This window comes from Numenius arquata, chromosome 20, assembly GCF_964106895.1.
Source record: "Numenius arquata chromosome 20, bNumArq3.hap1.1, whole genome shotgun sequence".
Classification (NCBI taxonomy): Eukaryota; Metazoa; Chordata; class Aves; order Charadriiformes; family Scolopacidae; genus Numenius; species Numenius arquata.
The window spans coordinates 3,035,311-3,179,489 of record NC_133595.1 but is presented as its reverse complement, the minus strand read 5'-3'; the positions used below and the strand labels follow the sequence as shown (position 1 = coordinate 3,179,489).

Here is a 144,179-nt window from a genome sequence, read left to right as displayed (position 1 = left end):
AGCAATGTTATTCATGAAATACATTTTACGTAGTTAATACTCAATCCCATACCGAATACAGAAGTTCCTCCTTTCTGCAAAACAGCCCCACAAGCACCAGCAGGCTCAGAAGGACAGGACTTCTGCCTTCAGAGATGCTTTTCCAAAATCTCCAGAAACATTCCGCAGCGCCCTGCTTTGCAGCTGGAAAGCACATAGCAATGCACTGAACGGCACATTCCTACCTGTACCTTGCAGGTAGGGAAACAAAGGCACGTACATAGGTTTAAGCCTGAGCTCTTGTTCCTTCCTGATTTTGGGACTTACAAAAGTATGTTCCAGGTGAGGCAAACTCAGCTGCACGGAGCGTGCTGCGCTGACAGTTCAGAGGAAGAGAATTCTCCCTCCATGGCTCTGACAGAGCCAGCTCTGGACCACGGGAATCACTCCTCTGTTGGGTTCACGCTGTGGTTTTGGTGAAAGGGCAGAAGGTAGGGAAACAAGCGCGGTACTGTGGAAAGTGGGATTTGACTGAGTGATTAAGTCTGCCGTCCAGCTGGTGGACACAACAGCTGTTACTATTACAGTCCCAATAGCATTTCATTTATTTTAAAACCCTATCTTAAAGCTTTAATATTCCGTCCATTTTAAATCACTTCATCTGAAGGTGGCAGCAGCGGGGATCATCTAGTAAAGAACACGGAAAAAAAGACAGACAAGTCTTACATGTCACTTTATAAGGCAAAGCTTCTTATACTTTTTCATTTAAGACTGGATGTCCCTAATTTTCTAGTGCTGCGACAGAAGACAGATCAAAATCCTGGAGACTTAACAAAGGTTCATTTTTGCTAACAGTAGGCATGTGGAGAGCAGTTTTATAACCCCCAAATTATTTCTATTACTGAAGTGAGTGCCCTCACTGACACTCTCCCTTTCTGAGCCTTTCTATGATGGTAAATAGAAAAACAAAGAGTTGCCATGAAAGTTTAAGAATAAAGTCTCAGGTGATAGAGGTACAAAAATGGCAAGGAGAGAAGTTCATCAGGAACTGCAAAGGGAGGGTTGGAGGTGTAGAATAAGCATTGATTATGGGTTTCCCCTCTTGCCTGTAGACATGGGCCAGGGTCTTCACCCTTCTGCAAAAGGGGTATGTGATGGGGCTTGCAGGAATAGTGTTATCTTGCTGACAGTGAAATCTCAATTCCTGCATCTAAGAAAAGAACAGATGGACTTCAGGATGGGCAAATGGGCAACTAACTGAATGGCAAGCTTTCCTGAAATAAATACATAGACCATACGTCCTTGGAAGAATCCAAAGGCATTTCGTTTGATAAAAGCCGATCCAGTAGGGGGTCAGTAGGGAGCATTCTCTTCAGTAGCCGTGTGATTCAGATCAGGTTCTCAAACATTCAAAGTGGTAAAAGAATAGGTGAATTTGCTATTATTTTCTGTTAAAACCCAGCTTTGGAACCGATTCCGTGTATGAACACGGATTTCACAGAGAAACTGTGCTAAGTGTGAGTTTCTGTGCATGTGATATAGTGAAAGGGCTCTGTAAAGTACCGCATGCAACACTACACAAAGTGTGTTACCTTACATGTGTACTGCACACAAACTGCACCCAGTGACACTGCAGGGGTGAAAATGAGGTGGCATTAATGACCCCATATCTTAAGATATTTTCCAGACATATCTATTAAATCAAAGATCATCTAACACCAAATCAAAACCAAGCAATCAGTCTAAAATTCCTATCATTTGATATAATATTTGGAGAAGTAATAAGTTAAACCAGGATGGTAAGAGATACTTCTTCAACAGCTTAGTCCAGACAAAGGACTTAGATCATCAGTCCTATGTACAAGAAAATCCCTCCCTTCGTACACCACAGAAGTTAAGCATTCCCATACTTAACGCATCCCTCAAGAGATTAGTGTGTCATCCCTCTACGACTCAGCTGGGAAGCAATAATGCTGCAGTTTGGTGCCTGCGTGCAGTAATACATAGTTCTGAAGTCTGCAGTAAGAGGGATGCAGCAAAATAGGAAACACCTATCTGATTTCTCTGCCCTCTGCATTTTAAGAAGACTCACCGAAAAATGTCTGCCTGCGTCTACATAACTACCATCAAGGAGATTCTACAAACATCCCCTCACAAGCCTGGCTAATGCAATCACTACTCCAGCCCCTTTGCAGCCCCTGCTGAGGACATGCCTATGTCTCTGCGACTTGCTCTGACAAACCTTTATTTTCCTCAGTGCAAAGGTTATTACTGTATTTGAGTGTGGTGCTCTCTGCAACCTGTCCTTCCTACCGGGCATTCACACCGAGCCAGGTTACAATCTTGCTGTATTCTGGTGGGAGGAGATGACTCACTGTTTGTTCTGTTAAGACTACAAGGAGACACCTTGAAGCAAAAAAATGGCTTTGAAGTGCCAGCTTGCTTCACGGAGCAGATGGCTGGGCTAGGCTGAGGTTAAAGACATTCATTATAAATCCATCATCAAAGTAGGACATAGATGTAGAGTGATTATCGGATCGAGGGAATGTGCTTCGAATGACAACTTTGTGTTGCTGTCTGAGCTACACGAGACTGCAGCAAGTTTTGGTAAGTAGGGTCAGATCCTCCTTTGGCGGAGCAGAGAGTAATCCCACCAAATCCAGAAAGAACCTGGAAAATCCTCATGGCCTCTCTTTGCCCAGAATGTCTGCAGTCTCCAAAGAATGCCACCTATAATCCTAAATATGCAAAAATGCCAATGCAGAACCCCCAAACTCAGGTTACTAACGTACACACAGATCACCACTACAAAAGGAAAATAACGTAGAGTTATTTTCTTCCCGTATGAAAACACAGAGAATAAACCCACACACAACTGCTGAGTTGCCGTTATCCAGACAGTATCTTCATTAGGTAAATCAGCATATTGCAGCAGTAAAGTTAACGGAGCCCTACCAATCTTTACCAGATAAGGACAGGATCCCAAATAATTTAGCAGTGAAAACAGAATCGAGGCCAACATACAACTACGATTATTTTATTTTTATCAAAACATACTTCAGAAAAGCAGAAAGCAATGACTTCCCCTGACGCACTCACACAGTCTCACAGACCCCACACTGCCCAGTGCTGGATAATCCCAGTCCTGTACGCAAATATTGAAGAAATCAGCCTGCACGAAATACTTTCCTCTGAAAACAATACAAACTTCTCAGCCTAGTGACTTCTGGGCCCTCAGGGAATAACATAAATTAGGCTATGTTAAATCTGTTGTCATTTTCCTGCCATACAGTATAATGTTCATGAGTTTATGGTTAGAACACTCTCTGCTTTCATTTAAAATCCTACTTTGCAGGGTTTATTTTAATTTAGTGGTTAAAAAAAGCCTTTCCAGACTGAATAATCTCTAAAGTAGCTTTTTCTTCCAAATTTTGTTTTAAAGAAGATTTATTTTTTTTTGAAGGTGTGGACAATATATCTAACTTTGCACTCATAACATTATCCCACTCTTGGAAACAGAATTCACAATTAGGTTTTGAGAATTTCCAACCTCAAGTTACTCTATGATAAAGTATTTCTAGAATATATTTATATATCACTCCCCTGTCCCTTCTTACCAAACTCTTATCTGAGGTCAATAAATACAATGACATTTAGGACTTGCCATGGGAAGAAAGCAGTGAGTCCACTTACAGAACATCTCCTTGTTCTATATGTTGAGGATGCAAACTAGGGGTTTTGGTGGGTTTTTTAGGTTTTGGGGTTTTTGTTTGTTTGTTTTTTAATTAATGTGATCACAAGGCAACTGAATTACTCTGAGCAAAGCAAGGGTCTGCACAGTGAATCAGCACTGAAAGGCAGACGTTTCAGGTTATTAGTTAGGACACTGCAGCTCTAAACCCCTAACTAGTGCTAATTTATAGCCAATATTCCACACTTCCCTGCCAGTACATGGGGTTTAACATCACCATGTTAAAGTTAAGGTTAGTTACTCAACAAAGTAACTCAAAAATAATGGTGACCTATGAAAACACAAGTCAATCTAATTATGCCTCAGTTTCCATTTTAATGATGGTTACAATGCATCTGTCTCATTTCTCTGTTTAGCTTTGTGATTTTAAAACCATCAAATGCCATATTTAAATGGAAACTTTTGGAGTTCAGGGAAGGGTTTTCCCATCCTCAAGTTTACAGTTCATATTGTTAATAAGGGCATCTCTCTGCATTTGCCCAACTGACCAAAATGACCTTAAGGGATTTATTCTGGTCATTTCCTCCTGTGACCCAAATTCACATTTGAAGCCAGATCTTCAAAGGATAAAGAGTAATACTTTAACCCACTGCAGATTGCAAACCTAATCTACTCTTCAGAGAGCATCAGTTCCTCAATTTGAGAAAAAACTGGTGGGCAAAAATAGACTAGAATCATTTGTCAAATATGCTCACAGTCTTTTCATTCCCTGTTAAATACCATGAAGACCAGATATTATTTCTACTGCAAAGTCTTTCAGCACTTGCCCTAATTAAAACAGCAAAACCCCCACACAAGCACAGCGAGCCCTGCCTTGGAATGTCACTTAGCTGGACCTTATCACATTTAGATCTTAAGTGAAGGTCACAAAGCTGGTTTTCCTGCTCAATTCTCAATTCTTTTTTGCTCTTTCTTCCAGCTAAGGGAGTTTCTAAGGTGGGGAACAAAGCCCGTATCCTGTGCTTTGCTCAGCTATTAGTGAGCAGCATGACCGGGAGAAAAAAAAGGAAGTCAGAGCCCAATCCCTTACACTCCAGTGATGTCAGGCTGGAAGAATGACCTCACATACAGAACCAACTGAAGCACATCTCGCTGGCATCCAAACTGTCTGGATGGACATGTTTGACTTTCTCAGTTCTCAGCTGATAAGAGGTTTGTGTACAGCCTACTAAGAGACACATCACATTTCAGAGTCGAATTAAAGCTTTTAAACAGGCAAGCAGTGCTTTGGCTGGGACAAACTTTAGAAATTTAATTGACAAATTTCTCCTTGAAATAGACTCTCCTGCTCCATAACTGGGTGCGAACTGGCTAACATTTAGAACTCACCATTGCTAATAGAAATTGGTGAAACAGCAGCTCTGGGGTCAAAACAATGCTGCTTTGAAGCAAACTTGACTCTACTGTACAACTCTGGCCCAAGCTGTTTCACTCCTTATTTGCTGCTCACCTCCCTGCAAACTTTTCACCTCCCACAAAACCAACAGTAGAAGCCTGCTCTGAAGTGTTTACTCGTATGTTTTTTGACAAGCCCCAAAAAAGCACATTATGTGCTGCTAACCCAATGTTACACAATTTCACATGGCTTCACGGGGCTCTGGGTGGGGTGTGAGAGCTGATGGGAACTGGAGAGACACATCATAATTCAGGCATTCTGCTTTGCAGCAGAAGGTCTCCTGTTGCGCTGTCAGCTTAAAATTCAATAGTTTTTTTTTTGTTCCTGCTAACTCTTTACAATCATAGATGGCTGGCTGGTCAGCATAAACAAACCCGTGTTTTTCCTAGTCTGCTAGTTGGTTATTGCTGTCGGTGATTTGTATTGCTGCACCGTGCAGAGATGGTACCAAACTGGGATTCTGCTGTTCTAGATACAGTCAAGATATGAAAATACAGAAAGCAAACACGATGGAGATGATGGCAAGATGAGAGTAGGAATCCAATTAGAAAACCAAGTATTGTTATTACAAAGGATCAGCTGCCATCAGATGATATATTTGAAGTTCTTCCATAGCTATTTTCTACAATTCTATGACAAGGTTGTATTGCTGTTAACAGATAAATTAAATGTTTCTGGTGGCTCATGCATATTACAGGCCGCTCAGCGCTCGGAGTCCATGGCAGATCTTATTCTCCAAGAAATTTAATTTCCTAATGTATATTTCTGGTTTCTTTCTGGAAAGAGTATGCAAGGATTCAGCATTTCAACATCACCTTCACCACAATGACTTACCTCCACAGTAAAGCATTTCAGTTGCTACTACCACCAATGAGAACATCATTCTGAGAGGAATGGTCAGATTCGGAAGCCATAAACCCCCTGCTCCTTTATTTTGTGGGACATGAATGTAGAAACGTGCCAGCCAACAGCCATGAAAACTAGAGGAATTTACTCACGTAGCAGGTAGGCAGCATGTGCTGAATCAGTACAAGGTCCTGCACAGAGTTGCTCCTGTGGGTTTGAAAGCCAGCACAGAGGAACCTCCGCTGGGGATGAAGGACCGTCTCAGGCTCAGCATCCCCATCAGGCTTCAGCTGTTCCACTGAGGCTGTCTACAGGGGTGATAGTTACAGCAAGCTCTAGTATTGTTATACACACTCTTCCCTGCCGCACAAGTGTGCACACCCTGTCCACATCCACACGTGATTGCACACAGTTCTTCCCACAACCAAAAGACGAGAACATTTTTGGTCACCTCTAAGTTTGCCAGGCCTAGTTTTAGCTGTCAGTGTACAATGGCCCACTCTCTATGATATATCTGAGGTAGGCAAGCAGTACGCTCCTTTTTATGAGCTTCCAGAACCATCCCTTCAAGGTACTTTCCCAATGCATTTTTATGCTGCTCTGAAAAATGATCCATTAATATTCACATCTGAGTAAGAGTCACAGCAGGACTGAAGCTGCCTCAAAACGATGCTGGCTGACTGAGGATGAAATGCTAGGTTTGGACAGTCGCTGCAGGTGATCTTTATTTTCATATTCTGTGGATTAGAGATTTTTTTTTAAAACCAATGCGCACACTTCTAAAAAGTCAGACTCTATCTCAATTACATCATGTAGATTTGCTTTCTTGCACATTTTTTGGATCCTCACACATACCGAGATCCAGCATTTCATCAAGGAGACATATCTGCAGGCAACGTGACAGCTGCTTCCTGGCTCTTTGAGCCTGCAACATTTTATTTGGGTCAGGCATAGCATCTTTCCTTCCCCTTGAAGCAGGTAAAATGTCTGCTCCTTTCTGACAGTGAGAGATACCACCACGACAGTAAAGCGATTTCAGAAGGAAAATTGTAAATGGGGACAAACTTTCTACTGCACATCTATCATCACCTACAGGCGGTGCTTCTTGAGCCAGTGATGTGTTGCACAGGGAACTAAATTCAGCTTTTATACTTGGCACCACTGTAACATCACCGAGCTTAGTGGGGGTTACGGCAGCCTGAGAAGGGAGCGCATCCCACCCACAGCAGCATCCTCCCATGGGAACACCTCCCATGCCCACAGAGCTGGAGATGGGGTTACCTCCACGCTAATACCTTTGTGGAGATAAAACGGCAAGAATAACGCAGCCTTCGGGCCGCTTTCTATTCAAAGTGAAATCAGCTTTCAAAGTTTAGCAGGGGACGCTAGGCTGATCACCAGTTCTGGCAATATTCCGTCAGGGGAATGTTTTACTCTGAAGATTACATAAAATAAGAAAAATCCCAGTAAGAACTAAATTCAAGTTCTGTCTCATTTACTAGCAATTAGAATTATGCAAAATCAATATTAATCGTAGGTAACTGCTGATGCTTACAATGAATAAATATTACTAACTGGATGAGTTCAATACTTATGAAATATACATTACTTAGTAGGGGTAAATATCATTCAAATTTCTTATCCAGAAAAAAAACATACTTTGCAAAATCACTTTGATGTGATGGAGTGTCCAGAATGGCAGCTTCATAAATAAAGCTTTACTAAGCCTTGCTCTTCAGCTTGCACTGGATTATGTGGGTGTCAGCTTGGTCTGTTCCTTGCTGTTCTGAGGGGTGCTAAAGTTCCAAATATAATCACTGCTTTCAGGGCTTTATGTTGGGTTGAACAAAAAGCTACAAACTATAAACAAATCTAGATCTTCATTTTGAGGCACCACGGTAGGATGAACCTGCAAGTAAGAGCAGAACCCAGTCAAAATAGTTGAGTTTGAGATGTGACCTCTGCAAAATCAGTCACCCTTACAGGACAATGAAACAAACCCCTAAAGTCGTTAACCAAAGGAAGGGTACACATTTGTTGAAACATTCACTGATAAGTTTGGTAGGACAAATCCTTTTGCTAACCGGTCGCAATTTCTGAGTCCATAATAAAACTTACAGACAAAAAAAGTGTGACCCGATTCCATGACTGAACAATTTGCACAGCTCTAAATATAAATCTGTTGATAACGTATCCCTCTTTGTTGCAAAGGGAGGGTATTTCATGAACTGCACCGGGCAACAAGTTGCCTATTTCCAACAATACTGCAAAACCCAACTTAGAAATGATAAGAGAATCAGGCACCTTTTTTTTCCCTTTTTTCATACCCACATACAAATAAACGTGAAAGCCCATGTTGAAATTATAAATATATTTGTGTTATTTATAATCATGGCACTACACAGTGAAAATCATGTCATTTCGTTTTTTTGGAAGAATCAGAATAGCATAAGACAGTACTGATACAAGTATCCTCTCACTGTCCTACTTAATTCTGTTTCAACGTGTTTTCAGAAATAATAGTCTTAACAATGGTAGCATTAAGTCGCATTGAATAAGCTGTAGAGCTAATAGAAATAAACACTTCTGTCCTGGTTTTGACCTCAGCGTGGTGCAAACTGTGAGCTAATGGAGTAGCTCCACTGATCTCCGTGAAGTCACACTGGTATGAGATCAGATCGGACTTACTGTGTCACATCGGCTTCAGCCTAACGGATATAATCATCACACTCAGCCCCGCTATAGTGCCCCCCCATTGCGTATCTCAAAGCACTTGAAGAAGATAAATAGTTATGATGATCTTCATTTTCTAGGTAGTGAAACTGAGGCACAGACAGGTAGTGATTTGCTGAAGGTCTTCGTGCTGATCACCGTTAGATGGGGACAACCCCCAGGAGCCCTCATCTTGTACCCTCCGTCTCCTGGCCCCCGTTACCCCTCACACACCCCATGTCACTCACTCCTGTCTGCCTGAACAATTAGCACAACAGACATAAGAGATTTGGAACTAACTGTCCATAAAAGACCATTTGTATTAACTGAGCAAGGCAATATTTTAACCAAAGAGTGTTTTTTAAGAAATAATAGCATTTACAGTAGTTAAATAGATGCTACTTTTTATCAGGTCTAATTCTTTTATATTAGCATACGGTCCTTAGATTGTTTACTACTATGTTAGTCATTACTTAAGCCCGCACAGCTATTCTAGATAATACTTTAAATACACAGAGCTTTAAAAAAATATTTCCATTACAAATATTTTAAAAATATACTTATCCTAAAAAGCTGTCCGGCACTATTCCAAAAATCTCTTGTAATAAATGTCTTTTTTAATTTTAACAAAAATATCTACCGTTATATAGAAGAGCTCAAGTTTTGACAAATCTATGATACAGTCAGAAACATCTCGGGCCAGACTCTGCTCTTGTTTATACAGTTGCCAATTTGGATCGTGGTGTTCACTTCAATTAGTAATCGTATAATCAGGAGCAGAATACAGCCCTTAGTGTTTTAAAATAACTGAACGGACTGGATACTGCCACAGTTACTTGTGCCTAGCGTTACAGGGAAGGGAAATCCTTTACTTCATTGCGTTTAAAAATGCAAAAGAATGTTATATTTAGTATTTGTGCCATGCCCAAAGAGGTGCCAGGCAGCTGCAGTGGATGACTCAGATCAAGAATCCTATTCACTTATAGAAAAAAATTTTTTTTTTGGCTGAATGATGCCTGTAACTGCTGTCATTAAATGGAGAATGAATGTTTATAGAGAACATTTGTAGAGAGAAGATGCCAACCTTCCTATGAGGCTTTCTACAATTCTAGGAATCATTTTAATTGCATTTTGTTACTTGGAAAGTTGTGTGAGCTTAATAGAATCTCCCACTACTTAGATCTAAGGAGGGCACTATTTTAAATTGCTTCCTTATTTTCCAGCTGAAATGCCTCCATCCATCCAGTCCTTTTCGAAGTGCATTTAGAACAAGCTACCAAGCACTTAGAAGAATCTGCATCTCATCAGAAGGACAATCTGGAAGCTGTGAGTTTGTCTTTTAAAACACTGGAACTTTTTGTTTTGGCCTTTCCCCCTTTTTCCTCCAATCTTCAAATTTAAATGCAGTGTTTGATTAAGGATCCTAGAAATTAACCCGGTCTCATTGCATCAGGTTACGTATGTAAGCAACGCTAACAGTCTCGGATGCAAACTGCAATTCCTACCTGTGACCATCATGACATTAGAATGGATCTTTACACATTGTGATTTCATTTAATTCATGTTTAAAGCTTTTACTCTACTTGTTTTCTTCCTAGGCTTTAGCTGATGATCTAGTAACTTATAAACCAAGGAAACGTAAGTATATAGACTAAGTTCAGTCCTCACTGTCGTCTTCATCATCATCGTCATCTTTACTGGGAGCACATCTTTGGAAGCAGTGTACTAGAGTTGCTAAGAAGAAGCTTGATAGAATAGCAGCAATGGAGACTGCGACTCCAGAGAAGATGATGATAAAAAGGTCCGTCAATGACAAACTAAATTTGCATTCACTAAAGCTGACCTCAGATAATTCATTCAGGAAGATTCTTCTATTTTCTACAGGCAGGGAACACTGGATTTCATGGAGACCTGCAAAGAAGAGGAAAGGGAAACAAATCAGCGGAATATTGATGAATCCTTCTGTTGCTCCAGTCAGAGATTGAATGGCTGAAGAAAAGTTCCAGGGTTAGTTCTAGGTTTATGAATTTGAACAAAACTCAGGAAAAAATGGAACAAAACCTGTCACTATCCAAAACTCACATATAACCCCCTTGAGTGGCTCCTGGAAATTAAGTTATTTTACCTTCAGTCTTCCAGGAGGCCAGGTACGATCTGGGACCATGATTTTGAGGATTTGAAAAAGTGAATGTTGAACCCTGGATGCGTCTAAATCTGGAGACCTGGAAGCGCTTCCCAGCTACTTCATCTGAACACAAATCCTGACTCCAAAACAGGGTAACAGGGATACTGAAGTTATTTCCACGCCTTGGGGCCTCTACACTACTTTTTTCCATGTAGTTCCAAAACTACAGTTGTCTTTTCCTGCTGGTCAAAACTACAGCTTATGTTTAATGGATATTTGTTTGTCTATGACCTACTTTCACCTTTTCTCCCCAACTGCCATAAGGACATGCAGCCAGCAGATATTATTCCTCCATGCATTACTGAAGAATGCCTAAAGCTGGGTTCTTCACAGTGAAAGCAAAACCATCCAAATTTAATAACTGGTGAGAATGTAGTTTGATAGTGGAGAGTAACACCATACAGTTCACTGCATATGTGGAACTCCCTCTTCATTCCCAACAGGGGGAAATCAGGAGAGTACATTAACAGGGCTAAAACGCAACAAATAATAATGGGAATTAAGCCTGTATGTCTGTTGGCAAGATAGCTCTTATCTTGCTATTAAGGATATGAATATAAAGGGGAAATACAAGGATTGTGTATTAATGACACAAGAACTGCTGCTGGTTTACCCGATACACTTTTACTCTTTGCTAATGATGACAGAAGGGACTCCCAGTTTTTGGCTCTGCGTTGCTGTGTGCACACAGCGGGCAGGGCCTTTCCGTCACACAGCTCTACCATATAACCGTGATGTCACTTTAAATAAGGAATGTGTGACAATAAGATTTCCTCTGCTTTTGTGAATCCCTTTTTTCTCATGGCTGAATAGCTACGGTATATGACATTTTACTATTAAACCCAGGCTCCTAGGGGTAGTGGTACAAACCTCACTGGTTTTCTGGATCTAGCCCAGCTGTTATGTTGATTTCAGAGTTTTAGCTAAGTCTGCTATGGCTCCAATTATCACCCTGACTTACTTGACCTTGCAATGATGATTGTACTAAATTTTGATCCCTAAAAGCCATCCTGACTCTGTCATATTTGCCTAAAGTTCTGTTGCCTTCCCTCTTTCTCATGCTCCTCTTGCTGACAACGTAACAAAAGCTGCCAGCAGAACAGGACAGCAGTCAGCATGCCCAAGGCTGAATAGTTTCCTCCAGGCAAACTGCCACCTCAATACATGCTTTATTTTTTTCTCTGAGCCTGGAGTGCACTGGCGATGTGCACCAGATGGTGAGGCAACTTGCTCTGCAGCTCTTTGAAACCTCCCGTCTATGGAACTGGCCCGGAAGGTAAAGGAGCCACAGAGTGTCAAACACCCCCTGAGACTTTGGGAAATCTGGAACCTGCAGTATTCACATATATGACGTCTCGCACACAAGCTGATGTTCCAGAGCACCTGAGTGTGCTGTGACTGCATGGATGGCTAGAGGGAGTACGCACCATTGCACTCTATAGACAGAGCCCTCTGTACAAACCTTTCTACTCAAAGGAGTGAGGGTTGCTCAGCAAATCCGTATTTTCTTTTCATCAAGACTTGATGAATACCAACTCTAGGGGTTAACGGGAGTGACAAGCAAAAGGGGACACAAAAGGATATCCTTCTCTATTCAAAACCATGAGAAACATGAGAGGAGTGAAAAGCCATAGGCTGGAATTCCAAGACTTGTGTCTTTTTAAGCAGCTTTTACAAAGCAAACAGTTTTCAATAAAACAACATGATGTTGTCAGTAATCAAAGCAGTTACTGCTGTTGTGCAGAAACTGCAAGAAAATGAATGTAATGTATTTAAGCTTCCATAAGAAAATAGAAACATACTATATTAAATATTAATATTATATGATATATTAATATATTTAATATATAAACATATTAAAGACACAGAGCAAAAAAGACTCCAAAAAGACCCCTATTGTTCTAAGCAGTTCTACAAGCTGCATCCCTGGCCTCTAGAAATAACAGGATTGTAGTATCTGCCCAGGATTCTAGAGGCGGACAAGTAAGAGCCCACTTATTCATTACCAAGAGCAGTTTTGCCATGGCTCAAAACTGAGCCTGTAGACTGTGAGCTCTATTTGTATTTCCCAGATGCTTTCACCCGGCATCACAACACACACAAGATAAATAGAAAAGAATCTGCAACATATCAAGTCACTCAGAGGGTATTTCTTGCTATGAGAATCAGTGTACTGTAATGATTTTGAGTCTGATTACACAATAACGAGAAATAAAAAAGCTTCTCTCCATGTAGCCATGGGTACTGGAATCTAGGTCACGTTCTCAAACCAAATAGATTAGATAGGAATTTTCTACTTGCTTTATTCTGTGACACTACAATGTGGTAGCTTAGCCTCAAGTCTTTACAGAATTTGTAGTCATTGAGAATAATAGATGCCAACAGGCAAAATATGGCATCGTAAGCCAGGGGCCAGCATAGAGGCCTTGCCAGCTCCCAGCTACAGCTTCAGCCACCCTGCGTATGCACCATCTTTTCAGCAGGACAGGACTGAGCCGACCTCTCCTATCTCCACACCAGGCAGTTCTGAGGGAATTGTGCTGGAAGCAGCCTAGAAGGCCTGCAGAGCTCAGTGGAAGCACATGCCAGTGACTGAGGCAGAGAGGAACATTTATTAGTCCATCCTGTTTGGTGAATGTTTTTCTGAGCTGTGTCGTGACACTATTGCAAAACCCAATACGGTTAACAGAAGCTTTTCTTTCCACTCCAAAGAGAACTTGGAACACCCTGTTCATTTGTAACAGGAATAAGACCAGCCGCTACATCTCTAATGGCGCAGGGAATATTTCCTCCCAAAGCAGTGACTATTGCACCAGAGCTTCTAACTGCTTACCTGAAATCATCACAATCTGAAGGTCACACGCGTGTCTACCTACGATGACATATGAACATTTCACCTGCATCCTTCCATAGCAATATGTTACTTTCTTTACATTATTTAAAAGTAGGTTGTCCTTATGACACCAGAATCCAGTGTGTGTGGAGAGCTGCTGTTCTGTACTGCACCTGTCCCATTCCATTCACGCCGAGCAATAGAGCCTGTTTTGTTCTTTGCTTGGGCAGAAAGCAATCCCAGGTCATCATACACCCTCTGTGCGAACAACGAACAAAAGAATGGCTTCTATAAAGTGATCGGTGTTAATTATAAGGTGTGGGTTATTCTGCTGCATACAGACTGGCGCAAGAAGAAGACCTGAAGACCTGTCCCAACACACAAGACTTCCAGAGGACAGGAGAGTGCCATTTAACCTTCGTGCTTAGTGCCCTACTTTCATACTTTATCCACTTGAATGGTATTACATTTTTTTTTAAAGTTTTTAATTATTTTTTTTTAATTCTGTAGAACCTGTTCAATTTATTCTTTTAAAAAAAATCAGTCAGGCTTCTTGTAAAGGGTATCTCAAAGAAGTTTGCTATTTAGTGCTTGGCTGCAGCAAGAAAACCTTTGATGATAGTTATATATATCTCATTGCTCCTACAACATGCTCAAAGAGTTGCTGCTTCATACCAAACAAATCTGTAAATGAAATAACAAGTGTGAGTGTGTTATAAATACATAGCTTAAGTTATTTTGGTCAGGGCCATCACATCATCTGTAAGAACTCCAGCTGTCCCAAGGACAATGTCACACGCTCTGTATCTTTCTGCTATGTCATCTGAAGAAGCAGATGTATGACAGGAGCAAGCTGTAACGTATTATTTGCTTTGGAAAAGGGAATGCTTTGAAGTCCCAATCAAGGGACAGGTGCTAGATTCTACATAGGCTTGTCGCATAACACTGAAAAAATAAAGTAAGATGAAAATATGGGTCTGTACCCTGAGGAATAGATCATCTAAGTAACATGTGAAGTGTGAAAATTCTGGAATCCTAGAACCATAATGTTAAAAGCAGAGACATGTTTTTAAAAGGAAAAAAAAGATACATGTGCTTATAAAGAAGTGATGCAGGAGGGTTCCAGGTAGAGTTTATTTCAATGAAATTCCCTCACAGGTTTTAGAACAATATGACTTTGAGATGCCTTACTGTTAGAGGATTTAACTCCACTGAAGTCTAGCACTTAAACCTTGATAATAAATTATAGGCAATTAAGCTGCAGCTAGATCCTAATAAACACTTTGCATTTGTTTCTGTAAAGGACTGCACAAGCCTGTTTGTCTTGCAGAGTCAGAGGCTGAAATATTTCCCCTATGGAAACGAAGCTCTTAGGAAATGGATGCAGCCTGAAACCAGTCTTTATACAAATAATTAATAACTACCTTGTAAATTAATGAAAACAGACTGACAATGCTGTAATGCCCCAAGTTATAACTGTTCTGATCTTCACAAAACCCCACAAAACCCCAGATACCAAGTTTCATTAGCGTCTGCTGGTGCTTTCTAGACATAATTCAACCATGTTTCTCATAGGTACTGGCTGATCGGGAATTTTCAAACAGTAATGCCTGGACAAGTGCATTGAAATTCCCTGCTCTTGGATCTGACTTGAGTTTTCCCTAGATTTGCTGACTACGTTGACTGATGAGTACTGTAGTGTGGGTTTTGTTTTATTTTCCTCCAGCCAAAGACAAGCAGCAAGAGGTATCACTTACCCCAGGTCTATTTGACTCCATTTTGAAGGACACCTTGTGCACTTCTGTCTTTGCTTGTTTCTAATACCAATGCTAACTATGTCTTTTGCTGGAGAATTTCTGAAATTCAGTATTACTTCAATATTATGGTCTGTCTGTTAACCCTCAGAGCGAGATTTCCCAGCTATCATTTTGGATGCTGAATTTAAAAAATATGAGAGACGCCTCAATTCTGTTGGGTCTTTGTAGAGTTCACAAAAAACAGGTATCCAGAGAATTAGTTTCCTAACATTTAGCAATGTACAATAATAAGAGATAATGAAAATGCCCAGTCATACATACACGGGTATGTATAGGGACTACATCCAGAGAAATATCTGAAGCCATAAACATTGAAGTGAGCTTCATGCACACGTGTTCATTACTACCTATACAATAAATGTCAGAGCACTACAATATGTTATTTCAAATTTTTCTTTTTGAAAGTAAAATTGGCATTTGTGCTTTTGGGTGGAATTTAGCTGTTCTCTCATATTGCTGAATGCAGTTGACACAGACTTGAAATGTCTAAATGTGGCATTTTATTTCTTGTTTGATATTTTGCCTCCAGCTGTAGTTCTCTTTAGCCTACTTAAACACTGTCACTAATGTATTAGATGTATTAATAAGCAGTGAGAGGCACTGCCTCTGAAGAGCTATGAAATTTCATTGGAAATAGCCTCAAGCTATCAGAACAGTAAGGCTTAAAAAAACCTGAAGCCTAGATTTAGGTCCCTAAATAAAACTTTTTATGGCCAAGTGCCCTAGAGTCCCATAGATCAACATTAAAGGGTACTTAACAGTTTGTCTCAATGTCTAAATATAAAGTTTAACATTAGGTGTTCACATCTGCAAATGCTGTCCCCACATCTTCAAATCCGTGAAAGATGGAAGTACTCCAAAAAACCTTAAGATGGAAGAAACAGAGTGAAAAGCCAGTGGCAGTCAGATCATTTTACTGAAAATGACTAGGATATCAAATTATATATTTATACATGTATATATATAGAAACAGATTTGATGTGCTTGTTAGGGAATCTAATTTCTGTTAGGAGTTTCTGCTTGAATAGAGTAAAAGCTGCTGAATATGTGAAATGTCTTAGGGCTTTTAATTCCTTTCCCAAAAAACGGATATTATGTTCTGTACTGGAGATGTGCGAGCATGTGCATGGTACTCGGGGAAGAACCGAACGGCTGCAACGGACAGAACAGCCTGTTCCTTTTAGCAGAACCTTGCTCTGGTTCCATATTAGTACACGAAGCTAAGGCAGCCTTCTCTACCACAGCAATTGAATAAATAGGTCCTGAGAAAGAATGAGAAGTCAAGAGGACTTGCAAAATGCTCAGTTGTTTCACTGGTTTTTAGTTAGGTTAGAAGGTCAAATGAAACCTGCACTCTCTTTTTTTGAAGACAATGTTTAACATTTTCAGTGAGCCCTGGGCTACTACAGAGGCCTGGACTTGTGTAGTAAGACATTATTTTATTTACAGAATCAGTTTAGTAATAGATCTTAGATTGGAATGGGATTATAGAAAGAGCCCAAGAAGCAAGAGACGATCGCCTCATGGCACAGTCGTTCTAAACAGGTTTACAAAAATTATTCCATTCTTCTTGCTACACTGATTCACTTCTGAATCTCCTGCTTTCTTTTAGTACTGAATTCAGCCTGAGTGTCCTGTTCCAGAAGGCTGCTTACAGTCTCATTGTCACCTGCTCTTGCTTTTTTTCTGCCTCCTCTCACTGTTATCCTTCTCTCCTTTTCTTCTGCATAGACAGGCTTTACCTGGAAATATGCCACTTTACCAGAATTTACCTCTCCATCCATATTGAGGAGGTACCAGCTACAAAAGTCTTGTAAGTAGCTAAAGAGCATCTGCGTCAGAACTGGCACTAAAAACCCCTTTGAGTATCTTAAAAATGTGTAGTCTTGGGCACACAGCTTTCCAAAGTGGAGCAACTTGAACAAATGAAGAGGAAAACATGATCCTACTTATGGCCTTTGTGTTGTGACATGGGATTTACTGCCACTAATGAACTTTCTTCCAGCAAAGTTCAGTCATTACCTTAGTTTAGGATACGGTTCTGCAAGTGGAGCCAGTTCTGTGGTCTTCAGGCTTCTTTTACCAGTTCTGCTTCTAGTGGTGTGAATGTAAAGGTTAGCGTTCAGGAGGATGGGGCACTGACACGGTGCCAGCTAAACCTGACTGTATCAGGGAACTCCCAACACCGAGCACCGATCCTCACTTAAACATGTGCTACTTTCATTTCAAACATTCAGAGCATCTATCTCCTCTATTTATCACACAGGCAGCACAAATCTATTTGGAATTCTGTCACTAGCCAACTTGGAATGAATTTTTTGAGTCTTTCTGGAAATATCAGTGTACACAGGCTACTCATAAAACGCTCAGTTTAAACTTTCTCATCAAATTGCTAAAAGCCTTTCCAATGCTGTTTTAATAGAGGGCAGCAAAATGTTTCATTCTTGCAATGGATAGTGGGGAACTTAAATAGAGTATGTATTAAACTCAAAAGGTTGAGAAAACGGCATCGCATCTAGCACAAAAAGCACAGACACCGACTATCTCTTGCAATCCCAGAAACTTTACACAACTTTGCAAATAGATACCGAGAAGAAAAACAAGTAAAAAGCAAAATGAGGACAAGATGACAGAAAGGAGACACTCCAGTCACACTCCAAGGAATACTTGAACTCTAATTAAAAGTAATGTTAAAAATGCATTAGTCATTAGCAAACAAGGTCACAGGCGCAGCTGCCCAAAGCATGTTCACAGAAAGTTAAAATCAGCAACAGAGATCTCTACAGAGCACTTCGGTATGGCCACTGTGGACCACTTGGATTTCTTTTTGTAACATGCATTTTCTCCAAATCCAACGCCTTCATCGAGATGAGGTCCTCAAAGGGTTCAAGAAATGACTTTCGTGGTGCTACACACTAATTTTAAACAGCACCTTTCACCAAAAATTTATTCCATCAAAGCCATTTGTATTTAAACACCGAAAGGAATTGTTCTTAAACCTTGGTTCTGTAGCTCACGTGCACCAGCGACAACATTTTGCTGGATGAGCCCTGAGCTTCAAACAGCATTACTAAAAAAAGTAGGTTAAGAGATGAGGCAAGAAAGGAAAAGTGCATTCTTAGCCAAGAGAAAATGTGATACAGAACAAGCTCTGAAAGCAGAAGAAAGCCCTTCCAAATATGAGAAATTGCTGAGCGTATTTTTGTAGGATTTCCAGTTCCCATTGAAGCAGAAAATGCAAGAAATCTCAAAGGTGACTCTCGATCTCAAAAAAATGAACACCAAATTTCCTTAGACTCCACTGAGTTCAAAATTTTGAAACATTCTAGCCTAAAATTATTTAACTCAACCTATAACCTATTTAACTCATCCCTTATTCAGTACTCCATGCTCCTCCTAATGGGAAGCCTTCAGTATGAATCATTGACCACCATGCTGCCATCTCGGCTTAACAAATACCTATAAAAAAATCAAACATCCTTCTACTGAAAATCTTTGAAGTTTTAGAATGTAACCATTTTGGCCCATAGTGAATGCTCTGTCTTCTCTAGGAAAAAGAACAACTGTTACACATTATCCACTTACCACCATTCCACTGATTGTCACAGTTCCTTTGCCTACTTCACACTATAGTCACTAATTTGTTTTTATTCAATTAATAACCAAATCAGAGGGGAAAAATGTGGTTTGGTTTTGGAGTGTGATGAAAATGTTGTTTTTAATATCTTTTACGAGTATAAAAATATGTTTACTGTTTTAAAGTGCTGAGTTTGATTGAAGGTAAAGTGCCATGTTTAACTGCAAAACTTCTAGTGCAGTTTCTTTAACAACTCTGCCTGCAAATCCGTCATGCGAGAGTATTCACTTACTGCCAATTAAGCTTTTATTTAGAAATGTAGGGGAGAGGAATAAACGCTGGGATCTGTAAAATGATTCAAATCCCAGCTGTTTGTGTGAAGTGACGAGTTAGATGTGCAAAGGCAGCTCAGCTGGGAAGAGGCTTTACAGCCAGCCAGGTCAGCAGAAGTTAGGACTTTACAAGCTATTGCTGGTAGCGCCAGAAAGAAAAAGGACCTGGCTTTTGCAAAACTAATGAGTTGAAGTACAGCTTTTGTTGGGATCACTGAGTTCTCCTGAGGCCTTAATTACAGAGGTAGAGCTTCAGGATCAATTATTGAGATTTCAGTTCACATTGACAAAACTCCAATTTTTAAATCAACTTGGTATTTCTTTTGCAAAAAAACAAACCAACACAAAACAAGGGCAGCTTTGACTAACAGGCCATTTCACTGCAGTGCTAAGATTAAAAGGTGGAGCAGTGGCTGGGCTTAGGAACAGTTTAAGTGATTCCTCTCAGACATGCAGACAGGGCACACTAAGCTATTTTAAGTGCCATTCAAAGTGAGGAATTAAAATGAATGGCCAGAACCTAAATCTGTCAATGGATTTCTCCCAGCCATTTATCTCCTGTTTCTTGCTACCAGTTCTGAATCTCAAGGGACCAGGATGCTACAGTGACACTTGCAAATCGCAGCCTGGATCCTCGTTCATCCAACAACCGGTTGGAGCAGGCTGCTTTTCTACTTTGGCGTATCCTTTCCTGTCTAACCCGCTCTGAAGCATCCCAAGCCAGCACACAACAGTGTACAGAGCCTTTAGTTTCTTTGCGATGCTTTGTAACTTCATGAAAGGACCCAGGATCACCGATGGAAATTCAGTGCCGTTCACCCTTCCGCAGTTTCCTTTCTGAGTAAAGCCAGGTTACAAAGTCTGCCATTTAAAGGCTGGGGAACTTCAGTCTGTCACAGAACCACTCTGTACCGCTAATCATGGCTTATTCTTGAAGAAAACCACCAGCATACTCCTCTTTCCTTCCTGCCCTTTCCTGTTTGTACAGGCCACGCAATGCAAGCGCTTGAGCTGCCGCAGAATTATCAAGGAAAAGCATGTGGCCAAGATAACTCCGCTCTTTTCTTGGGCCCTGAAAACGTATCCCTATCTTTTTCTTTTGCAGTATTTCCAGACATAATGCCTGCTGCCCTACTTATCTTGATGTGTTTGCTGCAAGAATACTTCTGTCTCTGGCCTCACAGCAGTATCATGAGGAAGCCAAGGAGTCTGAAAGCTGAATCTTTCCGTGAGTTGCTCTTCCCACGCCTCCCAGGCAAGGCCAGGCCAACACGGCTTTGGACAACTCTAAGCAGACAAGTAAAGCTAATGTGATTAGTTCCAGTTGCGATATCATTAAAAACCGCAAACTGCCTATAAAATGCAAGCAAATCATAATTGTAAGAATTAGTTTTACACTGACTTTCCAAGAGTTGTTTGATGGCCATATCGTTTTAAAATGTCACTGAGACAGTCATTCCTTTCTGGGTTTAGTTTTGCCCTCACCTCGTGAATAACGTTTTGCTAGTTTATTAAAGGAGACAGCCAGTATTTCTGTGGCAGCAGCTCACAAGCAATGAAAACGCTGACTTCGCAGGCTTTTCTGCATCCTTGAGCTACATCCCACTCATCTGAGTGGCTGCAAAGACATCAGGGGACTCGCTCCTGGGAACAAATGCAAATTGTTTGCTTAGGCCACGTCGGGGGGGACAGCTCTGATAAAACCAACCATTTGAATATTTGCTCCTTCCCTCCTTGTCTTCTCAAATCAAATCCAATTGGAAGCTTGGAAGATCTGGATGAGCTAGTAATTTTTTAGCTATTTGACTGAAACACAGCTGTGGATAAGAGAAAATGCTGTGAGCAAGCAACTCTAAGCTTGCAAGACACTGGGGAACACCAGCACTGCTATGGGAAAGCTCAGTCACTTGAGATTTCCAGGCATAAGTTCAGATCCGCTTTAAAACACTGACAGGGGAGAAGAGAAAAGCGAGATGGGCTGGGTCAGACTCAAACTGAACAGACAGTCTGGATAAAGGGGAATGAGCTACATGTTAATTAGAAGAGGTGGAAAGTAGGGGGAAAGTGAACTGATGTTTAGAAGGAGAGATGGGCAACTACTTGGTTCAAATAGAGCAAACTTTAGCTAAAGCATCAGGGAAGGTGGGAGAACAGGCCCAGGTTTGGTTTAGAAAAAAATCAAGATGAAAGTTTCATTGAGGGAGACAAGAAAAAACCCAGTGCTTTTCCCTCAAATAACTTCCTCCTTAAAACAGCTGTTTTACAGCTAAGAATATTTAGGGTAACCCAGATGAGTATATTAAAAAACACTACCCAAGGTCATGAGCACAGGAAGAGCCTGAATAACTGACTACAGACTCTGATGAGCAAGAAAGGAGAAAGAAGACCTCGGAAATTTGTAGGCTGGTTTTTTTCCCTTTTTGTTTGAATTCAAAGTCACCTGACCTCAACCCGGTCTCCTGAGCTCTTCTGCACCAGCCTTTTAGCTCTCACCATCTTCTGCACAGACACCCCCCCTCAGACACAGCCCAGACCCCACTGATTTCATGTTGGGTAATATTTGGATACCCTCTGTAGCCCCTACGAAGTTTTTATGCTCCAGCAGTTTGCCTCTGTGAGCAGCTGGGTGGCTCAATGGCAGGGGTTTCTGCCCTCGTGTTTGTTGGGAGGCATGAACTGGGAAATGATCTGCTAAAGCTGGATTATGAGAGGCTTTGGGGTCGGGTGGGAAACATGGAGCAAGAGTTTAGATTCCCCATACGTGGCAGTGTTAATACTTCCCCCCCATGCTTTTCTGAAAATTACTGGCCCAAATACCAGAATTATATATCCTGCATTTTAGGGTGCTCCAGAGCCATTTCAATTTATTTCTAATATTGAAAGTAGTGTTATTTTAATGAAAAGAGCCAAAATCAAGCTACTGAAGAGAGTTTCAAACACAGAGTATCACAATAAATACTTCCAGGAAAGGGCTGACAACCACAGTTGCATAAAATGGGGATTTAACTCTTCTGTAGCAGCTTTATAGCCAATCAGTAAAATGAGAGAAAAATCAGTTTTCCTAAGGAGCTGGCACAGAATGTTTAGCTGCTCAAAGGGCTTATTGCAGAAAATATATTTACCAGAGAGAAAAGGAAGTCTGGAAGAGAACCAGCTCTGGGCTGACAGAATTTGAAAAGGCTCTTTCACTGCCTGTGCAAATTTAGTGTATAAATCAAAATTATTAGGGCTTAATTTTAAAATTTTATTTCTAAACTGGGAGGAGGACCTGCTGCTAAAAAAGAAGCCAACATCGTTTTAATGGACTCATTTGCTGAAAGCATGCAATTAGAGTGTGATCAAGACGCAGTTTGGGTCACTGCAGGCAGCACACAGACAATTTGACCAAGAACCCTCCTTCCCTCCGAGACACACAGACAGAGACGTACATACTGCATGGTGAGGCACCGAGCTTTACCTTTCTGGAGCTTGGATGCATTGTCCTGTATCCAGCTGAAAAGATTGGCAAAGTCACAGTCACAGACCCAAGGGTTGCCCTCTAAGCGTATAGTCCGCAGGGAGGGAAGCGCTTCTAGGGCTGCCACGTTTAGGCTTTGTAAGTTATTGTCATTCAATTCTAACACTTGGAGCTGTTCCAGGTTCTCAAAAGCAGCCTCATCCACATCCACCAGGTTATTGTTTCCAAGGCTCAATTTTATCAGTTTTTCTGCTGATTTGAATATCCCAGCATCAAGCTGTGTTAAATTATTGTAGCTTAAATCTAAATACACCAGTTTGGTAGAACTGCTAAAAGTGCCCTCTTCTAAAGAGGTGAGGGAGTTATTCCTGAAGTCCAAATAGACTAGATCTCCATAAAATATAAAGAAATCGGCTGGTATCGCCTGAATGTTGTTATCAGCTATAAGAAGTTTCCGTACATCCAATGGAAATGGATTAGGAACACTTGGGAGTCCTTGATCCCGGCAATCTATGGTGTGGTAGTCCATACAGCTACAGACAGCAGGGCAAAAATGACCCACGGGTAAGAAAAGCAGGCAGACAAAGAGAGAAAAAGGCAGGAGGCAGAAAGGAAAGCATGGCCACATCGTCAAGGATTTGAAAGCTGTGATGAGCACCACCTCTAAGAGAAAGACATTTTGCTCGGCTGAGCAGCAGTGCCTGGTACTTGTGTGTGTGTGTGGTTGTATCCAGGAGATCACATATCATCACAGATCCGATAGCAGCAGGCTTGGGAGGGGGCAGGGAGAGCGGCTGAAGGGAAGAGGGAGGGAGGCAAATGTGAGGATTTACACTGTCAGAATATTATAATGCTGTACAGTGTAAGGGAAAGCGATCATTGGGTAAACGGAGGATCTTTCAAAGGACTCCCTTTTGTGAGCTAAAAAAAGCCGAGAGCCTGTTTGCATATTTGCTGTATCTTCCAGCAAACGGGAAATCACACCTGATCCTGTGACTCTGACAGCAACAGCTCATGCTTAAAAAGCCCTTCAGGTAATAAACCCTGATGAAATCAATTCTTTCGTTTCTTCCCGGTGAGCCTACATCAAGGTGACCAATACCCTCCAGAAATGCAGGCGAGGGTCAGGGAAGTGTCCTGGTTGACTGCTAAGGACTCTTCTCCTTTTCATTTGTAAAACAGGGAGCAGAAGAGCAGCAGGGAGGGAGCCCAAAGACAAGGAATGCTGGCTTCTGGATGGCTTCTCAGCTTTTCGAGCAAGCCTGTTAACAGTATTTAAATATGACTTATTATCTTCTAACCAAGAAGTATAACCTACTGTAGCGACAAGGAATATAGTCTCAAAAGTGAGGGGTTTTTTCCTTCCTGTTTTAATGACCAAAACATATACTTTCTAATGTCTGTTGGGTCACATAAAAGTGCAAACTGTGAATCAAATCTTCAGCTTGTTAAGACTGAAGAGATTTCCTTCATTTTCAGGGGGCTGAAATCTCTGACAATCAATCTGCCTGTCTCCCATGGGACAGCAGAGACGATTTTGCAACAAGGCATCTGTGTTTTTCTGACATCCCCAAATCCACACCCAGAGAAGCAAGTCCTGTGCCAGCTGCGGGCTTAACTTTTAACTCCATCCCTCCCTCTTTACGCTCGTTGTGTAAGCAGACAGAAACGGGACTCTAGTGCTTGGGCCGCATCTATGTGCTACGAGGGAAGGTTTTTCTAAAGAGACAGATTGTATTTGGGTGCCTGTGTCCTGAAGATCAGAGCACAAAATCAAATACCTTTGGAAAGCTCATTCCTAGGTCAGAGAGACCAGTAATCTCGATTTAAGGTCATATTTCGTAACTGAATTCAGAGTATTTTTCATCCAGGACCGGGTACAAAAATTTCCTTCTAAGATAGCCTGTCCCCCCAAGATACCTGCACTTAAGCTCAAATACTGGAGACAGCATTATCATCCTCTCCTTCCATAAGTGTGTAGAGACACTGAACTGATGGGAGAGAGGCAGATTGTTCTCAATAGCGCCCACTGACAGAAGAAGAGACTACGGGCACAGATTAAAAACCATCTGAACATAAGAAAACAGTTCTTTTTTACTGTGAGGGTCGTCAGACACCGGCACAGTTGCCCAGAAAGGTTGTGGAGTCTCCATCTGCGGAGACATTCAGAACCCAACTGGACACAGCACTGGGCAACCTGCTCTGCCTCTGCTGGAGCAGGGCGATCGGAATAGATGATTTCCAGAGGTCCCTTCCAACCTCAGCAATTCTGTGAGCTGCTGTCAGGAATGAACATGCCAGGGAGGGTTACACCTTTGAACACTTCTCTCACATTTTGCAGCATACGTTGTTTCTAATTCATAGGTCTTTTAGCTAAATCACCTTGAGCCAGCCTCTAGATCCCTCCCATAAACACACATCCCGCTCCCAGTGTCTTTCACGTCTTGAATTACTTTTAAAACACCACCCAGAAAGAAATGGGCACAGCGGCCTCTATAAATCACTAGGGCAATTAAATTCCTGAGATGATTGTTTAAAGTATTTACCTTTAAATTACAGAGGAAGTGGAAGTTTGATAGGCTACCCCTGAATAAAAAAAAACATGCAAAATAACTCCTGTGGTCAGGATTCAATGAATCAGCATCAACAAGTAACTGCAACTGGTATTTCTCAGGCAGAATTGATGCTTTTTAAACTTTTAAGGCCGTATCTTGCAAATACTTGCTCCTGCTGTAATTTACTGTTTTTCTGCTCCTAATTCAATTAAGGCTTTAAGTCAGAGATAAAGCTGATCCTAACACCGGAAGGCAGAACTGACTTGATATCTTGTAGTAATGATAACTTCATATAGAGAGGTGCAGGTCTCTATCTAGTGAAGTTATTTATACACAGGACTTGAGGGTCCCTATGGCTCCTCCTGTGCAGACCCACCCTTTTCCTATCAAATGTACAGAATGTGACTCTGACATTTTCTTTTCAAAGACGCCTCAGCGTTATTATGCCTGTTTCACAGATGGGAGACTACAGACAATAAGGCACAATTTGTGAAAGATCCAAGAACACGTTAGTGGCAGGGGTAGGAACAAGGACTCAGCTTCCCTAAAAATGCCACCAGCCCTTGCAAAAACCACCGCTCCTTCCTGTAAGAAACAGACCTTCCTTTCGCTCAGCTGCTCACGTGAATTCTTTACATATTCCCCCCTGCAGGGGAAGCACTATAAGCAACACTATCTTCAGAGCTTATTCTGCACGCTCACATGCAGTTTCTGCACAGAATCCGGGGAGCTTTTCTGTCCGAGATTTTTGTGAAGGGGTTGGCAGGAGATATGGGATCACTCTCAGGTTCTGGATATTTTGAGACAGGTATCGTGTAGGTTTGCTAGACACTGGCCCTGCTCCCCCAGCATCCAGGCAAAGAGAGTTGCACTGCCAACACCTAACAGCCCTGATCCTCAGCTACACCAGCCCAGCTCCAGCGCTTGCCATCACCTGCCATGGTCTGACACCTTCCTCTTGCTGTCTCTGATTTCGGAGAGCTTCTTCCTGACCTATCTCTCTCTGTATAGCTTTTCCTGGGTCATTTTGTCTGTTCAGTTTTATTCATTCCTTAGCTACTGCTTATGTCTGTACCTCACCTCTTTCCCTCACAGCACAGAACTTCTCTTGAATCTTTTTGAAGCTTCATTCCCTTGCCAGACATTTCAGGCAATTTTGGATAGCAGGAAGGGAGATTCTGCAAAGCTTTCTATCTAATAAGATATTAAAGCTTTACTTCTTTAATCTTTTATTTGCATCAGTCAGTTGCAGTAACCTGTACTACTAAGTAAAGCGTTTAGCCTGCTATCTGCTAAGTGCACAGCACCCTCTTGTGCCCTACAGGACAGCGGTCATTCCATAACCGCTCTGCTCTCTTCCAATAAGCTATTTAAGGAGTTTTACACCATACTCCTATAGTTTACCTACACTCTGAGCTTCACTTCTCCCTCTTCCAGTGGCCTAAAGAAACCTCAATCCCTCCACGCAAGAAAATAAAAGCTATAATCCAGGTGGTGGTGTTCTGTGCTATTTTCAGAGGCACACAGTAGGACAGCAGAGGTGTCCCAGAGCAAGACTAACTAATGCACAGACCTGAGCAGGGAAGCAAAGCAAGGAGAAAAGCAAACTTCTAATTCCCTGATTGCACTAAGTCAGAGGAGCCAAGTTACAAACCTATTGTATTCTGCCATTCCTGATATTTGAATTTCATTCTAACTGCCCAGCCTGTCATACCTTTTGGCTATTTGTTACAGTAACAGGGACACTGGATCATAAATTAAGAATCACCTACTGGATCAGGATTTATATTTTTTTTTGAGGAATTTTTAAGGTAAATTGCAATAGATAATGCATATCTGGACTTTGTTTGGCTTCAGCTGACACTACGGTAAAACACAAAATTGCTCCAGTGAGTAGTCTCAGAAATAACGATTTGTTTATAATCTATCCTTCTTCAGTACTCCCAGGCAAAGCCCTCATAGCTTTCTCACCTGTTATCCAAAAGTACTTCCAGGACTAAATTTTAGTTTATATAGTTTTGAAAAAGCAGAAGTTTCCCAATTAGAAATTGATGGCAAACAAAAAACAAATATTGTTCTCTCCACACAGATGGGATCCCACATAGATCAAATCTCAACTAGCAGCTCATTTATCTGTAATCCTGGCTTCCAGGCTGCCCTAAGGCAAGAGGGACAGGATGGGTTTGAAAAACACGCTTGTAAAACAAACAGGGTAACAATTTCATAATCAAAGAACTACAGAGGAGTTTGTGTCAAATCCTTTTGTGGAGAATGAGGAAGCAAAACCAACTTCTCTCCATACCTCCAAGTTGCAGGAGTTGAATAAGCACAACAGCAGGCAGGCTTTGGACTAAAACAACAAAGATCTGGCTTTCCATTCCTTTCATTTTCTATTCAGGATACTAAGAGAAAGCTCTAAAATAAAACAGGGAGTGACGAGCCACACCGGTCCTGGATCTTTAGTGTGCCTGCAGTACTATACCATGGCAAGCAGTAGGAAACTAACAGAAAAACCATTCCCTTCGTGCCTAGTGAAGTAAGAAATAGCTTTGCGGAAAAATGACAGAGGTTTCATCTTTCCCGTAGAAACTTCCAGCCCTCCCCCTAAAAGTGCTCAAAACTTCCCAAAATAATTTGAGTAATGGAAGAAAAAAAAAAGAGCAATCATAGTAGAGACGCACATGAAAGATTCAGATCTGAGCCCATAAATCCTTACTTACAAGAGAGTGAAACTGAGAACTGTCCATCCTCATTCACATTTGTGAACAGCTAATTGAGCATATTTTTCCATGGAGGAAGTTATTATTCCAGGCTCATGCTCCATTGAGTTAAGGTATGTGTCATGTCCGAGGCTGCTGTGCCAGGTGCACATAATGATTGCAAAGGGTTTTCCTCCTCATTATCATACATTTGCAATGTGTCACAGGAACCAATATTCAAACCCGAATGACTAACAGTACGTTAATCAATTAAACACTGAAACCAAGTGCTAAGCGACATCTCTGAACAGAAGTCCCATTTTTATTCAGGTATTTTACCATTTTGGCTTTAATGTTTTTTTCTTTTGAGAAAAATCTTCCCTTGCTATGACCAGGCATGTTTTTATGAGTTAAGGAGCAGCTTTGGATAGTTTTCCCTCCCATCTTACATCTAAGAAGGCCTGAATAAGCAGAAGAGAAAAAGGGTATATTCCTTTGTCTTACAATTTATGAGATGATAGAAACTGTGAAATGAACTGAAGCTTGTATTACACCTGCCCAGTCCTTCACTGCTGCTGTCGCTGCTGCTGACATGCCACTGGGAGGGAAATTACATCAAAATTAATCAACATGGCAGCAGCAATGATTGAATTTGAAAACTTTAGACAGTGCAGTTCAGCAGCCAAATGAGACGATCCAAAACCCATCAAAAGACTTCCATCATCCGCTCCAGACAACGTGGCTTACGCAGACATGTGGTCACGATCTTACTGTAAACCATTTACAATCACTAAAAGCATTCACGGGAAATGGAACGGTGTAAATTAAATGTCCTTTTTCCCTCAGGAAGGAGGTGTATCCAGCCACCACGGTGTAGTCAGCCGTTCACCCCCTCCATAGTTTATATACTGGTCCAGAGTTACCACAGCTTTAAAGCAAATTAAAGGTGACTAAAAGTGAAAGTTCTCCTAAGTTGTTGAGTGAAGATATGCTCATGTGCATTCACTGCTATCTTACACGTAATAAAGTCAAAAGTAAAGCTGGTCTTGGGTTTCTTCTCAAACACTATTTGTCTGGTCAGAGTTGCCAATGGGTCTGTCAAGATCTGAAAAACCTCAGGGAGATCAGAGATGCCTTAGAAGCTCAGAGTTTCTAAATAAAAATATAGATAAGAAATCCAACATAGGATTTGTAGAGGAAAATTTCTGAAAGTCAGTGACTTTAAAGTAGCAGTTGGAGTTGAACATAACTTTCATATCTGAAACTTGTCTCAACCTGCAGGTAAGTTTCCAGCAGTGAAGTGAAACAGAGAAGGAAGTTTGAGCAAATTCTCAGACCCCAAGATACCACAAAATTATTCCAGCTCTGATGTAAAGCTAAATTGAATATTATTTTTAACCCATGACTATCATGATAAACATGGCATATTTCTTCAAAAGACAGGAAACTAATAACTCTCAGGAACTGATTTCCTCCAAATCGTCCACTCCACACACATTCTTTCTGTCCCTTCTATAGAGAACAACTGGTAAAAGCTTTATCCCAGCATTCAGAGGCTGAAGGCGCCACTGGGCAAACTGGCTGAGCAGAGGGTAAAGTATGACAAATGGTGCATGTTCTGGTGAAAAGAAGGCAGGTTTTCCTTTTCTGTAAGGAAGGAAAACCAGAAATTATTCTGAAATATCTGGGAAGCAAATTTGTATTCTCTCAGTAGGAACTATATCGTTTTAATTTGTACTCTGGGCCACCTAGAAAACCCTTTGGCGAGTTCTCTTTGTTCTAATGAACAGTAAATGGATTTACAGCAATTAAAACAGTTGACAGCTAATGTTTATAAAAACACCCCATATATATTCTTTGAGCATAAAGCCCCTCCAGATCATTAGATCTGCATGGTACAGCACGCAGAGAGTAAAAAAAAATAATAAAACAAAACGTCCCAACCACCAAAAAAATTCAAACAAAAAAAAGGACTCGAATTCATTTTGCTATTGACATTGTACCATTAATGGGCTGAATGTCTTTTCCAGATGAAAGATGGTGTACTTGTGAGGATTTTATGCAAATTCATACCAAATATACACCCAGCAAGAAAACAGTTCCATTTACAAAGGCACGGCTAATTTAACTGGAGGTCAAGCTCTTTTAATGACTCCTCAGTTTGCTTTGATAAGGGGGTTTCACAAAGCCATTACAAGCTACCCTCCTTGGCTGTATTAATTTAACATATTTGATGTAGTACAAACTAGTCACAACAGGGGAAAAAACCAGGCTAGATCCTCTAAATCTTTTTTTCTAATGCAGATTAAAAAACCCCAAGACAAAAATTTGTGCTTCCTTCCCTTTTCCCATCTCCCATACGGAGTGTTGCTGCACACACTTCATGGATTTAAATATGCAGAAAGCACGTTTGTGTCAGTGAGAATCCCAAGCATCAGATGAGTGGTAGAAATAATGGAAATAATTATTAAACCCCTCTCTGTTGTCCTTTACTGTAAAAATACGTCATGAAAAGTGTAACTAAGTGCTTAAAAGATCTGACTGTTATTTCAAAATAGGGCTTGAAAACTGCCCTTTGAAGTGCATTGCACGCTCATTAAATTACATGCACCATTCCCGGAAGCGTGCAATTCTGTATTTTACAGGTTAATTCTGAACAACTGGCTTTCTGCAAAATAATTACTCCCCCAAAACGTCTCCATCTCTGCACTGGAACCACACAGCACTAAGAAGTACAACGGGACAACAAACAATAGATTAGGACTTGAGGCAGGAGGAGGAACGCAAGAATCTTGCACTGTGTTCAAACGGAATTAAATGAACCGGCAGAGTGAGGGTGTGCAAATGTACGTTTGTGTGGATGTGCCCATATCTGAACGAATGCAGGTGCAGTTCCTTTTTTTTTAAAAGAAGAAATCAAATACAGAAAATCCAGAAAAGGCAATCTACTGGAAACAATGGAAAGTTTGGCCCTTATGCTTTATCTGTAGAGCTCCTTTCTGTCCTCCTTTTTAATCTTACGTTAAATAAATCAAATTTCCTTTCTAAATTCGAGAAACACCTCGTCCTTTTATACCCACACGAAGAACAAAATCAAACAAAATGTTGACCAAAGATTCTTGAACCAATGGGATGAAAACCCGTGTTGCAAAGAACTTGTTTTTACCTTTAAAGTATAAAGTAAAGGCTGAAAAGGCCCGTACACTTTACTGTAAGCAAAAAATATTTCCAGGATGACAAAAATTCATTATAGTTACCAATCTCTTGGTATAACCGAATTATCTACAGTCCTGTTCATGGTAAACGATCCTGGTCATTCACTTGTCTTCACTCTCAAGCGATCTCTCTATCCTCGTACAAGTTTCTCTGGCTATACACAAGTATAGTGTCCCTTAGGGAACACGGCATATTTTGACTTAATGCCTTCTGACATTTCACTCGCCTTGTTAATAAGATGGGTGAAATGTCAGGTGAAATTATATCAACGAGTGCAGCAATCCCCAAAAGGGAAACATTTGGAGCCCTGCAATACTGCCTCTAGATTTGCTTTTCAAAACCATGTTGATAACCAATGCTAATTATTACAATGACTAGCTTTCATAATTGCTTCAGAAATTACTTACCTCGCTGACAACGAATGGGGGGCACTTCTCTGGTACTCAGGGATATCAGACATAACCTCCAGAATTTTATTATAGTCACACTTTGAATGCTGCATTAGTAATCACCAGCACACCAGCTCTCTTTAACAAAACTTCTCTCAGCCTATGTATTGATACCGCAGCGGTACGTAGCAGTTTTAATTACTAGAACTTCAGCAGGACCTCAGTACTGGGAGGTAGAGGTGCCTCGGGAGGTGGTTGTACAGCACCAGCACCCAGGAGTGGTCCCACACTACTAAATAATGCGATTGTGCAAGGGGAACTCAGCGCCCTTCATCAGGAGGTGCATCTGGTTTGTGTATGTAATTAATGCTTGCATGAACTCCTTCATACATCTTCTTGTCTTCTACAATCTCAGGGGCTGCCTCATTTCACTGATACTAAAGCTGAGAAACATCACCAAAAGAAGGTAAAACATGGAATTTCCTTCTTGAGGAATGTTAGTGAAGTTAATGAGCGTTAGTGCTGGCGCTATTCAGAGTGGAGTTCTCAGTCATCCCAGTCTCTCGCTCTACATCATTTTTTTTTTCTTTAGTAATATAAAAATAAATCAATCTCACAAAAATGGAATAAGTGAAGTCACTTAAATCTCAACTTTGAAGGGAAACCAGAAGAAAAAGTATGTTTGCTTCAGGCTCTTGTAAATTTCTCAGGAAGTTAATAGCACAGAAGATGAATATGGTAAAAATACTGTTCGTTCACGTGGTAACACGTGGAATGTACTATACTCTCCATCTTCTCAGGCTGTGCTATAAGCAAAAAGATATTTTTAGGGATCGTGGAATGGTTGCAGACTTAAAATAGAGAAGCCAAAAATGTCCAAAACCCCACTTTCAACAAAAAGCTAAAACTGAAAAATTAATTTTAACTGCTAATTTCTGTTTTCTTTTTAGAAAGTGTTTCCAGGTTTAAACAGTGGATTTAATTTTGTAATTCTTACATTTTCTCTATGGTATTCCTTAGCAGGATATCATATTTGAAGTTTCCAAAAAGTCATCTCCAATAACTTAAGGTCATAAATGTCTTACCTAAGCATATAATGAAAGGCTTTGATTTATTTCTTGACACAGACACTTCCACAAATTACTTGGTTCCTTCTGCTAAGCCAGGCAAACACTTGCTAAAATTATCCGTGTGGCTTCTTCTGATACAGATTTTACATTATAAACACTTCATTTGCTTTTCCTGCAAATAAATACAAATCTAGCTTCCTGCTTTTCCTATATCAAGGTTTTATTTGTTTTAAGGAAGATGGTTTGAAACTAACTTCTTAGTAGGTGCATAAGCAGCCCCAACACTCAAAGCTACCACCGACAGTACTATATCAGTGTCAGAGACTGATGTGACTCTTGTGGACGCAGGCACGGAATGGCCGTCGGGGCACTGATATGGCATCTCTGCAGTCCTTCTTAAAAGCTACCCACCCAGAAACAAGTTTGGAGTGTTCGGAGTTACTAATAATGAAAGATTTTGATGGTGGTGGGAGGGGAACTTAGTTTAAAATTACTTTTTATTATATTGCTATTTTTGGATCCCTAAAAGCAGGACCTTTCTTTTCACCAAAATGACATAAGTCACATGTTATCCAGAAAAGCATCTCCTCTGGCTATTATTCCAACCAGGTATCACATGCGATGCTGTGGGATGGCCAAAGGAATATAGTTACAAGTTGTACCATTGGGAAATGGTTTAATGACTAGTTTTGGAATAAGACAAATCATTCTAGATGTACTTTCGACGCTAAAAAAAATAATCAACCAGTAAAGGACTAATTAACGCACGTGTTCAAGCAAGCCCTAATGATTTTTAGTTTGCTTTTAGATTTGTCACTTTTCAGAAAATATATTATACTGTTACTGATAGGATGGCTACTGGGTATAGACACCTTATTGTTACTTTAAGAAAAGTACTGTCTGGTACTGCCTGCTGCCTGGTGGCACATCATTATTACCTTAAGTGACAGAGGGCAAAAGCAGAAGGATGCAGGGTCACAACTGCTGAGCCAAGAATAAAGCTCCATAATTCCTGATGAGCTTTCTCAAAGATTTATGTGCACACAGTTTTGTGCAACATAAATACCCTACACGTTTAAACAAAGTGCAGGTCAAGCTCCCTGGATACTTGTTCTGAAGTAAAAATCCATCTAAAAGCAGCATTTTACCTTTACTCACACGTACAGTATAATACCTGAGGGCCTCAGTTTCCCTTTTCTAAACAGGGAAAGGGATAAAACTATTTACAGGCCATACAGAGTATAAGGTATATGGATGTAAATCCCTTCTTTTAGGAGCAATCTTCTTCGCTAGGAAAGATGCTGTATTACCAATAGTGCTTGCAGATGATTAAAATTGTTAATATTCTTTGTATTGTACTTGGTGTACAGCTGCCTACGCCTACAAATACATGAATCATGGTTCTCTAATTCAGTTTCCTGCAGTGAAACCAAGAAGATACTAACATTCCAATAAAGAAAAAAATCCCCTCTTACTCCACTACTTATATTTAATGAAATAATTTATAAAATAGACACAGCGTTGGCACTGGGGGGAGAATCTGCAGTATTTATTTCCACTCCTGATCTACTGTGTAACCTTGGAAAAGTCACTACAGTGCTCAGTGCCTCAGTTTGCCTACTGCTTCATATGGAAATAACCAGAGCAGCAGCAGGCTGGAACTTTAAAGTTAGATGCTATTCACCTCAAAAGCTTTCAGCATTTCCATTTTAAAAGGCACGGGCTTTTAAATATTTATATTTTAACAATACAATAGTGCCTTGATCCAAGATACCTGTAGATGGCTTGGGCTATTAAAGTGGTGAGAAGGCCTCCAAGAGAGCAGCTATCTCATTCTCCTTTGTTCTAGAATTAGTTTATGCAAGACAGGTCTTGCAAATACAGAGCAAAGCATAAAACATTTATTTCCTAATTTAAAGCATGAATTAACTTACCCCTTAAATAGGAAAATCCCGCATTTGAACTGCCTTCCCTTCTCTCCCCTGAGTTATTACTGACAAGCTAATATCACAAAAAGTGATCTCAGGTGATGGTTTGAGTAGTGCAAAGATAAGGTCTATCGTTGTGAATTCTAGTTTAATCCCACTCCTCTAGGTCCACCTTCTACACTCAGACTGGGACTACACCCTCTACATATTCTCAAATCATCATTTCATTTTATCCATACATAAATGATTTATAGTGCGGTTCAGGGAATAATCAAGCCCCATATCTAATATTTGTTTTAACTATGATGAACATTCATTAGATTTTTGGGGGGTTTTGTGTCCTTTCTTGTTCTTTCCCTGGCTATCAAACTTACTCACTTTAGTTTTCAGGAAAACAATCCATTAGTATAAACATTTGGCAAAAATATTTGTAAAGCCATGCTATTAGTCTAGTATTTCTCCTAGACAACGCATCAGCACCTGCAGCTGAGACCCTTTATTAAATTCAGTGGTATAGTATTTCATTTTAAGAGATTACAGTACATTATTCAGCTACGCGTCAGTGGAATAATATGTGAATGGATCCAGATTTTGCAAAATAGCTGAAACATCCATGTTTCATCCACCCCCGATTTCAGAGCTTGGTTTCATTTTCATTTGAGGTATACTTTGCCCCTAACTAAAATTCTTCAAATTTCTTTGAATTTGGTTGCCAGTCAGAAGGTGAGCTGGGGGCAGCACAATGACGGCATTTCAAGAAAACCCATGGCTTCTACCATTAGAAGATCACTATGTCCTATTTCTCCCACCGAACCCTTCACTGAAGCGTGTGTTTTCATACTCATTTGGACATGTAGCCAGGGTGGAAAATCATGCTGCTGCTTGAAGATGTGGCAAAAAAATTGCAGCCCAAACCTTCCCTTGTCTGGAGCACGTTTCTCTGCTCAGTGGCCTCACTGGGACAAGGGAAGTGGTGGAACCCAGCCCTGCAGTGAGTGCATTTTAAACAGAACAGAACCCGTGAACGCATCACTCCCTCTGGTGGCTGCAGAGTACTATGTAGATGGGCTCTTTCTATTTATTAATTTATGTTATTTGCAGGTAAATCCCAGTTACACGAAATGTGTCAACGTCAGGAAAGGCCACTGGGGAAGACCACTCCGCATTCACTCCTTTCCCACATTCTTCAGTATCCATCCCCACAATCACCCTGCCTTTCTGCCCCTGCCTACTCTCCCCCCATTTGGAACACAACTATTTTTTCCACCAGCTTTTGTTCATCTTTGCACTTCCTTCTCGAAGCTGCGTATTCTTGGGAACATGCTTTGTATACAGAAAGGAAAAGAAACCACATTCTTTAGGGAGTAATACCCATACATGTTATTCCTCCCTAAAACCAGAGTTGAAATGAGACTTTGGTCATGGAACTTAACAGCGGTAGTACTTCTCATTTATTCATCCAAGTGCATTTCTTTTATTTCCTAAAAAACACACGAGCTTATTCAAAGAGACAATTAGTCAGTTACAGAAGAACTGCCTGTGCCCATATGCTGTGTGTGCCTCAGTCTGTCCATCTCCTTGTCAACCCAGGCAAGTCCTGCCCCACGCTGAAGACACCCAGAGAGCCGATGGCCTGGCTGCAAGGACACAGTGGGGTTTCAGACAGGACAGGGACAGTGCCAGGTTCTGCTCAAATTGTGCAGGTGTGATCTCAGCCACGTTGTCAGGATTACAACACTTCTGAGTGTATTTTCAGCACGCTAACACAATGCATATTTAAGAGAAGTGAGGACATGTAAATTCCTAATGACAGACTCGCTCTATCTGCACAAACTCACTATAAAAGCAGTGAAAGTCTTTGAAAGTATTAAAAAAGCCTCATAGAATCATTCTGTAATAAATTAGAGCCTGAGTACACAGTATATGCGTGTTTTTCCCCCCTTTTGGCTCCGCTGCTGTGTTGCTTTCCTTATATAACTGTTCTAGTTAAAAGAACACTCCTGACCTAAGAAAACCTACGTCAACCTTATAATTTTTTGTTAAATACATGGTGGTCATCCACAGGTTTAAAAGTAGTAAAGAGTGGGCATTCCATATTTAACTCTGAGTCACTCCATTGTATGTCACGTAGAGACAACTGCTGGCAGACTCTGGAAAGACTTTTTCAGGATAAAGGACTTACTGACAGAAACCCCAACTCCGGTGTGTCCTTGGGAGCATCCCCACTCCCTACAACCAGCTCGTACACCATATGGAACCTGGTGCGTTCTGTGAAATTTATGCTTTCAGGACTCTGCCCCCAGAGAACGTCACTCTCACAGGAGAAAGCTTTACTGAGAAAGCAGCTGAGAAGCTCCGCTCCAGGGGTCTTTATAAATAACCAACATACCCATCCTCTTGAGAAAGGCAGTGTAGACTGTCCACCAGATGTGTCCTACTCCCTTCACACCAGTGTATTTTGCTTCAGGTAGGCAATGGTGCTACTCTTAATTAAAAAATATTGTAATTCATGCTTTTGTGTTGAACAGCTCAAATCCATCTGCTTCTAAGGAAGAGCCTACAGTATGAACAATAAAGTTTCCGTTTTGAAATGATAAAAGGAGGAAATAAAGTCATCTCAACATCAAACCACAGACTTTGAAACATCATAGAAAAATCTTGACGTTTTCCATAGATCAAGTCACTCTTACATAAAAATACTCTGTAGCCCTCTCTGCCCTTTCCCTCTCCCAGCCCATCGTAATCAAGTCTTTTCAGGACTGACTGAAATGGCATCACGGAGAAAAGCAACTTCTACCAAGAGCAATTGCCCATAAATCTCAAATGAAACTATTGCAAGTGTAGATGTTTACTTCTTTTCCCTTAAATAGTAGTTTATTTTGAGAGTCAATTCGACACATCTGGATTTCCTGGCTGGGATGGGACCTGGCTGCTTCAGAACTGCTCTCCCTCCATCAGGCTGCTGGTATAGCCCAGAGGCACTGGCTCAGCGTGTGCCCATTTATCAGATCATCAAATATTTCAGATTGCTTCTGTGCCCCAGAGATTGGAGCACTGTTTTGTGAACACTGGTATATATTGATTTTCATGAAACTCTGAGTTAGATCAGCTGGAAATCTAGCCCCATCTCTAAAACTGACTGATAAATGTCATTACTATTCTAGCTTAAGATCTCCAACTTCAAGCATTGTTGCTATTTTCTGATTCAATAATCTCTCTTCTCTACATCTGACAGCTCGGGTGGCTCACACATCTGTGCACATAGTATTTTACAGTCAGGAGCACAGATGGTCAGGGAACAAGATTTGATTTATAGCTGCTTATCTTAAAAATAGCTACATAATATGAATATTTGAGCTAGTCAATACTAATACCAATCCCCTCCTATAGAACACATTTAACTTTTCAAACAGTGAATTCTTCTGTCTTACATCCGCTGCAAGTCTGACTTCACATTAGAAGTGGTGTCTCTATCAGGAAAGGCTGCCCAAAACACAAATGGGGTGAGATTTCTTCTGGTTCTCCCATTCCCTGATACTTGCCTGATGAAGAACTCCTGGATTGCCATTTAAAAAGCCAGAGGCCAACATGTATTCTCATATCTTCATTGCAAATGCACTTCTAGAAATTAGAAATGAAAAGCGCTGTGACTCAAAACCAAAAGCTCCCACAAAGCCATGGCTATTTAAGGCCTACACAAAACAATGAAGAGATATGATGGACTTCAACTTTAACGATTTGTGAATAAGGGAAGGTAAAAGCCACTTCTGAGGGCAAGGGTCTGTATTTCTGCAAAAGCCATCTAAGAATCTTTGACTTCCATGTAAATAACCCCATATAATGGGAACATAATCATCCATACTCTCAGTTTAAAGTCCACTATGTAGACCTGAGTACGTATGTATTTGGATGACTTCTCTCTACATACACACATATAAAAAGGCCACACAAAGGTCACATCTCTTGAAAGAGGAATATCCAAATTACCCCTCTACCGTCCCACAGAGTCCCACAAGTTGTCAGAGACTGTAGCCTGATGAGAGATTTGAATGTCCTGGCTTCTGTCTGACTTATTGCAGAATTTTCCATGAATGTGCAGCTCCGTGTGCTGCTACAATTTCGCTTTCCACAGAACTGTCTCCAGTACAAGTGGAATCTCAGCTTAAAACATCTCCAGTACATAACCAGTAAACCCGTATTTTCCCTTCCTACTCTTTCACTAAAAATACACTCAAAAAGTGTAAATTAAGCCTTCTATCTCATGATATCCTTCGCAAATCCGTTCTGTAACTAAAAAGATACTGTCTCTTTCTGTTGCTGAATTTCCTGTTTCTGTACCCTGGGGGCTGCTGTGGGCCCTGTAATGTTTGGCCAGAAACAGAAAAACTGTTTTCTGCAAGCTTTATTAATTTTCAAGCCATTTCCTGTTTTCCTTTTGCAGCCAAACCCACCCCTTTTGGCAGGTACTGAGACAGAAACACCCGATCCAGTCTGAGGAAATGTTCTATTACTTGAAAGAGGAGGAGACCCCGAACGATAGCTTCAATTTTTCAAGAAGGCAACTCTTTGCTGTGAGAGAATCTTTGAGAAAATCACACTGCATAGAATTGCCCATCTCAATTTTTGAATCCTTTACATAATAGATTTAATCTTAGAAAACCTTGCATAAGTCACAAGCAGACAGCATCCACAAAACAAATTCGGAAGTGGAAATAGAAAGCAAATTCTATTCATAGGTTGTATTTTTCATAACTGATGTTTAGGCAGCTTCTTTTGATATGTAACCCAAACCAGTAGAAACCTTCTGTCCAGTTTGCGACAGAAGCCTCGGTTTGCAGAAGGGACAAGCAAGGACAGGCTCAGACAATTTACAGGAGCTCTGAGTGCCTGGCACCCATGAATGTCAGTCCCAGAAGACACTGGTGTCCTCAAAGGGTTTCTAAAAAACATCAAACATGAAAAAAAATAATCAAGTATCAATTCTGGTAATACGGCCCTCAAAGGTTTAGACCTTGTTATATATAATTCCTCATGGTTTAGAGATAGCTGTACTGAAAAGAGGAATCATTCCTCAGATATTTCAGGAAAATGGTAATAATTTTGTTGCCATCTGAGATTAAGTACAGTTAATAGATTCATGCTACATCTGGAGCCCTGTAACAACAGTCCCTTCTCTCCAGCCCATTGACCCCAGCAGCTGAATCAGCACTGTCCCCAGAGTTCATTGTCACTTTGCCCTATGCAGTATTCTTTACTTTCTGGATCATAGTAATGTTCACTTGCAGGGGAAGGAAATCTGGAGCTGCTTTTGCAGTGTAAATGAATTAAATGTACACGTACACATTATTTCATTCAGCAGAGAAATGCAATTAATTCCAGGACAAACTGCCAAACAAATTGCCAATTATAAGGCCAAACCAGTACCAGAAAAGAGATGATCATAGAGCACTACACCTTCAGAGGAGTGTACTTGGGCAGACTGATCAGCCCTAATACTGCAACCAACCATACATACTCATGCAGTCACAGAAATCAAACTGCCTACATTTACTCCCCTCATGGCATCCCCCTTAGCAGCAGAGTTATATGGAATCAGCGGCAGGGCTGCCCTTGCTGGTACTGGAGCTGCTGTTTAAAGGCCTGGTTCAAAGCCCATTTATGAAAACGGAGAATCTTCCACCAACTTCAGTGCTCCTGGGTCCATATTGCAACACTTACTGACTCAGGGGAAAGCATATCATCCCACACGACTTTGGCCACTGAGGCATAACACTTTGCAGGGTATAGTCACTATTCTTCTACTCCCCCAGCTCTGCTTCATTCTTTGCTTTTCCTGAACTAGAGACAGGCTAAGCCTCTCACAAGGCTGTGCAAATGACTGATATGGTCAGACGGAAAGGACAGATTATGAAATGAAAACACACGGGTTGCTTGTGCTCCAGACCCTTTCCACCTCCTCCCTTAAACCACTGTGATTAAAACCACACAGAGCTGCTGGGCAAAAAAAGAAAAAAAACAAAGAAAAGGAGGATGACCCATGCACTCATATCCTGGCAATTTGTGGGAATTGTCATAACACGCCCAGAACAAAAAAGACCAAATGACAACATCTCTGCATAGACGTAAACCTCATTTCATTACAGCATTTGAGCACATGCACAAGTTCACTACCAGTCATCAAAGACACACACTTCCACATAGGTATGTGCTTACCTTCTATTATGAAAGAAATAGATCACACAATTAAGTGCTGCTTAAACATACACGGATTGTTAAATCAGAACCTTAGAATATCTCCTTTATTTTCACAAAACCTACTGGCTTAGAAGAATTATAACACATTGAACTATAGCTTCATTAAAAACCCCTTAATTTGGTACAGTTCAGAGGAAAATTGCTCCCTCGTCTCTGCCTCCATACCCTCTCCCAAGGGTATATTGGCTCTTTTGAAAGAATTTTGTTGATGCTTTAAATCAGAGGGCTCAGCAATGGCTCCCAGTCTTAATCTCCTTACTCAGCAACACGCTGTCCTCACTAGAAGGCAAGCTCCTGTCATGGTTGTCCCTAAGGAAAAATTTCAGTCCAAGATGACAATTAGTAAGACATTTTTAGCTTTTTCACTAACTTGTTTTGCATCTGTAGGCAAATTTCTTTCCCTTTGTTGCACTTTGATACCACGATAGAAGCTGATTTTATTAAATTCTTCATAGTTCAATAAATTTATCCAAAGAGCTTTTCTTTGAGGAACAGGCTGGAGCGGAAGAAATAGGCTGGTACAGGAGAAACTACTCCTTATTGGGAAGAGCAATAAAAAGGTTAAAAAGTCTTGAAGTAGCCACTGGAACTTGGACACCTCCAATTCCTGAACACTCAAAAGCTCCAGTTCTATACCTGGACTACAGTACAGTTCAAAGGAAGAAATTAGCTAATTCAGCCAATATCTTATCCTTCTTTAGAAAGGCTTATGCCTAAACCTGAGACAAATTTGTTTATATGACTAATCATAAAAATGAAAGGTCTTCAGACTGCCTTTGAAGAAAATTGAATGAAATCCTAAAAATACCTTTTTTGTTCCTGATAAGAATTTGTTAACATTGAAAAGTCACTGTTTGTTCTAGTTTGTCTTTCATAGTGTGTTCTAGTTTGTCTTTCATAGTGTACTACGTTAATTTTTTATTCTGCAAATACATACAGAATTTCAACTGTTCCATTCTGATAAGGTAAAGAATTATTTGTTTTGATTTTTTTCAAAGTAAGTTTCATTAAAACTGACATGCTCCCCTAGGAAATTTCAGTTTCATGAGGGGCATTTCCCAATAAGCAAACATTCTTTTAAATAAATTTGAAGCTGTATTATTGAGGAATAATTAATCCCAGCTTTTAAGATTCAAGACATTCTGAATGTTAGTACATGGGAATACTTATTTTACTGTTTTTCTAAAGACAATAAGCCAATATTGCCTGCCGTTTCTTTGCATTAGCATTGACCGTTTTCATCCTGCTCTCCTAGTGATCTTCAATACAAGGAACACAGTTATAGCACCATAATTTATAGCTAACAAATTCCTTTGGCACCTATCAATTTCAAAAGTAAGAAAAGCCCTATGGAAGGCGTTGCATTTCCCATCCACAGCCCTCTTCACATCACTGCTTACGTGTAGACTTGCCTTGCTCCTTTATAGCACAAACTGTTGTGGGGTCTTAATTGACAGCTCTGACTCACACTCGCTGAGGAAAACAACCGAGCCGTGTTTTAGGTATTTTTTTTTGGTGGTTTGTTGGTTATTTTGTGTTGTGTTTTTTGTTTTTAAAAGATAAAACCTCCCCCACAAGTCTGTCCTGCTCTTCAGCGGAGGTTACCTCCTCCACAACCGCCAGCAGAAAGGAAACAAATCTACGTTTCTGCTGCTCTGCTTCGGAGTCTGATCTCCTGGCGCTGCAGGACTTCCACACACAGAGATGGAGCAAACATACTTCCTTCACTCAGCTACCTGGCACACTGGTATGGTTAGTTCACATGTGAGCACTGATTAAAACTCATCACGTTTGTAAATAGATGTGAATCAGTATATTATTACTTTCCCAAGACAAGGGAAGATTAAGCAAAGCATTAATATAAATCCTTGCTCTCCAAGTCCTGCTTCAGCCCCAGTTCCTGCCTAAGAACCACCATTTGTGAGAAAAGGGATGTGTTACAGATGTTGGTAGAGGGTTAATCTAGTCTTGCATACATGCCATGCAATGCTGATGCACAGAAACATATACAAGAAAAAAGTAACTAGGCTTGTACAGACCATTGTACAGCTGTGCTAGATGCAAAAAGGAACAATCCGCTGTCTCTGCAGGGTGATATTAGCACAGTGAGGCCAGCAAGCCTGTGGCCAGAGACGAATGTTAGAGTACAGCCAGGATGTCACTTAAGGACACAAGCTCAGGGTGACTTAGACATGCAGAAAAATTCAGACAGTATTTACTGCAGAATTAAATAACCTGTCCTGAAACTATTTCAGTATCCCTAAGTGCTCATTCACTACAACACTTGCTCAGATAAACATGGGGGCTCACTTTGAAATGAAAAAAAACATCAGTTCACTGATGGAAATAACAGGGAAAACGTCTTGGTGTTGTTCCTCAAATATTTTTTAAGGACAGTTTGCAGAAGGGAGGGAACTCCCTGAACACCTCACTCTGCCTAAATACCCTTTCCCCCTTTGCTAAATAAAAGTCTTCTGAAAGCCACAACAGCTCCTGTAACTTTAAACCTGGGCTGAGATCATAATTTCAGTACTGACCAAACAGAGTGCAGAGGGCGGGCCTGGCTGGTCTTTGAGGACCACCTTAGGCATGCTCCCACCCCTTGGCTAAAGAAAATAATGCCGACTCCACGCAGTTTTCTTTAGCTGTACAGTTATCATCTGGGAAAACCTTCCCCCATTAGACTACAGCAGCTAAAGGAATATTTGGAATACCAAAGGGTTTTTTTTGCAGTGATTTCTTTTTGTGATCTCAATTCTCTCCTGCCTCTAAAGAAAATTAATCAGAACTTGAATCCATCTGGTCTCAGCGTTGCAAAGCTATTCTCTAAGCAGAGCAAAGATGTTTATTAAAGTTCAATTCTTCATCTTCGTTCTAGGGAGCATGTCTTTCATAGCACTTGCTGAAGAAGGTAAGAAGAAACTTTGGTTAAAATTATTTCCAGTCATTTCCTGTAATTTAACAGTTTCTGTGCTAACTCATAGGCAATATATATAGTTGCTCTGTCTTGTTTATAAAACTTTCTTTTGAATTCTTAACCTACGGCTAGGCATTTACTATGGCTGTAATCAGGAAAGAAACATATCAAAAGTTTTCAGAAAAGAATTTTCTGTGTGTGTCCCTGTAAGGGAAGGAGAACGGTACAAGCAGTCAGGGAAGGCGTTACATCTACAGCCCTTGGAAATGTCTTCAGTTTCGCTGTACTATACGCAAAGGAGACTGCAAGCAATAATTTAGTTGTAACTGACATTTAGGTGGTGAAACTCTCTATGAAAGTAACTTATAAATCTTTCCATTCAAGAGTTCAGCTTCTGAGCTTAGAGGCATTAAAATGGCTTAGAATTGGAGCCTTATGCAGGGTTTTGGTAATACTAACTTAGCCACAAGCAATATATGCAAGTGAGGGAAACTAAACCAGGAAGAATTATTACCCGAGACAGATTTGAAAAGTGTTATGTATCTACTTAGAAAAAGTTTATTTGACAAACTATTTCTTTCGAATTCTATAAGAAAAAGACAACATACACTTTAGCGTAAAATGGATGTTTAAATCTTTTTACAGCTAAAGGAGAAGAGTATGATTTGTAAATAATAAATCTGAATTACCCTGATCAGTACTTGATTCCAGGAACATAACACTCAAATTCAGTCTTTCTATGTAGTATTTGACTCTTTATGAATGAATTGGCCACCAGGCAACGTGCCTGCTGTATGACGGATGTGCAAACAGAAAGTAGGTCTCTGTAGTTGTGAATTACAGCTATCACTGCTATAGAACATGTTCCAAGTATTAGTGCTCTGAAAAAAATAACCTGAAACTTAACACTCTGATCTTCCAAAAGATAAATCTGCTTGTCTGACCTGGATCTGAGGACCCTAACCGAAACGTAGGACCTGATTTTGGCCTGGTGACAGTCACTACCTTGCTGCTGGAAATAGTGGAGCTGTGTCAATACACAGTACGCGTGAATGTTGGCTTTAAATTTCTAATAGAAACTCCTAGAGTTGTGTATGTCACAATATGAAGCTGAAAGTTTGGAGTTATGCTTCAAAATTTCACAGAAAACCTAAAATCAACAGATATTAGGCAAGTCCCAAAGATTGCTTTCTAGGCTTTCTCTGGGATAAGCACCTACAGCTCACCCAGGGAGCTTATCCTTAAAAACCATCAGTATTAAAAATACCAAAGTTTGAAGCCATTAGAAATGAGGCAAAATCCACCACAAATTTATAGAATTACCCCAAGCAGCTCTAGAATACTAGAATTACAGGAAAGAAGGTCTTTTATCTTGAGGCTGTTGGGGAATTTTGAAGCATATTTTCTCTCAATTCTGAGAAGGAGTCCAGCAACAATCAAGTTGAGACACTATTAGCCAGAAAAATGTTAAATAATAAAGTTCTGCCTGTTTTATTACCAGTGTAGTCTGCATTGAACTCCATAGTTGCATCTAGAACACGGTTTACAATGTTTAAGGTTTTCTGTGTCTGTTTAGAATTTACGACCTTTTCTTCACATGGGATTAGTCTTTTAGGATAACTTCCAAAAGATACAGCAGGAAAATAGACTCCAGATATAAAATAAACAAGTCCCAAATATTTAGCATGTGTCATTGCTGTTTACTGATACTTATCAGCAATTACAAGTTAGAACAGACTTAAACGGACAATGTCACCCCTGGCAATCTGTTACTGCACTGACAGTGAAGATGGAGAATTTTTTGGCTTGTTTAGTTCTAGGTGGGGTGGGTATATTCAGGTACCTGAACCTCTGGGGGAGACAATTTGGCCTGCGGGTTTTGGAGAAAGAAGTTTCCTCATCAGATTCTGATACCCTTTAACCCTGGATCAGGCCATAAATAAATCTGCAGCTGCTCCCTTATTATATTTGGGCACTCCATTTTCTGGATTGAAACTGAATCAAGAAAAGCAGGTTTGTTTCAATCAGGAAGCATGTTTCCAAAATGATTATTATTGGTTCCAAACTCCTCCTTGAATTGAATTCAGCTGTTGATCCTGTTGTAACCATGGCTGATGGTTGGACTCCATGATCTGAAAGGTCCCTTCCAACCTAGGCAATTCTATGAGACTATTCTATGATTCATAGCATTTCCCCCTTCCAGGTTGTGATCCACAATTTGAGTAGTTTCATTAGTATCTGCCATCTTTAAGTTGCTGCAACTTTACAAAAAAGCCAGAGGTATGGAAACCATTTCAGGACAACTGTGAACCAGAAACATGGCTGAAAAATAGCAGTTACCACCGGTACAAAAACAGGACTATCAGCCAACATATGAACAACATTTCAGTGAAAGCTATGTATCCTAAAGTAAAAAATGCTTAAATGTTGTTTGCTCACAGTGAACGTGCAAATTACATCTAACATTAGTAAGTTAAAAATGAATGAAGATTTCTGTTAACAATTTCCTGGCTTTGTGCTACTCTTAACAGGAATATTTGGTCCCAAAGTCAGCAATATGGTTTCCAAAAGAAAAGTTCCTTTAACTGGGTCACATAAAGCAAGACACAGCTGTAAAAGCATAAAATACTATACTGATGTGAAGGATTTATTCACTTCACTCTTCATACGTTGAGCTTCCAAATACAATTAATGGCAGAAATTAGTAAAAATACAAGAAGAAAACTTAATAACAAATCTTACATCACTGTCTACTTGAAACACACTGTTTGTGTTATCCATTCATGGTTTAAATCCTGACTTAAACAGCTGAGTATTTTGTCTTTCTTACAACCAAGGACAGCCCTGAGCACTACACAAGCTGGTGAATTTTTAGGCTAAAGAAATTCCTATTAAAGGATTAGCAGGTACATTTTTGTCCATTGATCCTGTTCACCATATAAAAACTCAAGCAAATCTTCGCACCCAGGATCAGACCAAATGAGTTGAAATGGAAGCTGGCCTAAATTTTTTCTGGGCACAGCATTAATCAAACAATTAAAAGCACAAGCATTCAAATGAGTGTTTTACTGAGGCAACACGCTTCCTAATTTGAAACCTTTCCCATGGTGCAAGTATCATTGCAGAGGAGGAGATTACTCTATTGGCTGTCACATAACATGAACAAAAATTAACATGATTGTTAAACAAGTTACCGCGTGTCACTTGAGCTGTACCAACTGTCCATGTGCCTAATCTTACCTAGAGGCAAATACTAGATTATAACTCCTTATGCAAGTCTCAAAATTAAACAGGTTTAGACTAGGTCATGTTACTTTACATTTGTTTTGGCCTAAAAGTAAGCACATTGACAGGGTAATTTAGATGAAAAGTGTTTATATAAGAAAAGAAATTGAAGTTTACAGTCAACTGTGAAAGCCTAAAAAGTTTTTATATGTTTTTCAAAATCATCAAAAACAGAATTGACAAAATTATAAGGGATTTTTTTTAAAAGTATCTTGACTTACTCAAACTCTGTTGCCAGTTCAGTGGCAAAACTAAACAATGAAGTCAGGCAACTCTAAACTCTTCTGAAAATCAAATCCTGTAATTGCTGGTAATAAATAAATGAATAACCAAAATGAACAAGTCACATGTGACTCCAAAAGGGAGCCAGTTTTCTGCTAAATAAACATGACAAAACCTTTCACCGCGCATCTGGCTGTATCATGAATGAGGGCACTTGCACGTGTCCCCATATATGCCTTTTGTAAACCGCGTTAGCTTAATAAGAATCTAGCTCTACATGTCCAATATCTGAAACTCAATTATCACAAAAAGGTGAAAAACATCTTACTGGATCCCAGTTTGTGGGTCTGCAAATTAGCGAGTCTGTATTCTGCATAAGACACTGGATTCTGTATTCTGCAGTGTCTTAGTAAAAGACCAGCAGAGAACAAATAAAATTTGCTTTCAATTCATGGGAAAAAGAGAGGCTTGCCCATATGTATCTCAAGTTTTTGAATCTGTGCAACTTTGTAAGGAGAGGAAATAGTCATATTTAAAAGCTCACAAGTGGACCTTTCATTAACTCAGGCTGCACAGTGAAAACTGGAAAGAGAGGCCAGATTCTCAGCTCTTGTAACTCAAGTTTCCACTGAACCCATACGTTTACCCAGATCTAGTACTTATAAGTCATCTGCAAAAATAAGCAGCCGAAAACCTAGATTAAAAAAGTGCATTTTAATAGATAATAAAAAGACAGTGAAGTAAGGATAGCCCACAGCATGCAGGCTGTTGGGCTCTGACAGAAGCATGCAGTGTGTCCTCCTTGTGTCATTTGAGGCAAGCCGTACATACATGCGTACCACAGAAATGACTACTGTTTGCCCAGCTCTAACATATGGTCTGTCTCAGTTGCACGTTTGTTTTGTTGGTTTGTTTGCTTTTTGTCTGGATGCGGTCAGGGACTACAGGATGGAACCCAAATGCTGCCAGGTCCTACTACTCTCTGCAGCCCAGATCCGTGCTGCAGCCAGGCAGCCTCTAAAATCCCATTTGTGTGAGCACACAACATACCCTCAGTTTGAAATAACGCTGCAAAGCTCACAGAGCTGTGCGCTGCACAACTTGCTACGCAGGCTTTCAGAAAAATACATAGGTTTGGGAATATAGGTATGTTGGGATGTTCTAAAGAGAAACAAATGAGAAAATTAAGACATAAATTTACTATTGCTTTCCAACTGCCTCAGAAGCCTGGCCAAAAGCTCTCAAAGGAAAAAGAAACTGTGATGCTCTGCATATTCTCGTGTTGCTTTATGACTTCCTTGTGTTTTTCCATCTTTGTATTTGTTGATTACAAACACTACAACATCCAGCATAAATTGCATCAGAGTAACCCTTTGCGAGGGAACAGTTCCACTGTGTACACCATTTCAGGCAAACATACTCTCTCGGGCTTGAGCAGTGTGTGAGCTGCTGCTAAATCTGTAAAGGGGACACACTTAGTTCCAAATGCATATTAAAATGTTTTTATGACTATGAAACCCATCCAAATATTAGCTAGTATGTTATTAGTATGAAAGTCAGACTAAACATATCTGAATGGATCTTGCTGGCTGTGTGGCAACAGAAAGCAGCTAGCCAAAAATCCTTGTGTGAAAATTAAAGCCTAACCACTTTCCAGTTATAGTGTTTTGCATGCATATTTCAAACAAATGAGTTAAGAAATGATCATGCAAACAGTTCCGCTGGCAAATACAAGGGATTTGTAACATTAATCAAGGCAGTTGTGAAAGGGCGTATGGCTACAGACTCAGAGTTTTGGGAAGGAAGTGATTCAGGGAAAAGATTAGTTTATTACTGTATTAGAGGTCATTTCTTAATTCCTTTCGTCTGCATTTACATATCCCAATATTTGTACACAGATTGTCTGCTTTCTGCTGCACACCCCGTAAAGTTCGTGGACCCATTACGTTAAATTTTGTATTCTTCTCCTTGTCTTGGCTCCAGCGCTCACGCTTTGTCAGCCATGGGAGTGACACAGTACAGTAACGCTGCACTTTTAGGTGCCGCTTACAGAACAATGTAAAAGAGACTTCGACCTTGATCACAACTCCAGTCTTGTTGCCCCAGACAAACCCTTACTGCTCAGAGAAAACAAAGAAATTGCTAGTAAGACTTCAAGGAGTTGCCACAAAGTCACGGGGCAGCAAATGTAAATAAGAAAGTGGTTTTATCCCACATTCATGGGATAGCAACTCTGAGGTCAGCGTACTTAGCAGCAAGAAATCAGATTGATACAGCAACGTTGCTAAAAGCATAAACTTTAGAAGACTCATCTCTAGTTCTGCAAGGGGTATTTTAAAGGAATATCCCATAATGGAGTTAAATAGTCTCTTCCTTCTTAATGCCCACAGCTCTGTGGCCGATTTTATCATGCATAAGGAAGAGCTTAGTAAGTTACCAACTTTTTCTCTTGTGGCTTTGTTTCATAACTTTGGTTGTGGGTCATATACATCTAGCAAGCACTTGAAGAGCAGTTATTTTTCTCTATATCTGCCCAATTAAAATATATTTTGTTTTGCTTTTCTGTGGGTATCCTATATATGGGCAATGTAGACTATTGTGACACTCAGAAGACATGTGATTTGTTTCAGAAGCAGCCGAGTGGTTGTCACTTGGCACTGTAGATTTAAACTCTGGCTTTGTTCCCTTGGCTAAGCCAGCCAGCAATAGAAACCAGCTGGAGCAGGGTGTGGTGGCCAGAGGAAATGTTTCTGACAATTCAGCAAAACTTTGTCATCATGAGCTACATGGAATACCTGAACAAAGTCAGTCATACTCCAAATAAGGCTGAGTTAAATCCTTCCTTGTGCATCATGACCGTTTTTCAACTGGCAGTACTCTCCAAAGTTCATGGTATTTTGTCATCCAGCTTCCTCCATTACATAAAGCAAAGCCGTCAGCCTTTGTGTAAGGAAACTGCATTAAGCTCTTCAGGATTTAGACAGACAGTACATACTTCCTCCTAAACAACAAAGTCTAGACACTGAAACATATGCCAGGGCATTTCTTTATCATGGCATGATATATTACTCCAACTTCCAGAAGGAATTAACAGAAAAAGAGAAAATGCCAATGCTGTGGCCCCAAACAGGCTAAGGGTACTGCAGATCCCATGAATTTTGCAGGAGCCACAGGTACAAATGCAAATTTTAGTTCTCATCGAGAAACTTCCTTGCCTTCCTAAAGTCTGAAAATTTTAACTGCCCAAAGGCTCAAAATCCAGAATCCACTATATTATATTCCTCAAAACCTTAAATCTTCATAGCCGAATTTTGTAGCCTGGATTTGGCAGAGTTGAACCATTACACAAAAAAAAGAAAAAAAGAGACACCTATATGCTTTTTTAAAATCTGAAAATGCTTAAGCAATTATAGCAAAATACTGGAAAACTACTTTCAGAGAAAAATAAGCTGATGAGGTAGGGTTTGGACCTGACTGTGGAATATGTTTAAATTGAAGATGAAGCCAAATAACAGACAAAACTGTATTTGAAAACTACAGAGCTGCTGCTGAGACCTTATTTATTTAAAAGGGAAATACCTTATCAAATCATACATTTTTGTTAAACTTCCACCACCATGAATAAAAGTTTCCACTGAACTACAGCTGAGCAAGATTCCAATAGTGAGACTGACTTTAAGACTCTCTTTGCTCACAAACAAATTAAGGGCTGTGAGTGAAGAATGCTTCCTCCGAAAGGGAATTCCTGTATCAGGACATAAATGCCGAGTAAAATACGGCCAAAACAGGATGGTCAATACACACATACATACTGAGTCCTTCAAACAACACCCCTTGGGCTGTAACAGTTCAGGAAGCAGATACTGAAAAATAGCAGCCAACTCCAGAGAGTTTGCTCAGTAACATCTCAAACAAAGAGTGCTGTCTCCCAAGTGACCCGGCCCACTAAATCCTTTCCCTTGCTTTTCTAGAGAAGCGTTCCACAAAGCACCTATCTAGCACAGCTGGATAGGATTAAATACAATATCAATAAGATACAGATAAAAATAAACTTGAATTTTAAGATCAAAGCTTTTGCTTGATGGTTAACCTGCTAATTATTTTTTTTTTAGCTGTTACCAAAAAAAAAGCAGCTTCAGTTATTTAAGCAGCAGAGGGGCAACGAGCAATAAAGATTATTTCAGTTCTTGCTAGAGGGAATCCCTTAGGGTTAGCCATTTTTACCTACTGGTCTCCTATCGCAGAGATAGAAACTCATTCTGTTTTGAGGGCTTCTTATTTCAAGGACTAAGCTAAAATACAGGCTTACAACTGCCTTTGCCCACCAGTGTCTGGGTTTATTCAGACTGCTGGGCAAGAAACAACATCCTACAACATTTTTCATCTTCAAAAGTATCTTTGTTGGTTTTGGAGACACCTGAAAGAAATGGTAATGAACAACAGTTTTACAACTCCCTCGCCTTTCCAACACAACCACTGTGCTTTGAAAGCCACCCTAAGAGGTTTTTCTAGTAAACTGTCACTCCCTGCATAACAATGAGTAGTGAGCTCATCCTCCCCTAAGTAGGTCATGGGACACTTAGCCATAGGATGTTTTCAAAGCAGTATTAAACTTTTAAAGACATCAAATTTTCTCCTGGTGTGAGAAGTTGCAGCCTGATAGCAGCTGGGGACTTTGAACTGAAACGCACCCAGCTGGAACTCTGGCAGAAAGAGATGCAATGATTAATTCACATCCGCAGCAACGTATAGCTGCAAACAGAAGAGGCCATAGAGCCAGTGGGAGACAAGCAGAGCACTGTAAGGCACTGTTTTTATTTACAGCCTCCTCTAAGATAATATTAAGAACATATGCAGAAACACTACTAACCCTATGGCTCTTGCTACATTTGGCCCACATCAGATGAAACCAACAAATGACTAAAGCACATCCACCCTTACATCCCATTTACATCTCTTTGAAGTCAGCGGTATATGTGCCTTGTACTGGGTACAGGGAAAGAAAATTCAAGTCCAATAGTTTCTCTCAGTTTCATGTAAATATTTTTTACTTTATTATGACTTTCTCTGACAAAGAGCTGTCTAGTATCAAATATTCCTTCCTACAAATGCAATACACTGATAACAAATTACCCCTAGTCTTTCTTTAGGTAATAGTTCGGAAGTATCCATTTAACCACCACCCAGACACCCCCCTGGTGTCTGTCCAGAAAAAGAAACCTGGAAATGTAGTCCAGGGACTAATCTCCAGCAAATACAGCACCTCAGCTTGAACGCAGTATTATGCAGATTGGATAATCTTGAAGGTCTTGTCCCAAAGACAAGACCTTCACATTGATAGGAATCAGTTCCATCTGTGAGCTTTAGGAAGTCATAGGGGAGCCATATTATTCTAGTTTATTACAGTTAGGGAAAAACAGCACTACCAAAGATGACCCAAATCCCAGATGAGCTGAACTACCTTCTGGAAATATTTATCTTTCCCTACAGAGGGCAGGCAGACACCTTATTTAGGCACCTTTATTAAGAACCTAAAATTAGGCAAGATTAATCTGGGTCACCTCCTTTTGTCAATCACTGTACAGTGAGGGCAAATGCACTGAAATAGATTTTCTCCATGTCATTTGTTGCCAAGAATCTGCAATAACTTTATCACACAAAGAGTAATTATTTCATGTTTCTTTGTGACATTCACTAATTCTCTGCACCTTTGTTCTGTGACACTGTTTCCTTTCCTGCCTTCGCTATCAGTTAATTCTTCAGGGCTGAAAGCTACCAGCATGCCAAGAGTATAAGCAGCTTCTCCGAATAAGCTGCTTGTTGTAAATATACGAAACTTATTTCACTTTCTACTTGGGGTTTTTCCTCTAGTAATTGGTTTTCTCCATCTGTGCTTATTTTGCAACTGGTGAATAAAGGATGTTTTTTTCAGATCCGACTGGGATTACAAGGTAAACTGATCTATACACAATTAACGTTGTTGATCTCTGTTGCTATTTCGTTCTTTACACTTAGCCTTTACATAGAATAATCCAATATTGTACTTTAAAGACATTACTTTACAAGTAAAAGCTAAGCATTATAAACTAGTGCCATATCTTAAAATTCCCTGATATTTAGAAGGTGGCTAAATCAACACACCTAGAAGTCAAGCCCCCTTTATGCCACCTCAAGAGACAATTTTCAAGGCTGCTCACCTGAGATATTTCACTCAAAAATGACCAAAGCATTATTTTTACCATCTAACTTAGAAATATGATTTACCCTGGCCTGTTCTAGTCTTTCCATGGATTATAAGGTGATTTTTGGGAGACTGGCTGGCTTAATTAGTGACTATATTAGGCCTCATGTTGGCATAACATAAATATTCTTTCTTCATCTGTTAGTGCCTAAAGTACTACTTGCAAACCCTTTTGGCTCTTAAATAGAAAGTCTATCTGTATTCAGGCTTATAAAGGTATAAAAATATAAAATTCTATTTACTTGAGTAAACCTGGAATTAGAAATCTAAATTTAGATCAGTGTTTAGCCTCTTGGCGATGGGACAAAGCTTCCAGTCTTACATTGCTAGAGGTGGACGAAAAATTTTTATTTTGGTTCAAAAATGAATTTTGGAAGCAAGGAAAAATATTTTCAAATTTCCATTAGAATTCAGGTGAGAGTTTAAAGCAAAAACTGAGATTATTTTTTCCCACTGTCAAATAATTTACCTGTCATATACAACAAATGTAGGGTGGTATTTAGGAGTATTAAAGTCTTTCATTAGAAATAGTGTTAGTATTTGGAACTAGACTAACAATTCAGAAATAATCTAACTTTAAATAGAGAGGAGATGAGAATGTTTTTAGGTCACTAAATAAAAACAGGTGAAATTACTAGAAATAGTGTTAAGATTTAATAAAACAAACCGGTCATGAATATTTCTCTTACATAAAATATTTAAATGGTTCAGTAAATCTCTGTTTGTAAGTAATTCATGTGAATAGCTGTCCTCCTCCCTGAAGAGATCACTACACAGCACTACCAATCTACCACTTACTATTTATCAAATTAGAGGTATCAAACTATCTTGCAAAGGAAAAAAAGGATTAGGTATTCTTTGTTCATAACTAACCTATTAGCAGCTGACAATTGTTACCTTACATCATAGGCAAATGGTTTGTGAGCAGCCAGGTTTTTTTTCAACTCCCTTAAAAATTCTCTGCTTTTTGAAGAGAATGACCATGGCTCCCATTCACATACCCTTCAGCTGTCACTGCAATATTTCCGAGCAGTACCTCAGTATTACACTGAAAAAGTATAAACTGGAAAAAGTTTGGACAACCACCTTCTCTGATTGCTAAAATAAATAGAAGTTAGATGCAGAATTTAAATCCCCAAAAGAATTTTTCAGAAGCTTTAGGTTTTTTTTCCTGAAGTTTTTGCTCTGGACAATGTCTATTATTAGCTCTTTGCTTAAATTTAAACACTGGTATCTGGAATTAGCAGAATTCTTATGCTCCAGGCAAGAGCATAACATCAGCCTCACCTAGCTTTATAATCACAGTGAATTAGAAACCCCCAAGAGATACCACACTGCATTAATGTCATACTGGGTATGGTCACAGCTGTATGAATCAGCAAGAAACTTAATCAAATAATCCTTATGTTTTCAACATTTTCTTGATACTGCCAGTTATCTTCACATATCCATATCTTTCACGTTCTACTTGTTCCATCCCATTTTTCCTATTGATACATTTCCTGGCTGTATTTGTAAAGAAAGAACACTATGTAAGCCAAAATTTAAATATCCATTATACCAAAGAGCACAGATGACATATAGGTCTAGAATAAAAAGGGAGACTGTACACGGTTACCTAAAAAATTCAAATTATGGTAAGTAAGGTTTGCAACTTCAGAAAAATCTCTGAATAGATTTGTGTAGGAATATTTTCTAAACTATAGCTACACCTATAAACATTAATGATAGTTCTAAAAATAAAAGGTTGCAGCTGGAACTGAGCTGAAAGATGGGAGAAAGCTCTTACTATTCTAGAAAATGGAAGATGCTTGAAGTAATTTATCAAAAGACATAAGCTAATGCTTAACTTGAAATCTGGAGTAGTCGCATATACCCAGGAGAGAAGGGGGCAATTTTTTCTTAAAAAAACAAAGGGAATCTTTTCTTGGACAAAGTTCTTACTAACCAATGTTTCAAGGTTGTGCCACGGTCAAATGGTGTGTACTTAAGCTCTTTGTCCTACAGCTTTGTACAAGAGTGTAGCAGAATTCAAAGCTAAGCCAAATAATTTTGCACAGGGGCAGGGAGGTGGAACACTACACAGATCCCATGTTTAGCAAAGTGTACATGTCAAAGTAGCCAAAACATGTGAGTACCAAGTAAAATCCTAACTCATTCTCTAAAATTTTATTCAGCAAGCTCAGTTCTAGAAGGAGAAGAAAGTGCAACAATTGATTTCAGAGACAGAAATGACACAGAATTTGAAGAATTACCAACCCTGGTGAGTATCATTCTAAACAGAGGTTCACATTCCTGGTATTGGCTGATGGTCTAGATTTTGAATAATCATTCTAAATTATAAAGAATAACCTTGAGTTCTAACATAAAAAAAAAAAATCTAATGCCAATGCTTTTGCTTTGCAAGTAGTCAGGCTGAAGGTGAAAAAATTGAAAACAATTTTGGCAGGTCTGTGCTGCGAAAAGCATTTTGAGGTTATCTGATCTAGAAAGCCTCTAGCTGAGAAGACAAATCAGCTTTTTTTTTTTTTTATTTGGTCACCGCACACAAATCAACATGAGAGGTGATAGCTAAGAAAGCATCCACAGGGTACCTGACAAATTTAAATGCTTATTTCATACAGGTAGACTGCATGTACTAAGGCTTTCTTTTCCCTCTTTTTTCCCCCCAATTCTTGTAGTTGCCCACAAGACTACACAGTGTAACAAATCTCTTGCAGTTTGGACAACTGATGACCACAGAAAGTGCATTTGCTCCAACTGAAGACAGTGAAAATTCTACTGGTTACGAAGCTAACACAGAAAATATTGATGGTAAAAAATCTTTGATTTCTATTTCATTACCATAGAATGGTTCGGGTTGGAAGGGACCTGAAAGACCATCCAGTCCCACCCCCTGCCCTGGGCAGGGACACCTCCCCCCAGACCACGTTGCTCAAAGCCCCCTCCAACCTGGCCTTGAACCCCTCCAGGGATGGGGCAGCCACAGCTTCTCTGGGAAACCTGTTCCTACTGCCATCTACTAAACAATATGATAAAGTGGATTCTGACCCATTTACCTTATGCCTGCTTAGCTGTCCTCCAAAGAGCTTGCTGAGTACCTATGCTTTTGTCTGATTGCATACAGAAGAATGTAGGGGCACAAACAAATGGGTATATGCTCTATAAGGCTTTTGGAGTAGGATTGTTCTTAGTGGTTCACCCTTATGCATATCAGTAATGAGTAAGAGCTCTCAAATCATGATAGAGTTGATAGAAGTTTTCCTTGGATATAGCATTATAAATTGGGATGTAAAATCCTGTACAAAGCAGAGCAAATAATTAAGTAATTATTCTCTTTCTGGTTTTACAGGTGGACTGAGTGGGGAACCAGAGAAAACTGAAAAAGGTATTAAACAAAAGAATTGCTTATAAAGACAAGGGAGAACTTAACTGCCAGGCAATACCCTTCTAGAAACCCCTAGCTATGCCTATGCTATTCTTAAATAAAAGTTTCAGGAGTAGCTATGACCTGCTCCCTGATTTGTTTCTTCTAGTTCATCTGATGACCATCTCCACAGCCACATCTACATAGAGCCCTCCAGCCCAAAGACACATTTTCAGGCCAGAAATAAGCCTGATGAATTTACCAAACCTGCTCCAGAGTTCAAAAAATAAAGGAATTTTCCCCAAGGAGTGGGATGCAGCAGAACAGCATCAGTTCTATCAGTAGTTTCTTATCAATGGTCTCTGTGAGAAACATGCTGACATTCCCAATTTCCTCTTTCAGGTGGTCTGGAAACAATTGCACTGGTTGGAATAATTATTGGAATCATAGTTGCAGTTGGAATCCTTGCAGGAATAATCATTGCTGTTGTAAGGAAGATGTCAGGCAGGTACTCGTAAGTAAATTGCTAATCAGGCTTTTCAAACAAGCATCATCCTCTAAGCAAGGTCACAGGAATTGCTTTGGAAGTTTCTATTGCTTCTATTTTGACAAAATAATATATTTGCATGTTATTCAGTGCCTATTGCTTCAGCAAGAACTACCAATGTGACATGGGTGATCTAAATCCCTTCACGTGCTTCAGAAAAATTTTCCAGATACTGCATGCATGCTGTTATAATATCAATCAGGTTCATGAGGTTTGGATTACTCTGCTGCACAGAAGTAAAATTCAATACAAAGTATTACAGGACCAGCTTCTGCAAGTGCTGGATAACATGTGAATACTGACAAGAGACCTTTATCTTATTACTCTGGACATTTGTGGAAGCTGTTTTGGTTCATTGGTTCCATGCAAATCTAAAGTGCTCTACAAACTCCAAAGTAGTTAGAAAACCGCACGACATTTAACAAATACTATTCGCCCAGCATTAGGAGAAAGCAAAATATGAACTGGGAAGAGAAATAAAGCGGCGACAGAAAAGACAAGGAAAGGGAGGGAAAAAAGATCATGTAACTAATATTTGGGTAACTCTGAACAACAATAAAATGTCTCTCTTTTCTGTTTTACAGGCCCTGAAAACAGGTGAAACAAGCAACCATGCCATTCTACGCCAGAAAATACAAGTGCTTCTTTTTTTATAAGAACTAAAGACTACTCCTGTATTGGTGTGAGAAGATGATCCATGGAAAATGTGGTTGAAGAATTTCAGATCTATGGGGATCCCACACAACTCTAAGGACTCTTCCCCCCCTCGCCCCTCCCTGCCCCAGACATCAGAGTATGGAACATTTCATAGGATTTTTACTAACCAGGACCTTACTGGAAGAAAGAAAAAAAGATTATGCAGTAAGAAAAAAAAAAAAAAGCAGCAATGAGATTTACATCTGAAACCTGATTTGCAGGTAAAATATGCTAGCTTGATTTTTAAACATTACCAAAGATTACTTCACATTACATTTTATGCATTTCTTTAAAAAACATATCCAGAATCTTCTAAGTCTTTTTGGCTGGTTAATGCTTGTGGCACGTTTATCTACCAAGTGATGTATCAAAAAGGAAGTATTTGCTACAGAGAGAACCAATTATTTACAAATTTAGAAAATACTAGCTATTGGAAGCTAAAATCTTTCCACTATTGATAGAGATTTTCTGCTCTTGATACTTATGTTATTATGTGGCAAAATATGGTAGGCTCAGCTGGAACTGCCCTACCAACTGAAAGCTTGCTCATCTGACTGCTGCACCAGGAATTTCCTGTCTTCCCTTGTTGCAGAGACATGCACAGATTGAAATACACATCCTGAATTAAAGGGTGCTTGGAAAATACCCAGTTTTGATGGGTCACTTTAGCCAGTTACTCAGCACGCTTCAGAGCTGACATATAGAAGCTTTTGAATTAGTGTAGACGATTTTTTTTTCTTTATAATTGTCTCATTTTCTTGTTTAATAACATGTGCAACACTAGATCAGAATATGTCAATGAGATATAATGTATTTTTGGACTCTACAACTTTTCTATGGCATATTTAGGGCAGCAGTACCTGAATTCAGAGAGTTCAGAGCAAAGGCTTTGTCCAAGTGGCTGCAATGCATCATGTCTGGTGTAAAAATCATGATAATCCATATGGTCAATAATTGTTAATCACGTCAACTTATCTAGATTTGCTTTTCTGTTTCTTTCATGTGCCATGAACTATCCTATCAATCCAAGCTTTGGAAATAAAAATTATAATGTAAATGGTCTTATTTCACAATAATTGTTCTTTATTTTTTTGTTCAAATATGAGAAGAAACTTCTTTCTGGTGAGGGTGCCAGAGCCCTGGAACAGGCTGCCTAGGGAGGGTGTGGAGTCCCCTTCTTTGGAGATTTTCAAGACCCGCCTGGATGCAGTCCTGAGTAACATGCTCTGACATGCTTTGGCAGGGGAGTTGGACTAGATGATCTTTATGGTCCCTTCCAACTCTAAAAAAATTCAGTGAAATTCAGTGAAATTTTCTTTAAAAAAAACTTATAAAATGTTGTAAACTTCCCTCAATTTTCCTAAATTATTTTGCTACTTGTCTTGTCACTGCAGTGTCTGCAACCGACTCATTTGACACAGATAAATGAAACTATCATTCAAAACTAAACGTGAGAAAAAGATTTAGAAGTCTTTTTATAGTGCAGTTCTTAAGCTCAGGTAGTGGGGCACTTGGTCTGTGGTGACCGATGAGAGTAAGCTTTATCTTTGTTCTGGTCTATGCTGGGAACTGCAGACCAGGTCCACAGGCTGTGATTTCCAGTTACGAGTGCTTTTTTTTGGTCTCATCTATAAAGAGAAACTAGTTTTCTGAAGTCTGAATTTAGACTTCCTGTCAATCTCAGAATTAAAGCATATTTGGATACAAGTTATTTGTTTGCAGCTTGCTGTCAGTAAATATAGTTGTCTCCAAATTGCTAAGCTAATACTCCTAGTAACACTTTACCTGGAACAGTCATTCTCTTCCTTACCAAGGGAAGATTCTAAATTAAAGTTTTCCTACAGGAATGACTTTCCCCTTGAATAACTATTCCCATCACATTACAAGCAGCATCTGCAGGTAGGCAATTTGTAATGAAGTTGAAATATACCTTAACTCGTATACTTTGTTTTGAGAGTCTGCTCTGATAAAACACAATCAAGGTTGTTACACGTAGAGGGAAATTACTGAGTGTGCATTCACCCACACAAGGATGCAACTAACAGTAAGGAATTTGCTATGTGTTTGGATTTAAGTACTAATCCCATGCAGTGCAACTTCAGATACCAGAGCATACGAATCCCAGAATTTGGCCACAGTAGTCCAATACCATGGAATAATATGTTCATGTGTTACCTCCAGCATAATCTCATTTAGTTTATTTCTGCTTACACTCAAAAGCTGCACAAAACTCAAGTAAGGGAAAAATGATACTAGTGTGCAACATCATGTATGCACTATATGAAAATCCATAACAAGTTTAAGTCTAGTGTATATATTAAATCAGTTCTTTACTAATGCTAAGTTGGGATTGGGTATTTTTGAAGTACAAAATCCAAGGCCCAAAAGTGGGCTTGAAGTAGGCTGCAAAGTTTTTACTACCTCTATTGAAGCCACAGGACCTCAGTTTAACTTATTTTTTTCAAAGGTATTTTTATTTAACTTACATGTCAGTTAATTTTTCACCTATGACTCATTAAATTCTGCAGCATTACTCATGTAACAAAGTCATGCAGTTTACCCAATCAACTCTGAAATTTCTGGTATATTTAATCAGTTATCTTTCAGGAAAGCAAGCCTGCAGTCTCTTACGGATAAGCACGTGAGGTCCTATCCCTGAAATACAATTCACACACACCTTAATAGACTTCCAAATCCTGGCACTCAGTTCAGGTGAAGACATTTATCTTGGCTAGAAAGAGTTTCCCTTTTCACACTAGATTCCTTTGCCCCTGTACTTCTAGGTTACAGTACTTAAAGGGGGGCAAATTCAGGTATTTTGTTTCCAACTGTCCATAAATCCTACTGGTTTTTGAAAGAGAATTATGATCAAGTTTCATTCTTCTTTGTTCTATTTGCTTGTGTGACTTGTAAGAATTAGCTAAAACCGCATGTAAACTCCTGTGAAAGCAGGAAGATTACAGTTTTTTCTAATTGTGGCAACATAAAAGAATAGTAATTTCTGTTACTCTAGATACAACAATTTCTTGTCTGTACTGGAAACTACCCTGTAAGATGCACTTGACGTCTGACCAAATGCATACCATATGGAATTATGAATTATTCAGCCATTGTAGGGAAGAGCACAGATGTCACCAGTTTCTTCTGCACCAGCTCAGTTGCTGCTAACTTGCAAATACCATAAAATGAGAAAAACATTCTTGTGTCTGTTCTGAATACCGGTTAAGCCAGAAGTAACAAGACCCCATTTGAAAAATGCATAGCATTAGAGTAGACAACCTTTTTGGGAAAGTTCTGAGTTTTCCTGGATCACGTACAGAACACAGTTGCACAGCCTGCATTCTGCTCAAGTAAACTGCGCTTTGCTTCCACTACAGAATCTCTCACTGAGAGTCATTTTAACTTCATATACCAACTAAGTGTTCTGGTCTTAACTGTGCCCTTATATTCTGCCCTCTAGTTTAAGGAAAGTTTTATTAATCTTAGGTGAAATCAACTCCTAACCAAATGGCCCATGCTCCACTTACACATTATTTGCAGGACTTCCAGCACAGGAGACTCAGTATTAAATATTATGCTGTACTAAATCTGAACCTGAAAAAATGTGAAGACATGAATTTCCTTCTGATTATCAGCTGGAGTACAGGATACAGCTAAAGAAAGCAAGGGCTCTAAAAAATCAGACCTCCATTATTCTGACAGTATGAAAAAACAGCAACTGCTGCTACATCGATACATTGAATATTCTGATGATTCATATCACCAGGCTGTCTAGAAATCTCAAGTGTACAACATTCCATTCAGCTTCAAGCAAACCTCAAGAAAAAATGGCTTCTTCATGAAAAGCTTTGTCATATTTGTTATGTATTTCTGTTCTACCAAAGAATTCTGAATTTAATTCCCGTTTGTAACTTCACAATACAAACATTCTAGAAGTATAGACTAAAAATCTGTCCAGGTCTATGTTCCATTTGCAAACGGCTGCAGTGTTCATAGAGAGCTTTCATTGACTTGTATTACCTAACTTCCCGTTACTAGTTCAAGACTTCAAAGGTAGTTTGAATACAAGCTACATGTTTTTTGGTAGAATTTATGTGGAAGATGGGATCTTTGCTGCTTCACAAGAAGTCAAACAGCACATTGTCCTAGGGCAAATAGTTCTGTAAGCTGAAATGAATGATCAGTTTACACGCGTGCAGAATCAAGGCCCAAGGTCAGGAGACTTCCTATGAATGAAAACACATCAGGAAACAACAGCTTCGTACTTTCACCAGCTGGCCAGGTTTGGGTTTTATTCACAGGCAACAACATTCAATATATCAACACTTGCTTTTAAGTTAAGGTCCTTACTCCTGATCACATTCATTCCTTTATAGTTAGTAACAGTAATGTTCCCTTTTGCAGCTTGGCTTTGAGTCATGAATGTGGCTCTCCCTGACAGACAAGCAGGCACCAGGTTTCCTGTGAGAATGCCAGATGTCACTAAAAAATATCATAAACATAGTTGTCCCCTTGTATTTGTGTCTGAGAGGAAGATATACAGCAGTAGCATACTATGAAAGCAATGACTTGGTGCATCAATATTTATAATACTTCTAGGCATCGGTACAGAAATTCTTACAAGAATTCATCCAGGGCATGTTTTTACTATGAGAACAGAAAATTTCAGAAGAATGAATTCAATAAAACTAGCAATAATTAAGCATGAACCAGAAGAATTATGAAGATCTCAAGTTACTCCTATAAATTGGAAAAGTGTTTATTTAAAGTCAAATAAAATTAAAACATGCAGCAATTGCTTTTAAATGTAATTATTCACTATCTTAAGAGCACCTGCAGTATGCTATTGCAAGTATCTTAACCACATATTATTTCATTAAAAATTAAGTACAACCTGCACATTAACACTTTTTGTAAAGTTCTTAAACTCAAAAGTGCTGATATATCATCCACATGAGGATGGCAAGTACTACCTCCAGTTCAGGAGAGTACGATACACAGATGAAGTGACTTGCCAAGGGTTAGAACCGCAGGTAAGGGAAAAGCCACAATCTCTAAACCAGTAATCTTTAAACACTGGTCCTGTCACAGCTTCAGATGAGTTCAAATGAAGTGATGTTCCATTACGTTTTGTGATAATATGATTCTTAATATTCTTTAATACAAGGTGGCAACAAAGGATATAGGGGAAAAAAAGCAGCTAACTGAACCCACCGAGAACTCTCAGGTCAGAAGCGTGCTCTGATTGTTTTTGATGAAAAACCATTCCATCTAAAAAGAATTTCTCCTCCACCCTCTGAAGTTATGCAGTGTAGATGCTATTGAACCGCTGCAATTTAAAGCTTAGGTCATAACTGGCCTACATCATGCTGGAAGACATTGTTATACCTATTTATACTCAGCTACTCAACTAGATGAAATATCAGATTAGCCATACCCATCCTTTTCCAGACAGCTTTTTTAAGCTAAAGTATTTATCAGACTGAAGTTCTTGGCATCTAGGCTTTGTTAGACAACTAATGGATACTAGAAGGTAACAGTGGATATGGAACTTGACACTAGGTGCCATAACGAGAAGTCTGAATTAGTGCTTTGTACATTTTTCACAGCTGCAGCACAGAGGCATTTATGTATAAATAAACCCAGCACTGCACTAGCCATGTGTCTTTGTCCAGGCCTTGTGGATTTAGGCATTATCCCAAACCCACAGCTCCCCCTGCTCTGCAACAAACAGTTGCACTGCAACAAAGATCCCCATTCAATTACATAGCTTGTTAGGCTCTTCCAGGCTGGAGAAGTCAGATTTTCAGACCCTGGTAAATGCTAAATTGGCAAGTGTCTTAGCAGGCAAGGAGTGCTGCACATTCCATGCATTTTCAAGGTTGTGGTCTGTTTCCAGAAAACAGTTGGCAAGGATGATTGATTTTGAGAGTTGAAAACCAAAACCAAACTGTGCCATCCACAGAAAAAAAATCACTAGAAAATGGAAAGAGTAAGGAGAGAACTGCAAAACATTGTCTTTACTAAAATTTGATTTCATTAACGTTTCCAGATTGAGCTAAAATGAAACAATGGACTTGCCCATCGATGGGGGCCATTTCAGATGTTAAGACCCATCAGTATTCAGATAAACATGCATTAAGGGAAAACATTCTTAAAAATGTTTTGTTCTGACACATCAGAAGTTTGTCTCAAAAAAATCATTTGTCCAGGGTCAGGAATAGAGGGGCTCCAGGGCATCAGTCTGATCTTTTTCTTGTCTGTATTTCAGATTATCATAGAATCAAATCATAGTTTTAAAAGTGTTCTCTGAGGTCTCACAGCACAAATACAAGGCTAAGGAACCACTCAATTCACCCTGGGCTGTTTTGGCTGTATTAGTGTTCTGCTGCATAGAAATACATAGTCTTTATTTTTATGTGCAATCAGGACCCCATGAATTACCAAACATTAAGCCTTGAAGTTCACTTAAATGCACTTGGATATAGATGAGCTTTTCTTTCCACAATTCCCTTAAAACTTCCTGAAATAGTTTCTTCAAATGATAAAGGCGGCACTCCCTTACATTAAACCATTGCAAGTTTTATCCAAGTTGAAATAAAGAAACAAGTTTTACTGATAAAGGAATGCTCACTGGGACAGAAGGGTAGGGAAGAGTTGTTCTTCAAAGCACTCAAAGTCAGACCCTCTCTCTACAGCAAGTCTGTTGACTCAGTAAGTGTACACATACAGATTCTCCCAAAAAGAGTAATTTGATTTCAAGCTTACTTTTTCCTTAACGGTCTAGAAAAATCAAAGGACATACCTCGAATCAAACTAATTTAGTTTAATGATAACATGCTTTTTCACTAATTTTTCCTGCAATAAGACTGCTATCTGGTAACAACTTACAGGCAATACTGACCAGCAACTGAGTTAAATCATTGACTAGAAGTGGATGAACCTAAAGCCTTATTAAAACATCTCTTCCTCCCCTCTCGAATGACTAAACATTTTCTAACAAGGCAATTTTAAATGTTCTGATGTTTGTCTTAGGAAATTAGTACTGTATGTCTCATTTGAGGTGGGAAGCAAATCCATTTCCTGCTTTTATCAACCATGTTATCCTCAAACAACATATTCCTTTAGACTCCTGTGGATACTTTGCCTCATGACATTTTTGATTCATCCTGTACAGGAAACAGGGAAGGAATTAGCAGGTTCAGCAGGTGTACTCAAGGGAAAAGAGATGGTAATGTCAGTTCTTCCTCATTTCCTATCTACCGTGTTGCAAAAAAACACTGGAGTTGAATTAGCAGTAATAACTGAGCATAACATCACACATGCTCCTTCCCTCTCGAAGGAATGTCCTCTCCTGTGCACTTAGCACTGATGCAATTTGCTGAGAAATAAGGGACAACCTTTTGCAGAACTGTCTGTGTTTTCCTGCCTATACCCATACAAACTCTTTATACAAGGAGAATTAAGAAAATAACAACTTCTCACAACCTAGACATAGCTTTAGAAATTGGTGTTACAAGAGATTTTGACCCAAACCACAGCCCTTAAGGGTAAGTTGTATAACATAATACAGCTCACATTTTTAATGGACAGCCTTTGCTTTATTAGTAAAGTAGTGAAAGAATTTGCATACTTTAAGTTGCTGCATAAAGTTACCTCTGTGATTCAGAGCTGGACTTAGCCTGAGGAAAATACTCCTGGCACTAAGATCTATGTCTTTTAGGAGACAAAATATTAATGAGACTACAAAAACATATATTGCTATTAACCACAACTCACAGGGAGGCAAACCTTGCCATCTGTTCATTTAAACCTAGAAATGCTGAACTTAAGAAATGTTTAACTCAATTACGAAGTTACCCCTTAACTTAAAAACAGTTTTCCTGATGGATTTTTCTAGCTCATTTTGTCATGATTAATTAGCTTACTTCCACAATAAGCACGCTTGATTGACTGACTGGAAAGTAATAGAAGTATCTGAGAAGGTAAAGCATACTTGCATTTCATGCAGAACGCTGAGCAAGAACCACAAAAATGACTTAAGATTTGATACACATGACAAGAAGCAATATATAAAGAAATACACAAGCAGAACACTAAAAAGAAAGACTCCTCACTGCAGGCTAATAACGCAGATGTACCATGACTGAGTGCACACTCAGTAAACTGTACCCTAGCACCAGCTAGTGGTAAGAATTACTGAAAGCATTTTTACAACAAAAATGAACATGTTCATAATATAAAAGCTTCTGATTATTATATATTGCCTTCTAGCCACCAAGCCTATTTTTAAAATGCTTCCAAAAAAACCCAAAGTTACATATCAGTTTCACAGAGCGTGCCTACACCATTTATGCAGCCCCTCAAGTGTTTTTGATTGATCCAGTTGCTAGAAGCAGCAGAAGCGCAGAGAACCAGATGCTCTCTCCATACTCAGTGCTATTTCATCCTCAGAGGCAGCTTGTCACTTCGCAAGTAGCAGGTAGCCAAAACAGGAGTTAAACACTATTCTTACAACGCTTTCCCTTCCAACATCTTTTCTCAACATAAATATTTCTTGTGTTTCAGTAAGTTTGAGTGATTAATTCAGCTAAGAAACTTGTGGTCATGCATTTTCTGGACCCAATCTTGTAGTGTTTGAATCAGTTTACAGAGGCAGTCCTAAAACATCTGCTCTACTTTGCAATGGTTACCATCCAATGTCAGTTGATAAATTTATCTAAATTTAAATGCACCTTATCTTTATCCCTGTGTCACTATTGGCGTAATTAACTCAGATGAATTTTAGCTAGCTCATAGGCTCATTACTCAGGTAATGGCTACTAAGTCCTACATAACTTACCTGACGGACTGAAGACCTCAGCAGCTGTCAAGTTCTGGAGAGGGCAATGTTCAAGTGAAGGATGTCTATTCAGTCTTGGACAGAAGTCATCTGTTCTGTAAAATGGAGAAAATAAAGTCTTAGATTCCACAGCCTGTGATCAAGAGGTAGTGAACTGACTTCCCTGACTTGACGCTGTTACCCTGCCCCATCAGATATCCTGGTTACATTTTGATCAAGTCAGTTATATGGGAATTGTGGGAAGGACTCTTGGAGCATACACATGGAAGCCAAATATCTAAGACTAACTAGGTATGACCATATCATCAGTTCCATGAAGTGGCCTTGAAAAGAAACCTCTCCATAGCTATAGGAAAAGAAGAACTTGTTGGCCAGCAGATGAGGAACTTTTGTACAGTATAACAGGCAAGCAACGAACAGACAAGAATGACAAGCAAACCGTGAAACATGTGCGAGTAGTGCAAAACTCCACTGATAGGTTTGGATACTGCTTCAAGTTGTGAAAAATTAGATTTTTAGAATAAAACCTGCTACCGGTGCATACCGGTGATGACCTGGGCTGTACAAAGCAGAAATAAAAATAAGGACTGTGAAGGACCTTGAGGCTAAGTTAGAAAGGATCACCTAAACCAGAAGGAAGTGAAAGAAGCAGGAATAGTTAAGTGCTTGAGTTTTAAGTCTCATTCCCCGGACATTTCAAGCCCAAGTTGTCGAAATATCTTTGTTTTATCTGTCAAAAATGCTCTTTTAGGAAAAAGGTAATATTACTTAAATTCAGAGCTACTAAGTAACCAGTAACCCTGGCAGTTCAACTGTATCAGTCTTTCCCAGAGAATTTATTAGTTTAAGCCATAACATGCAGCACAATGACTCCCACATTTAGAACAACAAACTAGAATCACACAGAAAGTTTTGATAATAGAGACCTTGTTCCAATTAACAGGAGAAGAACTGGCCATATTGATATCACTTGGATCTAGCTAGTTTAAAGGCTACTTTAGACTCTCTGATGAGAAAAACCTTTTCTAGAAATATTTTTTCCTGCCATGGCTCACTAAGGCTTCTACACACAAGAAGTTCCATCTCTAACCACATAAGAGTCACTTTTTCAGTCACCCTGAACATATTCAGTCAGACATCCAGATTTACAAAAAAGTTTTTGCTGATATTTGTCTCTACTGTGTGCTGATATTATGTGCCTCTGTGCTTACACACATCCAGGTAACCTGAAAGTCTAATTCATAATTTTAGAGAGCACAATAGCAGCAGTATTGATATTTTCAGCATACAAAAAATTTAAGTGTTCAGAACTTTAATCAACTAAAGATTTGTAGGTTTCTCTGACCACCAGAAATAGTGTAAATTGAAACGTAAATCCACTGGAAAGCCACCAGGTGGTATATATTCTCAATGTAAATGCAGGGAAAATAAAGACAACTTGTACACACATAGCCAGATCTACCTAAATTTCAAGCACAAATAAGTGACTACACGACATTATCAACCAAAGCAAAAACTTCCAGGCAAGGAAAATTGAGAAATCTATCTGGCAACAAACAGGAGCAAGAGAGGAACAAAAACCAGCACAGATTATGCCAAAACTAGACAGCTTGTTCCTGTTCAGTGTGACTGAATGATGGGATCTGGAAAAAATGTATTAACAGTCACAGATGTGCCCTGATACAAGTGAAGAATACTAAAGGGAAGTGACTGAGGTATAGAACAGGAGTGTTTGAGACAAGGTTGATGTTGAAAACTGTATTTTTATTGTAACAATGGATATTTCTTTTATGTTCCCCTCACAATTACCCAGAATCTGTCACCTGCCTTTTTAATACTGCCGGTCTGTTAGCCTCACTGGTTTTGGATACCTCTGAAAACAAGGAGCAATTGGCCTGCTATAGCATTTCTGACTCTGAGATGGCAGCATGTTGCAGAAGGCTTCATAGGGACATTTATAATTTAAATGAGCAGCTTGAGAGCCCTAGGATTAATACATGGAGGACTTCTACATCAACAGTGACATGCTAAAATATTTATAAATAATGTGAGTTTCTGCCATTTAATGACTCTAAACTATAAATATTAATCCCAGGCCAGAAATAAACCAGTATTTTGTTCCTCCACATCCTTTTTCATCTTTTGCAAATAACCGTACAATGACACTCCTAAACTACAAATCCCTTTATCCACATAAGAAACTCTCTTTGTGTCAGGACTTTGGTTATCGCAGTTGAGATAAATGCTAGTTATTTCCAGAAAGAAATGTAGTTTTGAACTTTGACAAAGATTCTGTCCTGTTGGAGCCTACCATAGCTTTAAAAACATATTGTCCATACTACACAGATCGTCAGATCATTCCTCCATCGAAGGAAACTCCTCGAGGTTAAGAGCCCTCCTTTGTTAGGTGAGTGATTGCACATTTTTGGTCATTGGCCATAAACCTGAAGAATTCTTAAGTCGGTTGTGTAGTATTGACTCTTGAAAAACATTCTGAACCTGTGGATTGTTAATGTTTGTCAGAGTCTCAAAGTGGCTTTGGTTAGAGTAAGACCTAGTTTGATTTTGTTACCATCTCTAAAAGAAAGGGCATTAAATACCAGTGTCTTTCAGGTCCACGTTTCACTTTTGAAAGCTATGTATAAAGTGAATCACAGCAGCACCGAAAAGCATAAATGATTTGGAACTTAGATAATGAACAAGGAAACAGGGAAAAACATATTTGATTGCAGGATTATGGGTCTCACTATGTAAGTAGCATATGGAAAAAGATTGTACTGAAGGTACAGAGGTATTTTGCTCACACTCAGGGCATGCAGACTAAATATATAGAACCTGGTTAAGTGACTAGGTGGAAAACAATAGTGTCTATTAACACTTGAGCAAAGCATGTCTGCTTAGATCAAGAGTGATGGGATAAAGCAAACATATACAGGCTGGGAAACTATCAGTGAGGCCCCCTTCTCCAAATCTTGAAGTCTGCTTTCACAGATAAAGCGAAATTTTGTGGTTTGTGGATACCACATTACTGCCTATTCCCCTGTCTCAAAAGACATTACTGTGATGCAGGGGATGGGTTGTGGGCAGACAGACTCAGTGCAGTATTTTGGAAGCTTTTGATAAGATTTCTAGCAGATAGAAGCACCCTACCTCATTCCTCTCACTTTTCTTTCATGCTTTATCTTTCTTCATATTACCTCTGTCACTCTGAATTTTGGAAAGAAAAAGAATCTGCTGTAAGACATAAATAGAAACACTATACTATGCTGTACTAAAGGAGAACCTTTTACTACATATATACCAATGATGCTTACAATTTAAAAGGAAGTTTCTTGGTCAGAAGCGATTCTTTTAATGCACTGAGTATCCTTTTATTCTTCAAAAGGTCTTGGGGGATGTTTCAAACAAAAAATTGCAACTATTAAGACTAGAAGAGACTGTGTACCCATTTGTATAAGAATGGACACAAACAGGGTACAGGTACAACAGCACGTTTACTACCAAACAGCTGAACCAGATGAGCAAAAAGCTTAGCAATACCTATGAGAGGGCCAGGACAACATGAGAGAAATTTTTTCCACTATTTGCAGTCATACACATAATATGCTTATGACAGCTACATTTCATACAGATATTAAAAGAATATTTCTGTTTTCTAACCTGAAAATTTTGACTGAAAAAAATGAACTAATGCTTCTTTAAAACACCTCCAAGTGTGAGTTCCTTAGTTTGTAACAAACATAAATCAACCTAAAAACCTATCCTGACTTAGAGCAATTAGAAAACTCTTCAACATTTAAATTCTTTGTTTTTACTTACTTTCTTATAACATAGTTAAAGGCTTAAGAACCAAGAAACTTAAAAATAAAAGTTGGAGTAATATAATTAACCTTAGCATTCAAAATTCTTGTAGCATCTATAACACGAACCCTCCAAGAAACTGTGAATTTTAAAAAGAACTTTTTCTAAAGTATTAGCTTTTATTATCATAAAATTATAACCTTGCATTACCAACAGCCTAAATTACCTCAGCCTAAAATTACTATGGCCTGCCATCATGACTTTTAAAGGGACATCCTCCAATCAGTAGCAGGGTGAGTCTTCAGATTGAGCCTCTGAAGAGCCAGTATAGCCTTAAGCAGGAAGGAACAGAGAAGTAGCATCAGTACTTGATCAAAAGCCTTTACGTCTTTCAGCCTTAAATGAGTGAGTAAGCATTAATCCCGTAGTAATTAAGTTATAAAACCAAAATAAAATTAATAAACTCAAAGAAAGTGTAAGAAGTATTGATGTGTTGTAGTTAGTGCTATAAGTTTTTTGGTTAGCTTGTTGATACCTACCCTGCCTTGTTTACAGTCTCAGTATCTCTAGAATACGGAGGAAAAAAGTTAAAGAAGGTGGTAATAGGCTAATTTATCTTTTAAAAAGGGTGTGTGTTGAGCTCTTTTGGAAACTTTTTCTAGAGCTATAAATGTTAAGTAGAGTGAAGTTATAATTTGTATTATTTGTGATAATTTTGGGAAACCTTATACTTAATCTTGAAGTCAGGTTTGTACTCTAGCTGGTATGGAATGTATTTTGTTCTGTTTTCGTTGTTTCTAGGTGTAAGGCTTTAACATATCAAATTGGAGTCTTGGTTTTCCTTAAAATAACCCCCAAACTCACACAGCTATAATTAGTCTACTTACTTATAAAATTAAATGCTAGTGTAGTAGAAGCAAATATTAAATATATTAAGTAGAATTAAATTAATCTAGCCTAATAAGCAAAAGTAGTTTAAACATATTTATATGAAGATTCCTTACTACTAAAATTAGAGGTTTCAAAACTGGTTTTGGTATACTTAAGCAACATTTTAAGATACAAAAACATCCCGCATATCCCAGGTGGGAAGATCACTGTGTCCTGTTACTTTTCAGTCTGCTGTTGCTTGGTGAAGTTAAGCATTACCACAGACATTCAAATTCTCTGGTTTCAGAATGTGCGTTTTCCTTGTGCTTGAAAGGTTATCTTTGTCTGTTGGGAATATGGTGGATCATTTGGAATTCAGTTTGGCAAGAGCAGAGATTTGCTTGGCTCCACGGAACGGGATTCCTCCGTCCTGGTACTGTATTGTGTGTCCAGGCTTATGACAGTTTTAATGTTACTCCTTGATGTACATGCACAATGAATGTGAAAACAAAATAATCCAAGAAATGTGAAACATTCCTATACTTTAGATGCCTAATCTAGAACTGTATTAATGCCTCCCATCTTCCATGGCATGGTTTAAATCAGGAGGTTTTCCTCTGGAAAAATGGCAATTTTTAGCATTTCCATGTAAAAAAATAGTCCTAGCCCAGGTGGATTACATCTCTTTGACAGTATTATATGAATACAAAATTCCAGCGAGAGAGAAAATTATTTTGCTCTTCAAATTAAAGGAAGGGAGACACTGCTGTGCCCTGCAATACCAACGCAAACACCTCCCAGGAGGTGACTACGGGGTCTTTCCTCTCAGGTACTTGCTCAGAATTGGAAAGTTGAGGAAAAAATTTATTTATGCGGGGTAACACAATGCATGTGCAGCAAAAATGGGTCTCAGCCTGTCAGAGGCTGAGGTCCTCAGGGGTGAGGATCTTCCCACACATCACCTGTAGCGAGTCAAATAATTTCCCCTCAGCCACTGTTTTGTTTTCTCCATTTTCAGTCAGAGGCGCGAAAACCACCTCCCTGCGGAGCTGCATTACTACGAAAAGAAGAAAACCAGACCAAAACAAATAAACCACCCAGAAATAGGGAAAGAGAACCTGCTCTTCTCCACAGCCCATTGTCTTGGATGAGGGGTGGTGGCTGGAGGCCGCGGTGCGGGGGCCGGCTCCGGCAGGTGGGATGAGCTGAGGAGGTCCCGGGGACGCACCGGGGGGTAACACGGCTGAGGGGAGGCTGGGGGCTGCGGGCGGGGGCGGCCCCCGCTCTGGAGGGGGGGGTCCCGCGGCGGCGGGACCTCCCCGCTGGCCTCCCCCCAACGTCACTTCCGAGGCCGCAGACAAAATGGCGCCCGGATGGTGCCGGAGCTGAGGCCGCTCCGCGCCGCTCCGAGCCGGGCCGCAGGCGGCGGCAGCGGCGCAGGTGAGAGGGAGGCGGCGGGGCCCGCCGAGCTGCCCGGAGGGCGGGACGGGGCGTGTGGGGGCGGTGGGCAGAGCCGGGGGCGCGGCTGGGAGGGGACCGCGGCGGCGGCGGCCCGGCCCGGGGAGGTGGAGCCGGGCCCGGAGGAAGGTGGCAACCGTGGCCGCAGGGTGGGCGAGCGGGCAGCGGCTGCAGGTGCGAGGTGGGAGTCCTGGCCCTGAGGAGAGAGCCTTATGGAGAGAGGGGGCGCGGGGAGTGGAGGCAGGGGCGAGGGAGGAGGGTGGCGGCAGAGGTCCTTTGGAAGAGGAGGCTTCATCCCCTGGGCTGCTTTTTGAGGTTTTTTCCTAGAAAATGCTGGGTCGGAGGTGTCAGCTGGCGAAGCAGAGCTCTATAGCCACTGCTGGCCTGACGTTGTGAGACAACTGTTGCCTTCTAAACAGTTTGTAATACCCTGTCTTCAAAAGTTTTGGCAATTTGCACGCCTTAAAGCTTGCCGCAGATCAAGTGTCTGCCAGGCTTGGAGAAATTAGTGTCAGAATTGGTTTTCTCACTGGAAATGCCGTTCCTAGGACATGGCACATAAATCAGAGATTTCTTCATGATGGTGCAGTGGTACCGTGGGAGAGAATGTTGGGGTGAGAGAGGAAATTTGTACGTGGAATGTTTAGGGCAGATCAAGAGTAGTATTGATGTACTTCAGGAGGAACACCAGTATCTTGGAAGTACATTTTATATTTGAAGCCAGAGCAGCAAGTGGAGCGTTGCTGATAACCATCTCAGGAGCAGGTAGCTGAAGTCTTCAGTCAAGTTACTAGTGGTTTCAAATTCACATGAGGCTGCAAAATTTCCATTTTGAGCTGGTAAAGAAAACTTCAAATTGTTTCCAACTGTTGAAGAAGGAAGGGAAGGTGGAGTGGTTGCACCTGCGATCTGATCGTTCAGTGGCAAGAGAAATATTTTTCTTATTTTACGTTTGAGTAAGCAACAGTGGACAGCTCTTGAAAACAAAAGGACTGCTTACATTTCTGATGCCACTCCAGTTTGCTGTTCCCACCTGTGCTCTTGACTTTGGGCATGTTACTTGGTTGAAAAGTCAGTTTTTCCGCACATATTAAACAGGTTAGGAGAACTGGAGATGTACAGCAGTGTGGTGTGTAGCTATTATGTTGTTGTCTTTGACGCTTGCCACATTTTAATAAAGATGATGTGCATATTAAGAATTCAGGTATGCTTTCCTTGGTGTAGGCAGCTCTTCGAGCTGTTGAAATGTGTGATGGTGAATCAGTCGTAGCATTGGCACTCTTCAGATAGAGAATGCATCATTGATAGATGGCAGGAGTGACTTTTAAGACATAAAAGAGCTATTGGACTTGTAGAGACAGTAACAGGAACCATCTAGTAGTACCTGTTGGTTTTCAGGAGTATCAATGGTTGGACTTGATGATCTTAAAGGTCCCTTCCAACCTAGATGATACTATAGCTCCCAGGATTTACTAGGGCAGAAGCATCTTAACAACCTGTCTGCATAGGCCATAAAAATGAGGCCAACTTTCACTTATAGTGAAACACTGGTTACATTAAATGGAAAGCAAATCATCACTTTGGATAATATATCTTGGATAGAAATGCCATGATGGTATGGTGTTTGGAGATTCCTGAAGTGATGCCTGTTTAGTGTGGGTATGACAATCTGGAGAACAGCCTTCTTCCAGAGTAGTGTGGGAGATGGGGGAAGGATGTTGAAGTACTTGCATACATTTTTGTAACCCATTCTTATTTTTTTACATGAATATTTGCTTGACAATGTAAGGGAAGTAAAGGAGAAAGTCAAAGTGAACTACTATTTTTCTGTAAAAACTAAAATGGCTCTTGAAGTCTCGTCCTCCAGCACAGTGATGCCCCCGTTTCACTGTTGTATATAAAAGCCTCGATCCTTAAGGGTAAACAAGTAATAGTATATGAAAAGGAGATCTGAATATTGTTGCTTGCTAGGTGGCTGGCTGTTGAAAACAGAAGTTCAGAGAGATTTAGAAATGACCAGTGTGGTAATGTATTTCTGTATCATTGGAATCCTGTTTATTTGCTGTGTTCCTGCAAGACCTTTGAATGAGGATCTCAACCAGAAAAAAAAAAAAATTAATCTATGGTTTGTAGCACTAGCACAGAACCTTGGTCATCATGAGGCGTTTGCTTACTGGTGGAGATTGGAGACTGCTACTTGCGTATTTTTTATCAGGGGCTTTTAAACAGCTGGAGTTCATAAGCTCGTGTGTTGCCTATCTGCACTGGTGTACCTTTTTGAAGTTCTGCAATGTATGTGCTGTTGAATTTGTTAGCCTATGAAAGGGCAGGTATGATCCCGATACTTAATGCATTCCCCACAGTGAAATAATTTCTTTTACCAATGTGTTTTTTCTCTGATTATATTCTTAGCTGAAAAATATTTCTTCTCTGCCTCCGTATAAAACATGCCTGTAGACGAAAGCTGGAGGCCGAGTCCTGCTTTGTAAAAATAAATGACTGAAACGGACTTCTTCATATAGTAGTTAAATCAGCAATGTACTTGTCTGAGAAAATTTTCATTTGAATTTTCTGTCTTTGCAAGTACTATTAGAAGTGTGCTTATGTCTGAAGATTGGAGTTGTATTTCTGTATATTTGCAGTCGTTAGAGACTTGTTATTTTCTGTTGACGTCTCTTCACTAGTTGCAGTTTAATTAGTAAACTTGTTTCATTTTTGTGTTGGTGACTTCTTGAGTTATCTTCTTGGTTATCTGAATAAACCTTTCTAAGGTGTAACAGCTTATTTGGTTACATGGCAGTAAGCAAAGCCTTTTTACTTAATGAACAATAGGTAATAGAGTTTAGTCTTCAGAAGATCATTCTTTGGCTGGTTTTTCTCTGTCCTTATTGTGTCAGTCTTGAGTCAATGAAAATGTCTTTGCGATTAGGTGCCCATAGATGGTGCTTCTTGTTTCTATCAAATGCATATTTTAATCTTTCAGAGTTAAAATGAACTTATTTTTTTTTGGCAAGCTTTGTTTCATCTAATACATTGAGAATTTGTGGATTAGAGTATTTCAGTATTAAATTGAAAAAAAATTTAAATGTCCTTATGTTAAAAAAGAACAAAAACAAAACCACAAAAAATCATGTGCTGCAACTAAAAACTAAACAAAGAAAAAGATGTCTGCAGTATCCCAATCTGAACTGCTGGTCACTAGGAGAGGAGAGTGTTGAGACTTTCAGGTTTTGTTCCTGATTCTATAATGAACATGTTTTTACTGGAACAGTGACGTAATGCATGTCCCATTTTCAGCTTCCAAAACAGGATTGATACTCTTATGCCTGGTTTTTCCTTTCTCTGAATTGGAAGCAACATCCTCTCTTTCAAACTGCTTTTTGATTCTGGGCTATTTAAAAAAAAAAAAAAAAAAACCAAAAACAAAAACGAACCCACACATAGAAATGATAAATATGGCTTATACAATCAGAAGGTAGACTATTTAGTAACTGGAAGTAACATCTGATTTAGCTTGAAAAACGATCTGTAATGTTGGTTTTATATAAAATAACTTGCTCTTGTTTGCAAACTATTCCCAGCAAGTTATGTTTTTTGTAAGGCAATATTTGAAATTCTTAAGTGTAGAATTCAGAAATAAGGTTAAAATATTTTTTGTTTTAAGTATTTTGCTTTAGAATGACCGCAGTGTTTCCTTAAGTACAAATGTCTTATATATTCTTATCTAAATAAATACAATTTGTTGTCTAACAATGAGCCTTTCCAAATACACTTTTCTGATGCTCTAAGATGATATGATGCAGGAGATCTTTCGCTTGTGTTTGTTTCCCAGATGGTTTAATGTCTTGAGCAAGTGCATAGTATTTTGTACTCATGAGAAACAGTAGTAGGTAGTGGTTTGTAAATAAATACGGCTTGGCGATGTTTTCTGGAAATTAGTTTTAAAAATTCGGGTTACTGTACTGGTGAGAACGCTTCATTTTTGGCATAGAACCTCATTTAGCTTTTCTTAGGGACTTCTGTGAATCTTTAAGGTTTACTGTGGTAGTTGTTACTAACAATATTCAGGTCTTTGATAGATGCAGGTACATGTTGCTGTTGAGTTTGGAAGGAAGGTTGAGCAGAAATAGTTGTTACCTCTGTTTGATGGAGCTGCTAATGTGACTTTTTCAAAGCACTAACACGATTGTAGACTATTGCTAACTTTAAAACTGATTATAGTGGTCATCATCACTTCTTTAAATTTAATATATCACAATTCCCCCGATGACAAATCAGAGCAGTATCGTTTACCATTTTAGAGTCATAGAATCACAGAATGGTTAGAGTTGGAGGGGACCTTCAAGATCATCGAGTTCCAACCCCCCTGCCATGGGCAGGGACACCTCCCACCACACCAGGTCGCTCCAAGCCCCCTCCAACCTGGCCTTGAACCCCTCCAGGGATGGGGCAGCCACAGCTTCTCTGGGCAACCTGTTCCAGGCTCTCACCACCCTCACAGGAAAGAATTTATTTCTGGTATCTAATCTAATCTCCCTTCTTTCAATTTAAAACCATTACCCCTTGTCCTATTGCTACACTCTCTGTTCAAGAGTCCCTCTCCAGCTCTCCTGTAGACCCCCTTGAGGCACCCAAATTTTCTTTAGGGCTTTCCTGGAAGATGGTATGTTGGACTTGACTCTATGTGTAGCTAAAAAGCCCTTAGTGTATGAAGTGAAAGCTTGTCTCTGCTTGCAGTGGCAAGAGTAGGTACGTTGTTGATAGTCATTGATCATATGGGAACTAATATTTGTGCAGCAGTTGTAGAATGTTTCATATTTTCTTGGTTTTGTTTAACTTTGTGTACTAGAAGTTAACCCCGAAATTTACTGCTAAAGGTACTTTGTCTTCTGTTCTTATGTCATGTTTCATTTAGGTAGAAAGAAAGCTAGTGATTATACGTAAGTCTGTATATAGTCTTAATTTTTTTTTTTTTCCCAGTATGATTAATCTTACTTTCCACATCAAGTTGATTGTTAACAAAATAGGTAAAATGAAGGAAGGAGAAATTCCATCTTTCTTTTTCAATTAGAGAGCTCATAGATTTAACTTGTCAGAACTGCAGGTATAAAATTTCTAGATGAAGTGTGTGTTTTAAATTAATACCTTTATAAATACTTGCTGAAGCTTTTGGTTTACTTTACCTTATTTTCTCATCTAATTGTATTTTATGGTCAACTGGTTCCTCTGGTAACTTGTAGCTACAAAAGTACAGAGTAGCACAGTCTGGTAGGAATCTACCTAAACTGTGATGTGTAGGTTTAAATACATCAGTATGTTAAGATTTGTCATCTCCTTAGAAATACTGTTGAGAGGTTTGGATATAACCAGTCCTATAAAAGCTGAATAAAGCTTTTATAACATCTGTAAAAATACCAGGCTTATTTTTTTGTTTTGAAAGTTCTTTGAAAACACTACTAATTCTAAGCAAAATAATTTTGAGTTAGCATATGAAATTAAAAAAAAAAAGCGGATTTTTACTGCTCAAATAAAAGCAAAGTTAAAAAAAAAAAGTTTCTGACTGCTTTTTAAGTTTTTTACTATTTTATTTAACAACTTGGTTGAAGCTCAGCTTAGAGGAAATTTTCAGCTTGACAGGACTTTCCTTTAGCATTGACCCCTTCAACCCAGCACTTAATTGATATTTACTTGTTGTCTCTCAGATTCTTTGCGTCCAGTGGCTGAGTAGTGATGGTGTTGCATGTTTGCTTCTGTAAGACAGTGCTTTAAATCCTTATTGTCTTTACATATCTAGAGTTCTAGGTTAAATGCCTGCCTTGTTTATTCCGTGTTGAAAATCACGTCTGTACTTCATGTGACTGTATTTACCGCAGTGTAACACGTGCAACTTCTACAGTGGGTTTTCTAAATCGCTTTCCAGAACTGTGGTAGAAAATGGTTATATGAACAGTTCAGCCCTTGTCATGGAGGGACCGTTAATCTTCAGTGAGGGGGAGGAGAAAAGGTAGAAATAGGCGGCTGGAGTCAATAACTACTTAAACTCGTTTGCTACAACCAAAATAGCTCATCAGGCTCTGCTCTAAAATCATGGCAATAAAAGGTTCTTGCTTTTGTTGTCTTCATGAGCAATGTTTTTTTTGTTGTTGTCTTGTAGCCAAGTATAGAAAAGCAAGACATTTGTTACTAAAAATAGTTTTTCACCCTAGGAAATGTTTTAGTGCCTCTCTTGCTATCCAAAATATTTCATTTATAAATTGACGTTGTGTGGGCATTGTCCCAATGAACAATGAATAAGAGCGCTGGATTTTTCTCTGTTACTCAGGAATCATCTCAAGTGCAGAAGTTTAGACTGACTCCCAGGTTTTGCTTTTTCTTTAATGAGCATTTCCATGTGCTAAGGCGACTTTCAGCAGATGCCGAGCAGGCTGTGGATCACATTTCAGAAACCATTTGCCTAAAGCATTTGCGCAAAAATGTCTGAAGTAGAAATCAGATTTGTCAGGAGGGAAAGTAAGTTAAAGATATCAAGGCTGAGGGAGGTAAAAGGGTATGTGGAAGATGTGTGAGAAACAACTGCGTGCTAATGCTTGAGAAACTTAGAGCCAAAGGGACGTTATTGCCATGGCAAGATTTAGCAATCTCAGGATTGTAACTGGTAACGAAACCTGGGGAGATTATTCCCTACTTTTCGGTAGTTTTTTGTGTGTTGCCTATGTTCTCTGTCAGTGCTAGAGAAAATTTTAGAAAATCAAATGCTTGGGATGTATCATTCCTAGGAATTGATTTGTATTTGACAGATGTACTGAAATAAGTTGCAATAGTACGTTTCAAAAGGAATGCTTTTCTTCAGATGTTTAAAAGCTGAGCAGATGGAGCTCCTTATCCCGTAACTGGGCTTTGCCGGCAAATGGTAAATCCCATGGAACCGGTTGCAAAACTGGAACTGAAATACAAATGTTTCAGCTGTTTGTCTAAATGCTAATATAGTACGGAAACATCAGGACAAAAGGAGTTAATCCTGGAAGAGCTGCATACAATGGAAGTATCCTTTTCAAGAAAGTTTTTCCTCATTAATTTCTTAAGCAATGCAACATTTGTACGACGCTTGGCAGTATTTTCACTGTTAGGCAGCATTAAGAATTCTTACAGTGCAAAGATGTGCAGGATTATATCAAATTTATTTGGAGTATATTTTGCTTGATGTATTTTAAATTAAATTTTAGGTTTTTTACCAAGTGCTTAGTAAAAATCAGTTAATCATTGTTAGAAGAAGAAAACTAAAGGGAGGGAAGAAATAGCAGTACTTGAATGAAGCGCTTTAATTGATTAAAGTTAACCTCCAAAAGCGTATTGTTCATTTATTGAAAATTCTGTATGAGGAAGGATAGTGTTTCTAGCAATAATGCTTTTTTGTATGTTTAAAAAAAAAAAAAAAGGAAGTGAGTTGATGTACTAGGCTCTTAGATATGGCGTCGTTCTGATTTGTTTTGTCTTAAGCCAAGAGTTTCCAAATTTGGTGCCAAATTTGGACTATGAAACCTTTTGAAATCTCAGCCTTCGGTTAATGTGTTGGTGTAATAAAATACGTTAATAAAAGGCTCAATTTTAAGGAAGAATTTCCTGTTTCTAATATGGGGGAGTGGAGACTCAAATGCATGCGTTTTGTTAATTTGAAGACAACTTAAGGTCTTTCACAATGCTTTCATCTTAAATTTTAAAGAGCTCTGACTCCTAAAGTTCTTAGTACTCTAAGAAAACAAGCTAACTTGTTTTTTTAAAAAAATGAAGCAATCCTACTTGAGCACATTTCTGGTGCATCCTCAGTTAAAACCAGGAGAAAGATTGATGATAGACACCCGTCTTGAGATTATTCATATGCATTTGAGCTTTAATAAAGTATAGCTTGGAGCAGATTTTTTTTTTTTTTTTTTAATAAAGCAATATGCTGTTTTGTGACAAATTCTTTGGGAAGAGAAACGACAATTTTGTGTGTTCTTTCAGTTCAGTATAAATTTGTAGGTAAGTACATGTTACAATTGTCTGTTTTTCTTTTTAGGGCTCATGTAATCAAAGGAGTTTCTTTGTTGTGTGTATCTTTTCAGAACACAACAGGAATTCAAAATGAATCAGGTGAGTATAAATGTAAGACTTTATCAAAATACTTAGATGTTAGAACAGTTAATTATTAATAACAAAAGTAAATCATCCACTAAAAAAGAAATGCTCTTTAAAATCTTCAGTGTCATTAAATTTCATAATCCTCCTTTCCGCAATGTGTATGCTTGTGAGATATATTTTATTTCATGGATTTAAGGTTTTTTGTGTGTGAATTCCCTTTAGCAGCATGTAAGTTATTACTGCTGGCACCTCTTATAAGAACACCTCTCCGGAAAATCTGTTTCCTCCTGAGGCTTTTGGCAATAATTTGCTCCTTATAGAAATGGCTTGAAAATTGAAGGCTTCCATTTTTTTCTTTAACCTTTTTTAACCACTTTACCATTTCAAATGCACAGTGAACAATCTGTCACAGAAATTCATTGATTGGGAAGTTTCACACTTTTCTGGAACCTTAAGCATTTCCCCTAGAATGACTGGGAAAGCCCATTTCTTTCGTGATGCAGTACTCCACTGTATGGATGGAAGAACATCTTGACTGGAGGGTGTTGTTTTAATTAGTGCTAAGTGTACACAATTTTATTTTGCATTTGTCCCAGTAGGAATTATACATCTGTTTGTCTATCACACACAATTGTGTTACTTAAAGGTACTTACAGGAAAAGTATGTGTTGTCTTAAATTTTTCTCATAAGTACTTCTCCCTTTGGATGATCTTACAAAGGCCCTTTGGCGTGGGAATGTGAAAATAGGATATTACGCTGAAGAAATGCCATTTTTAATTTGCTAAAAATTGGCTATGAACAGAAGCTTTCTTAGCCAGAAACAACTACAGCACACAGTCAAGTAAAATGCTTTGTATACTCTTTTATTGATGCCTGTATCTAATAAGTGCTTTTATTGCCCTTTATGCCCTTATTTGATCGTCAGCAGCATTGAATACAATGAGTACTTTGCTAAAGTATGTTCTCACTGAAGTTATAAAAGTATATACATAATATAAGTAATTACAGTGTGAAATGGGCTGGTGGGGTGTTTCATGTTGCTTTTTTCCTCTGACTTAAGGTAAAAGAATTTTCAATACGTGTATGTGTATTTAAAAAGTAAAAAGCAAAATATAATTTCTATCAGAGCCCTGAAATATGTATTGTAAAAATACATATTTGTATTATATCTATACACAAATATAAATGCTTATATATATATATAAAATAAAAATAACATTTGCGTTAGCACACTTTGAAGCATTAGTAGTCTAGTTTGGGGTAGTTAACTGTTGCTTCACAATTTATTTCTATTGAGACTTGAAATATTTCCACCTGTAAGGTTTGTTTTGAATACGCTCAGTGGCACGAAGTGAACAGCCTGTTGCTCTGTCTGCTTGAGTAATAATCCTACTTCTTTAGTCATTCTGATAAGCTTCGGATTCTGCTAAAATTCTGGAATATATCGATTGTAATCTTTAATTGTTGTATTTGGCTATTTTTCTTCCCGTTTATATGTTCGTGTCCCCCTCTTGTCCTGTCTGTTATGTTCCCCCACCCCGGTCTGTTTCTAGAATTAAGTAAGATTCCTGTGCTGTATCAAAAGAAAGTCTTCATCTTTCTTATTGGGACTGCTAATAATGTTTATCCAGTGCTGTGACATATGACATATTACAATTAAATAATGAGGTGACCCTGTCTCTGGGGTCAGTTACAGCAGCTTAGAGTCTGTCTTGGTGGTTCTGGCTTTCACGTTTAGTGTCTGAAGTGTGCAGAGCTCATATGGCTTTTTATTGTTCAATTACCATTCATATTAAGTGTGTTTTTAGCATCAACCCTGTGGTGTTTTTTTCTTGCAGTGCCCTTGTCATTTCATTCACTGTTGACAAGTTGTAGTGCCAGGTCTGTATAAGAAATGTTTTTGCCTGATGCCAAACATCTCTCAAGCGTTCTGCTCTCACATTTCTGTCATTCTGCTTCTCTCTGCTTTTGGTGTGACTTCAGTGACCCTGAAACTAATTGGGCTATTGTTAATTTGGTTTTTTGGCTGCTGGTTTTGGTGTTTAACCCGTAGAAATCTTGAAGTAGTGAAGGAAAAACCTTTTCATAAACACTTTGATATGGCCTTCTGGTAGTAAGGAGAAGAAGGATTGAAAAAAAAAAAGCAGCTGTTGTTGGAATTAATATTTTTGGGTTTCTTAGAAGGTTGCTGTCTCAGGATAGAGAGTATGCATTCTCTATCTAAATCTTCTTTTAATATGTAACTACATCAGAACACGCTGAATGATTATGCTGAACCCAAGCAGACGGGGGTTTTGATTGGTGGCATTTACTGCATCTCAATCTGCAGTAAGACGGAGTAGGACGAAGGTTGGTGCTACCTGGAAAACTGCACGGGCAGTTATTCAAAAAATGGTGAGGCGTGTGTTAACAAATTGCACCTGCGCTTGTACTAAAATTCCCACCCCTCATTCCCTTAAATTTTTCAATGATTATTTGAAATAATTTCTGATACATCTTTAATTTTCAAGCACAGATAAGGTTCTTGGACACGCAGAGACCTTTCTGCTTCCAACTTACCTTGTGCTACTTGGCTGTTAGTGTCAGCAGCCTTCCTTAATCGCTTCATATCCTTTTCACAACTACCTCTTCTAACTTCTCTGCCCTGGCCCTCTCTCTTCAGTAGCATCCTTTCCTTTATCTTTTCATTTATCCTAATCCTGTTTCCACCAAATCCTGACATTAACTGAATGTTTGTCATTCATTGCATTGTTCAGGATGATGTCCTTCCTTTTTGCTCTAATCTGATCATCTGTAAACATCTTGTTGCAGGTACTGTTTCTACTCTGCTTAAATACTGCTTGTAACATTGTAGTCTAATTTTTGGTCGGTCCATAGGTTCAATTACATTGAAAGTGGAGTGAAAAATTGCTTAATAAGTATGTTGAAAGGTACTGTCAAAGTGATTGGACTCCGAATTTGATGGAAACAGGAAAAGATAATTTCAGTTAAGGCACCCCTTCAGCCCTCTAATGATTTCTTGGTATTGTTCTTAAGTTACTTCACCTTGGCTAATTTGAATGCTGGGAGTGTAATATTTCTGATGAACTTCAGAGTAAGAAGATTAAAAGTGAAATAAGCTTCAAGTGCTTTTGTATTCAAAATTGCAGTCTTGGAGTGAGTGAAAAGTACTGTATTAGGACTTCAGTTAAATGCAAAAGTGGGCCGTAGGACATGCACCAGTACACTATCCTTATCAAGAGGTGATTTTTTTTAAGCAGAAAAATAAATTTAAGTGCAGTTGTTAAGTGTTGGCGGAAAAATGATTGAAATAAAACATTTCATTTGGTAGACAGACATTCCTTGGGGACAAGTTGTGATCTGAAAAATGTTTTCAGTAGCTACATTTAAATTGCAGATAAAATGAGATTGCACTGATTTGACTGAACTAAATTGTTGTTTATTTTACTGTTTAGTATTTGGTTACTTATTACCATTCGTTTGAGGTGTGAAATATATCGTTATGTACTAGGCCATATGCAATTTTCTGGTATTTGTGAAATGCTTTAATATGGCAGGTGTTGAATGAGTCTGAGTGCTGTGTTCTCTGACTCTAGCTGCTAGCCTTTGATTTATGTAGGTAGATGCAAAATAAAAGTTCTGATTGTGTATTACTCCAAACAAATAAACTTCTTAAATGATAGACCAGTTTTGGGACATTTATGGCTAATAGGAGGTGTGACTATAAAGGAATATGCCAGGCACATCAGATGCGACACAGTGCTGTACAATTCTGTCTAAATCAGTTGAGTCTGTTAAAATTTCAGTGAGTTAAAATGTATTTGCAAGCTTGAGATTTTTAACTGCCCATCTAGCTATGGCTCTAAAAAGAACCCAAAACAACAACCCCAATACCGATAACCCCTAAACAAACCAAACCCCAAACTGAAACCCAACCAAAAAAACCACCCCACTTTTGTTAGCTTGAAACTTGAAGTGCATTATTCTGATAGCTGCCGTGTTGATTCTTTGTAGTCCCCCTCATCTGTGCCTGTATATAATTTAGTGATTAGAAACCACTGGGAAAAATAGGCTTGGTTCTCCCCTAATGAAGCCGTGGGGTAACGTACTGGAAAGATACTTAGGTTTCTTTGTTTGATGTGCTGAGAAGTGTGGTTTTTTTTTTCTTTTTTTGTCTGAGACATGGCTTCTTGTTTATCAGTTCAAGGCTAACAGATGTCTGAAAATCAAACTTCTTTCATCACTATTTTTCCTTTTGGATTATTGGAAGAGCAAAATAAAAGTGTGCTCTACTTTGAATAGACTTCAGCTATTATAACTAAAGAATAAGATTTTTTTTTTTTTTCCCCCCCGCTCCCTGGTCTCTTCACTCTCTTGGATGGGAAGGGATTTCTGGCATTCTATTCCTTCCATGGTTTCCAATTTGGGGGTCTTTCTTCCCTACAAATAGCTCTCTAGGATGTGTCTGTGCAGCTGTTAGGGCTTACCAAGGCAGCAATAGAATAACCTTGCTATGACTCCAGTTTTATCATTTTTCTCGTTGTTGCTGTTAAAGCTGGCAGAAGAAATGTTCTTGTCACTTAACTCAGCAGAGTCACATTCATAAATGTAGAGAATAATTGTCACACGCAGCACCCTCACAAAGAGCGGGTGCGAAGTAGAAAAGGTTGAGAAGCTTTACCTGGTTTGCTTTAGAGATAAAAGCCTTAAATGTGATAGCAGATAGAGATGTATTTTAAAACCTATTTCCAGTAAACTTTCAGCATAACGTGTTCTCCAAGTGCTCTGAGTATTACTCAGTGTATGAAAACTACTGTCATATCTCTGCTTTATGCTTATATGTAAAAGCAAGAATCATTTCCAGAAAGCCGGGGTTTACTTGGACAACTGTAGTGTTGCCCAAGTTGTTATTTCTCAGTTTAACACTTCCTAAAGCTTGTTCAGAGCTTATGTATAACATCTTTCGTATTAGATTAATTACTGCCATCACCACTGGTATTTGTTTCTGCCCAGAATGATCAAAGTTCAATGTCAGAGGGCAGGTACATTTTTAGGGCTGTTGCAAGTGGTTCAACATATGCCTAGTTCTCACCAAGCACAGTTCTTTCAAAATGTGGACAGATTTTATGGGAGACTGTGCATGCTTGTATCTTTGAAATTCTGGTCATTTTTATCAGGAATAATGTTTTATTGATTATCATAAAGAGCTAGTTGTTTAATGGCAAGTGTGAGCAGCGTTTACTGTTTTGTTATAGAAATAATAGTATGAATAATAATATAAGCAGCCTATTGAACCTTGTAAGCTCCTTAAAATTGAGGTAATCAATTACTAGACATTCATAAATCATTTATTAGCATTCTATTTCCTTTCAAACTTTTATATAAAATGACCTTAAAACCTTTTGTATTCTAACCTGCTGGCTAAGGATTCTGACCTGTTGATTTATTTAGGAATTATGATTAACATTTAGGATACTGAAATAATAACTTTTATGACATTATTTAACTTTTTATGGACAGATATTTATGTTAAGTCAAACAGAAAATGAAACGAATGGTTGATTAAAACATGAATGTTTTTCGAGTCACCCTTTCCGCTAGTGCTGTCAATTTTAATAAAGATAAGCCACATGCCACACATCTCCAGCTGATCCAATCAAGTCTATATGAGTTTATAAATATTTACCGAAATTTACTTGCTGAGGGCCATAATGCAGACACTGCTTTGCTGGCTTAAGCATGGGTTTATTTGATCCACGTTTGTTCTACCTTTTGAAACAGATTTGCAGAAGATGGATGTCTAGGTGTTAAGAAAAGGTAATGGAACACAGTTGCTGATGCTTTGGTGCAGAATCAATTTGCATTATGCCTCTGTTTTTGGGCCTTTTACCGTGTCATTCTTCATAGGTAACCTAGGATTTAAAAAAATCCAATAGGATGCTTATGAAGTAAAATGAAAAAAACTCTTATTCTTCCTGTGTTCTGGCTGATACTGTTTTAATCAGTTTATTTTAGCGTGGCAGTTCACTTGCCTCTCGTTACTGTAATTGCCAATAACATGTTTCAACAGTATAATTTGGACAAATGATGTGTATGTCCTGAAACACTTCTAACTCTTCTAACTCTTCTTTCATTTTCTGACTGTTTGATACTCAAAAAGTACACAGCTAACAAAGATTTCTACTAAAGATCTAAATGATTTCCACTAAAAGCATCATGTGTTTCTCTTCAGTATACTAGTCTTTCAGAAGCGGTCAGAAACATTTTCTAGCAGAAGAGATCGTGTTTAAGATAGTGTGCAGCTGAAACATAAAATAATGAAAACTTATGGCTTATTTTCAGAAAAGATTTGGTCTGAATGTTAGATGAGGTCTCATGTAGCTGTCTAATTTAAAAGGAAAATTAATCTACCTCCTTTTAAATTGAGCTAGACTTTCAAGGCAGATTACTTAAGAGCTAGTATGATTTCATGCTACACATTTATTTATTTTTTTTTTAAATTTGAGTCGTCTAGTTTCAAAATAGTTAAACATATTATTTATACTTGCTTGGAGAAAGTCTCAGCATAATAGACTAGGCAGGTAGATCAACTTTACCATGTTTTTTTTTTTAATCTGAAATTTGAGAGAACTTTAATCAGAAACAGCACAGAGGAATGTTGTCTCAACAGAGTGTTGCCCGTAACAGCGCTGTTACTGACCTAATTACTTGTTAAATGTAGTTTCTCATGGCGTAACTGATCAGTAAAAATAACGCGACTGAAAACTGTTCCATGGATGAGTTTTTAGATTACGATATTAATGAGCAGTTTCAAAGACTTAACTTCAAGCCTGGACTCATATGATACATTTTGAAAAATATAGATATTTCCCATGGTATAAAACCACAGCACTTTTCTGTTCATACATCTTTAAGTATAATATAGTAGTGTTGTCAGGTAAGTCATATTCAGACAGGAAAAAGAAAATACATTTAGCTCTATTCTCTCAAGTAACTGAAGGGAGAATTTTGAATTTGTTTTTAAGGAGAGGCCAGGGAAAATGAATGAAATGGCAAATGACTTAAGAGATACATGAAAACCTTGTCAGTTAGATTTACTCACTGTATACTGCTCGTAATCAAAACACATCCATTAACTAAAGCAAAAGAGTAATTACAGCAACTTTAGTTATGAGTGTTTCATGTATATCTCTAATGTGGTCTCAGAACTCTGCATTCAAGCAGCAAGTGTAATGAAATAATATTGAAAACTTGAATGTTCTGGTAAAGCGTTACTTCTCTGCTAGCATGTTGATGGAGAGGCCCCTAGCTGAAATGGCAGTTCAGAAATTTTACTTTAATTTCAAGTCAGGAGTTTTTGTAGCTCATAAGGGTTGATCATCTGTTGTGCTGTTGTTTTCACCTGTTGACGGTCATGGCCCTTGTGGCTTTTTGACTTGTAGAACACAACTGAATCTGCTGTCACTGTGGAGACATTAGATGATGTACCTGAGCATGTGCTTAGGGGGCTTCCTGAGGACGTGAGGCTCTTCCCGTCTGCTGTTGACAAGACACGGCTTGGTGAGTGCTACAACTGTGAAAAGAGAATGAAGATTTTTACACCAGCTTACACCAATTACAGTTGCTGTGGAAATTTGGTGCTCTCCTGCTATGCTGGGTGGAGATGGTGTCCTGTGCATTTACCTGAAGTAATTTCTGTTGGAAAGAGTAGACAACTTTTAAGTTTCTCCAGCATCCCAAGATGATGTTCCTAGAACATCAGAACTGGGGACAAAGGTGGACCAAGATGCAAATGAATTTGGTTATGAAAATACTGATATGTCACTTCGCTGGTTTGTTTTCACTTGCAGCGTTTTAACAGTTTGGTGTTTTGCAACTATCTTACTTGTTGCCTCTTTAGAGTGCTGCATCTCACTGTCCAGTCAATATAAGAAGTTTAATTTAGAAGAACCGATCCAGTGCAGATGTGAAAGCTGCTATATGGAGCGAAGCGTTGTTTCTGTAACATATGCAAAATACTTGGCTTCTTATTTAACTGAGTTTAACGTGAGAGAACTTTGCTGGAAGTCAGAACTGCAGACTGGATGCTTGATGGTGGAAGCTGGTAGTTTGAGGAATAAGCCTGCCAATAGAACCATGCTGTTAGTAACAGGTTATAAGCTCCTTGGATCAAGGTTAATCTTTTCTAGTATGAACCTGATCTAGCATGGTCTGAATGAGAGTGTTATGTTTAATTACCAATTATTTGTCAATCTGTTCTTAGTTTTCATGCTATAAAATGTGAAATGCAGCTGTCAGTTTTCAGTTTGGTTAAACCTTGTCAATAAATTTGTGGGCAGATGCACATATTTTAACCGATCTGAAATGTTTTTTCCTTTGAAACATACTATTAATTAGTTTCACAACTTTTGTGAGGGCTTCGTTTGCCTGGCATTGTTTCACAGGAAGCAAATAGCATTTTTGTTTTAATAACGTGTTTACTCAGCAAAACAGCTGAAATCTGGGACTTTACAATATAAAACCTGTAATGCTCTTACGGTATTTTGAATATCACCTGAAGGACAAGAAAAATCGAGGTTGTATTTTGTCTTCAGAGCTACAGTAGCCCATGAGCAAAGAATGAAACCAGGTAAATGCTTAAACCTTTCATGATTGAAGTGAGTTTTGGGGAGAGGATTGTTTGAATTCATTTTAGTAAACTTCAGTTTCCTTATTGTGATCTTAATGTTGTAGAATGCTCCCCAGTCTGAGACAGACGTGTAATGATCTTAAGAATTATGAGTAGAATATTTGCTTGAGATAAGTTAGATTAGTTTTAACTAGTGATATGTTTCTCTTCAGGTGTCTGGGCAACAAAATCAATTTTAAAAGGCAAGAAGTTTGGACCATTTGTTGGTGACAAGAAAAAAAGATCTCAAGTTAAGAGCAATGTATACATGTGGGAGGTAAGAAACAGCTTGTAAATGGAAAAATGTATCTGTCACTAGGCCAATACTTTGTACTTAGCCTTTATCTAAAATCTCTTTTCCAGAGATTTTAGAAATAGACATGATGTGAAATAATTGCCATGTATCTATGTCTACCATTACAAACAGTTATTTAGACACTTGGATTGAGCAACTGTTCTGAATTACAAAGCTTTAAACTATTGGTGTTATTTGAAATTGCTGTATTAATTTTCTTCTATACTGTCTCTGGGTCACACCTCCCCTTCAGAGTCTACTCCCGATAATACGTTGCTTTGTTGGCTTGACCCCGGAGTGCTATCCCTTCTGCAACTGAGTACTGCCAACTGCTTATGAAATTAGGGAAATTAGGAGGATGGGGAGTCTCTTAAGGAAGCCACAGCACTCCTCCTCATTTAGTTCTTTGAAAACAAGCTTTGTTATGGGAATTGATTTGGCTTTTGGAGCTTTATATAAAAGTTCTCAACTGTTGCAGTATTTCTTGTGCTGCTTGTGTTTGGGCTTGCCTTAAAGCAAGTACTGTCTGGGCAGCTGAATAGCTCTTTAAGGGCCAATGAGAGTCATAAGACTTTGGATATTATGTAGATTTCAAAATGTAGGTGTCTTAATCTGGAGTTGAATCCTATCTACAGTGTCTTTAAGGCAGTTCATAGCTACTTCCAAAGACTGCTTCAGCCTTTCTGAAGCAAATAGCTTTAAAAAATACAGCAAATAGCTTTAGCAAAGGGAATGGTGAGGAGGGGAGGGGTGGAGGGACTGTGGCACAGCATGTTCTGGAACAGAATTTGCTAGTTTACAGATTTTTAGGCTAAAGAGATCGATAGTCATCCTTCTGGCCCCAGCCTGCAAAAATTGAACTACCTGAAACACTGGATACACATGAAAAACTTAATGTTAACTCCTATCAGAGGAACTGATCTCGAACAATTTCCCATGAATGCAAATTCACATTCAGGAAAGTAATAAAGTGTTCAAGTATAATGTTTGTTGCATTGAGCTAGTGTTATCACAAACTCCACTGCATAAGGTATCTCCAGTTCTGATCTGGGACAAGAACATTTAGTGAGATGGAATCAGTCAAGTAAATTATTGACCTTGCAATTGTTTTTCTCAGTGCTGGCTGTTGAATGTTCTCAGTGGATATGTCTTAATATTTTTAAAATTTGTGTTGAGAAATGATAATTGCAAACAAGCTGTTACAAAGTTTCGTAGTTTGCAAGGCAAGCGATAATGGGAACCCTTGCTAGATTTCAGAGTAATCGTGTGTTGCTTTAATACTGATTTTGGAATTAGAAAAAAGCAGCTAAAATAAGACCGCAACAGTTGGCCCCCTGTGCTGATATCTGAAACCGTTGCAGAATCTTAACTGTTAGAAAATATTGTTTATAAAAGGATGATGGTGTGTGGGAGTAGTTGGGTATATGGACCTTCAACGAGGAGAGCAACCTTTTCCTCAAAAATTCCATTTGTTTTTTTAGTGAAGTTAATCTAAAGAAAAAGTAAGGCTTCTAAAAGCTGGCATCTCCAGTCAAATTTAACAATTTTGAACTGTCATGCTTAGAGTATCACCCTGAAAAAGATGTTTTGTATGTCAACATGTGCCATGTCTGAGGAGAGAAACAGAAACTTGAACATATTTTCATTTTCTGTCAGAGAAAAGCCACAGAAAGGAAAATGATGGCAAGTGACTGAAAACTGAGGGAAAAGCTGTCTGCTGATTCAGAATGACTGGCAGAACTGTGCTGGATGATCTTGAGCATGGTTTACAGGAATCATTTAAAGTCACAATGCTATATAGAGGAATTGGAGCTATTTCCTTTCTCAAAGTGCACAAGTCCTTTAAAAAAATTTCAGTAATTTAGAAGCTTTAACTGGAAAGTAACATTTTGTGCAAAACCTGTAATAAAATAATATAAAACCATAATAAAAGAATATATTAAAAAAAATATATTATGTTTTGTGTTATATTCCATATCTGCTAACTCTTCCACAGCGTTGTTCAGCTCTTTTCATCCATTTTAACCAAAATATTGCTTTTACAGTCTTGTTCTGTGAAGCTGTTTGCGCTTTCTTATTGCAAGGGCTGGGTGCGCTGATGAACATTCTTTCAAAAGTCAGCTGATGAAATCCATTCTGGAGTAGTTTAAGTAAGGGAGATGTTTTCTCTTTGCTTGGAAAGAAACTAAGATGATTTTGGTATTTTTATTGAAACTTTACCTTTGTTGATAAAATTCTATTTTATTAAACTAACAGTATATCAACACAAAAGAAATAAAACTATTTAATAAATTTGAAAGTTAAATAATAGTGTTAGAGTTTTAAGCTGTTGTAGAAGTGTACTTGAAATTGAAAATGTAAAACAGATTGAAAAGACTTAGAATTACTGGTAAAGTAAGTATCAGAGAGAATAAAAAGCTATAACGTGGAACAGAATGGGAAAGTTACATTGAAATCAGAGTTTTAGTTGGTGCTAAGTGAATGTTGCAGGAGCTGGGGAGGCTGTGTTTCAAAAAGAGCTTTTCCAAGCAAAGGCTGATATTTATAGACTTGACCAAAAGGGGAAAAAAAAAAAAAAGATACAACCAAATTGCACATATTTTTCCTTTTCTGTTTTTCTGCTAAAAATCTGTGAGCTGCCCAGTGGTTCTGAGGCATTGTGTTAGGGAGCCTGTCTTGTGAGACAAAAGAATGGAAGAACAATAGCTCCAGTTGCCAAACAGTAGTATGTTCTTTTGTTTGGGGAAAAAAATGTATAGCCTACACTGATAGGCTCTTCTTATAGGCATCTAACTTGGATTATAGTAAGAAGAGTGGGAGATGCATAACATCTCGAAAGAGAAGCAGAGTTGCCTGTCGTCAGCAAATACTGAAGATGTCAGTAACCTCGCTTTATTGCAAGCTCCCTTGAAATGCAAAACAGGAGTAGGTGTTAAAAATTTGTCTCCAAGAATGGAAGCTAAAGAATTTACACAGCATCTGAAGTTTATTGACATGGTCAGTTTTTTAAGGTGACCACAAGATTTCTGAAAGGTTAAGATTTCCTTTAATACCCTCAAAAAATACTAAATTATGCTTTCCCTTATCTTTCCAAAGAAAGTAAATGCTTCTAACTCCTATAGAGTTATTTTTCCCAGTCCATCAGATAGTAAAATTAAAGCTTTCTTCCCTTTATGTCTTAAAATCAGCCATTTTACTAAATGCAAAATCTAGAGAATCATTTCAGGCTTGCCAAACTGAAACAAAACAAAATGTTTTAATTGTTTTGTCTTTCGAGCCCAAAACCTTCAGAGAAGGCCTTGCAAGCCAAAAGGTATTTTTTTTCCAATTGTACCAGTTCCACTAAAAAGATTGCAGAAGACCAGCAACACTATCCCCCAGTACAACCCCTACCTCTGCTCGTACCCTCGGTGTTGTCTCTGTCCTTAGGTTATAGCTACTACTTTGTATAGCTTCAAAATGTGCAGGATTTAGTGCACGTACACGTCAGTGTTAGCAGTTGTGCATGTGCTTAACGCCACTTTTCTCTCCTAGGTGTATTACCCAAACCTGGGATGGATGTGTGTTGATGCAACGGATCCAAAGAAAGGGAACTGGCTGCGGTATATAAACTGGGCACGTTCAGGAAAGGAGCAAAATCTGTTTCCTCTGGAGATCAACAGGACCATATACTACAAAAGTTTAAAGGTATCAAAGTCTGAAGAATCAGTTACTGCTCTGTTACCTTTTATTACTAATACTTTTTACTCCCCTTTATTCAAATCCTATTTTTTTACTATTTGTATTAAACAGATTTTTGAAACGTTTTGTGAAATATAATTAAAATATTGCAAATGCTACATTTCATTGGTCTAAATTCTTCTGTGCCAATACAGGTGACATTAAGATCTACTGTTAAAATAGAGGATATGTACCAACACTGAGTCTGTCTTGTTGGTTAATGATTTGCTCTAGCACCAAATTTGATACAAACTAGAATGAAAAACTATAGCAGATTAGATAAAATAAATGATTTCCTATTTCTGTAGATATTGAGACACTTTCTGCTGAGGATTTTTTTCAGAAATCAGTTATTTTTATGGTCTTTGCAGTGTGTGACCAAGATTGGTTGTCAAGACACTTTTATGGGTAGCTTCACGAAACAAACTTTTCTGGTTTTATACCATTCCAGTTTCTTTCAGGGGGTGGGGGACAGGAAAAAGGGTGTCATTCCTGTGGCATTGTATTTCTCAAACCAAGAAATAAAACCAGTTTAACTCAAAGTAATGGTAGAGTAAGTTAGTGTTAGAATATTGTGGCTATAAAGTATTATTTGAATCTCTGATCAAGGACCTACCAGCAGTGGGTATATATAGCTCGACTTTGTTTTTATTTAAAATGCTTTGTGGTTTTTGGGTACATGCAGCCTTGCTGTGACACGCTATTGCCGTTTCTTGTATTTCCTTGTAAGGCCGACAACATCTATAAGTAACCCATCTTCACTTAATGAAAGAATGAGTTGATACCATGCAGTTTTGAAATTTACAGGGCAGTATAGCAATATGTAAAGATTTTTTATTTCAGGTCACTCAAACTAGATTGGGAAAGAACCCCACAACCTTCTAAATATTTTCTGAACTTTCTAACTGCTTAGAGGTAGCATTCAAGTAGGGGTTTGCTGCTGCCAGACAGACTATTGACTTCTCTTCGGTGTTTATTCCCTGAGGGCGGGCTCCCAACCTGAATCTGTAGCCAGCTTAGTTTTCTCTGGGCATTTTATCTTGGGTTGCCGCTGCCTTTGCCCATAGCCCACACTAGTTCATTAACATAAGTGTGCTTTTGGAGTCACTCTGACATTTTAAATGTCTCTCTCATTGAATCTTCTTTGCAAAGGTTTTAGTCCTGATAAATACAAGCATTCACCTATTTCAAATTTGTTTTCTGATGGGTCATATTGCACTTTGGAATAAAAGAGGCTGAGCGCTGCTGATGGAATAACAAATTCTTTGCCTCAACACCTGAAATATCCTTTTGTTCCTCTGACTGTCTTCTCTTGCCACCTGATGAGTTTTACCCGAGTAGGTCTTGCCAACAAGATCCTGCTGCCAAGCAGCCCTTTCAGAAGTCTGTTAGAGCAGCCTTTAAGGATCTGTTCTATTGGTTTCAAAATCTGTCTGGGATTTGTTGCAGTGTGAGGTTTTGAGTTTGGGATGTGAAGGGGCTCTTCAAAGAGCCACCTTCAGCTGGCTTTATTTGCCTCTGCAGCAACCGCTTTGATATTTGTGCGCTGCGGGGTTGTTTATTGGCTTTATTCAGCGTTGGCAATACCAGTCCCAGGCAAACTGCTGGAAACTCACGTTGGTTCTGTGCTGCGTGTTACTCGGAGGGGGCGTTACATGCGAAATGGCATTACCCCTGCACAAAGGCTTGTGCTGAACCTCTCAGAGACCAGACTAGAAGCAGCAGCTCTGAGTAATTTTGGGCTTGGGTCTCACGTGAAGCGGGGTGCCGGGACGTGAGCTGGTGTAGAACCAGTGAGCTGTTTGTGCCCTGTAGAGTTAGTTGCAGGAGCACGGTGCGGACACGCTGGAACTAGTTCTGCATGAGCCAGGTTGGGCTGGTTTGGATTAGTAATCCCGGCTCCGTGCTGCTTGGAAGTAACCAAACAGTTTCCAGGACCAAGGTAGTCCAAGGAGCGTTGCAGCCGTGGTTCAGCAGTGTGCTCCTACCCTTCCTCGATTGTCACTACATCTGTGACATGGGTAACCTGGCACATAATTTCAGAGGTGGCAGGAGAAATATCTGAGTGGCTGCACTATGCAAAAGTAGGTTATAATGTAAAGTTTAACTTTGCCCCGTGTGGGGGGAAAAAACCCACACAAATCTGTAATAATGAATGTTTGTTAAAAGTGCATACTGATACTCCAATTATTTTTTTAACCATCTATTTCAATATATTTTATTCTCTTCTCCCATCTTTTAGAGAAGTGATATGTAAGGAAAATTCTGATCTTGTTAATCTGTGATGATTTATGAAGTGAACGCTTGACATGAAGTTGGACAGTTTTCACTACATAAAACCTTCAGCGGTCAGTCAGCATACTGATAAATCAGGTCAAGATTTAGAAAGTCCCATTTTGTGATTTCAATTGCACAAGTGCGCTATTCTTGTAGTTTAATAAGAATATTTAAAATCCAATATTCTGTTTAATTTCTTTTCCATTCCAAGAATATGAGAACCAAAGAAAGGCATTAAGAAAGCATGTTTCTTTACTTATTTTTCATTATTTCAAATGACAAATTTATAATAACCAGGCTTTTAAAATAAAGTTAGTATGAAGAAACTGGAAGTTAAGCTGCAAATGAGTGACAGTGTGGTAGAAGTATAACATAGAGGAGGAGATTTTGAATGTGTGGTCTCAAGGGCAAGGTACTACATTAAAGTATTTAAATACTGTTTTATCAGTTTTTACTATCCTATGCCTTACAAACTGCAGGGAAAATTCATACCTTGGAAAACAATTGTGCTGTTTTCTGCTTTCTTTACAAAATACAGTTGCTTATATGTCTGCCTTTTATTTAAAGGTTTGGTTTTGTCTCACTTTCTGTATCACAGATGGTTGATGTTCTTATAGGGTCCATATCATCCTTAGATTCACATCACACCTTACAGACAACTTGAGTCAAAAGAAAACATATAATAAGTAACATCTTAAATGTCCTTCTCTTCATATAATGTGTTATGGTGTATATACTGCCATTTCAAAACTGTTGTAAATTTACCAGCCCAGGTATGTACACATAGTTCCTTCCTGATCTTTATCATGATATATAAATTTAGGGGAATTCCATTTGGTGATAAATAAACAGCAGAGTCTTTATTTACCCCCAAAAGAGAATGAGCGAGTGGCTTGTATGTCATTTTATTCTGCTTTACCTTGAAGCATTTAAAATGTTGTCATAGCTATTTATTTTTTTTCCCAAGGTTTTCTTCAGCTTTTTTTGGGTTTCTGATTTGTAAGTTAAACAGGCTGATTTCCAGGCTTCGCTGCTAAGATAAGCAAAGCCCAAATTTGCTTGGTGTGAACGAACCTCAGAACTGCACAGAGCTTTAACTTCCCTGTTCTCGGCTGTAAATGAATAGTAAGAGGATAGAATTTTTAAGCGAGCACAAGCAAATATTTTTCTCTTCCATCTTCTCTTCATTGAAGGACTGAGGATATTTGCAGGCTGCTTTGCATATGCTTTCCCCGGGATGTATATATGAGAGTTGGGGTATTTTGTTGAAACAGCTTAAACTCATTATGGGGTTTCAGAAGTTCTTCCTGCCTCTCCTAATGAACCGAGCGAGTTGAATAGTGTTAATTCTACACATGGTACAGGACTTTGTGATTCTTGAAGAAGCTAAATTGCAGTGAAAACTCAGTTTCAAAAAGTCTTCTGAATAAGCTTGGCTGTGAAACTGTCCTTGATTAAGGTGAAATTAATTTGTTTATGGAAGAATGTTCTGCCAAACAGGTTTATAATAACTCAAGAAGCTCCCTCTTACATAGGAATGCGGAGTGACGTAGGGCATGCGGTGTGAAAAGCGCACACGAGTACCGATGCCACAAACTGCCCGCTGTGGTTACGCGGGGGGAGATGAGGCCACATCCAGGTGCAAAAGCACAATATCGCAGCAAAATGCGGTGTCTGTGGTGAAAAATAAATATTCTAATAAGGTCAGACATGCAAAAGCTTATCTCAGTCTGTACAACACACATTCCCGTGCTTGGATGTGTACAGTGAATTGAATTTTAGACAATCTGTGCTAGAACTTGTTAGGATATTATTCTTGAAAATAACAAATTTTGAAATTAATTTGAACCTTTTGAACGGAAAATGCTCAGGATGTGAAGGATTGTGGAATGTGAAGGAATGCAAAGTGTTTCGGTTAAAACATAAAGCATCAAAAAGCAGGCGGGAGTTATTAACCTGACGAGCCTTTCCAAAATTCATACCTTTTTTTTAACTGAGCTGTGCCAACCTGATGCTGCGACACACACAACAGTCTGTGGGTGATGGTTTGGAAGAGGTTGGTTTTAGAGCTGTTATTAGAGGATAATAACAGTCGTCAGTGAGAGATTGCTGTGTGTTCTCTAGTGTGGAAGCGGTCAGTGATGTCCTTTTCTCGCTCGTATTGCTAATGAGGGAGCCGGGCTAATTGTCTGCGTTTGATGCCGCATCGCACCTTAGAACTACAAGGTTAGAGGGCTTCATTTACATTCTGGAGCAGTCCCACCAAAACTTAAGTTCAGCAAGTTGAAAGTTAATTCCCAGCCATTCAGCTCACAAACTGCACGCTCGTTATCGTCCTGTGTTTGCATCGCCTATGGTTTTTGCTGGCTCTTTTCTCCGAGCGTGTATATTTTTTAGATGAAAAACTATTTGCATCAGGCAACTCTTCGTCGTTCTTCGCTACTAAACAGCAGGAAAATGGGACCATGCAAACAGGTTTACCCCTATTTATCCTATCAGGCCTCCAGGACTGTTAAAGGGAGCCAAACCGTAGGCTTTGCTTATATTATAATTTAAACACTTAACATAGTTGCTGAGATCTTGCATCTCTTGTCATTCCGGTGTCTGGGGGTATAAAGATAACCATCGCCTTCCTCAAGTGCTGGGAGACCTACTAAAAAAAGTGCTTTACAGGAAACAAATATTACTATTTTTCTTGATAGAAGAATTCCCTTTGACTTCAGACTTGAAATGGTAGAGTAAGGACACCCTTTGCTGCAATGTAATGACTAAAACCAGTATCTTACCTCCACAAGCCCAATGGTCGTTAAGCCCTGGAAAAAGGGGGGTTGTATTTAAGATAAGAGAAGGGAATTAAGTTGATTTTTCTTGGTTTTGGATAGAACGCGTCAGGAAATGGAGGGAGAATGGTGAAGATTTAAAAAAAAAAAAAAAAAAAAGATATAAATACATTTTTAGTCTGCAAACACGGGGACTTACCAGCTTGAGTCTGGTAATGTTTTAAGGAGCGTGTGAAATAACCAGAGAAACCAGTATTGATCCGGTTAGTGGCAGAACGGGAGCAGTAATTGCAGTGATGCCAACTTGGCTAATTTGCTCTTTCCTGGGCATTTTTTTAATTGGATAAAAAAAAATAGAAATAATAAATTTGGAATCATAACAAATCTTTCATTATTGTGATGAAGCGGATCCCTTAACGTGTGGTAATCACCTGTTTTCCCCTGCATTCCCTTCAACTCGATGCCGCGGTCTTTGCCCGAATCTTTAGATTTTGTTCCCAATTCCAGCGTTAGAGGATGACTGACGGGTCTGACTCCTTATTTAATGCCGTGTGGAAGGGGGTGCCGGGCTCCGGGAATGCTGAGGGGAAAGGATTAGAAGAATTCAAGTGTAAATAGGGATGGTAAGGAACGCGGGGGGGATTTGATTGCCGCGAGCTCGGCCTGCGTGGATTTAACTCGATGTCACGACTTGAGACCAATCTAACCTTGGGCTGTACCTGCTTGGAAGTTTCCAGTTGATTTAATAACTCTGAATTATCGCGTAATTAATTAGGGGTAGTGGCGGGAAAGGCCGGTTTCCCGGTGGCTCCGGTCCTGGGGTGGGCGGGGGGAGCCCGGGGCTGCGCGCCCTCCGGCCGGCGGGGGGCGCTGCCGGCGGCGCCCTGAGCGCGCGGGCCGCCGCGGGCGGCACGAGCCACCGCCGCCTTCGGCGCCGCCGCGGCCGCTCCCCCCCCCCCCCCCCCCCCCCCCCCCCCCCCCCCCGCCTTCTTCTCTACCCACCCCCCCCGCGCCGCCCCGCGGCCCGCCGCCAACAAGCCGCCGCCTGATTGGCGCCGCGCCTCTCTCTTCTCTCCCGGCAGCCAATCGCGCCCGGCGAGGAGCTGTTGGTGTGGTACAATGGGGAGGACGACCCGGAGATAGCCGCCGCTATTGAGGAAGAGCGAGCCAGCGCCCGGAGCCGGCGGCACTCCCCGAAAGCCAAGAAAGGTAAGGCCCCCCCCTTCCCTCCCCCCGCGGCCCCCCGGGCCTCCCCGTCGGGCACGGCGGAGGGGGAGAGCGGGGCGACCCGCCAACTTCTGCCGGGTGGGCGGCGGCGGCCGCCGTGACCTTCTCCGGAGGGAGGGGAGGAGGGAGGGCCGGGGGGCGGCGAGGCGAGACATGGAAGTTGTGGCGTCTGCCGGGCCCGGCTGGAAAAGTTGGCCGGGGCGGCGTGAGAGGCGCCGGGCTGGTTCTCCACGGCGGCGGGGAGGGGAAAATGTCTCCGCGGGTGCGGGAAGGGCCTCGGCGAGGGGCCGTGTCGGCCTCCCGCGAACCAGAAAGTTTGTGTGGGTGGGGTGGCGGCTGGAGTTATTTTTCAGGCGGCGCTAACAAGTGAAGTGTCGCCGGGGAACGGGCTTCTCTTGGGCGCAAGGGTGGTTTGGTGGTTTTTTGCTTTTATTTTTTTTAATTTTTTTTTTTTATTTTGACTTTAGCCGAGCGCTGGTGCAAATGGAAAATTAAGGCTTTTGTTATTTTCTGCGGTTTTTAATTTCTCGTTATTTTTAGGGTGCTGGCGATCTTGTTGCTTACGAAATTTTTGCAGGCAGCGCGAGTGACTACTTTTGGCTGACTTTGGCGGAGGAGGAAGGATGGGAGAAGAATTTCGGGGCGGGGGGGGTATAGACAGACGTTAGTCTTTACGTAAATATGTATGTCAAACCAGACATCCATTATTTTTTCCATGATTAATTCAGTAGCAGTATTTTTTAGGGTGCATGTGTCTCCACAGATGGCCTTATATAACTGACATTTTGACTACCGTTTTAGGCCAAAATCGCAATAGAAGCTATCACTTACAGGGAGTAAATATAAAAAGGAAGTATTTACAGTTGTAGCACAAGATTATAAATTATTTTTGTCGGTGAATATGTAGATTTTAGAATTTTCTGAAGGTGAGAAACGAAGTAAACAAGGAAAGGAGATATTTTAAATGGCATCATTATGAAATTTTTTAACTTAAAATTTAGGGCCTGATCTTAACTGTAGTGCGGTTGAGTGTGGAACTCACAAGCTCAAATATTTGGGAGAACAGTTATATAAGTTTGTTTTTTTTTTTTTTCTTAATTTTACAAGGGGCTGGGAAAAAGAAGTGGTGCAGCACAATTGGTTATGCTTTTGAACAGTAATTTGTAGGTTAAGCTAATACAATCTGAAATCCAAGCACTGATTTGTATTTTGCTGCCTGTAATGAAAAGCATATTTAGCACATATACAAGCAACGCTTGGGAAATTAGAGGCTGTATTAGGCTTTTTCCTAAATGTGCATTATCTTAGAAAATAAAATTTGTGTGCCTGTGATTTACCTGAAAGGCTAGAAAAACAACTTGAAAGAATTTGATTATATTATAAATCAGAAAAGCCAGACAGAATAATTTCTAAGGTAAATTTTCGTGGCATAGACGTTTTATTTGCATTCATAAAGTTATAGATAAAAATATCAGTAAAATATCAGTAAACTAATTTGGTGGTTAATGGGTTTGGTTTTGTGCTGTTTTATAGGTTTAAAGTTTTAACTGTTATGGGTTTTAGAGATTTCAAACTGTCATAATTAGGAACAATAGGTCTTTTATAAACATAAACTTCTTATCAAGGCTCACAAATATTAAAAAGAAGAAAAAACAAGAACCCCAAATACAATATAGATGAAGTATTTGACAATAACCAAGAATAATTTATCTATGGAATTAAACTCTTGTTTTATGAAGCAGAAGGACCAAATTCTAAGTATTTAGTTGCTTCGAATTGTTATGATTTAAAGTTTCAGCATCTGTGCTGTAAAAGACAAGGCAATTCATAGTATGTGCTTTATTCTTTTCTAATGCATGCATATTTTGAAATTGTATAGTTCTATTTTTAGTGGGTTCCATTGGAATTATTTTTACTCCTCTGCATTTACTCTCAGTTATTTTTGTATTTGTAGTAACATCTGCTAATATTTGCAATTAACAGCAATTTTCATATAAGAAACATAATATTTTTCTGTTGATCTGATAGCAATAGCTGCAATTAGGATTCCAAAATGATTTCTTCTCATATCCCTTCTTTTGCAGATTCAGCTATATCTCTTGGATTTGAAAGTTTCTTAGCCCCGGGGTTGAGGTTTTATGGGAAAATAAAGGAAATTGTGATGAGCAGGGTTAAAAAGTAATTAAAAAAATCATAAAATTCTATCTATATGGTAAAAGGAGGTTGGGAGGAGAAGGATGTTGTGAGTTAACATTATGCATGTGAAAAATGGGGAGTCAGTACAAGATAATCTTTCAGATTAAGTGCCAGTTTAAGAAACTTGCTAGAGAGTAGATCCTCCGGAGGTTGTGAAATTTGAATTTATTAGCTACCTAAACAGATCAATTAATTCTTTTTTTTTTTTTTATAAACTTTATTTTGGCCTGTGTTGCAGGTTGTCGTCTTACACATTGAGGAGAAAATAGAACTAAGTATGAACTGCCAAGGTTTAAACAACTGTGAATGAGTGTGTCCTTTAGAAACACAGTTTCCAGAAAAAGAAACCGATGGTTTAATACCTTAGAAATGACTAGACAAGACCTTATTTCAGAAGTGTATTATAATTTAGTTATTCAAAACATGAAGTTGTTAAATAGCTCATAATTATTCTGTATTCAGTAAAACAAATATCCTTTTGAATGTTTAATGCATCTTAGGCCTTGTCCTTGGACAGTTAAGATATGTATCATTTGACAAACACTCCTGTTTCTGCAATTTATTTAATGAACTCTGATTATATCAGACAAGGTGACCGTTTCACAAGTATTAAAAATGTGATGTGTTTTGCCCAATCAGTCAAGGCTTTCGTTATTGTAAAACTTCTCATATTGCAGTAGGAATATTCTTTATTTCTCAATAAATCCTCACAGGCTGTCGATTCAGACTGTGTTACCATAAGAGGTAAAGATACTAAATTTGTAAAGTTGAGATGGCATTTAAGAATCAGCAGCTGACCAAACCTAGGGCAGACACAAAATACAGATTGAACTGTTTTCCTTGACCTTGATCTGACCTCTCTTTGCAAGCGATTACTGATACAAGGTTCGTAATCTCCTTTAGAGCATATTTAGGATGGCACCTGGCATTCTCTGCCATGTACCCGTCTTCTCCGATGTGTTTGCAGAAGGTGGGATCTTGGCTATGCCTCAGTCATGTTTCATAAAACTCGCCCGTTCTTTACTTGCACAACTCCTTCAGCAGTTCCATGTCTTGCATGTTTTTGTTCTTGCAGTCTGCCTTCAAAATGCTTTACATCTCCCAGGTGTTAATGTTCAGTGGTTACTGCCTGGCTTGGTTTAGGTTTTCAGAGCTGGAATAAATCCTTTACATCTTTCTTCACCCGTGCACAAGCAGCTTAGGAGTCCTTGAGGAAAAAGAGGCAGTTCTTACTAATTTATTTTTATGCATTGAAACATTGCATGTTGTTGCTAAGGTGATGAGCGCATTTGAGATTTAGGAAGAAATTTAGTAGAATAAAAGGTTATGGGGAGGCGGGGAATACAACTCCCCAAAAAAGAAAACAACTTGGTGAACTTGGGTAGCATCAAAGATTTATCAGAGCCAAGCCCTCTTATCTTTGACATGATTTTAATGTGGTTAAGAGCTAGCAGCTGCTGGTGTGTGGTCAACAGCTAGCAGAAAAATGATCTAATAGGTTCTTTGTTACTTTTGCATTTTCTGAAATTTCATTTATTTGCCAAGTGTTTATCATCTGCTTCTCCCAAGTTGTAGTTAAGGTGCTTCCCTTCTGCCTGCCAGGCTTGTAGGAAAATTTGTTCAAATCAAATGCATTAACACAAGATTTCTCATTAATTCCCTTTCTAAGGAAAAAGAGAACAGCTTGGCTTTTGCTTTACAGTTAAATTCATGTGTCCATTAGAAGGGTGGTGTGGACATCTTTTTCTCTCATCGGGGCATTTCTTCCTTTATATTTGGCAGCAGTAATATGTAGCAGTAGTAAGCAGCAATATCGAAGATGAGTGTTTCCTTCAAGAAGAACACTTTTGGTGTCTCTGGCCTCAGACTTGGTCTTCCTTTCAAAAGTAATTTTAAAAAAAAAGTATTTAAGAAAAAAAAAGAAAGGTGGTCACACATAAAAATGTGCAGTGGTTTTGTCAGGCTATAATCTGCTTTAAGGTGCTAAGTAGGCACCAAAGTGTAATCAGAGAATGCTAAAATCATCCAGGCAGTTTCTGTCATCGATTATGTGGCAGATCAAAAGTTTGTTCTCGGAGGAAGAAAGATACTGATGTTACACAGTTTATTCTGCTCTATGTGCTTGTGAATAATACCTTTCAAAAAAAACCCTTTTTTTGGAGGGGGAGAGAAGGGCAACGTTTTACTTCTCCTGTGCTTACTTGTATCTCTATGGTAGTGGTTCCATGCTGTGCTGTTCAGCTGTATTTGTGTCTTAGCTATGTTCCACTTAGCACTTTATCTAGGCAACAAACCCCAGTGGCATAATTCGTACTATTGTCTGGAATGAATGCTGCGTGTGCCTCTTTCATATCCTCTCTCTGTACAAAGTCAGGCTGTCAAGAGGGGGGAAAGAGAGTCTGTAATTTCATTTTACCAAAAGCACATGCTGCGTAAGGCAACTTGAGTTGTCTGTCATGAAACCAAAAACCTCTTAAAAAACCCACTTGTGTCACCTCTTAAAATAGAGTCCTCTATTGTAGTGGAGGCAAAACACCTGAATCGAGTTCATCTATGTCTTGGACAGCCCCTGGTGGTTTTTTTTTTTTTTTTTTATTGTAGTACAGTTTTAAAGTCTGAAATCATTGCTAATAAATCTTTTAAAACTTTACTACCTTAAATGGTTCTGCTATCGTGATGTTGCTATTTCCCATAGTTCTTATCAGATTTCAGGGAGAGCTTAAACTATGGGGTAACTCTTAGTAAATAATACTGTCCCAGAGATAGTGTGAGATTAAGGTGGGTGAATTATGACTCAATTACCATCTGTTACAAATAATTATTATGCCTTGTTTTATATTAGCCTGAATGCAAAGTGCAACTTCAGGCTTTTGCTGCACGGATTCTAGCTAAATGCTGTCATCACAAAAGTTACTCTGGATTTTCTTTTCTCTTTAAGCATGACTATTCCTGAAACAGCGTCAAATTGCTGCTGCAGAAGCGGGAAATGTTAAGATGAAATAAGCAGGTTAAATTGTGTGGTAGTAGAAATCCTCGTAGTTTTTTGTTTATACTTTCATAGACATTCTTGCTTAGTTCCAAATAATTAGCTGTACTTGAGAGTCACATAAATATCCATCCTGTTTACAAAAGGTGGGCCTTGGATTGCCATCTGGATGTCATCACAAATGGAAATCATGGCCAAATGGTGCCCTGGTTTTTTGTTTTTCAAATTACATCAATTTCTTAGTTAGACTTGTACTGCGATTTAAATTTAAAAGCTTATTTCCAAACAGAAAAGAGCTTGTGAGAAAAAAGATTGTGTATTAATTGCAGTGTAGTTTATATAGGCGGATATTAAAATTGTACTTTTGTATCAAGGATGACATGAAATGATATTCTTATCTAAGATGTATTTCTAGTAGGTTTGATGAAAAACTTAGGAACTCAAGGCTTCAAAATTTCCTAGCTAGTGACTGGGAAAAGATAAGGAAGGAAGGAGAAGGTCAACACGATCATCTGGAACAAAACCTTAAAACGAAATTTGATTTCCCGAAATCACACTGATTTACTGGAAGGATTACGTTATTCCAGTTAAAAAGGTGCACTTGGGATATCAAGGGAGCTGTACCTCTCATGGCAGCTTCTGTCTGGTGAATATCTAATATATTTAAAGTCTTCTAACCAGTGGAAATTTTCTTTTATCCCTCATAAACGGGGCCCTTTGAATAGGAGACTTGTATTACTTTAAATTCCCATCTTCACTTCTACAGCAACGCCCCCAGTTCCTGTGATAGCTGCTGCTCTGAGCTTTCCTGAACAGCACAGTGAAATTGGTATGATTCATTCCAGCCTTGCTCCTGCCTACGGGTTTAAGAGTAGGAGAAGATAAGCCTTCATTTCAGAGGTAAAAAAATAAATTATCTGTACTGAAAACCAGTAATAAATATTTCAGCACTAAATTGCGTGTATTGACTCCTTAAACTCCGTATTTCTAAGTATAAACCTTTGGAAATAGGAGGCTTTAGCACATTCAGATATTTCCTAAGTTCTTAAAAAATATCGGTGTTTCTGCTTTAGTCGGGTTGTATCGAACACTGGGAAACTTGTTTACTTCTGTGCTGTAATTACAAGGTTAGGGAAGGCTGTAAGGTTTGTTTCTTCTTCAGAAGGCTCAGATGTACTATTGTGTATACACTCCTTTTAAAAGTTTCCGCGTGTGCAGCTGGGAACGGCAGTCCGCAGGCGGTAGCAGTGCGGGACTGGCTGTTACTGGGGTATCAGGGTGTGGACTGGTACGAGCAATGGGACCAGACGTTCTCCTGTGTGTAGTGTGGCGGTCCCAAGGTTGGCTGGGCCGGCATCTGACTGGTGATGGCACTAAGAAATCAATACTTTCTATAAGAAGACTTTAGCGAAGGGCCTGAAGGTGATGAGGAGTGCAGTGTAAGGACTCGGTGCTGATTGTCACATCTTTGTTACAACAAGCACTACAAGCACCTTGCATACTCTCTGTTACTTTTATCTTTGTTTTTCTGTCCTTAACTTAAAATAACGATATGGCCTTCATGATGGTAACAAGTTGGCGTGTTTCTATTAACTTACTTCTGGTTTACAGCAAATGTATGTATTTATCTAACACAATAAAAATATTGTTCTTGGGTTATTTGATTATTCAAATTCTGAAGCTTTCCTTATTTTTCTTTATGCTTTTCCAGCCACACTTCTATACTATTTTTTCCAAGTCAAAAAAAATCTAGACCACAGTTGCAGCATTTCCAAACAAATTTGCTAATCCTGTCTGCACTTACATAACCCACAGTGGGAAGTGAAATAAGGCACCAAACAGTTTTCCAGTTTTAATATTTTTTTTTTTTTCTATTGATCATGGCTAGCTTTAAAACAATGAGTGACCCGAACGAAAAGAAGCTTGGTATCCTGCTCTTAATGTTTTTTAATTAAGATAATCGGTTTTGAAATTATTCTCCTCCTTTCTTAGGAAAATACTTTTTTATTTTTTCTGAAAAGAAATTAAAAAGTTACTAAGTTTCTATTGAAATACTACTTTCCTTGCAGAAATATTTTACTGTATTGGGATTTTCTTAGAATGTTCTCTTCTGAATCACAGAACTGTTTAAATGCTTCTGCTTCGAAGATGCAGAGGAAATTTGATGATTGCAGTTTTAGGGAAGAGCTTTGAGATAAATAGATTTGGAGGTTATGTTCAAAAATAGGAAGCGGATGATATTCCTAGGGAATAAGAGAATAGATGCTCTTTTCCGGAGTGAAACAAGTGCTTTTCTTTTTTTATTCCCTTAAGTGACCTGCTTTGTGATTTAGAACCATCCTGTTGCTTATAGCATACAAGCAGCAACTCAGTGAGTTACCGTCTGCCTTAACTGTATTAAAGTGTGTGTGTTTGCTGCCTTACCTAAATCTGGGTGACTTTTATTCACGTGAATAATCCTTTCTTAAATTCTTTTGCATTGTCTCAGGTTAAGTCCAGGGTTTACCACACACTGTTGCTCTTCCTATGGTTTCTTTACCTTCCTGTGCAATCTCCTTTCTAGCCTGAATCGTGTCTTAATTTAGTGAAGACTCTTTAAGTTGTTCTTGTAATGAGAATCTTCCGTATCGTGATCACTTTAACTGCCTTTCTCTAGATGTTTTCTGTTTGTCCTTCATCCTTTCAAACCCATTTGAAACAATGTTATTCATATTGATTCTGTATCATTAATGGTACTAAACTTTATTAGTGCCTGTTTTTATTACAATTTACCATAGTTTTGCATCGACCGCTTATTTTACTTGCATTGTTTACGGGGAATGTCTTACACTGAGGGCCTGTCCACAGATGCCCTGTGTAATTTATTATGCAGTGATAAACAAGCACGTTTAACTTAATTTCAAGTATGTGCATACAAAGTTTTGATAGCTGCTTTTTGATGGGAAGAGATGCAGAGTCCCTCTTTGTGGCTGTGAGCTGTTTTCTTTAATTGTGAGATCTCCTAATTTTGTAAGACAGTTTGTGTTTGTGAAGTCTCCGTGAAGATTCGCGTGTCACAGGATGATGAAACTGCAAAATATCAAAGTAATTTTATATTCCACTTATTAACTATCTTGTACATTTTCCAAATGAACAAAAAAGAAAACCCATTGTCAGACCAGAGGGTATTTAATTTTCTTAATCTGTCAAACCTTCAAATTTGTTTTGTTGTTCCTGCCAAGAGCCTTACACAGATTGACAGGAATGACTTTGTTCTGAAGAATTCTCACTGGCCTACGCTTGCTGTGTCAGGTTCCTCACGGAAATGTTATAGCAGTGTAAGTTTTTCCTTGGGTTTAACAGTTATTGAAATAAGACTCACTGCTATTTCAACATTTGTAGCTAAGAAATTAGATAACGTCTGACCATCAGATATTCACTAGCAAATATTTACTTAGCTTTTATAAACTTTTTCCCCTGGACTAAGCAAGCACAATATTTATTTGGATCACCAGTACGTGGAAGTTATTTAGGATGAAATGTTCATGAACACTTACGAGCTTACCAGGGTTGCTCTTAAGAGTTAATTTTGTTGTCACTCTTCCTGAATTCTGCAAGAGCATTTGATAGACTATGATTAATGCTTTAGAACTTCAAAGAGGCAGTGTTACTAATACGATGATTGACATGAAGTTACTCTAGTGAGAGTATTATAATAGCTGAATATCTATCATCTTGATTGTTGTTGTTTTGCAGCAGCAAATGCCGTGGAAATGGGTAGTCGGCTATACAGATATTCCAACTTGCATTGAGAGCCGGATGCCTCGCTTGAGCCTAGTCAAATATATGAATATTGTTTTATTTGGCAATCTATAAGATACAGTTTAATTGCTGAATGGGAAGGACCTTGTGTTTCTGAAAGTGACTTGATTCATAAAAATTTTGGTAAATTTCCTCCTGCATCACCACTGTTCAGAGCCAAGTCCCCAGCAAACTTCCTTACCTCGCTGCCAGTAAAGTTGGAAACTGTCTAGGTAGACACTCTCTGGTGTGAAGCAGCTCAGCTGCAAGGGTGGCTGGTCTCTCTTTAGCACTAAGTTTGCATCGGAACATTAAAATACACACCTTTACCACAGGGTCATACTCTTGAAAGGAAAGGTGTGTGATTCTGCTGCCGAGTATTGGAGTTGTCTTGGGCTTTTACCAAGGAGTAGGTCATACTAAGTTTCAGTGAGTTGAGTGAAAAATTGACTTCCTGCAGTGCTCCATTTCAAGGTGCAGGTGAAGAGCAAAGAGGCCAGTGTTGCAGATCTTGCGGACCCTTGGCAGGGATTGCAAAAGCCAAGTGGACTTTGGGCAGAAACTTTGCTCACGGCTACCAAATCCTTAACTGTTAAGTGTCAGCCTCCAGTCTCTCTGCTCTCCTATACCAGAGCTGTTTTTTCTGGTTGCTTGCCTGCAAACAGAAACGTCCAAGTTACTTTTCAGTGACGTTTTATTTTTGTATTCTGTTTTAGTTGACATTTTATGCCATGAAAAGATGCGTGCGAAGAAGTTGTGCGACTTTAAAGTCAAATTTGATCTAAACAGGTTAATCTCGAATGCGGCAGTTAACTGAGCAGAAGACAAATACGTTTGTGCTCTGACTGGGATTTTTTATCACTTTATTTGAAAAATGGAGGAAGTTGCCATTCCCTATAGCGACTTTATGAGCCTTTTGACCACAAAGGTCAACATAGGATTTCATAAATTAGGCAGATACCTAAATTAGGCCATTGTCTAGTTTGAGATAGACTATAGATTTAGTAACTTTGGTTGTCGGCTCTGTTAACATGAGCACCAACTGTTGCTGTTGTCCTGTTGTACTCCCCTCTACAGCTTGAGAAATGCACTGGCTGGGCAACTGGAGCATTACAGTTAAGAGTTCCTTTGGAAATATCGTTCAGTGTATCTTCTCTTATCAGAGAAGACTGAAAAGCATTTCTCTGAGAAAATATCGATGGACTGCAGCTGAAATGAATGAAGCTCTTGGTTTCAGAGAGAAAGCTAAGCAAATCTTTCACAATTTCTCAGCAGATAAAAATGATTTGGGGACTATATTGTACATTAAAATAATGAGTTGATGTAATGTTTACTTTCCTCCTTTATCTACTTTTATATATAAGAAAGGCCCTGCAGTGATATTCTGCCATAAGACCTTGGATTGTCACTCTGAAGTTCGAAGGAGATGAGTCTTTCCAAATTTAACAGATGCAGAGAAGCAAGGTTTTCATGCCTGCGAATGTGTTGTGACAGTAGCTGCTTATTAACAATTAAAGGTGTTCCTTGTTAGGTTGTAGACTCAGTTCATAAAATGCTACAACATTTTTAATGAGGACTAAGGGAAACACTATGTATTTACTATACTAGGTAATTGGTAGTTCCATTTTTGTCATCTCTTGTTTATTAATAGTGTTATTTTCCTTACCTTGTACAAATATGAGTGCATGTCATTTGACATACAGTGTTTTCATTTCTGTTCTTAGTGTCTGAGCAAAAAGCTCAGGGAAATTTATTTACTGCAAGCATAGCATTATTACAGCCTTTTAAACTCTACAGGAAAAAAAAGAAATACTGTTTAAGGCAAGCTTGCATTGCGTGCCAAAACTGATACCTTGGCAGTTTTGAGTGTGCTGGTGAAAGGAGGGCAATAAGGGAGTGTGTGCTCTGGGAAATAAAACTGCATATGTTTTCCAAAGTAATTTTCCCTTTTTTGAAACGCAAGATATGAATCTATTACTAATCTATTGGATCATTGCTTGTAACATTAAAAAAAGGTGTTCTTCAGTAAAATTGTCTGCCATATGTGGTTTTTCCCTCTTGAATCCCCTGAAGTAAAGGTTACCCCTGCAAGTTGTAGTGAAGAAAAATAAGAGAATAAGATGGTTAAAGGAAAGAAAACTGGAAATGTGTACCAGGGAGGGGAATGAAATACATTGTAAAACAGAAGGGGGTGATTTTACTGAGAATATTTTACTGGTTTGTTGGAGAAAAACTTCTCATAAATGACATGTTGTAGGTATGGTAAACAAAAGGATTTATTTGGGTGGAAATGAACAGCAGAGGACAAATTTACGTGATGAATGTAAATAAAAAGTACTGAGCTTGACCTTGTAGCAAGGGTTTAATTTTATACATGGGAGATTGAATCTGGTGGTAGCAGCACTGTCCGGATCCTGCATCTGCGAGAGGCTTTGCTCCTGTCCCCTCAGCCTTGGAGACTGCTGTTAACAGTGATCCCAGTGCCCGGTGAGACACAAAGGCAGCCCTGTGTCCTGGGCATCGTAGCCCTTCTGCAGCTGCATTTGCCAAGTGAAGCCATAGCCCGTGTCTGGAGAAATGTTTGGATAAACTGCATTTTTGGTCTTTGATGCAACTGCAGCTTTTCACTAACCTTTTGAGAGTCCTGTTTGGCTGGTGGAGCAAAAGCGCTCTGGAGACCAGAACTTACCAGCAGTGTATGAAGGGCATTAGCTTTTGGGTCTGTATGTGGACTTGGAAGTCCTTTTTTTTTGTTGTTGTTGTTCTTTTTTTTTTTTTTTAAGTGTCACTTACTAGTATGACCACTAATGAACTTGAACGTATCCACTTTGACAAACAGCAGAAGAAAATGGAAGATAAAGTCCTATGTAGTTACTTTTAAAGATAACTTAGCTAAAAAAAAAAAAAACCCAGATATTTTTGATCTAACCCTCTCAAATGTTTAGTGATCCAAATTGGGCAATGATAGATATTTGGGTTAGTTATTACAGATAAAGGCTGATCTAATAGTGATCATCTTAAACTTTGCAGTAGAAGTAGTCATCTGAGGCCTTTCGTTTGCATTATCTTGCAAATGATGCTGTCAAAATGCATGTTATTTCTTAATTATTTGAGTATAGCTTCATTTTGGGGAGGGCTATGGTTAATGTAGAAGCAGTATTTTCTGGATTCAAGTAAAAGCTTGTATTTGTTAAAGTGGAGATTTAAGTTTTGACTAATTCTCTGTATTTAAATACAAAATTTGGATGTTCTATTTTTAACTGAATTGCACATAAAAACTGGGTAAATGTAGAGAACACCAGTTATTTCTGGAAAAATCTGTGTGCCAGCTGGTATTTCTTTTGCTGCTTCTTTTGTTTTAATACTTTGCAAAATAAAAGCTAATGGAATATAACTATAGAGAAGAATGTTTATTGTATGTTCTGTAATGGCGTGGCTGTGTCAATGGTGGCTGTGGTTGGTATCAAGTAACGCGCTAGGAATTTGCAGTGAATGGTGGGAGGGTAGAAGGTAGAAATAAAAAATATGTTGAGTGATTGAGAAATTCTAGAGCAAGTCTGATCACATATTTTTGTACTCTGTATCTGCTACTTCAGTTTTAGAAATACTGGCATAGAGGCAGAAGTAACATTTTTAAGTGTTGCTAAGATAGAAGCTCTATGTTTAATTATTTACACTTAATTGTTTCATCACAGCTCTTGTGTGGGTTAAAATTGCATAGAATTAAACCCTGTGGATGTTTGTTTGCCGTACATTGTAATTGTTAGATGACATTCTGTACTACTTAAGTCATTATGGATGAGTAAGTCTTAACAGTCTATAAACTTAAGACTTCCTGTGATTTACACTCAGGTTAGTCAGAAGACGTAACATATTAAGGATTTGAATGAGGTGCTGCAAATGTGGATGACATACTATTGCTACCAGATACACTGTTTTTTGCCCCCCTTTCTGTTACAGAGGGTGATGGTACAACATTTAATTTACAAAACCTGAAGGAGGCAACTCGTATTTCAGTTTTTATGGACTGGTGTAATACCACACGTTTAAGATGCTGGAGGGAAGGGATGCCATCCAGAAGCACCTGGACAGGCTTGAGAGGTGGGCCCGTACAAACCTCATGAAGTTTGACCAAGCCAAGTGCAGGGTCCTGCACCTGGGGCATGCCAGTCCCAGGCACAAACACAGGTTGGGTGGAGAATGGCTGGAGAGCAGCCCTGAGGAGAAGGACTTGGGAGTGCTCGTGGATGAGAAGCTCGACACGAGCCGGCAACGTGCACTGGCAGCCCAGAAAGCCAACCGCATCCTGGGCCGCATCAAAAGAAGCGTGGCCAGCAGCTTGAGGGAGGTGATTCTACCCCTCTGCTCTCTTTAGAGCCCACCTGGAGCACTGTGTCCAGCTTTGGAGTCCTCCATACAGGAAGGACATGGACCTGTTGGAACGGGTCCAGCGGAGGGCCACGAAAATGATGAGAGGGCTGGAGCACCTCTGCTATGAGGACAGGCTGAGAGAGCTGGGGTTGTTCAGCCTGGAGAAGAGAGGGCTCCGGGGAGACCTTATAATGGCCTTCTAGTACCTGAAGGGGGACTACAGGAGAGATGGGGAGGGACTCTTGATCAGGGAGTGTAGCTGATAGGACGAGGGGTAAAGGTTTTAAACTGGAAGAGGGGAGATTTAGATTAGATAACAGAAAGAAATTCTTTGCTGTGAGGGTGGTGAGAGCCTGGCCCGGGTTGCCCAGGGAAGCTGTGGCTGCTGGAGGGGTTCAAGGCCAGGTTGGATGGGGCTTGGAGCAACCTGGTCTGGTGGGAGGTGTCCCTGCCCAGGGCAGGGGGTTGAAACTTGATGATCTTTAAGGTCCCTTCCTACCCAAATCATTCTATGATTCTAAGATAGGCTTCCTGCTCATAAGACTTTTCAGCCTAAATATCTTATTTATTTCTGTGAATTCTGTGAATAGCTTTAGCTAAGTTTTTCTGGGCTCATGAAGAACTCCATATAATGGTAATATATTCTCTTTTACTTGGCGTGGCATATCTTATGATGCCATGCTAACATTTCTTGTACTGATTATTATATAATTTAAGAAGTTTGTGGTGCGATATAGTAACATGATCTTCAGTACTGTCATTAAAGTGGAGGCTTTGCCAAACATTTGCAGAAATTGATGTTTTAAATAGCCCAGCTCAGAATTTTCTTACACTTTCCATGGCAACAAGTTCATCTGTTATGCAAATGTCATCTTAACAGTCTCTGTAAATGCATTGCTCTGTTTCTTTTCTATAAAATGGATATTTAGTGCTTGGTAGAAACATATTTTAATACAGATATACAGCTAGGTATATGTGCATCTGTATTCAGGTGTATTGAAATAGCTTCCCAAGGTGAGGCTTTATTACAAAAATGATAATCTGGTTGGAAAATGCAGTGATTAAAACACTACTGTTTGTGTGTGAAATGATGGTTAATGTGTAGGAATACATTTATACAACAGGCAGTTTGATATGAATAGAATTACTGTGAAGTTTGTCTTCTGTGCTTATTCTGTTCCTCTTCTGCTTCTACTGTGTAAGCTTGAAAGTGCCTTTTTAAGGCAGAGGAGATGCAAGTTCTTCTGGAAAAAAGCATGGAAGGACCTTTGCTCGCTGTGTTTGCTTTTATTCTTGATGTCAAGCAGCTGTTTATCGCTGCTGCTTGCAGTCTTCAAACAATAGCAGTAGTACTGGCCATTGAGTTTTGGATTATAGCGAGGGAAAATGTAAGTGTATAGCTGTAAGTATTATGCCTCTCCATCTTCAATATTATTTGATGTATTAGGTTTGGGCAGGTTTGACAAAATCAAGATCTTCTGTAGCTCTGAATTATTCTCATGGTTCTCAGGAGTCAGAAGTTAAAATTACATTGTGATAGTTTTTGTACACTGTGAAAAAGCTCACGTCAATTTTAGTGTTTCATCTGCTTAACTGTACTTAAAATTATGCCAGAATAAACTGGTTGTATCTGATAACTTTTATTGCAAGAAAAATGCCCCACCAATTATTTATAATAATGACAGATTGAGGAAAACATGGTAATAAAGGCATTTAAATATTTTTCTCTGCAGATTTTCATACATACTTGACAGCGTTATTGAAATAGGCCTCTTAATGATACTGTATATGTAGCCATTCAGAATTAATTGACATCCCCTTTAATTAGGTGTTTGTTTCAAAAATTGAGCTGTGCCTTCTATTCTGTGTCTTGAATTTCACCCATAGAATTGCTGGAATATGGATAAAAATGTGCTGCTTTTGCATCCTTTTTACATCTCTTTTTAAAAAGTGTTCAGTTTTAGAAAGATTTGGACTCGAAAATGGAAAAGTTGGTTAATACTTAGTCTGTATTTTTGAGCCTATTTAGGGGAAGAATTTTGTCAGAGGGTGTTAGAAAGGGTTTTGTGTGTGCGCACACCAACAAGTGGGATGCATCTCTGGAGCCAAACTTGAAAATGCTCCTAGTATAGCGTATCTTAAACTAACAATAAAATAAAAAGAAGAGCTTTTTCTGGCTTGACTCATACTAATTCAGTCTGTGAAAAAAAAGGCTACCACCGAAGCTGTTCTATGGCAGCGCTTGAATATCTGAGCCCTGGGGTCTGAGGAGACGTCCTCGGGGTTCTGCAGGCATTTTTCTTGCCAGGACAAGAGCATTTTCCCCCAAAGCGTTTGGTGGGCAGCGGTCTCATGTTTTGCTTTGTTTTAAGTTGGAAGCTTTTGAGTTCAAAAGATGTTTCCTCCCCAGGTAATAATGTACGTGTGTGTTCAGAAGTGCGCTTCAGAGTTTTGCAGCTGGGCTTGCTCTAATCACATTTCAAAGCAATATTTAAATGCAAGTAGTTGAAAGGAATTTTGGTTTATTGTTGTGTTAACAGTAATATTATGTAAGAAATATTGGAAGTTGATGTCATAATATTTAAGTAACGTTGTTTTAATACGACAGAATTGTTCAGGTGTTTTCTTTCAAGGTTGTCATCTTTTCCATTCCTAGCCTAATATTTACTAGCTTTGTGACTTGTCCCTACTATTTTTACTTTCTCTTCCTCTTTCCTCAGTAATTTGCAGTGTGACATTTTGAACAATGTAGTGGGATAGCCTCAGCTGGATCACTTAAAACTTCAGACAGCAATTTAAAAATGGTTTAATTACCGTAGGCTGTGAGATGGTGTGAGTCAAATATCCTTTGACACAGTGATATGATGAAGGTGTAAGCCTGCAGTGCTTCACTTGCAGTCCCTACTCAAAAATGAATGAATAACTACACAGTGAACCTGCAGTGTATACTTTGAAATGTGGCTGTTGGCTTAGATCTTTAAATAAAATATTTGCAGAACCTTGTGGGTCTGAGGTCACGTTTTCAGCAAATTTTTGTAATCCCCTTGATTATATAAATAATCCTCATATACATATATTTATGTATATGAGACATGTCATACCTACCAGCTTTCCTTAAATGTTAAGAGTTCTTAGTGGCTGACAGTGATTGTGAGCAGCTCTTAACACACAGGTATGGTGCCGTTTATTTACCCAAGTGGTTTATGATTTGGCTTTGCTGTCTGAGCAGGTGCTGGTAGATAATAATAAAAGGTTTTGTAAACAAGATTTCACTATGTAATGAACTGTGGCTAATGGTAGAAAAAAAAGAAAAATAAATCAAAAACCAAAGACTTAAATGCTGAGGAAAATATGTTAAAAAATCATTCTTAGTATTCACATTATCACGGACATTTTGAATTCAATACCTTTTTTTTTGTGTGCCTAGTTATTTACTGTTTAATCCCCTTATTAAATATGTAAGGTCTTTAACATTTATATGCTGCTACATTCACAGTTGGACAAGATTCTGAGAAGTCACTGCAACATGTTTCTGCATTTTTTCATGCTCTTCCAGCTAACACCACTTGGATTTAATTTTTTGGAGCAATTTATGCTGTTATTTTGGATATGGCTTTTTTGCCTGTAAAAGGCATTAATTTTTTTCTAGCCTGTCTTCCAGAACAAATAACTAGTTAGATTTTTACAGATGCTTGAAGGTTTAAGGAATTTACTTTGAAAAGCATGACATCTGCCAGTATTCTGCATAGAGGAACAGAGGAATTCTGGTGCACAGCAAACTGATTCTCAAATTGAAAATCAAGTTGCATCAGTATTTTAAAATTCATTAATCAGAGTAACGTGGAAATGGTCATGAAAGTTGTCTTCTGCTGAATTTTCCGTAAAGATTTTTTTAGCCTGTAGATACACTTAATCTTTATTTCATTCTCTCCAAAGCCAAAATACTGATTTTTTTTTTTTTTTTTTTTTTTTTTTCCCTTTAGCCATACCTTTTCAAGGTGGCTACGCTTGCCTGTACCCTAGAAGTACTTTGCAGGTGTCTCTGAGGCACCTTCCCCACTGTTTTTTTTCCATGACACTTGAGATTTGGACAGGTATCTGTGGTACTTCTAAGTAACAGCATGGATATGGGTACAGGGGCTGCAGGCAGTTGTTGACTACGAATTTCAAAGGAATACCGGAAATTCATACCAGTAATTCTTTTCCCTTATTAACCCAAGGTTTTTGGGGAGGCAAATGTCTCTCTTGTATTTCTTCTAAGTGACCAAAACAGTGTTTGAGATCAGATGTGAGTGTCCTTCTTACTTTATGGTTTTAACTGTGAACATGTTTGGTGCTGCGCTTAAAGGTTATTAAAGATAATAGCATCTTGTACAATTTAGCAATATTTAATTATAGACTTCAGCTCCAGGTGTATGGAAAGACTGTGTTTAATTTCTTCCCTCCTGGCATCTGAGTATGCTCATCCCATCCCACCAGAAATAACTCAGTGGTTTTACAGTTCCATTAGTATTGGTTAACAGCAAAAATATGAGCACAGGTAACTGTAGAGTGCTTTGAGATGTCTTGGTTTGATCAATAAAATAAAGTATGGGCAAGTAAAGCTTATTTATCTCCTCTAAATTCTCACCCTGTTGTCATCTGAACTCCTCTGAACTAAGTGAGACTGCAGCATAAGTATCGGCCAATTATCTGGACAGTGGCAGTAGCATGAGATGTCCTGTGCTTACTGCAATGTTTGTGCTACGTGTTATACGGGTTTTTTAAAGGTGTAAAGGCAGATAATGCTGGTGATGACCTATCTACAATATAAGCGAAGGACAGGAGAAAAAGGAGCTATATTTAAAAATGTAGTTGCAAGACAAATTGATACATTCCTCTTTTGGTCTTTGACACTATAGACAAGTACCTACTTTCCATCTATTTCTTTCATTCATTTTCCTTTGCATCTTTCTTTTGCAATCCTTTTAATGCACATACACATATATTAAGTTCTGCCCTTCATTTATTCTTTTGTCATTGTTTCCATTTCACTTTCCCTGTGTTTCATTCCTGTATCTTTCTTGTTTAGACCAAGTGGAGGATCCAGCTGGCAGTAGCAGCCATGTAGGACCCTTCAGGAACCTGATGGTAAGTGCACGTGTGTACTTATACTCAGGCTTCCACCAGGTTCTGTATTCTGAGGCATTTTCCCCCTCCTACAGGCTTCTGTTAGTTCTTGACATCTTAAACTGTAAGAAAATTAAGGGTCAGACCTTGGGCTGCACATTGATATCCTTTATATCAGAGCAGTAAGTTGCGTTTTTCATTGACAATCTGCAGGAAGAAGGTGATGCAAATCTTTCAGGTTTACATGGATTTATAAAGCACTTTTATGCAATTCTTTCAGGTTTACATGGATTTATAAAGCACTTTTGAGAAATCATGGAGGAAAGTCAAAAAGCTATTAAATATCTTGAAAAGTTCCTGAAGTCTAGATACATGAAAGCTGGGAGAGGATACCAATGAAGCTTTACTGTTACTCTGTTCTTAAATTCTCTTCCTGGGCATCTATTGAACATTCGGGGCCATGAAGTGGGTGCATCTGGGACAGTTGTTGCTGTGCTTGAATATAGGGGATTCTTTTAATCTTTACAAAGAAAGCTGCAACTTAGAAAATGAACAAACTAAAGCTGGTAAAGGAAAACATCAAAAATCGGTTGGTGTCTCTAGTTGATATGTGTCAGAAATTGATCTGGCGCATCTAAAATTATGTATGTATGCAAGCGATTTTGCTCGCTATTCTGAGTAAGGGCAAGTAGGTGCTAGATGAATCTTCTCTTCAGATGCGTTTATGCTTAAAGGCCAAGGACTTGAACCATTTCCAGCTATATCAGCGAGCAGGTTGCATCGAGAGCAGGTTGCATTTTTTTTTTTAGGAGTGTGGCAGGAGAACTTGCAAGTGATGATCTTTCCATCGATAGCATAAGAAAGTATGTGACTTAAATTTGGGTAAAAATTCTGCTATTCTAGTGATTTCTCAGATTGTAATTGTATTAAATTTTATATTCTATAAATGGATGACACTTCGGAAAACCTTTGTACGCTTTAGCACTTAGGAGTGATTTTTGTTGTTCCTTTACATACTTTACCTCTCACTTTAAATAGCACAATGTATTTCTAGTCTTGTTATAAGAAAGAACTAGTTTGGTCTTGGTTTGAAGGTTTTTACAGTAACCCCGTCACCGTGCTGTGAAGTTCAGTGCTGCTGTAGAATTAGATGTAGAATTGCCCCATGACTTCTCTGCAATACTGTCATATGCTGCACCGTCTGGTAAATATCTTCTCTAAGCATGGCGAAGTTTGAGGTAGATGAGAGGGACCTGGGGACCAATCTTCTCCTTGTTTCCAGTGTAGATGTGAGAGTTGAGTCTAGAATTTTGTCATTTAGGTCAAGGTACTGATGTTGGTCTTCAGATGATGAGCAGTCTGCAAAGAAGTTGATCTCTCTTGAAGGGTCCTAGCATTTAAATACGTTTTGTTACGTCGCTCTGAAGGTGGATTGTGATGCCTGTTTGAATCTCTAGGAATGTTGTTCCTTTCCTCGAAATGGAACAGTTTGTTGCTTGTGTTACTGTACGTTTCCAGAGGGATTTCAGGTGGCTTAGCAGGTATTTCTGGAAACTTATTTGAAATCCTTCATACTCAGATCTTGGTGCTCCTGGTTGTAATTACCAACATTAGAGGTGTTGATATTATAAAATTATGTTCAAGTTGGACGTTTGCTTGTCAGGTAAAGATGCGCTTAAACTCCTTATGCCTGTGTGAACACTAAAATACACACTAAATCTTCTGATAACTTGCAGGTGTTTGGTGTAAAATACAATTGAATATTGTATTATCGAATAAATCAGTGTTGGTTCATTATGGCAGATTTAGACATAGGGGTTGTTAGAATATTTGAGGATACCGTGAGGTAATTGTTAGTTCACTTCAGGAAAGGTGCATGTTTATTTTCCAAAGGTGGCAAAAAAGTCATTCTGAGTGACTATTGCCAATTTCTGAGACTAAAAACTGTTAAAACTTGGAATAAGAAAATAAAAGGATAATTACATACATGAAACTGAAACACCAGAATTTGGGGAGAGCCTGTGAAGTCTGAGTTCCTTGAGAGGAAATACAGATAATTATTTAGAGCAGAATAGAATGTTCAAATCATAACAAGCATTTCCTCTTAAAGCTGACCTGTCTCTGATGTGTTCTGTTGGAGGGGGTGCGTATTTGAAAATTCTCAGTTTGACTAGAGGAACATTTTTAAGAGGCATTTCAGTTTCTTGGCTCAAGATGTGAAAAATATTTTTGAGGAAATAAAGGAGGAACTTGTTGACAGGGTTGTGAGTTAGAAGAATGTGCCTCTAACTAAGAAATGGATTTAGGGCTATGATGCACGCTTCTGATTAGAGGGAAGGGTCAGTGGGTTAAAATGTAGCATTTTGTGTCTTAGTGGAAGCAAAGGAGGAATTTGGATTGCTGCTTCTGGACAATTCTCGTTCCTAAGGGGTGGTGTGTAGAAGTGTGACGTTTCAGAGGTGACTGGTGTCTCAACCACACTGTTGTATGTAAAATAACCATTCTGAATGGAGAACATGGTCTTTGCAGTAAATTGAATTGGAAGACCTTAGAGTTTCATTTGTTATTACACAGTCCTTATCTTAATTTCTGTGTATTATGGGACTGAATCTTTAAGGTTAATGGAAAAAAAAAAAAGCAGTATAACCTTGCAGCGTGTTGGTAAATGAAGTTTTCAATGCTTGCCACCTTGCGCCACTGATTAGGTCTTTGCATAATGCCATTTTGCCTTAATCTTCATTGTGTTCATCATCCTGTGCAAGTAATACATGCTGCTTAATTTTGCCAACAGAAAGCGTTAGCAAACTTGTTTGTGCCAGTGGACACGATGTTTTACTTTATGTTTTACTGTTACCCAGTTCCACCTAATTTGGTTTTACTGTCTTTGCTTTGTTGGTCAAGATCATGCTGCTTTTAGTCTTCTTACAATGTTACTACTTCATTGCTTTTATTATAACTATTCAAGTCGTTATTCAGAGTGTTTGTACAAGTAGAGAAGCCTCTATGGGTTTCTACTTCGTAAGGTCTTCCAGTTAACATTAAGGATTAATAGTATATGAAGAAATTTGATATTCTTCATATATTTGTATAAGATACAGTAATTTAAACGCCATGTGACGTTATTGGATAACTATGATGTGAGCTGGTTAAGTCTGGACAACATGTTTCTGTTAGTCTATTCTTGATTTGAAAGTGAGCAAAATGTTTAGGAGTCTTAGATTTTTAGATACTCGTTATCCTTTTAATTTCTTATGGACTCTAGAGCCTTATTGCGTTGTCTGAATGCTGTCCTCACTGGTCTGTCATTTGTATTCCTTGGGAAAATCAGTGTGTTACACTCTAAAGATGGGTGTATTAATTCTGCTACTCAAATATGAAAAATAAAAACTGTTGAACAGGAATAATAAACATTGGTTTTTTCTCCCCAGGAAAGAAAAAAACTCAGGAAGGTAAAAACAAGGGAAAGAAGGCAGCAGATACAAAGCAGAAAAAGGCTGATTTGGATTCTACTTCTGCAGATATGAGGGATTCTAAAGAGGGTGAGTTCTCAGGTATCGTATTTTTTTCCTTCTCACTACCTTTTTGAATCAAAAGACACTTTTGGTGATGCTTAGTATGTTCACTTGTTACGTTAGTGTAGCAAAGTGAACGTGTTTATATTGTTAGCCCAAACTTTTTTATTAGTCAGGAACTTGGATATCAGAAGTACGTTATTAAACATGCAGTTCTGACAACAGGAAAAACTAAGATTTTTAATCTAATCTGTAAGATTTAGACATATATCCAAACTCCTTAGAACAGAAGAGCAGATTAAAGCCCTTATTCTAAAATAATGTCTTTGGAGCTTAGTTATACAGTCATTATTTCTTGCTATTTAACAGAAGTCAGTGTCAAGGGGAAAAATCCCCACTGTATTAATGCACTGCCTTGCGAACCATGCTCTTTGTCCTAAAGATGGAGAGGAACTTCTTGCTCTATATCTGTAACTACTTCTGCAACATTGTGTGAATTGACAGCAAAGTTATTTTCTTCAGCAGTGGATGTATCTGACAGCAGATAGGTAAAACTAGTATGTAGAGGTGTGAATTAAGAATCCATTCACACTAGTAAATGAGATGCACGCAGGCTCTGACTCAGAAGTGTAGGAAGTAGCCATTCAGGCAATGGTTAATAAAAAAATCTGATACAAAGAATGGAAAGTACTATGCCAGGTTCAAGGTACACTGCTATGTGTTACTGTGCAAATCCAAATTGTTTTATTGTTAACAATTTGGGGAAAATGGTCAAAGTCCAAAATTTGCTTGACAGGCTTAATATATACTTCATCTATACATATTGCAGTACTTTCCTGACACTTATTTGCTGTAAGAAAAGTCAGTGGAAGCTTTTTGGAGATTTCTTGAAACGTTCTGAAGTCTACCTTGAAACGTTCTGGTACTCTCGGACTGTTTCAGGCTTCTCGGCCACAATGTTCAATCCAAAGATTCTCTGTTAAGTTGCCTACATTTTGCTGAAGTTCCAGAAAGGAAATTTCTGAATACAGTTTTACTCTCGGTGCTGAATCACAAGAGTGAGAAGTAATGGTATTGTGTTGGGCCATAAATATTGGATATGTTGTGTTAGAGGAAAAAGTAGAAGAAAGGTGTAGTGTAATTTTAAGTGTTCGGTAAAAATGATTCATGCTTTTCTTTTCATACTTTGTGTGTCAGGTCATAAAGAGGAAGATGAAACACCTTCTGTTTCTGCTGTGCTGTCCCTGGAACAAACAGCTGTGATTCAGGAAATGGTAAACCAAGATGTACTTCCAAAGCTGATGATCCCCAGTCCTACCAGTGAACTACAAATAGTGACTGAAGACAAACAAGGAGAAGCAATAAACTGTGCATCAGATGATTTAGATGATGATGAAGAGGAGGACGATGACGAAGAGGAAGATGAAGATGAGATAGAAGATACCAGTATGCCTAAAGAAAATGCTGAAATGCCTTTGATATGTGAAGAAAAGTTAGACTCTATGGAAGAGCAAAAGAGTACGTCGGAAGAATCTCCAGAAAGCTCTCCAAAGAAAAAACTGGTTGTGAAAATTCCAAAAGCGAGAGGTGAATCAAATGGTGATGTTCAGGAAACTTTCATGTTTCCCTGCCAGCATTGTGAGAGGAAGTTTACAACAAAGCAAGGACTTGAACGCCACATGCACATCCATATCTCTACTATTAACCATGCTTTCAAGTGTCGATACTGTGGGAAAGCCTTTGGTACTCAAATTAACAGGCGAAGACATGAGCGACGCCATGAGGCAGGGCCAAAAAGGAAACCGTTCTTAACACTAACATCATCACAACACTTGGATAACGTTGCTGATAACCAAGTAATTGTGGATGATGGTCTTAAAGATGACCTGAACGTTTCCAGTCTTGTGCAAGACTCTGTTGTCTTGGATTCTGAGAAAGTTTCCCAAGAAATGTCAAACTCTGCTTTTGCTGAAGAAAATAAGGAACCCAAAGAATTGCACCCATGCAAATACTGCAAAAAGGTTTTTGGAACTCACACCAACATGCGGAGGCATCAGCGTAGGGTTCATGAGCGTCATCTTATTCCCAAAGGTGTCAGAAGAAAAGGATACTTTACTGAAGAGCCACCGCTTCAAACAGAGCAGGCCCCACCAGTGCAGAGTGTATATATCGCAAGTACAGAAATAGAAGAGGAAGGTGAAGTAGATGATGTCTATATTATGGATATTTCCAGCAATATCTCTGAAAATTTAAATTATTATATTGATGGCAAAATTCAGTCCAACAGCAGCACTAGCAATTGTGATGTGATTCAGATGGAGTCCAACTCTGCAGACTTGTATGGACTAAATTGTATTATCAGTCCAGTCACGGTGGAGATCTCCTCAAATTTAAAGGTTACACAAACGCACATGAATGAACCGCCCAAGGAACCCTCGAGCAGTGGGAGCAATGAATCCAAAAAGAGAAGAACTGCCAGCCCTCCTCTTGTACCAAAAATAAAAACTGAAATAGACCCAGAACCCGTAACTCCTACTAGTTCTTTAAATGTCCCTCTTAGCATTTCAACAGAAAGCTTACCTTTTCATAAAGAAAAAGGTGTCTATTTGTCATCAAAATTGAAACAGCTTCTTCAGACGCAGGACAGCACGAAGATAACTCCGCCAAGTGAAATCCCTAAACTAGGACCTTCTGTTACATCATCGCCTATTTTGCCTCCAGTATCCAGTAGATTTAAAAGAAGGACCAGTTCTCCTCCCAGTTCTCCACAGCACAGCCCAGTACTTCGAGACTTTGTCAAATCAGGTGAGGGAAAAACTGTGTGGAATGATAATATTCGGAGTTCAAAAATGCCAAAGTTGGAAAGCCACAGCAACTCACCTGCTTGGAGCCTGACTGGAAGGGAGGAAAAAGAGACTTTGAGCCCTCTTTGCTTCGAAGACTATAAAATATCAAAAGACTGGACAGCAGCTCCGACTTTCGGCAATGTGTGCAACCAGCAGCCTCTGGATTTATCTAGTGGTGTGAAACAAAGGTCTGATGTCAAAAATAAGAATCAGGTTCCCTGGGAATCTGTTTTAGATTTAAGTGTGCATAAGAAGCCTTGCAGCGATGCTGAAATTAGGGAATATAAAGAAAATTCCATACAGCCAACCTGCAGCGGTGTTAAAAAGAAGAAACCAACCACTTGCATGTTACAGAAGGTTCTGCTAAACGAGTACAATGGCACGGATGCAGCCACAGACAGCACGCTCGCTGTAAACAAGAGTGCGAGCCCAAGCAAATCCCTGGAGCCTCAGGCGGAACCTGACGTGGATCCCAGTCTGTCTGCATCGGCTTCTGCTGACACTCAGCCCCTTAGTTCCTCTGTTTCCCCGGTGCCACAGGCATCTGCTGCACCCTCCATGTGCCAGCTGCCTCCTTTGTTAACACCAACCCATCCTCCGTCCCCACCGCCCTGCCCGCCTGTCTTAACAGTCGCTACATCGCCTCCTCCCCTTCTTCCAACGATGCCGTTATCAATTCCAGATGTCTCTGCCAGTGCCACTAACACCTCTTCTTGCCCATCACCGCTTTCTAACACTACTACCCAGTCCCCACTACCGGTTCTTTCACCGACTGTGTCTCCTTCTCCATCTCCTGTTCCTTCTGTTGAACCTCTTATTTCTGCTGCATCGCCTGGTCCTCCCACGCTCTCTTCCTCATCTTCCTCCTCCTCTTCCTCCTCTTTCTCCTCCTCTTCATCTTCATCATCTCCGTCTCCACCTCCTCTTTCTGTAGTTTCTTCTGTTGTTTCCTCTGCTGATAATCTTGAAAATACTCTCCCAATAATAAAACAGGAAGAAGCTGAACACGAACAACAGAAAGCGAGAGAAGATCCTCATACTTCAAGCGAATCAGGAGTAGTGCAGGAAACATTCAATAAAAGCTTTGTGTGCAATGTCTGTGAATCACCTTTCCTTTCTATTAAAGACCTAACGAAGCATTTATCTGTTCATGCTGAAGAATGGCCCTTCAAATGTGAATTCTGTGTACAGCTTTTTAGGGATAAAACAGACTTGTCGGAACATCGCTTTCTGCTTCATGGCGTAGGAAATATCTTTGTTTGCTCGGTCTGTAAAAAGGAATTTGCTTTTTTGTGCAATTTGCAACAGCATCAGCGGGATCTCCATCCAGACAAAGAGTGCACACATCATGAGTTTGAAAGTGGGACTTTGAGACCCCAGAATTTTACTGACCCCAGTAAGGCCAATGTGGAGCACATGCAGAGCCTGCCAGAAGATTCTTTGGAACCTTCTAAAGAGGAGGAGGATGAAGATTTAAATGATTCCTCCGAAGAGCTTTATACTACTATAAAGATAATGGCTTCTGGAGTAAAATCTAAAGATCCGGATGTTCGTATGGGCCTCAATCAACACTACCCGAGCTTTAAACCACCTCCATTTCAGTATCACCATCGTAATCCTATGGGTATTGGAGTTACTGCGACGAACTTCACTACCCACAATATTCCACAGACTTTTACTACTGCCATTCGATGCACAAAATGTGGGAAAAGTGTTGATAACATGCCCGAGTTACACAAACACATCTTGGCCTGTGCATCTGCCAGCGATAAAAAGAGATACACACCTAAAAAAAACCCAGTACCACTGAAACAGACAGTGCAGCCTAAGAACGGCATGGTTGTCATAGCCGGCCCTGGAAAGAATGCCTTCAGACGAATGGGTCAGCCTAAAAGACTTAATTTCAATGTTGAGATTAGCAAAATGTCCTCAAATAAACTAAAAATAAGTGCATTGAAAAAGAAAAACCAGCTTGTTCAGAAAGCTATCTTGCAAAAAAAGAAATCTGCCCAGCAGAAGGCAGAATTGAAAAGTAATTCATCCGAGTCAGACCCTCACATCTGCCCCTACTGTAACAGAGAGTTTACTTATATTGGAAGTTTGAATAAGCACGCGTCATACAGCTGTCCCAAAAAACCCATCTCTCCCTCCTCTAAAAAGAATTCTTCAAAAAAAAGTGCAAGTTCTTCTTCACCTGCGAGCAGTGAAAAAGGCAACAACCAGCGCAGGCGAACGGCAGATGCGGAAATCAAAATGCAGAGCATGCAGCCGCACTTGGGCAAGACGAGAGCGCGAACCTCAGGACCCGCACAAATCCAGCTTCCCTCTGCATCCTTCAAATCAAAACAAAACGTTAAATTTGTACCTCCCATGCGGTCTAAAAAGCCAAATTCGTCTTCGTCATTGAGGAACTCTAGTCCTGTAAGAGTGTCCAAAATGTCCCATGTTGATGGGAAAAAAACTAAGGTCGCTAAGAACGGTTCCTCTGGAATCTCAAGCAAAGCGTCCCGGAAATTGCACGTCAGAATACAAAGGAACAATAAAGCTGGATTGCCAAGCAAGGCTGCTGTGGCAAGTAAGAAAAAGGCAGACAGATTCACTGTAAAATCTCGAGAGAGGATTGGAGGACCTATTACCCGAAGCCTACAGCAGGCGGCAAATGCAGAGGCAGCAGAAAACAAAAGAGATGAAAGCAGTACAAAGCAAGAACTAAAAGATTTCAGGTAAGCATTTCATTTGAAGTTGAAACAACACAGGAACACGTTGCTTGCTGTTTTGCCAATTTTCTTGGTCTTTTTTGAGTTTCTCATACTTAAATAAAACAAAAAAGGTTGCATTTCCGAAACCATGGTTAAGTAGCTCAGTTGTGCTGAGGTATGATGTACATACTTGATGCATTTTGTCATGCTGTCATGAAATAATACATAGTTTGTATAGAGAATGTCTTTAATTATAAACTGAATTTAAAAGTCTGGAAAAAAAAATGTCAATACCTGAGTGCAAATAAACTGAACGTCATTAAACTTCATGTTATTGGAGACAATGACCTTGTATTTGGTATCTTAACGTATATGGTGGCCCCAAGTCATTCTAGATTGAGTTTGTGGCGGTTCACTGAGCTAAAAATCATGACTGCATTTTTTACTCACTAAAATAACTTGCGTTGTTGGTTTTTAATAAAAAACATTTTATGCATATCGTATAAAAAAAACCCCATGACCAAATACTTCAAAAATGTATGTGCATACTAATTGAATCAGATCATTAAATATTTTAATATAAGGGAAATAGACATGTAAGAAAAGTTACATGAACATGTAAATTTGTTAGAAGTATCATGCTTTTATGTTTCAGTATAAACAAATTTTATAATTAAAGTTCTATTTCTTTTTTGAGAAGAAGCATTTTAATCACAAGAAAGGGTAATACTTCAATAAATAAATAAAATCTTACTCTACGTGCCTGAGTCCCGATTTACGTCTTCATGTAGTCTCTCAAATCAGTAGGGTATTTTGCAAACGGTTTATGACTTTCATTAGCACGTTCCTGCCCTGTTATTCTTGGAAATAGGTGTCTGATTTACTGAGTTACTTTCACAAAGCTCACTGGTAATTAAGAGATGTTTTGGTTTTGCTAATTGCAGTGCGTGGCTATGATTAACACCAGATTTATGGCTGAAGGTAGTATTTTTTTATCAAAGAAATTGATAGGGGAGGAGGGGGAGGCACTGGCAGCCTCCATTAGAACAAGTGTCCCCCAGTAGAATTTGTCACCAAGTGTCCAAATCCAGACTGTTCGCAGCTTGTGTGTCCTACGGTGAGGACCTCCAAGGTGAAAATGTTGAGGAAATACTTTGTAAAGTAAAGGTTCAATATAACTGAATTATTTCCAGTGCTAGAGAGGAATTTGACTTTAAAATAGTCAATACCCAAATTAGGATGTGTTGAAGGAGGAAGATGCTACTGGAATTTGGAGACTAATGGTGTAAAAAAATGCCTTTAAGGAACAAGAAATGTCTACCAGGCCCATTCTCTTGGGACATACACATCTTCACATTACTTAATTCTCATCAACTGCTCTCTTAATGTTACATGTGAAACTGGATTTTACATGATGCCAGAACAGATCAGTAGAATTTGAAGCCAGAATGACACATTTTTCCATCTAAATTAATCATTTGACCTTAAGCAAAGTAACCGAGTAGTTGGAAATCTGTGCATATGGAAATTGTTTAATAGCATTTGGGGTAAATAACAGTTTACCTGGGGGCAAGATTTCCTTGACTGTCTCAAATACTGTTAGTTTGCTTTGGCAGCTTGCAGTCCTTCCTGGTTTAATGAGTAGTTACGTTAGAAGAATTCTTGCTTTTCGTTTCTGAAATCATGTTCATAAATCTAGATTCCTCAACTTTTTTTTTTATATCAAGAATATATCATGAAGAGTATTTTGCCTTCATACATTAATGTCAGCACAGGCTAATTGCACTTCTGCTCTGTAGGCACTGTGGGGTTGTGGGGTTCTTTTTCCCCCAGGAAATCTTAATCCTTAATATTTTTTTCAAGACTCGCTTTATGTAATATTTGTCTCCAGATTTGTTTCTCACCTTTCAGTTTTTCTGTGTAAACATACTCCGTTCACAAATAGTTTGTTTTGTCATTTATCTTCAGTTTTTGTTTCTTATTTTCTAGGAATCTCCTGTAAAAACAAAACAAACAAACAAAAAAAAATCCCTTAATGACATGGTAGAGCTGGTGCATGCTCAACTTAGGATAAGCACTACGCCAATGGATGTGAAATCCACCAAGCTTGCGAAACCAGCTGAAGCTGACTCACAGTCATAAAATTGCCTGCAGGCTTCTTGCTAATATTCAGTGTCAGGCGTAGATTTTATTTTATTTTATTTTTTTTCTTATTTCATGCCTGACGCACATGCTGGGCTACAGGATGATTCAGATAAGAGAAGGGTACTATTAAAAACAGAACAAAACCCACGTGAAACCATCAAAAGAAATGGTGGGATTAATGAAACCAAATCTTTTGCTCTCGTGTTTGCTTCAATCCTGGTTTTGTCCGTACCTTCGTGAATGGCATACAGACAGTTCAGTTGTGTACTTGGCAAAGCAGGTTCCTTAATCTTGTCAATAATTCAGTGTAGATTCAGGGACAACAAATGTTGCTGCACTCAAAAGTATTTTTGTCATGTATTAAGTCTCTTAAAGCTTTTGTCTAAATGAATCTGTAGAGGCCAACTTAACGTGGCAGTTTCCTTTTCTTCCCACCTTCTCCTCACCTTCCGAGTCTCTTAGATGTTCAGCATACAGTGGGAAACAGCCTGATTTGGATGTTTTATGGATTTTTCCAAATTCCTATTTATACATGCAAATGAAACTTTATATAGCAATGAAATACCGGTATCAGTTTCTAAATACCATAGATATAATGAATTCAGTGTATCTTTTTATTGAAGAGAAGGCTAGACCAGGACTACGTACCTGTATATTTTGAAAGTTAAATATATAATTACTCTAAAAGGTCGTACACCTCTATCTAATAACTTAAGACAACAAATTGGTCTGTTGTTCATAACAGCTTTTTATGGAAATGCCGTTTGTCACGTGTTCATAGAGCTTTCAAGGTTAATGACAGAATTGATGGAAAGTGACTAGTTTCTTTATACAGCCACCCCTTTTATTTTTTGTTCTTGACTTAAAAAGTAATCTACCTCTTAAAATTTGTAGTTTAATACTTGTTTGGTGAATTTGTGCCACTTTAACTTTCACTTTCACTATCATTCCCATTTTGTTACATTTCTGTTATGGGGACTTTATGTTGAAATATTGTATAAAGCATTTGTAGCAAGTTTAAAAAAATAAAATATTTAAAATTATTTAAATTGTTTTGGACACTTCAATTGTACTATATGTGATTTACATTTTACATTAATTTCATTTTGTTTTCATTTTGGGTTGTTAATCTTGGAGCATGTTCCTGTATTAAAAGTTTGCTGTTAGTTATATTGTTTCTTCTATTGGAGAGTGATATAAAGACTATTCTAATGCAAACATTAAAAATTACAATTTGACATAAAAGTGGGGTTGTCATTGCTTTTGAACACTGTAGCCTTGCTGAAGATACTGTACATGCAGGTAAGCAACTGAAGAGGGATTTTTTTCCTCCATCATGGAAGTTGCAGATGTATTAAAGAGTCACTGTGGTGTTGCAAGCACTTAATGACCAACTAGATGGAACTATCCTGACACATTTTATATAACTGTAACCAATAAAGTAAACTTTTTAAAAACTTGTTGGAAACTTGCGTTTTGTATGGAAACCAGATGTACCCCGAAAAATGAAACAATTTCACTGAATTTTTTTAGAGTTGGAAGGGACAATGTACATCTAGAAGGAATTAAGTGTGCTTGCAGCCTTTAGTTGCCTACACCCAGCTCACTGGAACAATTTTAGACCAATTTGACACTTCTGAGTTAGTCTTAGATTTTATTTTTTTTAATTGTGGGCATTGGCACAGTTAATAAATTTAAACTATTTTACTTAAAATTGCGCACACCGTTTCAACTTTTCCTGGTATTGTGGTAGTCTAATTTTATATGCTTTAAACTTGTGAAATAGTTTAATTTTAAAAAAATCATGGAAATACGTTTGGCTCTGAGAATTTTGGAATCACACAGAATCACAGAAGGGTAGGGGTTGGAAGGCACCAATAGAGAGAGATCATCTAATCCAGCCCCAAATGTCGTGTTCCACCACCAAGACACACATTCTGCCTCCTGCAGTGGGGCTGGAAGCATCTGTGTCCGTATTAGTGTGGCAGTTGGATGCAGTAATTACAGTATTACAGTAGCCCATTTCTTAGCGTATTCATTACTCATCTAGTAGTAAGTTAATATTTTATGTAGCTGTCTGTTCAAATTAATCCTTCTGTTTGAGTAACATTCTTTGGCAAGAACTCCCTGTTTGTTTTCTCATGTGATATGTCATTCCTTGAACATGTTATCCTCTCCGTAACTAAGTTTTTTTCTGAATTTTTAACTGATAGAGAAAACCTGGCACGGTGATGCAGAAGTTCTAACATTGAGTGTTTGTGCAGGCACATCTGCTTTGTGATAATAAACACTGCGGTTTGATGGTTGCACCACGATTAAAGAGGTGAATTCTTAGTCTGTCTTACAGCAGCAATTATATCAATTAGATGGCAGGACAGCCACAGTGAAGTTTTTAGTATTTATAAGGTTTTTACTATATTTACCTAAGTCAAACCATTTTGTTTTGGATACCCATAGTTGTATTTGGATACTTAATAACAATTAGGAAACATGAAAAAAAGGTGAAAACTCTCCTGTGGTTTTGAAGTTCCTGAGGGTGGGACGTGAACTTACCCTTCGCTAGTCATTTCACATCTTCCTTCTGGTACTGAGAGCTGAAGTCCCCATTGTGTTTGGTCTTACTGCAGTCTCGGCATTTTCATCCCCTTGTAATGATTTATTAGAGAGATCTAGCAGTGAACTCATCATAAATAAACCAGCTCCCTTAAACCTTCCTTAATATTATGGCAGAAATCGCATTGCCATTGTCTTTTCTGTTTCTCTGCCATGGTATTAAATCCTGTTGTGTCCCAGGGATGTTGCCACCTTGAGAAGGTTCACACACGTTCGTACACACCAGTTCTCAAGTGAAGGGATGGAGATCTGTATCCCTAAATGAGCTCATCATAAAGGAAGAAGTTTCATTCCTAAATAAATAGACTTCTCATCACAGATAGGAAACCGACAACTTTTATAGTTACTATTACATCTCATCTGCATAATTGCATTTCTATGGCTTTTATAGCTGCCTCTTTATGATCTGAATGCGATGATGAAGCTGTAACGATGCCCATGAAGTGCTGACATTTCTTGAAATGCATCCAAACAGGCGATGGAAACAATTAAACTTGTCCTGTTTGCAGAGACCGACTGCCGTGCCGGTCAGCTTAATAATAACAGCGATGCTGAAGTGTGAATGGAGATGGGAGATCTAACACATTGTGTTTACCTTTCCTTCCCCCCCCTTGTTATCCATTTTGCTAGAAGGAGTTAAAACCAGCTTGCATCAGGGAATGTCTGAAGCGTGTTGAAGCCTGGATGTTAGGAGAGAGTCCGGGTGACGCAGCCAGGTCCCTGCACAGAGTGTCCTGCCTTGCCCTGTGAGCGCTGCCTGTGGTTAATTGAGGCTGGTGTATCTCTGGTACTAGGTTTTGTTGGCATTTTGTATTGTAAGCCTTTTATTTGAAGTGTCCTGGTTTAGTTCCTGATTATTTTCATTAGGGAGATGTCACAGAAAACGAGATCCTGGCAATTCGATGTGTAAATTTTAATTTCAAATTTGGAAATGAATAGCAATCCTTTCACTCCCTGAGGTTTGTGACTTTGGTTCCAAAATTTTAGTGGAATCAAGTTCAGCTGAGCAGCTCAGTTGCAAGTGATAACCTGTGACAGACAAATAGCTTGTGAAGGACCTTAAAAAGAGAACTTGGAGGACCTTACGTACTAATTCTAGTGTTTATTTACTGAAAGTGAGATCTATATGAGCCACGTGATATTCTGCTGTTCGTGATGAAAGTGAGCTAAAGGATAGATTCTGAACAAGAAGTGCATGCTGTTTCGGATCTGAGCTTTTGTGGTAAGTGAATTATGAGAAAGAGGTAAACTTCCACATCTTCTGGTTAATTAAATAAGCTGGTAAAGAGTTGGAAACAAATGCTTGGGATGAGCATGAAATTTCCTAGTAGTAACTGAAGATATTTTGATACCAATGTAGAGCAAAGCTGATTTTAAGTCACCACTAAACAGTATTTTTTGTATTAATACTTACAGAATTAATACCAGGTCATGTTTGGTGTTTTTAAGCTGGAGCTGGAGTTTTGAAAAGCACTCAACAGTTGGATGCACAAATCTTATGGAAGTTTAATGGGAACTCTGTAAAGCTTCGCCTACGCGGCCACAATAATCTGAATTATTTTTTAAAGTGGATTGTTTCATCTAAACTTTTTGGACGGACGGTTCTCCAGTATCCAGTGAACTGGGAGCTAAATGCTGCTCGAAAGAGATGCTTTAGAAAATTCTAGGGAATAAAAGACAAATTCAAATGCTCAAGAGATTTCAACAAAGCTGGTATGCAGATTGCAGTAAAAAAAGCCATAGTTTGTTTCCTGTTTATGTATGCTATGTGATGCATTTTAATTATATAGCAGCATACTGGATTTTTTTTTGGTAGAACCCATGTAACTTAATTCATAAGGTGGAGCTGCTCTAAAAGCAAACAGCAGCTCCTGAATGGAAGAGGGTTTGGGTACAACCTGCTGGTATTTTTTTTTTTAAGTGGGAAGGTAAGGGAAATAATTCTATTTCAGAGCAAGATGCAAATAAAACTGTAAGAAAGGTGTGATATATGAAATATACTGCTAATGGTCCATTTTACACACCAAATAAGATAATGAAAAGTCAATGCCCAAGTCAGAGGCGATGGGACAAGAGGAAACGGCCTCAAGTTGCGCCAGGGGAGGTTCAGATTGGATATTGGGAAAAATGTTTATGCTGAAAGGGGTTATTAAGCCTTGGAATGGGCTGCCCAGGGAAGTGGCTGAGGCACCATCCCTGGAGGTATTTGAAAGACGGGTTGACGTAGAGCTTAGAGACACGGTTTAGTGATGGTTTTTATCAGAGTTAGGTTGGTGGTTGGACTGGATGATCTTCAAGGTCCCTTCCAGCCTGGACAATTCTATGATTATGATTCTATGAAAAACATTGATGTTGTTTAAGATAGGTCTTTATTCCATACGTGTGAGTGACTTGATTGCATTTTACGTGATGTCTTATGGGTATTTTGTGAGTAAAATTAATCCCAAGGTAACACTCGAGCTGGAGCTGAAGCCGGTGCTGCCTTGTGCTCGTCCCTTACAGTGGGGCAGGGTCCCCACCCACGTGTTTCCAACCCAAATAGAGCATTAGGCCAAGAGCAGGGAAGGAAGTGGTTGGTGTAAAGCACCCAGTGTCTGATACGGGATCCCTACAGGAGGGTTTAGGGTCCCAGTCTGTCTCTGGACCATGGTCTCTTCGGCCACTATCTGCTTTTAAACCTCCTCCTTAGTTAAGAGGAAGCCTTGCTGCTATTGAGTCGCCTCTGGCTGCTGCTTCCCGTGCAGACTTCATCACTTTTCATTCTCAGTTTGCTGATCCTGCATGTTGACTTGTCTTACTAAGTCTCTAAAAATGCTTTTGGTTGGGTGTATTTAAAAGAGAGCGTTGAAATACTGCTTTTTCCCCCTTCCTTTTATTTTTCCTTCCCAGATACAAGGCAGTAAAACACTGAAGCTCAAAAGGAAGCTTGAGCAGGCATCAAGTTGGAGGGAGGCTTTTTCTTCAGAGAGAGCGAGCTGCTTCATTTTCCTAATTTATTCAAAGCTCAAGCGGTTTGTGGAACATCGTATAGTAATCAGCAACATGGGCTTTGTTTGTGTGGATCTCTGCTTATTTTTCGTAAGACTTTTATAAGTTGCACAAGCCGCGCAGGGTCTCTGAGTCATGGTTTGGAGCTGCCAAAGGGTTGTGAGAAACAGCTTTGATTATTCAGCGGGTGATGTTCCATTTTTCAGAATCGCGGGCTCAGCATTCGGGCTGTGCGGTGCGAGGCGGCTTTACGCTGGAGGTGTGCTGCCTTTCCGAGCCACAGCAAAATTCCGACTGGCGCTCAGCCCCGGGTCAGTCAAAAAGGGTTATAATCTTGCTCTGGGAGGGACTGGGCTTCGGCAGCGCCAGGCGGATGGAGCAAAATCTCGCTCTTGGGCAGATCGAATGTGAGCAGCAGGTGGTCGTGTTCCAGCTGTGACTTGATGACAGAATTTATTTAGCGTTTCATTTAGGTGCTGTGTTTTCTGCTAAGCCATTGCGGTGCGGAAGGAGGTAGGAAGATGGGAAATAAGGAATAAGGAATTCTCCCATCCTTATCTGCTTTGAAGAGTTGCACACACACTCAGGCTCTGCTGGAGTCTGACTGAAGTTGTGTTCCCTATTCCTTACGGCAAATGCTTTCACTCGCCTGTATTTTCAGATCAAAAGCCCATTTTGTTCTGTGGTTTCTCTCCGAGATGTGCAGGGCTGAGGGGTCGTACTAGTTCTGCTACCCATCAGTAATCATTTTGAACTCATTTGGAGTAACCATTTCTATATAAAGCTAAATAAAAATCAGCTACAGTCTTCCCTGTGTGTGATAAAGTTTTCTCATTCTTTTTCTGTTCTGAATGTGATTTAGTAGATACAAACTTTTATCAGATTAGATTACTTGACAGTGTAGAACGTGCGTTTTGAGTACTGCTATTTTTAATCCAACATTCTTCACCTTTTGGCTCGCACAATGCTCTGTGCTTCTTTAAAAGGGCAGGAGGATAAATTGCTGATGTGATACTGTTCATCTAAATTTATAGCCCTAGACCAAGATTTCTTAAAGTGACTAATAATTTCTTTGAGCTCAATTTGAAGTACCATCAAGGAGACTGATCTTCTGAAAGCTCAGTAGCCGTCCTCAGTGCCGAATCCCTTTGACTTTAGATCACTGGCTGCCTTTGAAAATCTAGTTATGTTTAAGTAAAATGGTATTGATAGATTAATTTTAGGTGGTTCCCCAGGTGAGTTGTAGGCATGGTATGAGATTTTTTTTCCAACGGTTCTCCGTGTTGGTTTGGTGTCCATCGCTGAAATTAATAGTCTGAAGCAGGATTTCACTGGGAGTGGAATTAAGTCAACAAATGAAGAAACTTGGAAGTGTAGAGCACCTGCGTGAAACAGAGCAATTTTGGAGTTATTGTGGTAAATTAATGCTACTGTAAAGGTACTAAGTTCTTTGAATGGCTGTGGTTAGAGAGTGCTGCTGGGTATCTTCTGCAGAGCTGAGAATGCAAGGATCTCTGTAACAGGTTTTTCCAGTTTACGTTCATGAAAGGTCTGACCATAAAATCATAATATTCATGTTGTGTCCTTTAGCGTCACGTGATTGCAAGATAAAAGCCTGACGCGATCCAGCTTTTTGACTGCTTTCATAAATAAACGCACGTAAGTCTCAAGATAGCTGCAGTGGAGCATGTTAAAGATGCTTTCTGCATTCTGCTGCTCCCCCACTTTTTATGTCACAGAGGCAGGACTCCTGCAGAAAAGAGAGACATCCTCCTTAAGAAAATTCTATCCACAAACTTTTTTGTCCTGCTAAATATTTTATTTCACTCAAAAAAAAAAAAATTGTTCATGTAATTGGTGCTTGATGTTTTTCCAAGTCCCTGTTTTGTGTATTTACTTTCCCATTAAGCAGGATGCCAGTGCAAGAGAGCACACGCCAGTTGGGTCAGCAACGCAATGTTTTAGTTCTCACTGGGAGCAGAAAGCCCAGAAATCTCATTTATCCTCTCCCCGCGCCCCCCTTGCTTGCCTTCTGGCCTGTAAAATTACCTAGCCTAATTCTGGAAAGCCAGGAATTAAGGCTTAATCATCCACACCTCTCGTATTTTTGTTTTTTTTTTTCCTAGGCAGCCAATTAAATAAGTCAGTCTGTGTCACCTTAGACATCGTTTTATTTAAGAGTAGTAAAGGCTTTTGATAGTATATGTCCCTGACACGTCTGTTTTTAGGAGATACGGTGGAGAGTGTGTGTCTCTGAAATTTTGAACCATGTGCATGGTTGGGTTTTTTTTTGTTTAGATTAGGAGCGTAGAAATATAAGTGCTGCAAGAAAAACATACTTAAATTGAGGTAAAAACGTGAACCTGAATTCTGGGATGACTGCTCTGTTGGCTGAATGTCACTGGTGTGACCAGCAGCCACACCAGGTCGCTCCAGCCTTCGTTCCCACAAGTAACGCGGCTTATTCTTCTGGGACATTTCTAGTGAACTAAACTGGCAACTTGGAAGAATGTTAATTGCACAAGTGCGGTAGAAGACAAGGCAATTTGCATTAAAAATACCAAATGTATTTCGAGAATGTCTGAGGGAAGGGTGTGTGCCAGGAGCTGGCATTTCTCTAGCCGCCTGGTTGGTGTGTGCTGCTCATTTCAAGGGCTCAGTAGCCTGGGAGGGTTTATGGAAATAGGGATTTGGTTTAGACAAATAAGGTGAAACTTCTTAAGTATTCAGGAGACAAGTTAACTTGGGGAAGAGTAATGCAGTGGGACAGGAGAACCTTTGCTTTTGGTCCTGCCTTTGCTTTAAGACTGCAGATTTTCTGGGCGACTTTGGTAAATCACTCTCCTCCTGACTCAGTTCTGCATCTGAAAAATGGGGATTATGGTCCTGACTCACACCACAAAAGACTTTCAGATCCCAGGCTGGGGGAGTGTAATCCTGGGATTTAGGATTTAGTGTATTTTTATTGTAACAAGTCTCACCAAATTCAGTTATTTGTCTCTCTCCTTAGTTAGGGTGTGCTTTCGGTTGAGAGACAGAGGTTTAGGCTGTGTCTACACTTAAAAAAAAAAGCATCCTTTAACTTTTGGTTTAGCTGTATAAGTAGTACATTTACCAAAACAGTTTGTCCTGATGGAAAAGTCCTAGCTGACAGAGAAAACAGTGTAGACGAGTCCCTCTTGCTGCCTGACATTTGGTTTCTGTGCCCTTTTTCTTGCAAGCACGGTATGTTTTATGATGTTATTCCCTTTTTTTTTTTTTATTTCCCCCCTCTTTTTCTGGCTAGGACTGTTCCTAAACAAGAGGTTTGAGGGGGCTGGATGCAGCATGGGCTGTGTTGTCCGTCCCCTGGTGTTGGGTCCAGGCTGCAGACTCCGGGCAGCGCGATGGGGCTGGGGCACAGCCGAGAAAGTCCTTATTGCTGGGCTCCATCGGCACGGGGCCTTCAGGAATCCCTTTTTCTTTTGCCTGTCTCCAGTTTCCCCAGCAAGGGTGATGGCGAAAGCAGGTGCATCGTGACAGCGCTCAAAATAGCCATCTCCATAACTCTTCCTACAGGCGACGGGGGTATTCCAGCTCCCCGCCCCCTCTGAGATGAGCTTGCCTTGCAGACCCAGGGAGTTACTCCTAAAACATCCAGACATCCCTGCCTTTCTTGACACAGGCTCTTTAAAAATAGATTTATCGATCTCGCTTCGGTTTAATATCAGTACAGAGGAGGGCGCTGATTTCCTACGGGCTTTCCCAGAGCGAAGATCACTGGTGCTTTGCCGGGTGGTCTCGGTGCACGGCTAATTGAGAGCAGGATGGAAAGGCAGCAGCGAGAACTCCATTAAGAACTCAATCCCAGTTTCTATCTAGAGAGACAATCCTTTTTTGCCTTTTTCCTCTAGTCCTCAACTTCCATATGATCTATTAGCTTTAAAGCTAGATGAAATTAGGGGGTGAAAGATCCCTTCAGCGTATTGTTTCTGGGGGAGGAATGAGTGGTGTGCGTTTGAAAATGCAGGTCAGATTTTCTCAGATGCTTTGTCTCTTTGGATTTGAGGCTTTTTTTTTTTCCAAGTTTCCCACAGGATCTAGGCATTGGTTCATTGCATGCAATAACACACAGATGTTATTGATTATAGGAGAACTTTTACAAGTCATAATTAATTTTTTGACATTAAGCATTGCTTAAATGGAAACGTTCTAAATAAAAAGAAACTAAAATTTCTCTCTTCTAGTTATAGCAAAGAACTGAAGCCAAACAAACTAAACTTTTTTTGGATATTCTGCTGTTTCCCTTGGTAACAGTCCTTATATAGGACAACAAAATCTGGCTTTTGTTGACTTCCTCATTACCACTTTCTGATTCTTACACACCAGACAAATCCTTCAGTATTAAATTCACAAAGGCTGGAGGGTATGATTTACATACAACAATAACAAAACTTTGGCAGACTGTTTTAACCACAAATTTTAATTTGGAAATAATTGAATTGCTTACTTTTCAGAATTTCTGTGGTGGTGTTTTTTGTGTTGTAATGGAAAATTTTGCACTTTATGCCTAACTTTCCGTTACACTGCACTACAGAATCCCTGTGCGAGGACAAACAATAACCGAAATGTCCTTTAAAGGGTGCGTATTGAACTCTAAAAATAACCTGGAGAAAAAACTAGCTTTTAACTTTTCTTAGACATGTTGTTGCCTAATAAAATTACACGTAAGTAGTCGGTTTTGGTTAGAGTTTTGAAGAATTTGCATACACGAGGTAAGTATGTAATTACCGCACGTAAGGGGGGCGTGCAGGTGCGAGGGGGAGCAGGCATGCGTCTGCACGCACCAAGGAGCTACAGGTATGTGCAAGATAGCAAAAGATGCTGAATTCAAAAACAAATAGGGGACTTTTTTATCTTTTAGTGTAAGGACGTTTAACTTGGGTATACACTTGAACTGAGATTGTATGTCCAGAATATGGCATAAGCCTTTCTGCCTCCCTTGCTTTGACTCGTGTTCTCTGACTTCTTTCTGGAAATCACAGTCGACAGAGATGCAATACTGTCAGATAAAATCTCTGATTTTCACTTGCACTTTGGGATTCTTGGAGTTAATTTAAAATTTGAAGTGAAATAACGTATCGTCTGCAATAAAGCCACCGTAGCAGTCTCCCTGTAGCGACCTGTAGTGTCCCTGTCAAGTTCTGCCAGTGCTATGGTGGCAAAAGTGTCTTGCAGACTTTGGCCTTGAAAAAAAAAGACCAGATGTGATATTGTGCTTATGTAAAGCAAAATTCCTTCTCCATAAATATGTATTTTAGAACCTGGTGTGGACTATCCTGAGAAAACAGACTGTGACTCTTTTAGTTGTTCGTTACATAGCTCTGGATTTGTCTGTCTGTCCCAGTTGGAGGGTCTCTAGCTGGGCCATCGGGTGGGAGGCTGGACACTGCTCCCAGTTGACATTGTTTTCTACTCAAATAAACAAACAGGGTAAGTTCAGAACAAGGCAAAAAAACCCCTCCTGCCTTCAGAAGTGGCTCTCAGTACTCGCAGTGTGGGTGGAGTGTAGGGTTTTCGCTCATCACTTACTGAGGCCTCTGTAGGGCCACAAAGCATGTCTCTGTTTTTTTCCCCCCATACCTAATGCATGTGTATGAGTTTCTTCTGCCTCTTTGTACAGTTACAGGCTCCGCATGGCCTCTAGATGTCCCTCCTCCTCTTCGCATAACACCAGCACCAGGCAAGGCAAGAAATCCAACTGCACTGCATCCCACTTCTTCAAGGAATAGACCCTTCTGCATGTCCAACCACACCAGGTACGGCAACGCGGCCACGGGAGGGTGCGCAGAGCTTCCCCATCCTGTGTTTCTGGGGACAAGGAGTGCAAAGCGCTTTACAGATGTTGTCCCAGCCTCAGAAAACCCCCAGTGGTGTTGTTGCTCTTGTAACTGGTCAGTGACAAAAAGTCAGGCGTGAAGCGGGAGAGCGAGGTGCCCTATAGTGACAAGGGACAAGGTCTTCTCTAGTCATGTGTGCTTATATCCTATGGATAAAAAAGATCTGTTAGGGCAGACTCGGCTTTTTAGCCTCATGGAAGATGGAAGGAGAGTTTTCTTTCACTTACGAGCTTTTAACACGTGAGATGTTGCTCCTCTGGATCCTGTGGGGAGCTTGAAGACGGTGCTAGTTTTTGTAAGGATGGGGTTTGTCCCCATCTCTCTCTGTATCTGAGAGTAGTGAGCAAAGTCCTTGGAGATCTTTTAGCCTAAATGGGTAAACCCTGAACAAATATTAACTCTGACCAAAAAAAAAAAACCCTAAAATTGCCTGGGAATGTGTCTTATGGCTGGCTGCTTTGGTTGAACGCCAGAAGCTCAAAGGCCAGTATTGCAATGGAAATAGCAGTGCCAGGATAACACACAGACACATGAGCTGGGGTTGTGGCGAGATAAACTGGTGTAATGAAGCCGTATGGGCTCGGACAAATCAATGATCTGGTCCGGTGTTCTCGGTGAAGCTGAATTCATTGCCTGTTGGTTGACTTCAAACAAGACACTGTCTTCTGCTGCTTCATTTCCCCACCTGTAACATGCCCATAATCGCCTCCTTTATACTGATGTAACAGCTAAGGAGCATTACACTTACCTGTGTAAAGGTGAGAATGAGTGCCAGCAAAATCAGATGCTGCAGCCTGACGTTTATTCTTTAAGTGTGCTCAAAAAATAACATTTGGGGAAAAAGTTAGTACAATGCTGAAGTTTACTGCCTCCCGCATAACGAGAGTGGTTGCTAATGAGATGTTAACGTCCCTAACTGTGGCAGGGACCATTTAGTTGTGGGAAACCCAAGCAAAAGTTAAATCATGGGCATCTCTCCCGCACAGCCCTCGCTGAATGACTTGCCGGGGCAGTTACTGTGACTGTTTAATCGTCAAGCTGACTCTGATTAAATGAAACTCTCTGTGTATTTGCAGGCACTAGGAACATTTGACTGGAAAAGGTGAGGTGAAGTGATCCTCGAGCATTATCCTCTCCTGCTTTTTCTCAGATGAGGTGAGACCGGGTCCTCTGGAGAGAACAGGGACAGCGGTTTCTTCTGCTGGAAGCAACGGAGCGCTTCTATCACATTGTCCTCCCTGCCAGAGGGAGAGGGAGAGAGCGCAGAGCAGGGCTCTTGCCTTCTCCAGAGAGTGATGAAATGTGGGTGCTGGTGAGATGGGTGATCTCTGGGTGCCCTGCCGTGTAGAGTCCATGCATCAACAGCCGGTGGAACGGCATGGAGAAATGTTCAGACATTTGCAGGCAGATTAACCGTGTTCAGAGGGTTGGTGGGTCTGGATGAGTCTCCTCTTTCTGGTAGGACACAGAGGGGTTTAACATACTATGCAATTAAATTCTGAAAAGACTGTTATATCATCTTAGTTTCTACTTTACATCCTAATGGGTAAAGAACTGGGCATCCCACAAAAATCCACCGAAGGGAGTGGTAGGTTTTGCTGAGGTTTCCACATCTGAAAGCTGTGGGTACCCCAGTCTCGACTGTGTACCATTAGCTTTAACGGGTACGATGCCATTGCTTCCGAAGTGCGCCAGGACCCACATTGTTTTGTTTTTTTTTTTTTTGAAAACCACCTGCCATTGCATTTATCGCCAGTCTGGGACTCCTGTTAGGATATCTCTCTTTAGTGAGAGTATCAAACACGCATGTTGCTGTGCAGTATCAAGCAACATTTTCCTTGAAATACAGAGCTTGTGTTTGTGACCCTCAATACAAGTGTGTTTCGTTTCAGTGGTCCTACAGAGAGGGCATCCATGAAGGTATCTGACAGCCAGTAAAGACAGGTCAGTCGCTAAAAACCAGTGCAAAAAGGTCTCTTACCTCCTGCTCCAAAATGGTGACAATCACACATGGGTGCATCATCTGGCAGGGCGCTTGTCCAGCCCCCGCACATTTCACCTCCAAGAGGAAGGGTTCCTTCTGTCAAGTTTTTCCAGGATCCCTGCTAATGTAGAGTCTGCGTTTGGGATTTTTCAAGGAGGCCAAGGGGGTCGATTGCCCTGTTTCCCCCTTGTTTCAGTCAATTCGTTCCTCTCCTTGTCTTTGCACTCCACACAGATAAGCACATCTGTGTATGCACACCTTAGTTAAGAAAAAACAAGTGCCCGGTTGATACTCCTCCCCACCACCCTGAAAAAGTCAAAAAAAAAGGATCAATTTTATATATATCTACATATATATATATGAGACCCATATGTATGAATATATATGTATGAAATTGCTGAAGACAGTTAATTTTTTATCGTTTTGATGAAAATCAATTTGTTCAAAATGAATACAGAAGCTTTAAACGAGCAACATTGGTTTTGTTCACCGTAAAAATGTTTTAGCTACGCGTTGTTTGAGTAGGAAAGAAAAGGTCTTCAGGATCTTGTATTATCTAGCTACAGATTTTTTTGGATAAACCCCTATTGGAGTCCTTCTAAGTGCAATTGTGGTTTGGGGGGAGGCTGAGATGCCGAGAACTAGATGAGCCATAAAAAGCTACATCCCCTCCCGTGTTGGAAGTGATGCTTCCAGTTGAAGACTGTGAGAGCGTTGAGATGCAGGCTTTGTGGGGAGAGCT

The 144,179-nt window shown here is 39.3% G+C and overlaps 3 protein-coding genes across 6 annotated transcripts; 2 read left to right on the top strand and 1 right to left on the bottom strand.

Annotated features, from left to right (window-relative positions):
• Positions 1-8,336: 8,336 nt before the first annotated feature.
• On the bottom strand, positions 8,337-23,634 carry LRRC38 (leucine rich repeat containing 38). Its single transcript, XM_074161799.1, has 2 exons — positions 22,886-23,634; positions 8,337-10,595 (listed from the first exon to the last, which is right to left on the bottom strand). The coding sequence occupies exons 1-2, from the start codon at positions 23,511-23,513 to the stop codon at positions 10,342-10,344; spliced, it is 882 nt and encodes a 293-aa protein (XP_074017900.1). The 5' UTR covers positions 23,514-23,634; the 3' UTR covers positions 8,337-10,341.
• A 19,943-nt stretch (positions 23,635-43,577) lies between these two features.
• PDPN (podoplanin) lies at positions 43,578-59,341 on the top strand. Of its 3 annotated transcripts, none has more exons than XM_074161734.1 (6): positions 43,578-43,908; positions 55,840-55,925; positions 56,344-56,476; positions 57,015-57,050; positions 57,432-57,537; positions 58,161-59,341. In XM_074161734.1, the coding sequence occupies exons 1-6, from the start codon at positions 43,839-43,841 to the stop codon at positions 58,165-58,167; spliced, it is 438 nt and encodes a 145-aa protein (XP_074017835.1). In that variant the 5' UTR covers positions 43,578-43,838; the 3' UTR covers positions 58,168-59,341. The 3 variants fall into 3 exon arrangements, with proteins under 3 accessions (XP_074017835.1, XP_074017834.1, XP_074017833.1); XM_074161733.1 differs by having other exon boundaries at positions 43,708-43,908; positions 57,432-57,543; positions 58,161-59,340; XM_074161732.1 differs by lacking the exon at positions 58,161-59,341 and having other exon boundaries at positions 43,839-43,908; positions 57,432-57,547.
• Positions 59,342-73,138: 13,797 nt separating this feature from the next.
• PRDM2 (PR/SET domain 2) lies at positions 73,139-130,992 on the top strand. 2 transcript variants are annotated; one of them, XM_074161796.1, is made up of 9 exons: positions 73,139-73,225; positions 81,300-81,373; positions 88,805-88,922; positions 90,204-90,307; positions 93,860-94,012; positions 100,185-100,311; positions 122,200-122,322; positions 123,481-127,852; positions 129,818-130,992. In XM_074161796.1, exons 2-9 carry the CDS (start codon positions 81,365-81,367, stop codon positions 129,828-129,830), a joined length of 5,019 nt encoding a protein of 1,672 aa, XP_074017897.1. In that variant the 5' UTR covers positions 73,139-73,225; positions 81,300-81,364; the 3' UTR covers positions 129,831-130,992. The 2 variants fall into 2 exon arrangements, with proteins under 2 accessions (XP_074017897.1, XP_074017899.1); XM_074161798.1 differs by lacking the exon at positions 129,818-130,992 and having other exon boundaries at positions 122,200-122,310; positions 123,481-128,578.
• The last annotated feature ends 13,187 nt before the right edge of the window (positions 130,993-144,179 follow it).

What these genes read in the sequence shown, in the direction of transcription:
- LRRC38 (XM_074161799.1), bottom strand. Translation starts at nt 23,513, where the DNA reads ATGTGGCCATGCTTTCCTTTCTGCCTCCTGCCTTTTTCTCTCTTTGTC. An exon ending in TGCATCCAAGCTCCAGAAAG is followed by an intron (nt 10,596 to 22,885) that starts GTAAAGCTCGGT and finishes TCTTCTTTGCAG; the next exon opens with GTCTCCATGAAATCCAGTGT.
- PRDM2 (XM_074161796.1), top strand. An exon ending in GCAATGTATACATGTGGGAG is followed by an intron (nt 90,308 to 93,859) that starts GTAAGAAACAGC and finishes TTTCTCTCCTAG; the next exon opens with GTGTATTACCCAAACCTGGG. An exon ending in CTCCCCGAAAGCCAAGAAAG is followed by an intron (nt 100,312 to 122,199) that starts GTAAGGCCCCCC and finishes TTTTCTCCCCAG; the next exon opens with GAAAGAAAAAAACTCAGGAA.
- PDPN (XM_074161733.1), top strand. Translation starts at nt 43,839, where the DNA reads ATGTTTATTAAAGTTCAATTCTTCATCTTCGTTCTAGGGAGCATGTCT. An exon ending in CATAGCACTTGCTGAAGAAG is followed by an intron (nt 43,909 to 55,839) that starts GTAAGAAGAAAC and finishes AATTTTATTCAG; the next exon opens with CAAGCTCAGTTCTAGAAGGA. An exon ending in TTGAAGAATTACCAACCCTG is followed by an intron (nt 55,926 to 56,343) that starts GTGAGTATCATT and finishes CAATTCTTGTAG; the next exon opens with TTGCCCACAAGACTACACAG.